Consider the following 143,852-nt stretch of genomic DNA (forward strand, 5'->3'; position numbering starts at 1 on the left):
ATGATGGACTGGGCAGTGTTTACTACTTTTTGTAGTCTTTTCCTCTCCAGGGTTTGTAGGTTAATTGGCTTCAGTAAAATTGTGAAATATTCCCTAGTTCCTAAAGATAGCCATAAAGGAACCAGTATTAAAGGAACCAGTATTCAGCTTGTGTTAAGCAACTTTAAATCCTCCCTTCCAGCACATCTGTGATCTGTTTAAATGCGAGCCACAGAGTATGGATTTGCTGAACAAATGCTGACCATCAGAATCTATTTATATTAATCCTCCACAAATGTAATTTAATTCTTCCCCACAGTTGCTCCCCACCACGATGCTACCATTCTCCTCCACGGCAGGGACAATATACTGTCTTTGCAAGGTGAGATAGAGAGAACGTGAAAACTCCATACAGGCAGCACAAGAGTTCTGAGCAACAGAGGCAGCATTTCTTATAAAATAGACACAAATTGCTGAAGTAACTCAGCGGGTCAGGCAGCACCTCTGGAGAAAAGGAATAGGCGACACCATTCTTCAGACTGAGAGCCAGGGGAGAAGGAAACTAGAGGAATGAAAAGGTTCAGAATATCTCAGAGCCTAGCACCGATGACCAAGGGGAAATGGAGCCCACAATGGTCCATTGTTGGCAGTGGAAGAGGTGATAATGAAAGGGTATATGGAAACAAACAGTGGAACTGGCAAGACAATACGTGTTCGGCACGGACTAGAAGGGCCGAGATGGCCTGTTTCCGTGCTGTAATTGTTATATGATTAGATGGTTAGGGTGGGGGAGGGGCGGTGAGAGGGAGTGCAGGGGTTACTTGAAATTAGCGAAATCAAGCCACATACTGCTGATTGACAAAAAGTGCTGGAGTAACTCAGCTGGTCAGGCAGCATCTGTGGAGAAATGGAACAGGTGACGTTTGGTGTTTCGCTAGCTGTGTCACTGTGCTCCCTACATATGAAAGCTTTGCAAATGGATGTAATATATATACCCATGGCCGTACTTACCCCAGTAAGAAAGATATGAAGAATGGACTTTGTGACGTTTTAGCCTCCTTTGCGTAGAGTAAAGGCTTCCTAATTATTTCAGTCTAAAGAAGAGTCCCGACCTGAAACGTCACCAAGAGACGCTGCCTGACCCGCTGAGTTACTCCAGCACTTTGTGTCTTTTCGAGTAAGCTGAAGGCTAATCTTATGTCCAAGCTAGCTGCTGAATGTCCACTGTGGGAAAATAGACAAAAAATGCTGGAGGAACTCAGCGGGTGAGGCAGTGTTCCAGCTGCTACGGTCAGGCAAACGCCTCCGTTGCCATGCAGTGAGAACGGAGAGGTTGAGAAGGAGTTTCTTCCCAGAGGCAATTCGGACTGTAAACGCCTTTCTCACCAGGGACTAACTCTACAGAACGTTTTTCCTTCTATTATTTATTATGTAAAAGAATATGTGCGTTATGATTGTGTTTATAATTTGTTTGGTTGTTTTGTTGTTCCGCGAGTATTGCCACTTTCATTTCACTGCACATCTCGTATGTGTATGTGACAAATAAACTTGACTTGACTTGACTTGAGCTTCTATGTAGAGAAGGAATAGGCGACGTTTCGGGTCGAGACCCGCAAGGGTCTCGACCCGAAACGTCGCCTATTCCTTCTCTACATAGACGCTGCCTCACCTTTTAAGGGTCTCTTTAAAGAGTTTTAAGGGTCTCAACCTGAAACATCACCTATTCCTTTTCTACATAGATGCTGCCTCACGTTTTAAGGGTCTCTTTAAAGAGTTTTAAGGGTCTTGACCCGAAACATCGCCTATTCCTTCTGTACATAGATGCTGCCTCACCCACTGAGTTCCTCCAGCATTTTCTGTCTGCCTTCGATCATTCCAGCATCTGCAGTTCCTTCTTCAACATTTCCTCCACTGTGGGAATGTAACGTTTAAACACTTTTACATTAGCAGCTTCCCTGTAGTGAGCAAGGACAGCCCATCCTTTGCGTGGAAGGTTCACACACTTCTATAGATTCAAGATTCAAGAGAGTTTTATTCTTCTTCCCCCGAGCCATCAGACTCTTGAATTCCATATAATATGCCTCCACTACTATCTATTTTATCTTTTTATCTATTTTATCCTTTTGTTAGTTGATAATAATAATAATAATAATAATTTTATTTATAGAGCACTTTAAAAACAAACATAGCTGCAACAAAGTGCTGTACATCACTAATCATTGACAAAAAAGTTAATACACACCAAAAATAACAATCAAAAGAAATAGTAGGAAAAGACATGTAAAATAAAGAAACATCAAAAACACCACAAACAGAAGCAAAGCCTCAGGCATGGTCAAAAGCCAGGGAGTACAAATGTGTTTTAACACTGGATTTGAAGATGGACAGATGCAATGAAATTTCCTTCAGATGTGCATTTGTTGGTGTATTTTTGAATGACAATAGAGTCTTTGATAGACTAATTATTGTCATGGGTCCCAGATAGGACAATGAAATTCTTGCTTTGCTTCAGCACAACAGAATATAGTAGGCATGAATAAATGCAGTACAGATCAGTGTGTCCATATACCATTGAATATATATATATATATATATATATATATATACGCATAAATAAGCAGATAAAGTGCAATAGGCTGTTAAACTTCAGATTTTTGTTTGAGTTGAGTTTGATGGCTGTGGGGAAGCAGCTATTCCTGAACCTGGATGTTGCAGATTTCAGGCTCCTGTACCTTCGACCTGAAGGCAGCAGAGGCACTTGGAAGGCGCTTACATCAATTGGCCTGGCTGTTTTAATTCCAAGAAACCAACGCCCACAACCTTATGGTTTACTGTGCTGTATTCATCAATCTTTAATCTGGGTGTAGAACGGTAGTTACAGATCTGCAAATTACAAATGCGACATATAACTCAGAACTGGGGCATGAACAGTAACTAGTGGCCAATTTTAAAATGGGCACTACTTAAAAGCCACGTATTTTAAAATATGTACGGAGGAACTGCGGATGCTAGTTTAAACTGAAGACAGACGCAAAAAGGTGGAGTAACTCAGCGGGTCAGATAGCATTGCTGGTGTAAAGGAATAGGTGACGTTTTGGGTCGAGACCCTTTTTCAGCCTATTCCTTCTCACCAGGGATGTTGCCTGACCCTGCTGAGCTACTCCAGCTTTTTGTGTCTGTCATATTGTAAAATAGTGGGACAGGCAGCATCTCTGGAGAGAAGGAATGGGTGAGGTTTCGGATCGAGACCTTTCAAGAGCTACAACATTTGTGTCTACCTTCGATTTAAACCAGCATCCGCAGTTCTTTCCGACACATAATATTTTAAAATACTTGGGTTGCTGCACTTGTATAAAGGCCACAGTATTAGAATAAGGGGGAGGCCATTTAAGACTGAGGTGAGAAAAACCTTTTTTCACCCAGAGAGTTGTGAATTTGTGGAATTCCCTGCCACAGAGAGCAGTGGAGGCCAAATCACTGGATGGATTTAAGAGAGAGTTAGATAGAGCTCTAGGGGCTAGTGGAGTCATGGGATATGGGGAGAAGGCAGGCACGGGTTATTGATTGGGGATGATCGCAATGAATTGCGGTGCTGGCTCGAAGGGCCGAAGGGTCTCCTCCTGCACCTATTTTCTATGCAGTGTTTATTTGCCCTGTAAGCTCTAGGCAGGGAACTTAGCAGTTAAATTTAGACCAAAGTTCCCTGTTGACATTATTACTCACTGAGTAAACAACTTTCAAGCTTGCTTCGTGTTTAAGAGGGAACTGCAGATGCTGGAGAATCGAAGGTTACACAAAAAGGCTGGAGAAACTCAGCGGGTGCAGCAGCATCTATGGAGCGAAGGAAATAGGCAACGTTTCGGGCCGAAACGGTCTGAAGAAGGGTTTCGGCCCGAAACGTTGCCTATTCCCTTCGCTCCATAGATGCTGCTGCACCCGCTGAGTTTCTCCAGCCTTTTTGTGTAACCTTCAAGCTTGCTTCAGTTGGTGTGACAATAGTCTCCAGCAATACCCATTGTGAAACCAAGCCATTAAACCCTGCTGGTGTGCATGGTGCCAGTTGATATTGGGTTAGGTGGCAGTAAAGATGCTGTCTTTGGCCATTGCGGGGGGCATGGGAAAGTCACCCACGGTGCCTGCTGTCAATCCCAAGCGGGTGGACGTGGATGTGAGCAAGATCAAGTTTGGCCGTGAGGGTAGACAAAAGTGCTGGGGAAACTCAGCGGTTGCACAAGTATCTATGATGCAGTATGGCCATGATCTCTGCTATGTCACTAGCAGAGACATAGGGCGGCTGTCACTCTACTCGACAACGTACCTCGGTGACTGCCAATCACCCCCCCCCCCCCCCGGACACTTATTATTATTTATTCAAATCGTTTGCTATGTCGCTCTTCAAGGGAGATGCTAAATGCAATTCGTTGTCTCTGTACTGTACACTGACAATGACAATTAAATTTGAATCTGAATCTGAATCTGAATCTATGCCCTGCCACTGGTCTTGGCCCACTCTAACCCAGTTAGAGTTGACATCTCCAATGAGAAAGGGGACCCATGGTGGCGGAGAAGGTGATCCAGGAGTCAAAGGGTGTTTTTTTAGTCACACATCCACACAAGTTATAGGAGTAGAATTAGGCCAATTGGCCCATCGGATCCACTCCGCCATTCAATCATGGCTGATCTCTGCCTCCTAATCCCATTTTCCTGCCTTCTCCCCACAACAATAGACAATAGACGATAAGTGCAGGAGTAGGCCATTTGGCCCTTCGAGCCAGCACCGCCATTCACTGGGATCATGGCTGATCATCCCCACAGTACCCCGTTCCTGCCTTCTCCCCATATCTCCTGACTCCGCTATATTTAAGAGCCTCTCTCTTGAAAGCATCCAGAGAACACCTGTTGACACCCATTCTCATCAAGAATCTTTCTATCTGGGCCTGAAAAATATCTACTGCCCTGGCCTCCACAGCCCTCTCTGGCCATGCGTTCCACCCCTCATAGTCGCAGCAGGCCTCCAAAATTTTTTCAGGTACGCCTGTATGGTCGTGAGTACCCAAAGAGTCGTACCTTTTTCTGGTCGCCGCTGGATTTTCAACATGTTGAACATTTTCGGAGACCTGCTTGCAACTATGACGGGTTCCGGCAAGACACCGTAAAAATCGCGTAAGTGGGACAGGCCCTTAACCCTGCCATGTTGTATTATATCAGTTAGCAGGGAAGTGATGAAACTTTCATCTTCAGCAACGTACTTGTGAGCAAGGGGGCTTTAAACCCATTGCCATCTGCTGGGGGATTTTTCCCCATCAGTATACCAGCCTGCTGCCAGGCAATGGGATATTTATGCTGCTGCTGCATAAGTCTGCTGTCAGGCAAATGATAAGCTGATTGTACAGCAAGTGGTGGCTGAAGGTTAATTAAACGCTCTCCGTGTTCCACATGCATAGGTCAGATTTATGGGGCCTATAGATTTGTTTTTCTTTAGCTGTGAGATTTTATGACCAGTCGTCCAGTGGTGATTTAAAGCTTGGTTGTGCGCAGCAGAAGACTGACACCAGAATGTTGAGGGGAGGCGCAGCGGTAGAGTTGCTGCCTTGCAGCGCTTACAGCGCCTGAGACCCGGGTTCGATCCTGACCACGGGTGCTGTCTGTACGGAGTTTGTACGTTCACCCCGTGACCCGCGTGGGGTTTCTCCTAGCTCTTCAGTTTCCTCCCACGCTCCAAAGACGTATAAGTTTAGGTTACTTGGTTTGGTATAAATGTAAATTGTCCCGTGTGCGTGGAGGATAGCGTTAATGTGCGGGGCCGGGGCCTGTGGCCGTGTCTCAACGGCAGTCCTGGCTCGCCCACTGCAGAACGGGAACTCGCTCGGAGAGGGAAGCCACAAAGAAGTGGATGGAGGGAGACGGTGGTCGGCACTGGACAAAGCGAACTTGGGGGGGGGGGGGGGGGGTCTTGCCCTCAAGGACATCTGCAGGAGGAGCCCCCCCCCCCCGGGAAACAAGGGCTGAAGAGGGCCGGGCAAGGAGAGGGACGATACTTCACGGGTCGACTGGAATGGATACGACGGCTGAAATTGGCCTTTGTGGCTGGGACTGTATATTTTGACGCCAAAATGGTATCTCTTGCATTTGGACTCAGTGGCTACCCAGTACATTCTGTACTAACCAGGGGATTGAGCTTATGTATGGTGATAATCCTGCTGAGCTGTGTGCAAAAAAAAGGTTTTTCACTTTACCCTGGTATATGTGATAATAAAGAACCCACCACCACTCTGGTCTGACACGAGCCACACCAGCCATTTGCAATGAGGAAAAGACTACAAAAAGTAGTAAACACTGCCCAGTCCATCATCGGGACTGACCTTCCTTCCATCGAGGGGATCTATCGCAGTCGCTGCCTCAAAAAGGCTGGCAGCATCATCAAGGACCCACACCATCCTGGCCACACACTCATCTCCCTGCTACCTTCAGGTAGAAGGTACAGGAGTCTGTAGACTGCAACATCCAGGTTCAGGAATAGCTACTTCCCCACAGCCATCAGGCTATTAAACTCAACTCAAACAAAACTCTGAACATTAATAGCCTGTTATTTGCACTTTATCAGTTTATTTATTCATTATATTTATATAATGGTATATGGACACACTGATCTGTTTTGTAGTCAATGCCTTCTGTTGTGCTGAAGCAAAGCAGGAATTTCATTGTCCTATCAGGGACACATGACAATAAACTCTCTTGAATCTTGAGGTTGTAAACGAAGGCTGGATCAGGGGGAGTTGGCTTGGATAAATAAACTGACTCATATGCAGCCCTTGTCGTGCTGGGATCAAATAAATCCTTTGGGGAGTAGAAGAGATATGGGAGTGCACTTTAGAGGGCAATCAGGAGGGCAAAGAGAGGACATGAGATAGCTGTGGCAGATAAGCTAAAAGAGATTCCTAAGGGGGATCTAAAAGTATATTCAGAGCATGATGGTAACTAGGGAAAGAATAGGTCCCTTTAAGAATCGATGTGTGGAGCTCCAGGGGACGGGCGAGGTGATAAATCAATATACATCTCATCTCTCTTTACCATGCAGAAAGACCTGGAGGCTCTGACCAAACGTGGGTTTTCTCCGAGTGCTCCAGTTTCCTCCCACATTGAGGGTTAACCTACGGAGTTGAGGTTTAATTGTCTGTTGTGAATTGCCCCCAGTATATGGGGTAGGGGGTGATGGCTGGTCGGTACAAACTCAGTGGGCCGAAGGGCCTTTCCCCACGCCGTATCTCCAAAGTCTAACCAGCACTTCGAAAGGTGAGGGCTGATAAGGGACAGTAGAGGGAATATTGCATTTAAGAGGGAGATAGATGTGGCCATTGTGGCTACGGGGATCAGGGGGTATGGAGAGAAGGCAGGTACGGGATACTGAGTTGGATGATCAGGATCATTGAATGGCGGTGCAGGCTCGAAGGGCCGAATGGCCTACTCTGGCACCTAATTTCTATGTTTCTTGGGGAAAGGGAGTAACTTATGGGACAGGCAGCAACTCTGGAGTTGGGGAAAGGGGAATGGGGGAATAGGATGAGATATAGAGATTAAGAACTTGTGTCAACTTGTAACTGTGGATTTCCCCCCTAGATGTACTGGTTTCCTCCACATCTCAAAGATGTGCAAGTCCTTGGGTTATTTACCTTGTAAAGTGCCCTCATTGTAGGTGGCTGGTGTCAGAACCGAGGTGGGAGTTTGGGTGAGATTGTTAATGAGGAGAGAATCAGTCACAAAGATAGATGTGGGGGAGATAATTGCTTTGAGGATCAACGCCCCAGATCTGACAGCCCTGTGGCCCGATTATTGTGTGCAAAATTAATGTCTTTAAGACTTTAAAATATTATTTAAAAAAAAATGCCATTTTGGACCGAGATGAGAAAAACATTTTTCACACAGAATCTGTAGAATTCTCTGCCACAGAAAGCAGTTGAGGCCACAGTTCATTGGCTATATTTAAGAGGGAGTTAGATGTGGCCCTTGTGGGCGTATGGAGAGAAGGCAGGTCTGAAGAAGGGTTTCGGCCCGAAACGTTGCCTATTTCCTTCGCTCCATAGATGCTGCTGCACCCGCTAAGTTTCTCCAGCTTTTTTGTGTACCTTCGATTTTCCAGTTCCTTCTTAAACAGGCAGGTATGGGATATTGTTTAAGAAGGAACTGCAGATGCTGGAGAATCGAAGGTTACACAAAAAAGCTGGAGAAACTCAGCGGGTGCAGCAGCATCTATGGAGCGAAGGAAATAGGCAACGTTTCGGGCCGAAACCCTTCTTCAGACTGATCGGGGGCGGGGGTATGGGATGGGATAAGAGATATTGATTTGTATGATCAGCCATGATCATATTGAATGGCGGTGCAGGCTCGAAGGGCCGAATGGCCTATTTCCTGCACCTATTTTCTATGTTTCTATTATACAGCAGCTGAATATTTTTGGAATCGACAGAAGGCGGTTGCAACATCAATATTAGAGCAGCCCTTTTGGGCCACGTGGCCTGTGTTTCACTATAAATTCTACTTGATATTAACCGACGTTGGAAATGTCAGCAATATTCAGACATTAAAAAAAAAAGTAAGGAGGCGTCTCCAATAACTGAAGGCTGGAAAATTGCAAGCAGCCATTGGGTGTCATTAGTGGCCCGGCTTGCTGGCTGTGTGCAGAATGGGTGTGTGGGTGCTGCCAATACGATGCCAGACTCGGCGTTGAGAAAGTAATCCATCCCTTCTGCACAGAGGTCTCCCGAGTGTGGAGGAGAAGCGTTATTTATATAAATAGCGAGTCTTTCCACCCCCACTTTCCCTTTGTACAGCCTCGTCAAACTCACGCTGGTTTACAGGCAGGGAAGGCAAAATAGCTTTCAGCTACTGAGCTGTGCAGTCATTGCACTCAGTTTGGAGGGGGTGGGGAGAGAAATCTCAATTAATGTAGGAAATTAAACGGGAGTTTTGAAATCTGGGTGGGTGGGAAAGCTCATTAATCTGCAGCTAACTAATCTGATGCTTGGTGTGGACTCCAGCCACGTCTCTTGAGTTGAGTTTTAAGTTTTGAGTTGCTGCAGTCTGGCAGCCGATCTGGCTCCAGCTTTAAGAGGGATTCAAAGCTGCACGAAACTCCACTCCTGCGGCTTGTGTGCTTGTCCGGGAGGTGTGGCGAAGCGTCACGAAACTTGTTTTGAATGGTTCGAAGACCGGACCAACGAGACTGGTGTAACATAATCCCTGTTACTGCGGGGAAAAAACATTGACCTCTATCTGCGCGGCTGAGTGGAGAGTATCAGGAAATGATTGTCTCCCGACAAAGTGGGCACCGAATGTCCTGCCCTGCTTGAAAAGAAAAAAAGTGTTCAAGAGAAAAGAAAAAAAGCTGGCCAGCTTCTTAAAGCCTGGAATTTTGAGAGGTGAGGGTTTAGATTTTAATTGAAAGTCGAGTTTTGTTTGGATGTTGTCGGGGAATGTATCTGTTTATGAGTCACTTATTGTATTGGAGAGGGTGCTGGTGGAAGCAGAATAGCATGGGCCCTGTGATGACTAGTGTGTGTGTGTTCAGAGTGTGTCGGCACCTTCATTGCACAGTTGTGCTGCTTTTTTAAATTAAATTGTCGCAGAGGGAGTTTGCCTCAGCAGGCTGTGTGTACGTGCGCGCAGTTAGTGGGTGAAATACGAGCTGGTCAGACCTTTTAAACTCAGCAGTCGAGGGATTATGAGAGAATTTGCAGAGGGATGTGCTCCCTTGCACATATAATCCTCTCGTACAGGCAAACGCTTCTCTCTCCCTCTTTCCCTCTCTCCTCCCCCCACCTCGACACACACTCTCCCTCCTCACACATGCACACTCCACACTCCCCTCCCTGCACCCATGGCCTCACCTCGGGCTAATCAATCATGAGAGGAATAGATTGGGTCGATGCACGGAGTCTCTTGCCCAGAGTAGGGGAATCGATGGCCAGAGGACATGGGTTTAAAGGGGAAAAGATTTAATAGGGATTTGAGGGCCACCTTTTTCCACACAGTGGGTGTAGCTGCCAGAGGAGGTAGTTGAGGCTGGGAATATCCCAACATTTAAGAAACAGTTAGACAGGTACATGGATAGGACAGGTTTGGAGGGATATGGACCAAGCGCAGGCAGGTGGGACTAGTGTGTAGCTAGGACATGTTAGCCGGTGTGGGCAAGTTGAGCTGAAGGGCCTGTTTCCACACTATATCACGATCACTTTGAGCTATTTTCTCCCCAAATTCTCTGTTTATGTTTTCTACTGGAATAATTCCTTTAATTACCACTGCTAGTTTCTTCCTGAGGGGCAGTGATTTATGCCGGCTTATAGTTCCCCACTCTGGTTACCCCAACATCATGTAGCTGTATGTGTGTGTGGATAGCATATTGCCCCAGGCTTATGGATGGGAAGGGTTGTACTCGGCTTGTACACGCTAGAATTTAGGAGATTGTGGGGGGATCTTATGGAAACTTACAAAATTCTTAAGGGGTTGGACAGGCTAAATGCAGGAAGATTGTTCCCGATGTTGGGGAAGTCCAGGACAAGGGGTCACAGCTTAAGGATAAGAGGGAAAATCCTTTAAGACCGAGATGAGAAAAACATTTTTCACACAGAGAGTGGTGAATCTCTGGAACTCTCTGCCACAGAAGGTAGTTGAGGCACCAGTTCATTGGCTATATTTAAGAGGGAGTTAGATGTGGCCCTTGTGGCTACAGGGATCAGGGGGTATGGAGAGAAGGCAGGTACAAGATACTGAGTTGGATGATCAGCCATGATCATATTGAATGATGGTGCAGGCCGAATGGCCTACTCCTGCACCTATTTTCTATGTATCTATGTAACAATGCCAAGTATATTCCAGTTACAACCTGGATCCAGACATGCACTTCATTTGGTTTCGCCAGAGGAAATATGAAGTCAGTTTATTGAGCAATCAATTTTCCAATACCTTGCTAACAAAGTTGCTGCCACTGAAGAAATGTCAGGCTGTTGTCTCGCCCGTGTGTGTGTGTGTATGTGTTGCCTTGTCTTTCTGGCTGGGCTTAGTGAAAAGATTGAATGGTTAAATACCTCTCTTTGCATCTCCTAGTCATCATTGTCAAATATATTCACTTTTTTTTTAAAGTGTTTGTCACAGATTGGAGATGGAAGCAAAATGCTGGAGTAACTCAGCGGGGCTTCCACCACTGGGCTATAGTGCAAAGTGTCTCCACTCCTCTTCCGTTCAGTCCCTTTAAGAACTTAAGCGGGAACCGAAATCAGGCAGCATCTCTGGGGGAGAGAAGCAATGGGTGATGTTTCGGGCCAAGTCCCTTCAGTTACTCCAGCATTTTGTCTCTGTGCATCAATCAGATCCTCTTGACTCAGCCGGGTGATTTGTCCACACAGCCTCAGCTGACTCTGACTCATTCCCAGCATTTCTAAATGTTTGAGTTCTAACCTGCCGATCATCCTACAATCTGTACTGTTCCCTGTCCCACTTAGGAAACCTGAACGGAAACCTCTGGAGACTTTACGGCCCACCCAAGGTTTCCGTGCGGTTCCCAGAGGTTTTTGTCAGTCTCCCTACCTGCAACCTCCGGGAACCAGACGGAAACCTTGGGTGGGGCGCAAAGTCTCCAGAGGTTTCCGTTCAGGTTTCCTAAGTGGGACAGGGGCATTAGTGTGCAGGGATCGCTGGCCGGTGTGTACTTGGTGGGCCGAAGGACCTGCTTCCGTGCTGTCTCTCTAAACTTAAAAACTAAATTTCTTCCCTCCACCTATATCCCATTCAATAGCTACACAATTCTGAACTTTTCAAAATTCACAAAATGCTGGAGTAACTCAGCGGGACAGGCAGCTTCTCAGGAGAGGAGCGGGTGACGTTTTGGGTCAGAAGACCCTTCTTCTGATTGATATCAGGGGAGTGGGCGGTACATAGATAAGGAAGTGTACAGATAATTGTAAGGTGTTAAAACAGGGCAAAGGGAATGGAGATCAAGGTGAATGTAGAATAGATCATTGTTAGATGGGAGAAGGTAATAACAAAGCAAATGGAGACAACATGTAGTCGGAGACAGTAAGACTGGTTGGAGAACTGGGAAAGGGGAGAGAGGGAAAGCAAGGGCAACTTGAAGTTAGAGAAGTCAATGTTCACACCGCTGGGGTGTAGGCTGCCCAAGCGATATATCAGGTGCTGTTCCTCCAATTTGCGCTGGGCCTCACTCTGACAATGGAGAGAGGTCAGTGTGGGAATGGGATTGGAGGGAGGGGGGGGGGGGGGGTAGAAGTGTTGAGCATCCGGGAGATCAGGTAGGACTGAACGTCAATTTTCACCAATACCATCGCCGAGCCTGTGCTTGGTCTCGCCGATATACAGGAGACCACACCTGGAACAGTGGCTACAGTAGATGAGGTTGGAGGTGATGCATGTGAACCTCTGCCTCACCTGGAAAGATAATTTTCAAAATTCACGTTCTGCTTATTTGTGTTACTATTTTTTCTATTTCTATTCTTCCTCTTTTGAAGACAATGTTTTATCAGGATATATATAGCAAATTACCCTGCAGTATTCTGAAAATGTACACAAAGTGCTGGAGTAACTCAGCAGGTCAGGCAACATCATCCATCCTTTTTCTCCAGAGATGTTTTGAGTAGGGACACTTCTGCAGACTGAAGCAGGGTCAACCATCCTTTTTCTCCAGAGAGGCTGCCTGACCCGCTGAGTTACTCCAGCACTTTGTGCCTATAATTTGGTTCTGCTACAGTGAACTCTCTCCAGTTTACATCTGATTCCAAGGTTTGCTGAAGTGTTTTTTTTTTGCAAGACTTCATATCATATTGTGCTGCACTTTTAAAGCTTGGACAGGCGATGATGAATGTGTTGGCACAAGTCTGTGATGCGAGGATTCCCTGCGTTCCAGTCAGCTCTACTATTTGAGAGTAACACGGTTTCTCTCTGTGTACAGTAGAAAACGTAACTATGTTGCTCGGCATAGAGGATGCAGGGGAGTCCCAGAAGAGGGACTGAGTGTATGATAGTGTTCCTCCTGGGTGCTGCTGTAACTCCAGTGACCCTGGATCCGCTGGCACCGGGAATGCACGTGATCGATGATTAAGTCGATGCAGCATTAAATGCAAACTTTCATCAGAATATGAGCTATTTAGGCATAGTATCAGACTTCTCTAACTTCAAGTAACCCTTGCTTTCCCTTCCTCTATCTCTATCCCTTCCCCTTCCCATTTCTCCGACTTGTCTTACTGTCTCCAACTACATTATAGACAATAGACACTAGGTGCAGGAGTAGGCCATTCAGCCCTTCGAGCCAGCACCAACATTCAATATGATAATGGCTGATCATCCACAATCAGTACCCCGTTCCTGCCTTCTCCCCATATCCCCTGACTCCGCTATTTTTAAGAGCTCTCTCTTGAAAGCATCCAGAGAACCTGCCTCCACCGCCCTCTGAGGCAGAGAATTCCACAGACTCACCACTCTCTTTGAGAAAAAGTGTTTCCTCCCACACTTACTGTCCAACTACATTATAGACACTAGGTGCAGGAGTAGGCCATTCGGCCCTTCGAGCCTGCACCGCCATTCAATATGATCAGATTTGTTCTTACCTTCTCCCAACTAACAATGATCTATTCTACTCTGTTCCTTGATCTCCATTTCCCCTGTCCTGTTTTCACACCTTACACTTCCTTATCTATGCACTTCCTTATCTATGTACCTCCCTCTCCCCTGATATCAGTCTGAAGGGGATGAGTGGCCCATTCCTTCCCTCCAGAGATGCTGCCCGTCCTGCTGAGTTACTCCAGCTTTTTGTGCCTTTCTACATATCTGCACCCAGGTGTAGGTGGGGAGCAGATTATAACAATCTGAGCGACTGCAAAATAGAACTGTGCGCTAATGATTTCTGGTAATTGCAAGCAGTCGTACCACTTTCCTTCAAGCGTTATTGGATTAATTCCATCAGACCCTGGTCACATAAATATTGCATTTTAATGAATATTTCATGACTGACCTAAATCTCCACTGAACTTTATGCAATCTCATTACTGGCTTCACCCCAATGCCATATTTTCAGTAGAGGAAACAGCTGACAAACTCATTTCATTTTTCCTACAGCAATTTTGTTGCCTTTTTCTTGCAGGACGGACCCAAAGAATGTTCTCCGCGGCGCTCCGTTTAATTTGTTTTTGCACTCCTCGTTTTATCCTGTGTAATCTTCTTTTAGCAATTAGCAATCTGCCATTTATTCACTTCCTTAATCTTTTAAATTAGTTTATCCCATCCACAACCTGCTTTGGGTTTATAAGGATACCGGCCCTTCGGTCCATCAAGGCAATGCTGACCATCGTTCATAGGCACAAAAAGCTGGATTAAAGGGCCTCTCTGCCGAGTTTGCCCTTGACTTGTACTCGCAGCATGGTCGTCACGAGGTCGTAGGTAGATCGTGATGCTAGTCGTAGGTACTCGTGGCATCAAGTAGGTCAGGGTGTTTTTTGAACATGATGAAAAATGTCCACGAGTAAAAAAGGTCGTGAATGTGGGACAGGCCCTTAACTCGGTGGGTCAGACAGCATCTTTGGAGAAAAAGAATAGGTGACGTTTTGGGTCGATACCCTTCCGACTGAGAGTCGGGGGGGGGGAGGGAAATGAGAAATCTAGATGGTGATAAAGAGAGATATAGAACAAATGAATTAAAGATGTGCAAAACATGTAACAATAATAAAGGAAACGGGCCATCGTTAGCTGTGAGCTAGGTGAAAATGAGTTACAGACAATGAAACTCACCAGGCCCATCGTTTGCACCAGTTCTATGTCATCAGACTCCTGTACCTCTGAGTTGGCAGGGCTGCTCTCCGGCAACATAATCTCAACGTTGACTGTAGAAAGGTTCAGTGTGAAAACACAATGCGCAGGCAGCAAGCTGGTCCGCTTGGTCACTTTGCCGAGCAGCGTTGAGACAAAACACTTCGCAAAGAAGGGGGAAGGCTCCCGGGATGCAGCGCAGAGCCGAGCGAATGGCGGTCTGAGGACAACCTGGCGGGGGGGTACCCGATGTGGGAGGGCTGCCGAGAAGAAAAAAGGATCCGGTGGGGTGGGTGAAGGGACATGATGTGGCAAGACCAAAAGAAAGGGGGGGGTGGACCTGGGGTGGAAGGGACATGATGTGGGGGGGGGGGGGGGGGGGGGGGGGGGGGGGGGGGGCTGCTGAGATCCTAGGGACCCTGTATGGAGGGGGGGGGGGGGGGGGGGGTGGCTGGCGTGGGGGAGGGGCTGCTGAGATCGGTACATGTGACAATAAAGTATCACTGAATTGGAAGGGATCCGTTCTCACTGCTTTCAGCTTGTCGTGTATTCTAACTCAGAGTCTGACCTCTGGTGCACCTTGCCCACACCCGGCACACATTGTCCCTTGCTTTTAGTATCTGAAGTGGATTGTCCACTTATGTGCACTATGTAAGGGGCCTGACTGTCTCATGAATAGATTTAATTCTTTAAAAACTTTAGTAACCGATTTCAAAAATTGAAAATGTGAAAATACATTTTTTATCTCTTTAGACGTGCTGGCAGAAAACTTCACGTACTGTCACAATAAAAGCACTGCCCCAAATATCGAGCATCTAGTCCCCCACACCAGGCACCAACCTTAATTCACGCTTCCCCTTTTAATATTCTTCAAAATGCAGATCTGTCTGCATCTTATGCAGATCTTATAGAAACGCATGAAATTCTTAAGGGATTGAACAGGCTAGATGCAGGAAAAATGTTCCCGATGTTGGGGGGAGTCCAGAACCAGGGGTCACAGTTTAAGAATAAGGGGTCTGACATTTAGGATTGAGATGAGGAGAAAAAAAATGTCATCCAGAGAGTTGTGAATCTGCGGAATTCTCTGCCACAGAAGGCAGTGGAGGCAGATTCACTGGATGTTTTCAAGAGAGAGTTGGATATAGCTCTTAGGGCTAACGGAATCCAGGGATATGGGAAGAAAACAGGAACAGGGTACTGATCCATGATCCAATATGATCATGGTACGGAGCACTGATCATATTGATTGGCGGTGCTGGCTCGAAGGGCCAAAAGGCTGACTCCTGCACCTATCTTTTATGTTTCCATCTGAAAAGAAAAGACTTTTACCACCTTTTGGATAGAGTAAAGGCTTCTTAATATGTTTAATCCGATGAAGAATACTGACCGGAAATGTCAAGTCAAGAGAGTTTGTCATGTGTCCCAGATAGTACAATGAAATTCTTGCTTTGCTTCAGCACAACAGAATATAGTAGGCATTGACTACAAAACAGATCAGTGTGTCCATATACCATTATATAAATATACACACATACGAATAAATAAACAGATAATGGGCTAGTAATGTACAGGTTACACAAAAAAGCTGGAGAAACTCAGCGGGTGCAGCAGCATCTATGGAGCAAAGGAAATAGGCAACGTTTCGGGCCGAAACCCTTCTTCAGACTAGTAATGTACAGGGTTTTGTTATGGAGTGTGGGAGGAAACCGAGGATCTCGGACAAAACCCTCGCTGGTCACGAGGCGAACGTACAAACTCTGCAAAGACAAGCGCCCGTAGTCAGGATCGAACCTGGGTCTCTGGTGCTGTAAGGCAGCAACTCTAGCACTATTGCACCGTGGCGCCTTAGTTATTCCACACTATATATACCTTGGGCATTTTAATTGTGTTTTCCCTCCAGCTGCTTTGACAGGGTATTAAGTTTGCTAGGCAGGTGCTGGGATACTCAGTGTTTGTTTCCATCCTGTCATATATGAATGCTCTATACTGCTCGTATGGGGAATGGCCACTACATTCCCTAATTTCTGTTTTTAAAGCACCCTGTAACTTCGGTTCTCATGGTGCTTTATTTAGCACAGTGACACTATATACTTGTGCCTTAGTACCTGGTCTAGAATTATATTATATCCATTGGAAATTCTAGTTCCCTTTCCACTCTGAGGTACTGTAATATATTTAATGCCTCTGCTAAATTATGGGAAATCGATGTTTGTATGATGAATGGCAATGGATATCTGTGCAAAGTGAATGCAGGCTTTTATTCGTGCCAGGGAGCGGAGGAATTGAAACTCTCCATGTCATTGCAGGTGTGGAGTGTGGGAGGAAACCGGAGCACCCGGGGAAAACCCACGCGGTCACGGGGAACGTACAAACGTCGCACAGACAGCACCCGTAGTCAGGATCAGACGCGTCTCTGGCGCTGTAAGGCAGCTAGTTTTAGTTTAGTTTAGTTTACAGATATAGTGCGGAAACAGGCCCTTCGGCCCACCGGGTCCGCGCCGACCAGCGATCCCCACACATTAACACCACCACACACAATGGACACCCACACACAGTGACACCCACACACATTCGTGCCACACACATCCACAATTGACAACTCTCCACACCCACACACACCACACAGTGTCCACAGGACACGCACACCCACACAACGGGGACACCCACCACACGCGCACACGGGGAACACACGCACATCCCACACACAGCACATCCACAGTCACACACATCCACACCCACACGCGTCTCTGGCGCTGTAACACAGCTAGTTTTAGTTTAGTTTACAGATACAGTGCGGAAACAGGCCCTTCGGCCCACCGGGTCCGCGCCGACCAGCGATCCCACACACACACACAACACCACCACACACACACACAGCCACACCAACACACAGACACACACACGCGCACACACACACACACACACACACACACACAACAATTTTTACATTTACCAAACCAATTAACCTACCAACCTGTATGTCTTTGGAGTGTGGGAGGAAACTGAAGATCTCGGAGAAAACCCACGCAGATCAGGGGGAGAACGTACAAACTCCGTACAGACAGCACTGGTAGTCGGAATCAAACTTGTGCCTCTGGTGCTGAAAGGCAGCTACTCTACCGCTGCACCACTATGCTGCCCCGGGCTAACAAATAAACCTTTCCCATCCATGTATTTTCAAAGCATTTATTGAAAGTGTTAGTATGTAATTCAAATGCACATATGTGTTTAATTAATATGATTTCCATAAACCTATTTAGTTTATTGTCACATGTACCGAGGTACAGTGAAAAGCTTTTGTTGCGTGCTAACCAGTCAGCAGAAAGACAACACATGATTACAATCGAGCCATTTACAATGTGCAGATGAGGGAATAATGTTTACAAGGCAAAGCTAGTAAGATCCGATCAAAGATAGTTCGAGGGTTACCAATGAGGTAGATAGTAGTTCAGGACCGCTCTCTGGTTGTGGTAGGATGGTTCAGTTGCTTGATAACAGCTGGGAAGAAACCGTCCCTGGATCTGGAGGTGTGTGTTTTCACACTTCTGTACCTCTTGCCTGATGAGAGAGGGGGGAGTGGCCTGACTGCTGGCTTTGCTAAGGCAGCCTGAGATATATATGGAGTCAGTGTGGGATTTTAGGTTTGAAATTATGCAATATTGCAATCCAGAAAATAGGCATTCATTCTTAGCATACTAGTGGCTATTGGAAAATAGAACTCCCAATACCTGCCATGTTAAATGTAGTTTTAGATATTTATTTCCCCATTTGTAGGATGTCAGGAATTCTGTGTCGGAAAGAACTGCAGATGTTGGTTTAAATCGAAGATAGACAAAAAAATGCTGGAGTGACTCAGCGGGACAGGCAGCATCTCTGGAGAGAAGGAATGGGTGACGTTTCGGGACCCGAAACGTCACCCATTCCTTCTCGCCAGAGATGCTGCCTGTCCCGCTGAGTCACTCCAGCATTTTGTGTCTAGTCAGGGATTCTAACACCTACTGCTGTAGCCCCTGTTGACCAGCGAGGAGAAATCTGCTGAGTTCCCATTTTTAAGCAAACAGTAATTGACATGGAAGCCGATGCGTTGATTGAAGGAGGGTTTTAATTAACTTTAATGAGCTGAAAAGTTGTATAATTCTGCTATTGGAGTCTCGGAGTGAAGTGTTTGCTGTTGTGGCTGTAGGGTAAATTTAAAACTATAAAAATCACCAAGGATTGCAGACTAGAAGCCCAAAAACTGAGTTTGAAACTGCCTTTGACTGTCCGACTGTGTTAAGAGTGTTTAACTGTTATACGTACCAAAGGCCCTACAGCGAGCAAGATAGTCCACTCGACGCAAAAGACCTAGTACGGTCATGGGCAGATTCATGGGTAATTTTCGGCCCCATTTCCGTAACCGGCTTCCGTCTCCGCACCAAAGATCCCGTAGCGGAGCAAAGATACTAGTGCAGAGACGGAAGCCGGTTACGGAAACATCCTCGTAAAAATCAAAGTTATTTGGTAAAAATCTTCTCATTTTCAGAATTATAATTTATTAACACAAACTGTTTCCCCGCAACGTTGATTACACTGCGGGTCGGGTCGGGTTACTGAAATGGATGAAAAAAAGGCCCACGTTCCGCTCCGTTGCGTACTACACGTCAGCCCATTGCATTTAGCAGGAGTGGTCTATCTTGCTCCGCTATAGGATCTTTGCTCTAAACCACAGTTGCAGTCACAGCACCCTTTTAAGGTGAAGGGGAAAAGCTTTAATAGGAATCTGAGGGGTAACTTTTACACACAGATCTTTGATACATACCAACATGGAAATTCTTTCTTGCAGCAGTTCGACAGGCCCGGAATTGCAAAACACACAGTTATATATAATCGTAAAAAATCAATTTGTGTTCAAACACATTGGGTCTTCATCAGTCAGGATATTGAGTATATCTGAAGAAGGGTCTCTGGATACTTTCAAGAGAGAGCTATATAGGGCTCTTAAAGATAGTGGAGTCTGGGTAGAAGGCAGGAACGGAGAGGGGGGGGGGGTGTTCTGATTGTGGATGATCAGCCATGATCACATTGAATGGCGGTGCTGGCTCGAAGGGCCAAATGGCCTACTCCTGCACTATTGTCTATTGTCTATTGGTCAAAGGTAAAATCATATTCCATCCACTCATCTGTTCATGAGCTAATCCTTTGATTGTGAGTGAATGTGTGTCCCCCTCCCCCCTTCACAGATGTTTTGAGAAGAGCTCTATGCTTTTATTTAAATCTAGATCGCATTGCTATGTGCTGACTACACAATGATGCTTAACTTTTTTTTATGCTGCAGTGCAGCTGGTTAATCTGGTTCCCATTGTTCGGTGAATTAATCCTGATTCTTGTCTGTCAAAATGGTGCTTTTCTGATTGTGCCGAGGACAATCTCCCTGATAACCCCGTTGTCTCTGGCCTCTCCTTCCAGGGCAGAATGTGCACTCGATTCAAAGGTGCTCGTGCTTGCGGCCCAAGTTAGTAACCGTGATTCACTGACTACCTGGGAAGGAATCCTCCTCGCTGCTCCTTTCAGACGCTGCAGTATTTTCAAGTCGCCGGATCGACCAAGAAGAGGTATTTATTTTCTCCCCTTGTGTACAACAAAATGATAATGTAGAATAGGGTTCACGTATTCATGAAGATACTGGCTTAAGATTTCTGGAATTCTTTAAAAAAAAAAATAAAAAAAAATTAACTGCAATGATAAATTTTACTGAATGGAGCTTTGATGACAAATTCTGCAGACTGCTGCCAGAGAGGTTCTCGCAAAAAAAAATTAGTGGGACGAGACTTAAGGTGAGAGGGATTTAAGAGGGACATCAGGAGCAACTGTTTCCACTCAAAGGGTAGTCCATGTCTGAAATATGTTGCGATATAGGAACAGATGAAATGGTGACATTTAAAAGACATTTTGACAGATATATGGATGGGAAGCGTTTAGAGAGCAAAGGGCTAAATGCAGATCAATTGGACAAGCCCACTATGCCAACTTGTTGACCGTGGACAAGCTGGGCCAAAGGGTCTGTTTCAGTGGCGTACAGCTTGTTGTTGCCATAACTCTGCCCATTGTAGTGTTTAAGAAGGAACTGCAGATGCTGGAAAAATCGAAGGTAGACAAAAATGCTGGAGAAACTTAGCGGGTGAGGCAGCATCTATGGAGCGAAGGATAGGTGATGTTTCACCTAGGTTACAGAGAAAGCATGAACAAGATAGGTCTTTATTCCTTGGAGCGCAGAAGGTTAAGGGGGGACTTAATAGAGGTCTTTAAAATGATGAGAGGGATAGACAGAGTTGACGTGGATAAGCTTTTCCCATTGAGAGTAGGGAAGATTCAAACAAGAGGACATGATTTGAGAATTAAGGGACAAAAGTTTAGGGGTAACATGAGGGGGAACTTCATTACTCAGAGAGTGGTAGCTGTGTGTGGAATGAGCTTCCAGTGGAAGTGGTGGAGGCAGGTTCGATTCTATCATTTAAAAATAAATTGGATAGGTATATGGACAGTAAAGGAATGGAGGGTTATGGTCTGAGTGCAGGTAGATGGGACTAGGGGAGAATAAGTGTTCGGCATGGACTAGAAGGGCAGAGATGGCCTGTTTCCGTACTGTAATTGTTATATGATTATATGGGTCTTCATTTCGGTATTCCTTCGCTCCATAGATGCTGCCTCACCCGCTGAGTTTCTCCAGCATTTTTGTCTAATCTCAAAAATATATATTTTTTGTCCTTTGCTTTGTTTTGTTTTTTAAACCTCTTGTTGCTGCTCTTCAAATATAAATGCTTCTTTCCTCTTTGAACATGATGTTGTTGGGTTAGAAACATAACATAGAAATGGGCAGGAGTAGGCCATTCGGCCCTTCGAGCCTGCACCGCCATCAATGGGGCATGGTGATTCATCTTCCACCTGCCTCTCTCCATACCCCCTGATCCCCTTAGTCACAAGGGCCACATCTAACTCCCTCTTGAATATAGCCAATGAACTGGCCTCAACTACCCTCTGTGGCAGAGAGTTCCAGAGATTCACCACTCTGTGTGAAAAAAGTTCTTCTCACTAAGGATTTCCTCCTTATCCTTAAGCTGTGACCCCTTGTCCTGGACTTCCCTAACATCGGGAACAATCTTCCTGCATCTAGCCTGTCCAACCCCTTAAGAATTTTGTAAGTTTCTATAAGATCCCCTCTCAATCTCCTAAATTCTAGAGAGTATAAACCAAGTCTATCCAGTCTTTCTTCATAAGACAGTCCTGACATCCCAGGAATCAGTCTTGTGAACCGTCTCTGCACTCCCTCTATGTATAATGTCTTTCCTCAACAAATGGGACCTAATGGGTGTAGGATAGTCCAGGTAATGTTTCACCAAGACCAGAGAAATGGCCCATTTAGCCCATCTTCATCCCGCCACCTTGCCCAGTCCAAGGCTGTCTATTTTTAACAGCAAGAGTTAATTTCTATATTGTTTGAGGCTAAGATTTGGGCGGCACAGTGGCACAGTGTAGAACTACTACCCTCTCAGCGCGCAGAGACCCGGGTTTAAACCCAACCTACGGGTGCTGTCTGTGTGGAGTTTGCACGTTCTCCCCGTGACCTGGGTGGGTTTTCTCCGAGATGCTTCAGTTTTCCTCCCCACACTCCAAAACGTGCAAGTTTGTAGATTAGTTGCTTGGTCTAAATGTAAAACAAATCCCTATGTGTGTAGGGTAGGTCGAAACGTCACCCATTCGCTGGTCTCGCGGAGAAGCTTGAAGGCCTGTTTCCACGCTGTATCGCTAAACTATTGATCTGATTTGATGATAGACAGCACTGTGGCGCAGCCAGTAGTACTGCTACCTCTCAGCGACAGAGACCCAGATTAAACCCTGACCTCGGGTGCTGTCTTTTGGAGTTTGCACATTGCCCCTGAGACCGTGTGGGTTGTCCCAGGTGCTTTGTTTTCCTTCCACAACCCAAAGAAGTACAGGCCGTCTGAAGGAGGGTCCCGACTCGAAATGTCACCCATTCCTTCTCTCCAGAGAAGCTGCCCGTCCCGCTGAGTTACTCCAGCATTTTGTGTCGGTGTAAATTGATAGTGTGGGTTGAAGGGCAAGTCTCCCTGCTATATGTATCTCTCTCAATCTCAGTTCTGCAAATGACGATGCTTTTAATCCTTCTTGCCTGTTTCTCCTAATTATCTTTTGATCTTGAAAACTGCCTGGGATGTTAATGTTTCTCCGTACACAAGCTGCACCAACGGCCAAGGGATTTTTTTTGCTTGCTCGAGTGGCTTAAATTAATAAGATTCTCTCCCTGGCTTCCCTGTTACAGATGTTAAAATAACCGCTGAGAATTGGGAGTAAGAGGGAGAAATAAATGTTTGTTACATTTGTCATGTCTAGAAACTCCTGATAAATCAGTGGTAGAGTCATTAAGGCTCAAAGGTCTTGTTTGGGGCTATTTGGTATATAGGTCATGTGCGGTTTTTTTTTAAAAGAACCCTTTCGCACTCCAGTACATTGGCTCTGATGTTGTGGCTTTGATTTCTCTACACCAGAGGGTGTGGGGGACTACATCTATGGGCATATTTAAAGCTTGATAAATTTTTTTAAAGATCAGAAAATGAGGACTGTGGGAATCTAGCGCAGAAGAGATGAGATCTGGGAGTGTCTGTCATGGTCATATTGAACGATGGGGTAGACAAGGGGCTGGGAGGTCTTCTGTTATTGCTTGTATTTTCTTGCCTTCTATTTTGCACTGTATTCCCGCTCTTAAAATTTCAGCGCATTTCATTCACTGTTCACTATTTTAATAGGAATCTGAGGGGTAACTTTTTCACACAAAGGGTGGTGGTTGTATGGAACAAGCTGCGAGGGGAGCTGGTTGAGGCTGGGACTATCGAAACATTTAGTGTAGGAAGGAACTGCAGTTGCTGGTTTAAACCGAAGATGGACTCAATGCTGGAGTAACTCAGCGGGACAGGCAGCATCTCTGGAGAGAAGGAATGGGTGACGTTTCGGGTTGAGAACTTTCTTCAAACCTTGAAATAGTTAGACGGGTACATGGATAGGACAGGTTTGGAGGGATAAGGACCAAACGCAGGCAGGTGGGACTAGTGTAGCTGGGACATGTTGGCCAGTTCTTGATTTCTTGGTCCTCCAAAATATTTCAAATGGAATTTAAACTGGAGGTGGTGGAGGGAGGGCTTAAGCCAGAAAGGGTTATTGGGAAGAAAGAGCTACTTTAAATTTCGTTGCATCTGGCTAGCCTGACATCGGTGGTGGGGAAGATGCTGGAGTCAATTATAAAAGATGAAATAGCCGCACATTTGGATAGCAGTAACAGAATCGGTCCGAGTCGGCACGGATTTACGAGGGGGAAATCATGCTTGACTAATCTTCTGGAATTTTTTGAAGAGGTAACTAGGAAAAAGGACAAGGGAGAGCCAGTGGATGTAGTGTAGCTGGACTTTCAGAAAGCATTTGATAAGGTCCCACATAGGAGATTAGTGGGCATTTTGGGCCGAAGGGCCTGTTTCCACGCTGTATCACTCTATGGTTCTAAGTTAATTTTTTATGCATTGATCTCAAAGCATGCATCGCTTATGATGTTTTTTCCCTTCATTTTGCCAGGACTAGTCAATCATCTCCAACATGTTCAGCAAGAAGAAGAAACGGGTGGAGATCTCAGCACCAGTGAATTTCGAACACCGGGTTCACACCGGCTTTGACCAGCAGGAGCAGAAATTCACCGGGCTCCCCCGGCAATGGCAAAGTCTCCTCGAGGACACGGCCAAGAGGCCCAAGCCGATGGTCGACCCATCGTATATCACGCCCATCCAGCTCGCCCCCCGTAAGGTAGGTCTACTCCATGGTCACCGTTCAGGTCAGCTGAGTTTATTGTCACGTGTATCGAGGTACAGTGAAAAGCTTCTGCTGCGTGCTATCCAGTCAGCGGAAAGACACTACATGATGACAATCAAGCCACTTGCAGTGTACAGCTGCATGATGAGGGGTTAATGTTTAGTGCAAGGTAAAGCCAGCAAAGTCCGATCAAGGGTAGTCCAGGGTCTCCAAAGAGGTAGATGGCAAAGATCCCATAGACCACGACCACCAAGATAGACCACTCGATGAAAAAGACGCAGTACGGTCATGGGCAGATTCATGGGTAATTTTCGGTCCCATTTCCGTAACCGGCTTCCGTCTCCGCACCAAAGATCCCGTAGCGGAGCAAAGATACTAGTGCGGAGACGGAAGCCGGTTATGGAAACATCCTCATGAAAATAAAAATTATTTGGTAAAAATCTTCATTTTCAGAATTTTAATTTATTAACACAAACTGTTCCCCCGCAACGTTGATTACACTGCAAGTCGGGTGGGGTCCGGTTACTGAAATGGATGAAAAAAAGGCCCACGTTCCGCTCCGTTGCGTATTACACGTCAGCCCATTGCGTTTAGCAAGAGTGGTCTATCTTGCTCCGCTATAGGATCTTTGGTAGATAGTAGTTCACCATTGCTCTCTGGTTGTTGGTAGGATGTTTTAGTTCCCTGATAACAGCTGAGAAGAAACTGTCTCTGAATCTGGAGGTGTGCATTTTCACACTTCTGTACCTCTTGCCTGATGGGAGAAGAGGGATTGGCCTCTTAAACATCTCGGCCCAAAACGTCACCTATTCCTTCTCTCCAGAGATGCTGTCTGTCCCACTGAGTTACTCCAGCATTTTGTGTCTTATCTATTTCAAGGTGTTCCTCACCTTTTCAAATCTCCAAAAACGTGAAATTTGACTCACAATCTCCAGAGGCTTTGGGGAATATTCTTGTGATTTTGAATTTCAATGCGGGGAAGTTTTATCATTCCTTTGATCCCTCTACCCTGTATCTGTGGACGGCTCGATTGTAATCAGCAAAGCCCCGAAAAGTCACCTATTCCTCTCCTGCCTGACCTGCTGAGTTACTCCAGCATTCTGTACATCTATCTTGGGTGTAATAATAATAATAATAATAATAATTTTATTTATAGAGCACTTTAAAAACAAACATAGCTGCAACAAAGTGCTGTACATCACTAATCATTGACAAAAAAGTTAATACACACCAAAAATAACAATCAAAAGAATAGTAGGAAAAGACATGTAAAATAAAGAAACATCAAAAACACCACAAACAGAAGCAAAGCCTCAGGCATGGTCAAAAGCCAGGGAGTACAAATGCGTTTATGTGTAAACCAGCATCTGCAGTTCCCTCCTATAATTTACCTCTGGGGGCAGTTGTGGATGTACAATAAATGCTGTCCTTGACTGTAACATGGAAAAAATGGATAAGTAAAAAAAAAAAAATCAAAAACTAAACTTGGTTGAGTCATTAATCCACATCTGTCACAGTAACACCTCATGTGTGTAATTTGTGTAAAAACAAATTCAATATCCTTTCTTGTTTCCTCTTGCATTCTTTTATCATTCTTGGTACTTTGAGCTGCGTTCTTTAATAATCTGTTCTATTTCTCTCGATGCTGATAATTATCGGGTATTAGTGAGTGATTCAGAGTCTGAGGTGACGTTATGCTGCTTATCATCTTTTTTTTTGCTCTGAGATGATGCTGTGTTTCCATGTCTTAATGCTGAGTAAGAGCAGGTTTCTGTAGCCTGCAGGGGAGGAAACGGCAGTCGTGAAAGGACACCACTGAATTATGAGACACTTGAGTATAAAAATGTGTTCTCACATTGGCCCCAGTGTATCTAGTGTCAGACAGTGCCTGTATCTGACTGGTACTGGGGCTGTAGAAACATTCCACCAAATGGATTATGTGACTTGCTGCTGTGCTCATTAAAGATAACATCATCTTGTTCTGAACTGAAAAGCGTTTGTTGGGACTTAAATCAATTTTTAACATTTTTTTTTGATTGTCAATGCCTAATTAAAATGATGTCAGTTTATTCCACATTCACCGTCTGGAGAGGTAATGTGTTGGAATACTGTAGAGTCAGGAATGATTAATTCCCCCTCTACAGTGGGGTGGGGGTGAAGGTATTTGATCTAGTCGACTGTATTTAAAAAAAATGTGTCAGATCTTCACATAAACTTTGCCATCCCATTCACCCCATTCCCTCCTTCAAACCGACAAAAAATAATCAGTAGATGCAAGGTACTGAAGGTGTTGGAAACTTGGAAAAACACAATACTACTTCAGGTTTTAGTTTGGGGATACAGCGCGGAAACAGGCTTCAGTCCACCCCGACCAGGGTTATCCCAGGTTATTGAAGGAGACAAGAGAGGTGATTGTGGGGCCTTGAAGAGGATCTTTGCTTTTTCTAGGCACAGGCAAGGTCCTGGAGGACTGGAGTGTGGCCAATATTGTTCTTGTGTTTAAGAAAAGTAGAGATAATCCAGGGATCTATAGGTCTGTGAGCATCACGTCGGTGATAGGGAAACTACTGGAGAGAATTTGTTGAGATTGAATATACTCTTATTTGGAATAGAATGGGTTAATTAAGGATAGGCAGCACGACTTTGTTCTGTCTTACTAACTTGATTGAGTTTTCTGGGGAGTTGACCAAGGAGATTGCTGAAGGTAGGGGGGGGGGGGGGGGGAATTTTATATACTTGGATTTTAGTAAGGCTTTTGATAAAGTCCTCCATGGTAGACTGATCCAGCCATCACGACCGAGAAAAACATTCTCCACACAGAGAGTGGTGAATCTGTGGAACTCTCTGCCACAGAGGGTAGTCAAGGCCAGTTCATTGGCTATATTTAAGAGGGAGTTAGATGTGGCCCTTGTGGCTAAGGGGATCAGGGGGTATGGAGAGAAGGCAGGTACAGGATACCGAGTTGGATGATCAGCCATGATCATATTGAATGGCGGTGTAGACTCGAAGGGCCGAATGGCCTCTACTCCTGCACCTATTTTCTATGTTTCTATCACCACGTATGCTATCACTACCCTGCACATTATGATCCATTCTGCCAAAGCCAGCTAACCTATAAAGCTGTGTTCAAGAAGGAACTGCAGATGCTGGAAGATCGAAGGTACACAAAATTGCTGGAGAAACTCAGTGGGTGCAGCAGCATCTATGGAGCGAAGGAAATGGGCGACATTTCGGGTCAAAACCCTTCTTCAGACTGAAGGGTTCTTTAACCTACAAACCTGTACGTCTTTGGAGTGCGAGAGTAGACCAGATAAAACGCGAGCCCGCGCGGGGAGAACGTCCAATTGCTGGAGTAACTCAGCGGGTCAGGCAGCATCCGTCTGAGCAAGCGTCCTGACCCAAAGCATCACCTATCCACATTCTTCAGAGCCGCTGCCTGGCCTGCTGAGCTGCCCCAGCACGTTGTATAAAATAATCAGTTGTCCCCTGTCGTGAAACCGTGCTTCAGTGACCTCTGCTTTCGGGATTGTTAACTCCATACTCGTTGAACCGTGGTTGGTTTAAATTTTCACCAAAACTCAAAATAACTTTGTTCATTGTGCCCACAGCTATAAATCTGATCGGGAGCTACAAGCTTGAGAGGGTGAAAGTCATAATGTGGTCATTACTGACGGCTTTACAATGAGCTGTGAAATAGTACATGCTCACGGAATGCATTAGGCACGTTTTTCTTCCCTTTCCCAGAAGTTCTTTGGGGACAGATTTGGAATAAAACTGCATGGATAATGTCTCCTTTTATGAGTGTCTATTAGATTCTGGATCTGCGCAGTCGGATAAAGAAGGCAAAGTTATGAGTTCATTGGATGATTTTTATGTCATTAGATAGCTCTTCAACGTTATAGTTCAGAACTTTCAATTGAACAAGTTAATAAATGGAGGCAATTTATTAGTCATCGAGAGCCAACATACTCTGAATGGTGGCCGATTAGGAAAAGGGGAGATGCAACGAGACCTGGGTGTCATGGTACACCAGTCATTTAAAGTAGGCATGCAGGTGCAGCAGGCAGTGAATAAAGCAAATGGTATGTCAGCATTCATAGCAAAAGGATTTGAATATAAGAGCAGGGAGGTTCTACTGTAGTTGTACAGGGTCTTGGTGAGACCACACCTGGTGTATTGTGTACAGTTTTGGTCTCCCAATCTGAGGAAAGACATTCTTGCCATAGAGGGAGTACAGAGAAGGTTCACCAGACTGATTCCTGGGATGACAGGACTTTCATATGAAGAAAGACTGGATAGACTCGGCTTGTATTCGCTAGAATTTAGAAGATTGAGGGGGGATCTTATAGAAACGTACAAAATTCTTAATTGGACAGGCTAGATGCAGGAAGATTGTTCCCGATGTTGGGGAAGTCCAGAACAAGGGGTCACAGTTTAAGGATTAGGGGGAAGTCTTTTAGGACCGAGATGAGAAAATCATATTTTACACAGAGTGTGATGAATCTGTGGAATTCTCTGCCACAGATGGTAGTTGAGGCCACAGTTCATTGGCTATATTTAAGAGGGAGTTAGGTGTGGCCCTTGTGACTAAAGAGATCAGGGGGGTATGGAGAGAAGGCAGGGTTGGGATACTGAGTTGGATGATCAGCCATGATCATATTGAATGGCGGTGCAGGCTCGAAGGGCCGAATGGCCTCCACTCTTGCACCTAGTTTCTATCCCACTTTTGCAACCACTCCCTATGCACTAGGGGCGATTGAAAGAGGCCAATTCACCTCCAATTGGTTAATAGACACAAAATGCTGGAGTAACTCAGCAGGACAGGCAGCTTCTCTGGAGAGAAGGGACCGGCACCATCCTATCCCCCTGGTCCAATCCCGAGTCTGAAGAAGGGTCTCGACCTTGAAACGTCGCCCATTCCTTCTCTCCAGAGATGCTGCCTCACCCGCTGAGTTACTCCAGCATTTTGTGTCTACCTTCGATTTAAACCAGCATCTGCAGTTCTTTCTTACACACCCTCCCTACCTGTGTCCAAGACACCTCACACGCAACGCCCTTCGTTTCAGCCCCGCACGGCCCGGTTTTATATTCTCCCCAAAATCCATAAACAGAACTGCCCCGACAGACCCATTGTTTCTGCCTGCTCCCGTCCCACTGAATTAATTTCCACATACCTATCTCCCCTGGTCCAATCCCTCCCTACCTATGTCCAAGACATCTCACAGGCCCTTTGTTTAACCAGCATCTGCAGTTCCTTCCTATCCAATTAGTTAATTGTAGGTTAGCCAGCATCCTACTTCACATTCCACCCTCAAAACTCAACTCTTTGGCCATACATTTGCTATCAGGATTGAATGCTACCTGGGCAGCACAATAATCTGTTGTTAAAAGTGCTAAAAAGGTACCATATTATTGTACTTATTCCTAATTAAAAAAATAAAAGTGCCACATAATTAATGATGCCCAGTATCTGGACCAGCAATGCAAAAGAAGCATGAGGGTGGGAGGTGTATTGTGATATTGATGTTGTGTCTGAGTAGCACTGCGTCTATTTGTCTCTGCGTGTGTCTCTGCGTGTGTGTCTCTGCGTGTGTGTCTCTGCGTGTGTGTCTCTGCGTGTGTGTCTCTGCGTGTGTGTCTCTGCGTGTGTGTCTCTGCGTGTGTGTCTCTGCGCGTGTGTCTCTCTGCGTGTGTCCATATAACAATTACAGCGCGGAAACAGACCATCTCGGCCCTACAAGTCCGTGCCGAACAAATTTTTTTTTTTTTCCCTTAGTCCCACCTGCCTGCACTCATACCATAACCCTCCATTCCCTTCTCATCCATATGCCTATCCAATTTATTTTTAAATGATACCAACGAACCTGCCTCCACCACTTCCACTGGAAGCTCATTCCACACCGCTACCACTCTCTGCGTAAAGAAGTTCCCCCTCATGTTACCCCTAAACTTCTGTCCCTTAATTCTGAAGTCATGTCCTCTTGTTTGAATCTTCCCTATTCTCAAAGGGAAAAGCTTGTCCACATCAACTCTGTCTATCCCTCTCATCGTTTTAAAGACCTCTATCAAGTCCCCCCCTTAACCTTCTGCACTCCAGAGAATAAAGACCTAACTTATTCAACCTATCTCTGTAATTTAGTTGTTGAAACCCAGGCAACATTCTAGTAAATCTCCTCTGAACTCTCTCTATTTTGTTGACATCCTTCCTATAATTGGGCAACCAAAATTGTACACCATACTCCAGATTTGGTCTCACCAATGCCTTGTACAATTTTAACATTACATCCCAACTTCTATACTCAATGTGTCCCTCTGTGTCTGTCCCTCAGTGTCTGTCTGTCTGTGTGTCTGTCTCTCTGTGTCTGCCTGTCTCTCTGTGTCTGCCTGTCTCTCTGTGTCTGCCTGTATCTCTGTGTCTGCCTCTCTGTGTCTGCCTGTCTCTCTGTGTCTGCCTGTGTCTCTCTGTGTCTGCCTGTCTCTCTGTGTCTGTCTGTCTCTCTGTGTCTGCCTGTCTCTCTGTGTCTCTCTCTCTGTGTCTGCCTGTCTCTCTGTGTCTGCCTGTCTCTCTGTGTCTGCCTGTCTCTCTGTGTCTGCCTGTCTCTCTGTGTCTGCCTGTCTCTCTGTGTCTGCCTGTCTCTCTGTGTCTCTCTGTCTCTGTCTGTCTCTCTCTGTGTCTGCCTGTCTCTCTGTGTCTGCCTGTCTCTCTGTGTCTGCCTGTCTCTCTGTGTCTGCCTGTCTCTCTGTGCCTGCCTGTCTCTCTGTCTGTGTCTGCCTGTCTCTCTGTGTCTGTGTGTGTGTCTCTCTCTCTGTCTGTCTGTCTGTCTCTGTGTGTGTCTGTCTGTGTCTGTGTGTGTCTCTCTGTGTCTGTGCATCTCGGTGTCTGTCTGTGTGTGTCTCTCTCTCTGCGTCTCTGTGTGTCTGTTTGCATCTCTGTGTTGAATTTCAAAATCTAGCTGTGCTCCTTTGAGGAAAATCTCAAACTGGAAGTGCGACTAGATTACGTTTTACACGTTTAAACTTTTTTATTCTCATAATTGGCCTGTTATTTTGGCTTCAGTCCAGGCACTTCACCTCCCTTCCCCATCCTTCAGTTTGCCCTGAACTATTGGCAAGGCCACTTCAGACCATTGAATTCTGCTCGTTAAAATAAATGGGTAAGACAATCGAGTTGCAAATTCTTATCTTGTGTAAGTACAGATATGGAATCTCCACACCTTAATTTGCACTGATTTTCTGTCTATACATGCAAGCTGATGTCCGCGGGTATTATAGTGTTGTGTTGTAGTCCACACATTGCATGTGTGGGATGGAACTGTAGATAGACACAAAATGCTGGGACAGGCAGCATCTCTGGAGAGAAGGAATAGGTGACTTTTTGGGTCAAAACCCTTCTTCAGATTCAGTTTTACAATGAAGGTAGACACAAAGTGGACACACACCTTGACCTGAAACATCACCTATTCCTTTTCTCCAGACGCAGACAGACGCAGACAGACGCAGACACACACACAGACAGACACACACAGACAGACACACACAGACAGACACACACAGACAGACACACAGACAGACACACACAGACAGACAGACACACACAGACACACACACACACACACACACACACAGACACACACAGACACACACACACACAGACACACACACAGACAGACACACACACAGACAGACAGACACACACACACAGACAGACAGACAGACACACAGACAGACAGACACACAGACAGACAGACACACAGACATCACCTATTCCTTTGACCCACAGTTACTCCAGCATTTTGTGTCTATCCACGGTTTTATATACTGGTCTGGTTTTAAATTTGTTCCAGAGTCATATTCGATAATTAGCGCGTAGTCAGGATCTCTTCACTATTGTGGTCATTTACAATTCCCAATTTTTTTCCCCCTCCGTGAATTTCCATTTTAAATTCAGCACGTATAAATATTTGGGGGGTGCGGGCAAGGGGGGGTTGGGTGGTTGTGCTCGCCCAGACCCGCCTTTGCCCAACCCTTTGTTTCTCTGCCCGTGTAAATCTATCTGCAGCCTAGCTACAAGCTGGCTTACTGCCCAGCTTGCCACTGAATGAAATATTGTACTCCTGTCCATAGCCCTGATTCGCAGTGAATGAGTAAACCCCATGGGACTTGTGCTGTACTACTTCCAATTTGATGGTTGCATTGTGAATGCCGTGTGTTTTTTTTTTTCTGTCTTGCCCGTAATACATAAAGAGACCACTCAGCATTTGTCATCAAGGCTGCAAGGTTGATATCGATTGAATTGTTCATAACCTATTTTTATTTCATGTGATTCAAACAAACCTGAGCTCCCCTGTCTTTCCTTTCACTAGTTTAGTTTTAGAGATGCAGTGTGAGAGTAACGAGCCTGCACACCGCCCTTAGGCCCACAGGCCTTCTCTGTCTGATTTGTTAACTAGATGAACACTCTGTAGTTTCACCACTCTCTGCGTGAAAAAAGTTCTTCTGATCTCTCAGTCTGAAGCTGTGAAGGGACTTCCCTCATCGGGAGCCTGAAACGTCCAACCCCTTAAGAATTTTGTAAGTTTCTATTCCCCTCTTCTTCTAAATTCTAGAGAGAGATAAGCTGCCTCCCACCTGCTTGAGATACCTCTAGTTTCCCTCTCCACTGACTCTCAGTCTGAAGAAGGGTCTCGAGCCGAAACGTCACCCATTCCTTCTCTCCAGAGATGCTGCCTCACCTGCTGAGTTACTCCAGCATTTTGTGTCTATCTTTGCCTTATCAACAGTTAATTTAATTTGTGTGAGATACGATAAAAGGAATAGATTCTCTCCGCTCCGTTTAACACTATAAGGGCAGCACGGTGGCGCAGCGGTAGAGCTGCTGCCTTACAACGCTAGAGATCTAGATTCGATCCTGACTACGGGTGCTGTCTGTACAGAATGTGTACGTTCTCCCCGTGACCTGCGTGGGTTTTCCCTGGGATCTCCGGTTTCCTCCCACACTCCAATGACGCACAGGTTTGTAGGTTAATTGCCGTCGGTGAAATTGTCCCCAGCATGCGTGGGATAGTGTTGATGTGCGGGGATCGCTGGTCGGCACGGACCCGGTGGGCTGACAAAGCGTTGTCACATTTATCCAGCCTCCCTCGAAATGTTTCTACACTATTCACTTCAAGCATTCATTATGGGCACAATGTCCACACCCTGCCCACTCTCCCAGTAAAAGCAGCTTCCCTGAATTCTCCAGTTGTCACTGTGTGGTATTTATTCCCTATTGCGCAAGTGAAACTTATCCCTTCACTACCTCTACCATGCCAAAATCTTTTCATAACCTTAAAGGACTCTATCATGTTGCCCCAGCATTTATTTTGAGAAAAGACTTCCAGCCTGTTTGATCAGGTCTAATACTGCCTGCTGAGCCAGTGAATATTGCAAATGGTTTCTATTTTAATTTAGTTTTGAGACACAGTGCGGAAACAGGCCCTTCGGCCCGTTCCGTCCAGCGATTCCCGCACAGTAATACTATCCGACACACTTTACAATTTTACCAAGCCAATTAGCCTACAAAGGTATCGGTCTTTGGAGTGTGGGAGGAAACCGGAGCACCCGGAGAAAACCCACACAGGTCACGGGGAGAGCGTGCAAACTCCGTACAGACAGCACCAGTAGTCAGGATCAGGTTGGAATCGGGGTCTCTGGCGCTGTGAGGCAGCAACTCGACCTCACACCATGGCTAAGGGGCCTGTTGGTTGCCTTTCTGTGTAGCATTCTACTGGGGCGTTTAATTGCATCAGAGAATATTCGGGTACTCCTGCACCTATTTTCTATGTTGACCAGGGAGTTTCGGAGGGAGCGGTCTTTGCGGAAAGCAGAAAGGGGTGGCGAAAATGTTGGAGGATTATATGCTGTATGCGATGGCTGATGGGGTGGAAGATGAGTTCCTTGGTGATTCTGTGAGTTAAAATGATGGTTGTATTCATTCTTCATTCTTCATTGTCCTCCCACAGGCCATTGTTCGAGGCAGCAAGATTGGAATCGACGGCTCGCTAAACTGGCTGCTGGATGAGTTTGAGAATGTTTCCGTCACCCGCTCCAATTCGCTGCGGCGCGGGAGCCCGCCGACACTGCCCCATCGCGACCAAGCGCAGGATGTGATGCACAGGAACGGGATGCACGACGGCCTCCCCAGGGGCGCCTACCCAGCAGAGCTGGAGAGGTACCACGAGCATCGGGCGAGAACTGACGGGGCCAGGCCGGGCTCGCGGGACGAGAGGGACCAGGGCAGGGACGACCGGCACAGGAGCCGGCAGCACGAGGGGCGGACGTACCCGCAGCAGCCCAGGGGGCAGGAGCCGAGCCGGGCCGGCCACCGCAACAAGGACCCACGCCCCGATCACCGCAAGGCCTCCGACGCCAGGGGCAAGGGGGACGGCCGCAGGGGCCACCCCGGCGAGCGCGAGGCCAACCACGTGGGCGAGCAGGAGCACTTGGCCAGGCGGGAGAGGAACGACGGCACCGACAAGAGGCCAAAGTCCACGTACACGGGCGAGGTCAGCCCGCAGTCCCCGCGGGACAAGCGGCCCCTCTCCGGGGCAAACGTCCGCTCTCCAAACGTTCCCGATGCCGAGGGAGCGTTGAAGAGCATGCACCACCTGGCAAGACCCTTCAATACCTACCCAATGGCCGATACATCGGCAAACAGGGGCACCAGCAGCCAGGTCTGTACGGCACTTTGTACCGCTCCTGCAATAGTAATTATAAATATTCCCCTCAGGGAAATTCAAATGCCCAAGTCCAGTCAAGTCAAGTCAGATTTATTTCTATAGCATATTTAACAAACTCTCGTTGGCCAAAGTGCGTTACATTTGTTATAGACTAGTATAAACAAACAAACTACATACATATATACATATAGCCCTCACTCAGTGGACGTCAGGAAAGGCTTGGGAGTATAGATAGTATTTTAGTCTTGACTTAAAGGAGGCGATGGAGGGGGCAGTTTGTTCTGATGGGAAGGGGGATGCTGTTCCACAGTCTAGGGACTGCAACCGCAAAGGCACGGTCGCCCCTGAGCTTATGCCTAGACCGCGGGATATTCAGCAACCCCAAGTCGGCCGATCTGAGGGACCTGGAGGTGGAGTGGTGGGTGAGAAGACTTTTAATGTAGGAGGGAGCAAGCCCATTGAGGGCTTTGTAGACATAGAGGAGGGTCTTGAAATGTATACGGACCTGTATACCGCACAGGGAGCCAGTGGAGAGAGGCCAGGATCGGGGTGATGTGGTCCCTTTTTCGGGTGCCCATCAGGAGTCTCGCTGCCCTGCAGCGTTTTGGACCAGTTGCAGGCGGGACAGGGAAGATTGGCTGATGCCAGTGTAAAGAGAATCCAGAAGCCCCCAACCAACAAACCCACACATTCAAAACTAACGCAGACAGAAAATACATCAAATACAATGTGGACTCTACCTAAGAGCAATAAATACCTAAAAAGACCAATAATTAACAATAAAATAAAAAATAAAAAAATAAAAATGCATCCCCCTACAGCTTAGCGAATTATAAATACCTCACCCACTGCCCAAGACCAACCCTGTCTCTCACACTTATTCTTATCTCATGATTTAAGTTGTAGGTAGAAAACTCAGCGGGTGAAAATCTAAAAAAAAAAAAAAAAAAGTTAAAGGCCATTCAAAGTCTAATGCACTGCCTGGAGAATTGAAGGTAGACAGCCTAGCGGGTGCAGCAGCATCTATGGAGCGGAGGAAATAGGCAACGTTTCGTGCCGAAACCGAATTATCGGCCCGAAAATCTATGCTCCATAGATGCTGCTGCACCCGGGGTCTCAGTAAGTCTACCCATCTGGCCCACAACTCTCCCTCTCAATCCCTTTCTCCATAACCCCTGACACGTCACTTCAGAATCTATCATTCATTATATCATTGAGCCTTCACAACCTTCTGTGGCAGTGAATTAGGTACCACCCATCCAACTATAGAAACTCATCTCCTTTCTAGCGGGTGAGGCTGTGGCCTCTGGTCCAGCATCTCCCCATGGAGCGCATCCACTCTATCCAGGCCTTTCACTATTCGTTTCAATGAGGTGGCCCCCCCTGCCCCATCATCCTTCTAAATTCCAGCGAGTACAGGCCCAGCCTAAAGCTCATCACGTAACCAGTCGTTCCTGGGATCATTCTCGTAAACCTCCTCTGGGCCCTCTCCAATGGCAGCACATCCTCCCTCCGATATGGGACCCAAAACTCTCGCAATAGTCTACTCTGCCCACAGAATGTCAACCTACCATCAGCCATGCTGTCCTGAGAATTGAAGGTAGACAAAAATGCGAGAAATTTCCTGGATTGGGAAATGCGGTCACCTGTAGAAACTCAGGTGCAGCAGCGTCTATGGAGCGAAGGAAATAGGGCCGAAACCCTTCTTCAGACTGTCCCTTGTACAGTTATTCACTTTGATGAAATATACAAGCAGAATTGTGTCAGAAAGGATTCAGATTCAGATTCAATTTTAATTGTCATTGTCAGTGTACAGTACAGAGACAACGAAATGCATTTAGCATCTCCCTTGAAGAGCGATCACATTGAATTGCGGTGCTGGCTCGAAGGGCCGAATGGCCTACTCCTGCACCTATTGTCTATTGTAATCCCATTCACTTCCAATGTGATTGATGCGTTAAGTTTGGATCTATATGAAGATGTAAACGCATTCCATTTAGAGCAACAGTGTTCAATTCTGGGCAGCAGACTTGAGGGGAGGGGTGGGGTGCGGGCAAGGGGGAAGATAATGTCTTGAGAATGCAGTTGTACAGGGTCTTGGTGAGACCACACCTGGAGTATTGCGTACAGTTTTGGTCTCCAAATCTGAGGAAGGACATTATTGCCATAGAGGGAGTGCAGAGAACGGTTCACCAGACTGATTCCTGGGATGTCAGGACTGTCTTATGAAGAAAGACTGGATAGACTTGGTTTATACTCTCTAGAATTTAGGAGATTGAGAGGGGATCTTATAGAAACTTACAAAATTCTTAAGGGGTTGGACAGGCTAGATGCAGGAAGATTGTTCCCGATGTTAGGGAAGTCCAGGACAAGGGATCACAGCTTAAGGATAAGGGGGAAATCCTTTAAAACCGAGATGAGAAGAACTTTTTTTTTCACACAGAGAGTGGTGAATCTCTGGAACTCTCTGCCACAGAGGGTAGTCGAGGCCACAGTTCATTGGCTATATTTAAGAGGGAGTTAGATGTGGCCCTTGTGGCTAAGGGGATCAGGGGGTATGGAGAGAAGGCAGGTACGGGATACTGAGTTGGATGATCAGCCATGATCATATTGAATGGCGGTGCAGGCTCAAAGGGCCGAATGGCCTACTTCTGCACCTAATTTCTATGTTTCTATGAGAAGGATCTTGACCCGAAACGTCAACCGTCCATTTCCTCCGCAGATGCTGCCCGGCCCGCTGAGTCCTTCTGGGTGACGGCCTCTGGTGCCATCGTTTCCCACCTCCTGCCTTCCGCAGCTTGCATGCTGACGCTCCCAGTTCTTAACTAGTGTTCTCTGCAGACACGCACAGCCGTGTACCAAGGCTCTCGAATGCCAATATTAGCTTGTGGTGGAAGATTTAATTTAACAAGATATATTGAGGCTTTTAAGCTGCTTTATGATGCAGGGCCAGCTGTGACATCAGAGCATTGAATGTAATCCAGGCTTAAAGCTGCCAAAGGTGATGGTAACATTTCAATGAGGAAATGTTATCGAGCATGGTGCATATATGATTTTTTTTGTCTCCGTACTGTGTCTTTATAGTATGCTGGGGCACAGTGGGAATGGTGCATAGTGCACCCTGTGTTGCTGGAAGCCAATAGACAATAGGTGCAGGAGTAGAGGCCATTCGGCCCTTCGAGCCAGCACCGCCATTCAATGTGATCATGGCTGATCATCCATGGAGCGAAAGCAATCAATGGAGCCATCCAAGGACTGAGGGAGCTGCAGCAACAGCTAGCATTGTTTGACTTTTCTCTTCTCTCTCTCTCTCCCTCCTCCTGCCTCTCTCTCCCCTCCTCCTTCCCTCTGTCACCACCCCCGATGCCTCAACACCCGGTTCCAAGCCTCTCCCCGCTTCTCCATTCCCCAGCCGGTGAAGACATTTTCTGGCACTTTCTTATCTAACCTGCTGGGTTGAATGTGTAGGAAGGAACTTCAGATTATTACCAATGGTAGAGGCACTTAATGCAAGGAGCATCTCGGCATCTCTGGAGAAAAGGACCAGGTGATGTTTTGGGTCGGAAACATCTCCTTCAGGATGTTGAGAGACAGTTTCTGACCCTTTCCTCCAGAGATGCTGCCTGACCCGCTGAGTTGCATCAGCACTTTGTGTCTATCAGCTAGGTTGATTGTCTCAGTTTGAGCGTTTGTGACTCCATCGCTGTACGCTGCTGACCCGCTGATTCTCGCTTTTTTGTGAACCTTCTTCTCCCGCAGTTCCCTGTTAACTCCTCCTCAGTTTGAGCCCCAACTTCCTACGTGTGACATTCTCTCTGATTCTTCCCCTCCCCCCTCCCTCCCACCCATCTCCCTGAGTCCTGCTGCCCCCCCCCTCCATCTCTCCGTCAACTGCTCCCACCCTGCCTCCCCTATTCCTCCTCCTCCAGACCCTGCCTCCCTTCCTCTTCCATCCCTGCCCCCTGCTCCCTCCTCTCTTCCTCCTTAGTCCCTGACCCACTCTCTCTCTCCTCCACCCCCCCCACACACACACACACACACACACACACACACACACACACACACACACACACACACACACACACACACACACACACACACACACACACACACACACACACATCTCCTCCTCCCCTCTCCCTCCTTCCTGGTCCCTGCCCCCCCCCCCCCCCCCCCCCTCTCCCCCCCCCTTCCCCCCCCCCCCCACTCCCTGCCCCTCTGTCGATTAGTGTGAATGTGCTAAGTTCTAAATGCTAATACAAAACGCTGGAGAAACTCAGCGGGTGCAGCAGCATCTATGGGGCGAAGGAAATGGGCAACGTTTCGGGCCGAATAGGGACTGTTTTCGGAAATGGGTAACGTTTCGGGCCGAAACCCTTTCGGGTTTCGGCCCGAAACGTTGCCTATTTCCTTCGCTCCACAGATGCTGCTGCACCCGCTGAGTTTCTCCAGCACTTTTGTCTACCTTCGATTTTCCAGCATCTGCACAGTTCCTTCTTAAACACAATACGAAGTGTTAGAGGAACTCCTGAAATGGGGCCAGTTTGTGGCTTGGTTAGATTTTGCGGGGCATGTATGTATGTCTGTTTATATTCCATTTGGAATATTTTGGAGGACCAAGAAACCAAGGATATATCGGGCTCCCTCTAACATATCCTTCTCCCCTCTGCTTCAGGTTGACCTCCGGGTTGGAATACCTCACGACCTCAGACACAATGGACCCAACGTGGCCAAACACAGCCCGACTAAACCGGAGCAGGGCCACTTCAAAGGGGCCCCGGTGGACCCCGCCCCCAGCGGCCTGGCCCCCCCGAACGCTTCCGACACGCACCCGGCCCGAAGCACCCAGCCCGGCTCCCCGGCCCCGTACCCGGGGCCCGACCTGCGCTCGCCCCAGCGGGAGCCGCAGCGGGTGTCCCACGAGCAGTTCCGGGCCGCCCTGCAGATGGTGGTGGACCCGGGGGACCCCCGCACCTACCTGGACAACTTCATCAAGATCGGCGAGGGGTCGACCGGCATCGTCTGTATCGCCACCGTGAAGAGCAGCGGCAAGCTGGTCGCCGTCAAGAAGATGGACCTGCGCAAGCAGCAGCGGAGGGAGCTGCTCTTCAACGAGGTAACGTGGGGCCCCTTGTGGGGGAGAGAGAGGGGCGCTCTTGTGGGGGAGGGAGAGAGAGGGGCGCTCTTGTGTGGGGGAGGGAGGGGCGCTCTTGGGGGGAGGGAGAGGGGCGCTCTTGTGGGGGAGGGAGAGGGGCGCCCCCTTGTGTGGGAGAGAGCCCCCCCCCCCCCTTGTGTGGGGGAGAGAGAGGGGCGTTCTTGTGTGGGGAGGGAGAGAGAGGGGGCTCCCTTGGGGGAGAGGTGCACCCCCCTTGTGTGGGTGAGAGAGAGGGGCGCTCTTGTGGGGGAGGGAGAGAGAGGGGCGTACTTGTGTGGGAGAGTGCCCCCCTTGTGTGGGGGAGAGAGAGGGCCGCCATTCTGGGGAGAGGGCACCCCCTTGTGTGGGGGAGTGGCCCCCCCCCCTTGTGTGGGTGAGAGAGGGGCGTTCTTGTGTGGGGGGGGAGAGAGAGGGGCGCCCTTGGGGAGAGTGCCCCCCTCCTTGTGTAGGGGAGAGGGGGCCCCCCTCTTGAGTGGTAGAGCCCCCCCCCCTTGTGGGGGAGAGAGTGCCCCCTGTGGACCTAGGCTTCCCCTGCACGCAGTCTAACGGCACACGTAACCACCCAGTGTGTCTTCAGCCAAACCCGCCAACAGGCTCACAGCGGTTTACTCTCAAACCACCCAGCCTCCACACCTTTACTCAGAAAGCTCCACTCCCTCTCCAGTTCCCACTCCTCGCTATCTCTCTTCGGTCTATCACTCCTTTCCCTGCTCTCCACCCTGTTTTTCCCTTCTTTCTCGGTCTCTCAAGTCAAGTTTGTTCATCACACACACGTACGAGATGTGCAGTGAAGTGAAATGTGGCGATGCTCGCGGATTGTGCAAAAAAAACTACAAACAGAATGGAACAGAATCACATATTCACATTTACATATTTGTGGGAGGGAAGAAAAAGGGAAAAAAACAATTAAAAAAGACACCACACAACAGTAATGGTTCAGTAGGGTTAGTCCCTGGAGAGATAGGAGTTTACAGTCCTAATGACCTCTAGGAAGAAACTCCTTCTCATCCTCGCCGTTCTCATAGCATAGCAACGGAGGCGTTTGCCTGACCGTAGCAGCTGGAACAGTCCGTTGCTGGGGTGGAAGGGGTCTCCCATGATCTTGTTGGCTCTGGAGTTACATCTCCTGATTCGGCCGAAGGCACTACTCTCTGCAGAGCCTTCTTGTCCTGGGCAGAGCAGTTCCCAAACCAAATTGTGATATTTCCGGACAAGATGCTTTCCACAGCCGCTGAGTGGAAGCACTGGAGGATCCTCCGAGACACTCTGAATTTCCTCAATTGCCTCTCTCCCTCCCACATCTCTTGCATGTTCTTTTCCTGCCTTTCCCCATTTTTTTCTCTCTCTTCTCGTTCTACCTCTGCAATCTCTCGATTTCGTTTCCGCATCTCACCCCCTCCTCATTTCATCTCTGTTTGGGCAGAGGTGCATCATAGAAACATAGAAATTAGGTGCAGGAGTAGGCCATTCGGCCCTTCGAGCCTGCACCGCCATTCAATATGATCATGGCTGATCATCCAACTCAGTATCCCGTACCTGCCTTCTCTCCATACCCCCTGATCCCCTTAGCCACAAGGGCCACATCTAACTCCCTCTTAAATATAGCCAATGAACTGTGGCCTCAACTACCCTCTGTGGCAGAGAATTCCAGAGATTCACCACTCTCTGTTGAAAAAAGTTCTTCTCATCTCGGTTTTTAAAGGATTTCCCCCTTATCCTTAAGCTGTGACCCCTTGTCCTGGACTTCCCTAACATCGGGAACAATCTTCCTGCATCTAGCCTGTCCAACCCCTTAAGAATTTTGTAAGTTTCTATAAGATCCCCTCTCAATCTCCTAAATTCTAGAGAGTATAAACCAAGTCTATCCAGTCTTTCTTCATAAGACAATCCTGACATCCCAGGAATCAGTCTGGTGAACCGTCTCTGCACTCCCTGTATGGCAATAATGTCCTTCCTCAGATTTGGAGACCAAAACTGTACGCAATACTCCAGGTGTGGTCTCACCAAGACCCTGTACAACTGCAGTAGAACCTCCCTGCTCCTATACTCAAATCCTTTTGCTATGAAAGCTAACATACCATTCGCTTTCTTTACTGCCTGCTGCACCTGCATGCCTACCTTCAATGACTGGTGTACCATGCGGTTTGCATGGTACAATGACTGGTGTACCATGCATCCTCCTTTGCCCCGACCTGAGTGCTATCCCTTCTGCTGAGCTGTGTATCAAAGTTGGCTGCCTGACAGCGCTGGAATTCCCCCGCCTTGCTCTGCCCTTGGACACGTTCTAACTTGCAATTAGCAAAGAATTCCCGGCAGAGCGGACTGTTCCCACCCTTCCACTTATCCGCCAATTTCGCTGGAGGTAGCACCAGTTGTTTGGTTTCACTTTTAATCATCATCTCCTCCCTCCTTCCTCTCTGCTTCCTCTCATCCTACCACCCCATCTCCAAACCATTCCCCCTCCCTCTCCCATTACGTCAATAGACAATAGGTGCAGGAGTGGGTCATTCGGCCCTTTGAGCCAGCACTGCCATTCAAAGTGGTCATGGCTGATCATCCCCAATCAGTACCCCGTTCCTGCCTTCTCCCCATATCCCCTGACTCTGCTATCTTTAAGAGCCCTATCTAGCTCTCTCTTGAAAGTATCCAGAGAACCTGCCTCCACCGCCCTCTGAGGCAGAGAATTCCACAGACTCACCACTCTCTGTGAGAAAAAAGTGTTTCCTCGTCTCCGTTCTAAATGGCTCTGTTCGAAAACGTCCTTCCTAGGCGATCATCAGAGACTGACTGCCAGTGGCCGGGGCCTGTTGCTTCTTCCTGTTTTAGTTTACTTTAGAGATACAGCGCAGAAACAGGCCCTTCGGCCCACCGAGTCTGCGCTGCCCAGCGATCCCCACACGCTAACACTATCCTACACTCACCGGGGACAATTTACAATTATAACAAAGCCAATTAATCTACAAACCCACACGTCTTTGGAGTGTGGGAGGAAAGCGGAGATCTCGGGAGAAAGTCCAGGCAGGTCACACTGAGAACGTGCCTACTCCGTACAGACAGCACCCATCATGCTCCCACTTTTGCACTTGACCTAGGCAGACATTTCAAATGCCTCCTTCACCACCTTGTCCACCCGTCTCGCAACCTTTAGGGAATTGTGCACCTGTACTTAAAGATTTAATTTAGTTTATAGATACAGCGCAGGCAACAGGCCTTTCGCCCCACCGAATCCATCTCCGACCAGCGTTCCCCACACATTAAACCCTGTCCTACACACACTAGGAACAATTTACAATCATGCCAAGCCAATTAATCTACAAACCTGCACGTCTTTGGAGTGTGGGAGGAAACCGGAGCACCCGGAGAAAACCCACGCAGGTCACGGGGAGAGCGTACAAACTCCGTACAGACAGCACCCGTAGTCCGGATCGAACCCGGGTGTCTGGCGCTGTGTGGCAGCAACTCTACCGCTGCGCGGCCCATCTCTGTGCTCTGTAATATCCGAACTCGCTGCTGGGCGAAACCAATAAGTTATGAAGCGTTAATCCTGATGTGAGAAAGGTCTTTTGTCGCTTACAGTTGCGTTTCCTGCGTGAGGCACGAGGAGGTAATCTCGCCGGTGGCCATGATAGTTTAGCCGGTGGCCATGACGGTCTCTGTGGCGGTGGCCATGACAGTCTCAGCAGCAACCATGACGCTCCGGTCTCGGCGGAGCTGGCCGAGACCGGAGCGGGTGGAGCGGTGGAGGAGCACTGCCGCTGCTGCTGCTGATGCGGAGGCTGCTACTGCGGGTCTGCGGACGGCGGCACCGGGAACCCGCGGATCCCTGGAGGGAGACCGCTTTTCGGGGCTCCTGCAACGGCGAATTCTCCCGCCCGTGTTGCGGGGTTGAAGAGCTCCTGGAGCGGGGCCTAACACCACTGGCCCGCGCGGCTTGGAATGGCCGCGGGACTTTGCGAGCGCACGCCGGGGGCTTTGACTTTGACTCTGACATCGGGGGGGGAGAGTGCAGTGGAGAGATAATTTTTTTTGGCCTTCCATCACAGGTATGTGCTGGGTGTTTTTGTTTAATGTGATTATGTTGTGTTTGGGGGCTATTTGTGTGTAATGTATGGCTGCAGAAACGGCATTTCGTTTGGACCTCCAGGGGTCCAAATTGACTCTCTGACTCTTGACAATCATTTGTCTCCTTTCTCCCCCCCTCTGCAGGTTGTGATAATGCGTGACTACCATCATGAAAATGTGGTGGAGATGTACAATAGCTATCTCGTGGACGATGAGCTGTGGGTGGTGATGGAATTCCTGGAGGGAGGAGCACTGACTGACATCGTAACACACACCAGGTATGCATCACAGTTGCATCAGTTACTCAGCTTCAGTGTATCAGCAACTCTAGATTTGTCAACTCAACCCCCAGGCCTGCGTTTTAGTGATGGACTGACTGAGAGGGTGCTACACTGATTTTTTTTTAAAGATCATTTTTAATCCCCAAGAGATAAAGCCCCCAATAAAATTCATAAGTGATGGGAGCAAAATTATACCATTCGGCCCATCAAGTCTACTCCACCATTCAATCATGGCTGGTCTATCTTTCCCACTCAACTCCATTCTCCTGCCTTCTTCCCATAACCCCTGACATTCATACTAATCAAGAATCTATCAAAGGTTACACAAAAAAGCTGGAGAAACTCAGCGGGTGCAGCAGCATCTATGGAGCGAAGGAAATAGGCAACGTTTCGGGCCGAAACCCTTCCTCAGACTCTACTATCAATCTCCACTTTTAAAAATATCCATTGACTTGAGCTCCGCAGCCTTCTGTGTCAAAGAATTCCACAGATTCACCACCCCCTGACTAAAGAAATTCCTCCTCATCTCTTTCCTGAAAGGTACATCCTTTTATTCTGAGGCTGTGCCCTCTAGTCCCGGACTCTCCCACTAGTGGAAACATCCTCTCCACATCCACTCTATCCAGCCTTTCGCTGTTTGAAATCGGCAAGGTAATAAAGAGGGCATCTTTATTGCCCCCTCACATGGACCTTAAAGATCACATGGTGCTCGCTAAAAGATCGGGGGCGGTGAGACCAACTTTTTCTCTCTGTTAAAATATCCACAGAACAGAATGTTCTCGTTATTTGTAAGAGCTTGCTAGACACAAACCAGCTACTGTGTGCCTTGCAAAGCAGCAGGTTCTATATTTAAAAAGTAATTCATTGACTGTAAAGTACTTTGGACTGGTCTGAAAGGGACGAGAAAGTTGCTATAGAAACGCAAACCTCTCTGAACACTGGGAGATGGTTTGATGCCAGCCCAGCACACTCGGTCGCGATATACGACACAGACTGAGTCCCCGTCACTCCGATAAGAAGCTACACTCAGGTCGGGCATTCAGAAGTTGTGGTGGGGGAACTGCGGAGATGATCCTCTCTTCTCGTCGACCTTGTTGTCCTTCTCTGATCCACGCTCCAAGCAGCCGGGGCAGTTGTCAGGTCTCATCTGGCCACTGCCCAGCACTAACTTTCAAAAGAAAATTGAGAGGAGATTTAAAGAAAAAAGTTGCCACGGCTACGTTGAGGCACGATGGGCTGAACGCTGTGTGTGTGTGTGTGATTCTCCGAAAAAGAGGAACAATGTTGAGTGGCCACGCTCACAAATTTAAAACTTCAGATTCAGATTCAATTTTAATTGTCATTGTCAGTGTACAGTACAGAGACAACGAAATGCATTGTCTTCAATGAAAAACTTCATGCACACAGCCTAAATTGTCAGTGAGTGATAATCCATCTCTCCAAGGGATACAGTACTTCTTTGTATTGTATTATATTGTATTCAAATTTATTGTCATTGTCTCAATTTGAGACAACGAAATGAATTTCCCTTACATAAAAAAAAAAAAAAAAAATCATAAAAAAAAAAAGCCGATTTTCTTTGCAAGATCTTTCATCTGCGCTAGTATAGGTTAGTTTAGGGTTACAGCGCGGAAAGGGGCCCTTCGGCCCACCGAGTCTGCACCGCACCGACCAGCGATCCCCGCACGCTAACACTATCCTACACGCAGAACCCGGGTTCGATCCTGACTACGGGTGCTGTCTGTACAAGGTTTGGACTCTGACCTCGTGGGTTTTCTCTGGGTGCTCCAGTTCCCCCCCACACTCCAAAGACGTGCGGGTTTGTAGCTTAATTGGTTTCAGCAAAATTGTAAATTGTCCTGAGAGTGAGTGTGTGATGCTGCCAGTGCTGGTCGGCGGGGACTCAGTGGGTCAAAGGGCCTGTGTTTCTCGAAAGTCTAAAATTGAGTCTCACTGAGAAACGGTTTGCTTCTTTGCATGATCAGGGGGGTATGGAGATAACTTTGGCTTCTAATATTTGGCAGAGATGTTGCAGTTTGCTTGATTGAAAGATACATACTGTCCGTCGATCACCCACTCGCACTATCTCTATGCTATCTATCTATCCCTCTTTCTCATCCACTCCCTCCCTGGCTGGAAGCAATTCACAGAGGGCCATTTAACCTTTGGGATGTGGGAGGGAAAACGCACGCGGTCACAGGGAGAACATGCAAACTCCACGCAGACGGCACGGCACCCGAGGTCAGGATCGAAGCTGGGCCTCTGGCATCGTGAGGGCAGCCTCTCTACCCGCTGTGCCACATGCCAGCCCTTAAAGTGTTCTTGAAATAAGGGAGGGTATTCGGACGACAGAATCGGTTGCACATTATGAATAGACTACAGACTGCTGGTGCCTGTTTATGACTCTTGGATTCTGTGCCATAGGATGAATGAAGAACAGATAGCCACCGTCTGCCTGTCTGTGCTGAAGGGGTTGGCGGTCCTCCACGCACAAGGGGTGATTCACAGAGACATCAAGAGTGACTCCATTCTCTTAACTCACGACGGAAGGGTAGGTATAAGCGTCAAACTCACAGCGGATGTCGGAAGCAAACTGGTGTCTCCTCACAGTCTTATGTACATTATAATCCTCTGGTAGCTTGGATAATCTATTGTGTGTGTGGGAAGGAACTGCAGATGCTGGTTTAAACTGAAGATAGATACAAAATGCTGGAGTAACTCGCCTCTCTCCCCCTCCTCCCTCCCTCTCCCTCCTCCTCCCTCCCCCTCTCCTCCCTCCCCCCCTCTCTCCTCCCCCCCTCTCTCCTCCCCCCCCCCCTCCCCCCCTCTCTCCTCCCCCCTCTCTCCTCCCCCCCTCCTCCTCCCCCCCCTCTCTCCTCCCCCCCTCTCTCCTCCTCCCTCCCCCTCTCTCCTCCCCCCCCCCCCTCTCTCCTCCCTCCCCCCTCTCTCTCTCTTCTCCCCCCTCTCTCTCTCCCTCCTCCCTCCCTCCTCCCCCCTCCTCTCCTCCCCCCTCCTCCCCTCTCCTCTCCTCCCCCTCCTCTCCCTCCCCCCTCTCTCCTCCCCCCCCCCCTCTCCTCCCCTCCCTCCCTCTCTCCTCCCCCCCCCTCCCCCCTCTCCCCCCCTCTCCCTCCCTCCCCCCTCTCCTCCCTCCCCCCTCTCCTCCTCCCCCCCCCTCTCCTCCCTCCCCCTCTCCTCCTCCCTCCCCCTCTCCTCCTCCCCCCCCCCTCCCTCCTCCCTCCCCCCCTCTCCTCCCTCCCCCTCTCTCTCCTCCCTCCCCCCTCTCCTCCCTCCCTCCCCCCCTCTCCTCCCCCCCTCTCCTCCCCTCCCCCTCCCCTCCCCTCTCCTCTCCTCCTCTCCCTCCTCCCCTCCTCCTCCCCTCGTCCTCCCCCCTCTCCTCCCCCCCCCCCTCTCTCCTCCTCTCCCCCTCTCCTCCTCCCCCCCCCCCTCCTCCCTCCCCCTCTCCTCCCTCCCCCTCTCCTCCCTCCCTCCCCCTCTCCTCCCTCCCCCTCTCCTCCCTCCCCCCCCCTCCCCTCTCCTCCCCTCCCCCTCTCCTCCTCCCCCCCCTCCCTCCCCCTCCCCCCCCCTCCCCCTCTCCTCCCCCCCCCTCTCCCCCCCTCTCCTCCCCCCCCCCTCTCTCTCTCTACCCCCTATCTCTCTCTACCCCCTCTCTCTCCTACCCCCTATCTCTCTCCTACCCCCTATCTCCTCTCTACCCCCTCCTCCTCTCTACCCCCTATCTCTCTCTACCCCCTATCTCTCTCTACCCCCTATCTCTCTCTACCCCCTGTCTCTCTCTACCCCCTATCTCTCTCTACCCCCTATCTCTCTCTACCCTCTCTTTGTGTCTTGGGCTGTGCTTTGGCAATGGCCAGCTTCCAGCTGTGTGCACACAGCAGTGTGGGACATGCAGGGCAGGAGATCTCATTACCAGAGGGAATGATTTTGTTTTGAGGAGGAGGCAACTCGCCCTCCAATCAAATCCAAAAAACAAAACTTGAAAGTCTTAGTTCTAACGGTAGCAGTTTGCATCGATTGGGTATGTTGCCCCTTTGTGGCCACGTGAGGAACTACAATGGGCAGAAGGTAGACAAAAATGCTGGAGAAACTCAGCGGGTGCAGCAGCATCTATGGAGCGAAGGAAATAGGCAACGTTTCGTCCCGAAATGTTGCCTATTTCCTTCGCTCTACAGATGCTGCCTCACCTGCTGAGTTTCTCCAGCATTTTTGTCTACCTTCGATTTTCCAGCATCTGCAGTTCCTTCTTAAACACTACAATGGGCAGAGTTATGGCAACATCAAGCTGTACGCCACTGAAACAGACCCTTTGGCCCAGCTTGTCCACGGTCAACAAGTTGGCATAGTGGGCTCGTCCAATTGATCTGCATTTAGCCCTTTGCTCTCTAAACGCTTCCCATCCATATATCTGTCAAAATGTCTTTTAAATGTCACCATTTCATCTGTTCCTATATCGCAACATATTTCAGACATGGACTACCCTTTGAGTGGAAACAGTTGCTCCTGATGTCCCTCTTAAATCCCTCTCACCTTAAGTCTCGTCCCACTAGTTCTAAAATCCTCCACATTGGGGGAAAAAGACTGAGCGCTCACCGGATCCATGGCCCTGGTGATCTTGGACACCTCAGTCAGCTCACCCCTCATCCTCCTACACTCCAAAGGCAAAAAGTTCCAATCTATCCAAACTTTCCCCACAGCTCAAGTCAGCAAGTTAAGTTTAGTTGAGAGATACAGTGCGGATACATGCCCTTTGCCCACCAAGTCCACGCTAACCAACGATCACATTAGCACTATCCTACACACTCTAGGGACAATTTACAATTTAACCAAAGCCAATTAACCTATAAACCTGTACGTCTTTGGAGTGTGGGAGGAAACCGGAGCTCTCCTCCCTCCCCCCTCTCCCTCCCCCTCTCATTCTCTCTCCTCTCTCCACCTCGTTCTCCATCTCCCTCTCCCTCCTCATTCTCTCTCCCTCTCCCCCTCCCCTCCCCCTCCCTCTCCTCTTCCTCTCTCTCCCCCTCTCCCTCCCCCTCCTCCCCCCTCCTCTCCCCTCCCCTCCCCCTTCCCCCCCTCCCCCCTCCCCCCCCCTCTCCCCCCCCCTCTCCCTCCCCCCTCTCCCTCCCCCTCTCCCTTCTCCCTCCTCTCTCCCCCTCCCCTCTCTCTCTCCCCCCCCCCCCCCCCTCTCCCCCCCCCCCCCCCTCCCCCTCTCCCCCCCCCCCCCCCCCCCCCCCTCCCTCTCCCCTCCCCCCCCCCCTCCCCCCCCCCCTCTCCCCTCCCCCCCCCCCTCATGTCTTTGGAGTGTGAGAGGAAACCGGAGCACCCGGGGAAAGCCCACGCAGGTCACTGGGAGAACGTACAAACTCCACAGAGACAGCACCTGTAGTCTGTCTGGGTGGAACCCGGGTCTCTGGCGCTGTAAGGCAACAACTCTACCACTGTGCTGCCCATCTCGATAACTTCCTGGTGAATTTCCTCTGCACCCGTTCCAACGTAAAGCCATCCTTCCCACAGCTGATGACAAGTGGAGATTCACCCTACTGGGGAAGGCTGCAAAGTTTTAGTTCAAAGTTGCGGAGGAATTTCTTTATTTGTGTTGACATTTGAGTTGCTTTTCAAACTTGAAAACACATTCTTCCAGTGGTTTAATGGTTTCTGTGATCACTGTCTCCCTGCATGTTGGGACATGCATGTTGTTTTGAGTTCATTAAAAATGGGGAAGGAGCCAGCAATCTGTCACCCAGCATCAGGATCCAGTATTTACGCGGATGGCTCTTGGCAAAGGAACAGTCTGTTCTGGGCCTGCACAGTAAAGGCTCCAGTGACAACACTAAATGGAGGCAATAAAAGAAAACCAGAGTTCATACTTGAAGGAATGAAATATTTTCTTTGCGAACTTATTGTTTGTGGGGGGAAAAAAAATAATTCATATAGAGACAATTATTGTATTAAAGATAGACACAGTGCTGGAGTAACTTAGCAGGTCAGGCAGCATTTCTGGAGAAAGAAATGGCTGACATTTCAGGTCGGGACCTTCTTCCGACCTTCCTTGTCCTTCCTTCTTCCGAACTTCCTTGTCTAGACCAAAGTCCTGACATTCCTGGGATTTCAGGACTTTCATATGAAGAAAGACTGGACAGACTTGGCTTGTACTCACTAGAATTTAGAAGATTGAGGGGGGGATCTTATAGAAACTTACAAAATTCTTAAGGGGTTGGACAGGCTAGATGCAGGAAGATTGTTCCCGATGTTGGGGAAGTCCAGGACAAGAGGTCACAGTTTAAGGGGAATTCCTTTAGGACCGAAATGAGAAAAACATTTTTCACACAGAGAGTGGTGAATCTGTGGAATTCTCTGCCAGAGAAGGTAGTTGAGGCCATATTTAAGAGGGAGTTAGATGTGGCCCTTGTGGCTAAAGGGATCAGGGGGTATGGAGAGAACGCAGGTACAGGATACTGAGTTGGATGATCACATTGAATGGCGGTGCAGGCTCGAAGGGCCGAATGGCCTACTCCTGCACCTATTGTCTATGTTTCTATGTTTCCTTCATCCCAAAACACCAGCCGTCCTTTTTCTCCAGAGATATTGCCTGAGCTCCTGAGTTACTCCAGCACTTTGCATCTGCCTTTGGTGTAAACCAGCATCTGCAGTTCCTTGAATGACTGCATTATCTCTCTTCCTAATGACAGTTTCCTTACTTACACCCTCATGTATCCGTTTGCTTTTTGTTGTCACAAGCGCAGAGATACAGTGAAATGCTCGCGCTGTTTGATATCCAGTCAAATCGGATCGGATCATACGATAGATCCTCTCCTGGAAAAGCTCACAGAGTCGTCTCGTTCCGGTGCCATCTTTCAACTTCCAAGTCATAAGTTCCAGGAGAGGAATTAGGCCATTCGGCCCATCAAGTCTACTCCGCCATTCTATCATGGCTGATCTATCTCTCCCTCTCAACCTCATTACCCTGATCTTGGGCCAAGGAGATCAGCGATTTAAAGAAATATTCTCACTATAAGGCCTGGTGTCGTGGTGGTACTGGATGGATGGTGTCGGGTTGGCCCAGTGGGCTGCTGTCACCTCCTTCCGCCATTGCACCATGCAGCTGCCGCAGGCTGTGCTCTATCCGCCAGCCCGTGCAGTGTACCCTCCCCCTTCTGTCGTGGGGTCAACTGGCTCCCCTTCCCCCTCTCCAATCCGGGATCTTTAAAAAGACTACAAAAAGTAGTAAACGCTGCCCAGTCCATCATCGGCTCTGACCTCCCTTCCATCGAGGGGATCTATCACAGTCGCTGCCTCAAAAAGGCTGGCAGCATCATCAAGGACCCACACACCATCCTGGCCACACACTCATCTCCCTGCTACCTTCAGGAGCCTGAAGACTGCAACGTCCAGGTTCAGGAATAGCTACTTCCCCACAGCCATCAGGCTATTAAACCTGGCTCGGACAAAACTCTGAACATTAATAACCCATTATCTGTTATTTGCACTCTATCAGTTTATTTATTCATGTGTGTATATATTTATATAATGGTATATGGACACGCTGATCTGTTTTGTAGTCAATGCCTACTATGTTCTGTTGTGCTGAAGCAAAGCAAGAATTTCATTGTCCTATCAGGGACACATGACAATAAACTCTCATGAATCTTTGCTTATCCCCAATCCTGGGCCTTCCACTCACCACTTTAATATCATGTATCTTGTTGTAGTGTATGGCTGTTGGCCAACCAATTTCACTCCAGGGGTAATTAAAGTTCTATTGGATCCCATCAATAGTATCAGTGCAGTTTAACTGGGATTTGGAAGTTTAGTTTAGTTGATTGTCACGCGTACCGAGGTACAGTGAAACGCCTTTATGTTGCATGCTATGCAGCGAAATGATTACTATCGAGCCGTCCTCAGTGTACAGATACAGGATAAAGGGAATAACGTTTAGTGCAAGGTAAAGTCCAGCAGAGTCCGATTAAAGATAGTCCGAGGGTCTCCAATGAGGTAGATGGGAGGTAAGGACCGCTCTCTGGTTGGTGATGGGATGGTTCAGTTGCCTGACACCAGCTGTGAAGAAACTGTTGCTGAGTCTGTCAATGGATACTGTGCAGGTTGTTATCTCTCCAAACTGACTTAGACAATAGACAATAGGTGCAGGAGTAGGCCATTCGGCCCTTCGAGCCAGCACCGCCATTCAATGTGATCATGGCTGATCATCCCCAATCAGTACCCCGTTCCTGCCTTCTCCCCATATCCCCTGACTCCACTATTTATAAGAGCCCTATCTAGATCTCTCTTGAAAGCATCCAGAGAACCGGCCTCCACCGCCCCCTGAGGCAGAGAATTCCACAGACTCACTACTCTCTGTGAGAAAAAGTGTTTCCTCGTCTCCGTTCTAAATGGCTTGCCCCTTATTCTTAAACTGTGTGTGGCCCCTGGTTCTGGACTCCCCCAACATCGGGAACATGTTTCCTGCCTTTAGCCCTCCCCTGAGCAAACGCATCTAAAAGTCTACAACCCACCCCTGAGCAAACGCATCTAAAAGTCTACAACCCAACCTTGCTCCAGAGAAGTGAGTGCCTGGAACACGCTGCCTTGGGGGTGATGGAGAGGCAGATATGAGAGTGGCCTTTAAGAGGCTTTCAGATAGGCACGTATCTTAGAGGGATATGGATCGACATCGGGAACATGTTTCCTGCCTCTAGTGTGTCCAAGCCCTTAACAATCTTATACGTTTCAATGACTCTCGTGCTCTCCGTTTGTCTTGCAGGTGAAGCTTTCCGACTTTGGGTTTTGTGCCCAGGTATCGAAGGATGTGCCAAGGCGCAAGTCACTAGTGGGCACCCCTTACTGGATGGCACCAGAGCTGATCTCCCGGTTGCCTTACGGACCAGAGGTGACTTGATGCTCGCTCACACTAATCTTGTTATCCTTGTCAGAAACGGATTTCAAATTTCAAAATGCACATTAGAGTTTGCAAAAATATATTGAAGTGTATCTGGGCCCTGCGTATCGGCTCGCATGAGTAACGGTGGGTAGGTAATCGGGAAATCCGGTAAACTGGTGACGTTTGTACAACACTGTGAAAAATGTCCACGAGTACAAAAATACTCGCGATGAAAAAAATGGTTGCTTTTTACTCGTGCGAGCCTCTACGTTACACCCACGAACTCCTACGTACCCGCTACGTACATTACACGAGCTCGAATTGGGAGAACTCGGGAGAACTCTTGAATTGCCTCGTGCAGGCCCTTTAGGGAGAAAGAAAATGAATTTATTCTTTAGACAGTAACTTTGTACAGAGTACAGAGAAGGTTCACCAGACTGATTCCTGGGATGTCAGGACTTTCATATGAAGAAAGACTGGATAGACTCGGCTTGTACTCGCTAGAATTTAGAAGATTGAGGGGGGGTCTTATAGAAACGTACAAAATTCTTAAGGGGTTGGACAGGCTAGATGCAGGAAGATTGTTCCCGATGTTGGGGAAGTCCAGCATTAGGGGTCACAGTTTAAGGATAAGAGGGAAGTCTTTTAGGACTGAGATGAGAAAAACATTTTTCACACAGAGAATGGTGAATCTGTGGAATTCTCTGCCAGAGAAGGTAGTTGAGGCCACAGTTCATTTGCTATGTTTAAGAGGGAGTTGCATGTGGCCCTTGTGGCTAAAGGGATCAGGGGGTATGGAGAGAAGGCAGGGAGTTGACTTGGAAAAGCTTTTCCCACAGAGAGTAGGGAAGATTCAAACAAGGGGACATGACTTGAGAATTAAGGGACTGAAGTTTAGGGGTAACATGAGGGGGAACTTCTTTACTCAGAGAGTGGTGGCTGTGTGGAATGAGCTTCCAGTGAAGGTGGTGGAGGCAGGTTCGTTTTTATCATTTAAAAATAAATTGGATAGTTATATGGACGGGAAGGGAATGGAAGGTTATGGTCTGAGCGCAGGTATATGGGACTAGGGGAGATTATGTGTTCGGCACGGACTAAAAGGGTCGAGATGGCCTGTTTCCGTGCTGTAATTGTTATATGGTTATAGGGATGGGATACTGAGTTGGATGATCATATTGAATGGTGGTGCAGGGCCGAATGGCCTCTACTCCTGCATCTATTTTCTATGTTTCCACCCGTTGCATTTAGCACCGGTGTTATCTAATCGGTGCCGCACATTCTGACAACTTTTCTGAACCCATGAACCTTTCCATCAGTTTATTTTGAGTTGCGAGGGTTTTGGGTGAAAGGGGTTGACGTATTGCCCGCTAACACGCCTGCCGTTCCTTCTGCCTTTGTCTGCAGGTTGATATCTGGTCTCTGGGCATCATGGTGATCGAGATGGTCGATGGGGAGCCTCCATACTTCAATGAACCTCCTCTGAAGGCCATGAAAATGATACGGGATAATCTGCCTCCCAAACTGAAGAATGGCCAGAAGGTAATCGCACCAACGGGCCCCATCCAAGTATTGATAATGTCTTCCCTTTCCCTACTAGTGGCATCTTCATGTAGTTTCGAGTGAAGCCCCTGTCACACTTTCCCGAGTTACTCACGAACTCTCCCGAGTTTTCCCCTTGATTCCAACTCGGAGAATTACGGTAACAGCCGTTCGTAGGTACTCGGGGCTATTTTTTAACTCGTGGACATTTTTCAACATGTTGGAAAAAAAAAGTCCCGGCTTAGCTGATGCCCCGAGTTCCAAGGCTGGCATTACGAGCCTCTACGAAACATCTACAGACTCCTGTGGGCTGTTACGAGCTCGCTACCGACATTCCCCAAGTTCGAATCAAGGGGAAAACTCGGGGGAGTTTGTGAGTAACTCGGGGAAGTGGTTCAGGGTGTATATTACAGCATGGAAACTGGTCCTTTGGCCCAGCGAGTCAACTCCCGCTCTTCCTTCCGGCCCTTGGATCTACCCATTTAATCACGGCGCGCAGCGGTAGCGTTGCTGCCTTACAGCGCTTGCAGCACCGGAGACCCGACTACGGGTGCGGTCTGTACGTTCTCCCCGTGACCGCGTGGGATTTCTCCGAGATCTTAAACGGTTTCATCCCACACTCCAATTTACCAGCAGCAAGTACAACCTAAGGTCACAAGTGATAGGAGTAGAATTAGGCCATTCGGCCCATCAAATCTACTCTGCCATTCAATCATAGAAACATAGACAATAGGTGCAGGAGGAGGCCATTCGGCCCTCCGAGCCAGCACCGCCATTCATTGTGATCATGGCTGATCGTCCCCTATCAATAATCCGTGCCTGCCTTCTCCCCATATCATGGCTGATCTATCTCTCCCGCCTTCTCCCCATAACCCCTGACACCCGCACTAATCAAGAATCTATCTATCTCTGCCGTAAAAGATATCCACTGACTTGGCCTCTACTGCATCCTGTGGCAAAGAATCCCACAGAGGGTGCAGCATGCCTCTCCCCTGTTGTTGAATTGTCGACTGAACCCTGATCTCTCTCTCCCCCAGGCCTCGCCCCTGCTGAAGGGGTTTCTGGAGCGGCTGCTGGTTCGGGACCCGTCGCAGCGAGGGATGGCGACAGAGCTACTGAAGCACCCCTTCCTGAGCAAGGCGGGCCACTCCTCATGCATCGTCCTACTGATGAGAATGAACCGGACTAAATGAGCAAGCAGCTTGTGAGTTAGCGGACACCACTGGGAGAGGAGAAAAGAAAATCTGTGATTTTTTTAAAAACTAGGAAGCCTATATCTCATAAATAAAACATTTGGCATTTACCAGAGCGGGATGTTTGATGTCTGGGCCTGTGAGATGTCACCTGTCTGTGGGGGGAACGCTGTTCCCAACTGCATCTCCCGTCGGGACCTTGACACTACTGTTTCTCAAACGGGGCAGAACCACAACGGAGAGATATCGATACTACTGAACGCTGACTTTTTGTAACGTGTAACTTAAAAGCAAAAGACTGTTGCCGGATGAGTTATGTAGTTTAAATGCTTATACAACAGCTGAGAGGAACTACACTGGAATTTTATATAAATATAAAAAAATAAGTGTGTATATTTCACTACTAAATCAAGATTTGATTTTTAAACACTGTTATTAAGATGAGACAGATGCACCAGGAAGATGCATGCAACTAGGGAGAGGGGCGATCCTGACCTTTTGTGAGGTTTGTTGGGATATTGGTCGACAAAGTGGGCCGTGTTTAACGGCTCCCACATCACATTGGACTCACCGTCGGCCAAGTTTGCTTTTCGAATAGATCTGTGTTTTTATTTTTTTAAAGTGTGCAGGATTTGAGCCGGTTGTGGAGACTAAGTTTAAAGTCTGGTCTCGTTTTGCATGGCGTCCAGCAGCCACTGCATCGCAAGTCTCGAAGCCAAGTCGACTGTGAATTCTGCATTGCGTGAAGTCTACACAATGGTAACTGGTGGTCACCAGCGCTGGACACTCCCTCTCCACCGCCTCCCGACATCAATGTCTTCTTCTTCTCCTTGCGTGTGGCATGCACAGCCTAAAGTTGTTGGGCAACTTGTTCTATTTGATTGTGCTCGCCAGGTTGATTGCATTCGTCGAAAAACAGGGCGGACCAACCTCCCACCCCATCAATGTGTTTAAGGCAACGGTCAGGAGGGCTCCGTCTCTGAGAGAATTGAACAGCGTTGGGAAATTTAATCGGGGAAACGAGCCGAAAGCACAGAACATGATCAAACCGCGGCAACTTCTACCGATGACACAGGATACTTTTTCCAGTGAAATGCAGTGAGTGCCAGTGTGACATAAAGGTGATGCATGTGAAAAATCGCATGCAGCAGTGTGGTCACCAGTTTCGGAAGGGAAGCTCTCTGTTCACCCACACCCTGCAGGTAGACTGTGAAGAGGTGAGACTCGTGCTGTCTGATCCCACTATAACATGAGCCACAGTCTGCTCCCTTGTGAGATCATATCTCCAGCATGTGCCAGTCCCTTTAACCAGTCTGGTTCGTGCTTTAGGTAAACCATTTCCTCCTTTTTAACCAAAATATTGTAAAAACCCCATTCTAAGTTCTGTCTGTCTCAGAGTAATCTTAAGAGTTTGTCTCAAGAGTTAGGGATTGCTGATGCACTTTTCATATGCAGGTCGGAAGGATTGGCTGAGGGAGATGTATTTTCTTGTAACGCGAGCCAGCAGATTGATCCGTTATTTGCACCAGAGCAGCGGGTGAGATGTCGACCGTAAAGGCTTCTACATTGAAGGAGGGCAGCAGCTATCACAAAGTAAATCACCAAAATCCCAGAAGTTCCAAATATCTTGATATCGAAGTAACTTTCTATCACTTACAAAATAGTTTGGACTTTATTGGCGCTAACTGGCTGGGATTTTGGGTGTGAAGATTAATGTGAGAGGATTTGTTTTGACGTAACCCAGGTTTATGTCCTATATGAGCTACTGTTCGATGAGGCTGTAGGGACTGTGTGGCCTTTGTTGGCTGAACCAGCCGCTAGTGCAGGGGAATATTCCACTGACTGCTGGCCAGATTTCAATGGGCTGCCCTCTACTCCAGCAGTTAGGGTTGAGAACATCTGGCAGCACAGCGGTAGAGTTGCTGCCTCACAGCGCCGGAGACCCGGGTTCAATCCTGACCAGGGCGCTGTCTGTACGGAGTTTGCACGTTCTCCCCGTGACCTGTGTGGGTTTTCCTCCGAGATCTTCGGTTTCCTCCCACACGTGCGGGTTCATCGGTAAATTGGCTTGGTGTAAATGTGAAGTTGCCCCTAGGATGTGTAGGGTAGTGCAAGTGTGAGGTGCGGACTCGGGCCGAAGGGCCTGTACCTCGAAACCGGACTCCTCTCTTCCACCAAGCACTAGTCCTGAACTCCCTCAGCGTGTCAGTGTGCAGTGCAACAAGCTACAAGTTCAACAAGTCATCTCTGAAGCCTTTGCAGACCCATGTAGAAATCACTCTGGAAGTAGGAACGGTTGTGTGAACATCAATATCTCAACAAGCTGGTTGCACAGAATTGTCCTTGAAGTTTGAGCTTCATCAGAATGGATGGATGAACTTACTACTGACACCTTTGCCTGGGTTTGTTTAAGGATATTTATATTGTACTTTTTTTTGTAACACCACAGTATTTTTTTTTTTGAGAATGCTGCAACTTATTTTCTTGAGTAGCTACTTTACAAGAAGATTTACTGTTTTACTGTTTTTCAAAAAGTGTTTTTCACTGTGCCATGAGGGTGGATTTAATGAGGTTTTTAAAATTTCTAATTACAGATTTGAAAACCATTTGATACGCAGTTGACTGACTTTATATTCCTTGTGTACGTGTGTGTGTGTGTGTGTGTGTTTCAAAGTTGAGTGTTTGTCATGTATATAAGGGTGGAACAATTGGATTCTTACCACACTGTAAAACCCCTGTCCCACGGTACGGGTTCATTCCAAGAGATCTCCCGAGTTTGCCCTGATTCCAACTCGGAGAATTACGGTAATGGCCACTCGGGGATCTCGTGGACATTTTCCAGCATGTTGAAAAATCTTCACGGGTCTTCCCGTGCTTACCTACCGTTAGCGAGTCTTCCAGAGTACCTGCCTTAGCGTTATGAGCCGCTAAGAGACGTCCCCGAGCTCCGACGTACCCGCTACGTACATTCTCCATGCTTACCACGAGTTTGATTTGTTTTTAAACTCGGGAGAGCTCTTGGAATGAACTCGTACCGTGGGACAGGGACAGGAAATGAGCCCAAGGAGGATCTGAGGAAGGGTCTCGACCTGAAACGTCACCTCTCCATGTTTTCCAGAGATGCTGCCTGACCCGCTGAGTTACTCCAGCACTCCGTGTCCTTTGCTCCAACTTCCCCATGCCAACCAAGATTCCACATCTATGCCCATCCCACCTGCCTGCATTTGGCCCATATCCCTTAAACCTTTCCTTTCTGTGTTCCTGTCCAGATGTCTTTTGAATACCAATGTCTTTGGTGCTATAAACCAACTTCACATCGAATAAATACGATAAATTGTGGTTTTAATTTAGAGATACAGCTGGGAAACAGGCCCTTTGGCCCATCGACTCGACACCGACCAGCGATCCCTGCACATTAACACTATTCTACACCAAGGACATATTTTGCATTCATACCAAGCCAATTAACCTACAAACCTGTACATCTTTGGAGTGTGGGAGGAAGCCGACAATATGGGAAAAAATCTCTTGCAGGTCACGGGGAGAACGTATAAATCCGTACAGACAGCACCCGTGGTCAGAATCGAACCTGGGTCTCTGGCGCTGTGAGGCAGCAACTCTACTGCCGTGATGGAGTCGACTTTTTTTGTTTTAGAGATACAGCGTAGAAACATGCCCACCGGATCAGCGCCGACCAGCGATCCCTGCACATGAACACTATCCTACACCCACTAGGGACAATGTTTACATTTGCCAAGCCAATTAACCTACAAACCTGTACGAATTGATGGGCCGAATGGCCTAATTCTGCTGCTGGAACTTATGAATTTGAACTTATGAGCTAGGAAGCTGAAGAGATTTGCGATTATTTTGCCGGGACTCAAGGGACTAGGCTACAGGGAGATGTTGGGCAGCCTAGGACTAGATTCCTTGGAGCTCAAGAGGCTAAGAGGTGATCTTATAGAGGTGTATAAAATCATGAGTATTCTTGATTAGTGTATGGGTGTCAGAGGTTATGGGAGAAGGCAGGAGAATGGGGTTAAGAGGGAGAGATAGATCAGCCACGATTGAATGGCAGAATAGACTTGATGGGCCGAGTGGCCTAGTTCCGTTCTTATCACTTATGAACGTATGATCAGGGGATTAGATAAGGTAAATGCGCAGTCTTTTACTCAGTAGGGGAATCGAGGGCATGGGTTTAAGGTGAGGGGGGGAAGATTTAATAGGAGCTTGAGTTGTAGGGACAACTTTTTCCACAGAGGCAGGCGGGTTTTTGGAAGAGGTAGTTGAGGCAGGTACAATAAACAGCCATGTGGACAGGTACATGGATATAAAAGGTAACTTTAGAGGGATATGGGTCAAATGTGGGCAAATGGGACTAGCTTCTAAGCTTGGTTGGCATGAGCAGTTGTGCTAAGGGGCCTGTTTCTGTGATGTATGATTCTATGAATCGGCCATTTGGCCCATCGTCATAGTCAAGACCATGGCAAATCTTCATCATGAGGATACAGGAACATTGGACTGCCCCCATATCCGATGATCCCATTAATATAATCTGCGTTCCAAAGAAACCTCGGTAGGGAACATCACTTTAGAAAATAACCATATAACCATATAACAATTACAGCACGGAAACAGGCCATCTCGGCCCTACAAGTCCGTGCCGAACAAATTTTTTTCACTTAGTCCCACCTGCCTGCACTCATACCATAACCCTCCATTCCCTTCTCATCCATATGCCAATCCAATTTATTTTTAAACGATACCAACGAACCTGCCTCCACCACTTCCACTGGAAGCTCATTCCACACAGCTACCACTCTCTGAGTAAAGAAGTTCCCCCTCATATTACCCCTAAACTTCTGTCCCTTAATTCTGAATTCATGTCATCTTGTTTGAATCTTCCCTATTCTCAAAGGGAAAAGCTTGTCCACATCAACTCTGTCTATCCCTCTCATCATTTTAAAGACCTCTATCAAGTCCCCCCTTAACCTTCTGCGCTCCAGGGAATAAAGACCTAACTTATTCAACCTATCTCTGTAACTTAGTTGTTGAAACCCAGGCAACATTCTAGTAAATCTCCTCTGTACTCTCTCTATTTTGTTGACATCCTTCCTATAATTGGGCGACCAAAATTGTACACCATACTCCAGATTTGGTCTCACCAATGTCTTGTACAATTTTAACATTACATCCCAGCTTCTATACTCAATGACTGTGGGAATGGAAAAAGGGAGCTAAATGTTCAGACTCACAATAACAAGACTATGTTGCCAGTCGGCATTTCAAAAATAAAGATGATCATACGTATATGTTTATTTTTGTTCCTGGGAGCTAAAAATACCAAAGGTTGTGTGTCGGAAACACAAAAGAACAGAGATGCTGGAATCTTGAATTTAATTTTGAGATGCAATGTGGCCCATCTAGTCTGCACCGACCAGTGACCCCCGCACACTGCCCATGCATCCTACACACTTGGGGCAATTTATACAGGAACCAATTAACCTACAAATCTACCCGGCTACTATGGGTTGCGGGAGTTGAACCAGAGCACCCGGAGAAAACCCACGCGGTCACAGTGAGAACGTGCAAACTCCACACTCAGACAGCACCCGTGAACCCACTGTGATGGAAGGCAAAGTCTTTTCTCTCCCCTGTTCTCCATGTCTCTCCCGATGTCCAAGCCCCAGGCAGGCGATGATAAGTCCCACGGCCATTTTTAGGCCGTGCCGGGCGATTTACGGCCCCGCTCCCGGTCTAAAAGTCACAATGTTGGAGCCCCCGGCGGGCGCTGTAATGTCCCACGGCCATGAAGCCGCGCCGGGCGATGTACGTCCCCGCTCCGGGTCGTTCCAACCCCGCGACACGGGCTGGAGAAGTCGCGTTGCGGGACTTCACCAATCATCCCCAATCATCCAATTTACCTTGTTGCAATATAATAGGTCAATATTTTGTTGTGGTGCATTAAGTTCTGACACTCCATGTTGTAAGCTAGTGAGAATCATATATTGAAGGTGAGCTTTTTATAACGGAGAGATTTTATTGGTGACTTTTGTCATTTTTAACACCACAAAACACATTTCTCACCCTGTTGCCGTGTGCTGCCTCCTTCACAAGTCATGTGTTCTGTCCATTTTTAGATAAAGTGTTCTGCTCCTACAGTTAGATTTGTTCTGCTGAGTTCTCTGGGCATTTTGAGCACAAAGGACTGAAAATTCCAAGCAGGAAAGAACTGCAGATGCTGGATTACACCGAAGACTTAGAATAAAGGGGAGGTCATTTAAGACTGAGGTGAGGAAAAACTTTTTAACTCAGAGAGTTGTGAATTTATGGAATTCCCTGCCACAGAGGGCAGTGGAGGCCAAGTCACTGGATGGATTTCAGACAGAGTTAGATGGAGCTCTAGGGGCTAGTGGAGTCAAGGGATATGGGGAGAAGGCAGGCACAGGTTATTGATTGGGGACGATCAGCCATGATCACAATGAATGGCGGTGCTGGCTTGAGGGGCCGAATGGCCTCCTCCTGCACCTAGTTTCTATGTTAAGACAAGGGAGTAACTCAGCGGGCCAGGCAGTATCTCTGGAGGAAAGGAATAGGTGACGTTTCGGGTCCAGGGCCTTCTTCAGGCTGAGGGTCAGGGGACAAGGGGGACTAGAGGTATGAAAATGTACAAACAACAAAATGAATGACAGGTAACAAATCAAAACAGGCACCGATTTTCAAGGAAAGGTGGAGCCCACAATGGTCCATTGTTGGCTGTGAAAAAGGTAACAACGAGGGAATACAAAAAATGAAACTAAGCAGGACGACTGTGAAACTAGTGGGGTGACTAGGGTGGGGGGGTGATGGAGAGAGAGGGATTACAAGGGCTACTGGAAATTGGGGACAGCACATCATATGTTGATTTCTCTATAGACAATAGACAATAGGTGCAGGAGTAGCCCATTTGGCCTTTCCAGCCAGCACCGCCATTCAATGTGATCATGGCTGATCATCCCCAATCTGTACCCCATTCCTGCCTTCTCCCCATATCCCCTGACTCCGCTATCTTTAAGAGCCCTATCTAGCTCTCTCTTGAAAGCATCCAGAGAACCGGCCTCCACCGCCCTCTGAGGCAAAGAATTCCACAGACTCACCGCTCTCTGTGAGAAAAAGTGTTTCCTCATCTCCGTTCTAAATGGCTTACTCCTTATTCTTAAACTGTGTGTGTGGCCCCTGGTTCTGGACTCCCCCAACATCGGGAATAATTTCAAGTAACCCTTGAATCCCTTCTCTCTCCGTACATCCCACACCCTAGTCATCCTTACTGGACTCCCTGGTTCGATCCTGACTAAGGGCGCTGTCCATACGGAGTTTGCACGTTCTCCCCGTAACCGTGTGGGTTTTCCCAGGAAACTCCAGTTTCCTCGCACACTCCAAGGACGTGCAGGTCAATAGCCAGTTAAGTGGCTTTGGTAAATGTTTTAATTGCACCTAGTGTGTGTAGGATAGTGTTAGTGTGCGGGGATCGCTGGTCGGCACGGACACATTTGGTCCATAGCCCACCAAACCTTTACAGCCCATTTACTAGCCCAAGTCTGAAGAAGGGTTTTGGGCAGAAACGTTGCCTATTTCCTTCGCTCCATAGATGCTGCTGCACCCGCTGAGTCTTTTGTCTACCTTCGATTTTCCAGCATCTCCAGTTCCTTCTTAAATACCAGCCTAAGTGTCTTTTAAATGGTGCTCATCTTAGATACCGTTCTCTGTTCCCACAACAGAACAGTGGCCCTGCAACTCTCAGCGCTGCCACCAGGTGGCACATGGGGCTATGTCAGGACTTGTCACAAGTCATAGAGTCGTATAGTGTGGAAACAGGCCCTTCGGCCCCATCTGTCCATGCCAGCCAACATGTCCCATCTACACTGGTCCCATTTGCCTGCGTTTGGCCCATACCCCACTAAACCTGTCCTATCCATGTACCTGCCTAATTTATTCTTGAAGGTTGCAGTAGTCCCTGCCTCAACTACCTCCTCCGGCATGTTGTTCCATGCTCTCACCACCCTTTATGTCAAAAGGTTACCCTTCAGAACACTATAGAATCTTTCCCTCTTAACCTTAAACCCTCCACTCCTTGCTTGCCCTACTCTGGGCAAGATACAAGATACAAGATACATTTAATTGTCATTTGGACCCCTTGAGGTCCAAACGAAATGCCGTTTCTGCAGCCATACATTACAAACACATAGACCCAAGACACAACATAATTTACATAAACATCCATCACATCGCTGTGATGGAAGGCCAAATAAACTTATCTCTCAAGAGACTGCGTGCATCTACCCGATCTATTCCTCTCATGACTTTGTACCCCTCGGCAAACCTTAGATTCAAGAAACACTCAAAAGTCCAATCACCTAATGTTTTTTTTCCTTGAAGGCTGTTCAGACGGATTTTCAGATATTCAACAAAGTCAATTCTATTTGTCACATGCTGCTGCTAACTGCTGACTGTAATGAAAGGCTTGGATGGAGTGGATGTGGAGAGGATGTTTCCTTTAGAGTCGACAGTGTGGAAACAGGCCCTTCAGCCCACTTGCCCATGCCGACTGATATGCCCCATCTATACTCATCCCATCTCCCTGTGTTTAGCCCATACCACTCTAAACCTGCCCTATCCATGTACCTGTCCAAATGCTGTGATAGTGCCGGATATAGTGCGAGGGTCTCAGATCATAAATATTCATGAGTGTCCAATGTTTCAAATAAGATAGGAAATTGTAGCCAGTACAATTGGATAGTGAGTGTATATGGCATACTTGCCATGATATTGATGGAGGCAGTTCAGCCCATTGAGTCCATGCTGGCCATCAGAGCAATCCCTCACTCATGTTCCCCCACTGATTTCCCACTAACCCACTATCTCTCAACTCCTGCGACAACAACCCAGTGGCACTGTCGGCTCGCTGGTCAAACGTCCAAGGTAGGCGATGGCTGGAGGCCCTGCAACAGCCGGGGACTCATCTGGATCGAGGGCCACTCATTATAACTGGAGCACCGACTGGATTTTGAAAATGGCGCCAAAACATGACGCCTCTTGCACGTGGGATCAGTAGACTACTTCTGTACATTTGCTAAACAGTTAGAGACATATAAAATTATAAAAGGACTGGACAAGGAGGGGGGGGGGAGGGGGGGGGGGAGGGGGAGATTGCTGAAAGGTGGGGAGCACAACCTAATCTGGCAAGTGATAGATGGATGCAGGTGAGGGGAGCTTTTGATAGGCGATTGGACAAAGTGCAGTGATGAAGAGACAAGAAGGGTGATAAGATGTATATCAGAACACATATTACCACAATATCTATAATAGAAGCTGTTTGCTCAATATCACATTGTTGTATGTGGAACCTTGCTAGGTATAGAAACATAGACACATAGAAAAATAGGTGCAGGAGTAGGCCATTCGGCCCTTCGAGCCTGCACCGCCATTCGATATGATCATGGCTGATCATCCAACTCAGTATCTCATCCCTGCCTTCTCTCCATACCCCCTGATCCCTTTAGCCACAAGGGCCACATCTAACTCCCTCTTAAATATAGCCAATGAACTGTGGCCTCAACTACCTTCTGTGGCAGAGAATTCCACAGATTCGCCACTTTCTGTGTAAAAAATGATTTTCTCATCTCGGTCCTAAAAGACTTCCCTCTTATCCTTAAACTGTGACCACTAGTTCTGGACTTCCCCAACACCGGGAATAATCTTCCTGCATCTAGCCTGTCCAACCCCTTAAGAATTTTGTAAGTGTCTATAAGATCCCCCCTCAATCTTTGAAATTCTAGCGTGCACAAGCCGAGTCTGTCCAGTCTTTCTTCATATGAAAGTCCTGCCATCCCAGGAATCAGTCTGGTGAACCTTCTCTGTACTCCCTCTATGGCAAGAATGTCTTTCCTCAGATTAGGAGACCAAAACTGTACGCAATACTCCAGGTGTGGTCTCACCAAGACCCTGTATAACTGCAGTAGAACCTCCCTGCTCCTATACTCAAATCCTTTTGCTATGATTGCTGTAAATCAGCTGCCCTACCTCCTCCATTATGACAAGCGAAAAGCCCTTCAGGAAATCAAGAGGCCATGAAAGGCGCTATATAAATAAAGTCACACATTTCACCACATCCAGATGCATTAGAGCACAGACCTTCATTGCAGACACCAGTTTACAATTTAGATGTTTAATATATTTTAAAAACAGCCGACAAGATGCAATACCATTTAAAAATCTTTCCAAAGTGACAGCTCCATAAATATTGCAGCTGAATTATTTTTGCACAATTCTTATTGCAGATTTCACAGTTAGAAAAAAAAACACTTGATTGTTCTGCATGGTTGCCTATTGGGTCCGTACATGTAGCGATATTGTAAATGTGGTTATCAATCATTGTGAAGCCTAATATGTTCCCTGTAGAACTGCCAGAGGAAGTTGGGAGTGTATTTCTGATATGGTAACACATAGAATTTTCGAACCAATTCCTCCCCACTTCACTGTACAAAAGGTGTACGATATCATGAGAGGAATGGATTGGGTAGGCGAACAGGGTCTCTTACCCAGAGTTGGGGAATCGAGAACCAGAAGATATAGGTGTAAGGTGAGGGTGGAAAGGTTTGATAGGAATCTGAGGGGTAATGTTTTCATGCAAAGGGTGGTAGGTGTATGCAACGAACTGCTAGAGGAGGTAGTTGAGGCAAGAGCTATCATAATGTTTAAGAAACATTTAGACAAGTATGTGGAGAGGACAGGTTTGGAGGATATCTCTGCCACAGAAGGTAGTTGAGGCCACAGTTCATTGGCTATATTTAAGAGGGAGTTAGATGTGGCCCTTGTGGCTAAAGGGATCAGGGGGTATGGAGAGAAGGCAGGTACAGGATACTGAGTTGGATGATCAGCCATAATCATATTGAATGACGGTGCAGGCTCGAAGGGCTGAATGGCCTACTCCTGCACTTATTTTCTATGTTTCTATGTTTCTATATTGGCAAATGCAGGCAGATGGGACATGTTGGTTAGTGTGGGCAAGTTAGGCTGAAGGGCTTGTTTCCATGCTGTATGACTCTACTCAGTCTCATTGTTAGAGGTAAGTCGAGATCAGGTGCCCTTGAAGTGATATGAGAGCATAAATGGCCTGGAGGACATAGGACTAAAAATTCCTATTTTTAAATAATACATTGTGTCCTTTCTCTCACTATATGTTACCTAATCTGATATCTAGGATAAAGATTATGCGCCTAAATTGGTGCAACAAAATTGCACCCCCCTGTAAATAATGCCGATGCACTTCCTCTACAGATTACAAGTACAATTAGAGATTTTGACAAGCATAAATAAGTAGTTCATGTAATAAATATGATATTGAAATTCAAAATGGAAAATGACAGGATTTGAGAGATGGGTTTAATCTTGTAGTACAAAATACTTCAAATGCATGATATTCCTTCTAAAACTACTCACAATAAAAGAAGCCTGTAAAATGATAGATGATACTCGACATATCGCAAAATACCTTGTCCTTAAATATGCTATCTTGTTTGACAGTTTTATCCTCTACAACGTTCGATTTTGCCGCTAAAGTGAGATATACCAAAAACTAAAAATATTGCAATATATATTGTTCTAGATCATTAAAATATATTGCAAAGTATCTTCTATGATATAAAAATATGTTAAGTAAAGCTATGTAATTGGGACTGTTGGTAAAGTGTTAGCTACAGTATTTGTATATGTCTCCATCTGCCTTTTCTTCCAAGTAGATGCGGACTGTTGCTTGTCTTTGTGGTGGATTTGTAGAATTTGGTGGACTCCAAGATTAGATGATTCAGTGTGAGTGGATTTACCGCTGGTCCGTCTCTCTGCTGAGTTGGTAGCTGGCGGTGGCAATGATGCCTGGATTATGCTTTCTGATAGACGTCCGGTGGCCATTCGGCCCACTCTGTCACTATCCAAACCGATGGAACCATCTCTTTCCTCCTTCCTTGTTGTCGTGTCCAAAATTTGCCGTCTTCCAAGTATAATTCGTATCCCTGTCAGATTGTTAGCGGTGGACTTGTGAGAGAGCTCAGCCTGCAACTGGCTGTTGCTCGCCCTTGCAGAGAGAAGGTGAAACAGCCCTGGGTCTTCTGTGGGGTTGGCAGTAGTTAGGTTGTTTCCAGACCGGTTGTATCTGCCGAGAGATATCACACCATCATTTCCATCCATTTTAATTTCGCTTGCTTCAGGCTGCGGGGAATTGCCACGATTATCTGTTGATCTGACCTCCGCATCCCTCTTACGGGTCTTCATGGAGAAGCTGCGTCCTGCTTCCCTTGTCGGTGTCCTGTCATTTCCCATCGCCTGCAACTTACCGGGTTGAGCGGTTTTAATACCGGCGCCCTTCAGCGCCAGTGTCCCATCCTCATGAAGCAATTCTCCTCCACTGACGGGCGAGATGGTCCACCGTTTAGAGACCACCTCAGTGCTTGCTGGGTGGTTCGTGTGCCCAACATTAGAGTCAGTAGTCCAGGCGAATGTTCCTTGATTCTGGCCCAACGCCTGGGACAACGGGGGTGTGGGACTGGGGGGTGAGCGGCTGTCCAAGGTGCTGATCTCACGCCTCCCCTCCAGCGTTCCACGACTGCCGCTGTCCAAGGTGCTGAAATATTCCCTGGTTTGACTCGCTCTCTGAGCGGTGGCTTTAATTGTCCGTCGGCGGCCCGGTGCCATGTTTGCCGTCTGGTCTCACCAATCCTCGGCTGCCGCTGTGAGGGAACCGCTGTCCGTGGCTCCTAGCCTTCCGTTGTGGCTTAGCCTGGACCCCGCCTGCATTGCGGTCCAAGTGTTGCGGGTGCAGAGAGAAGGTGAAACAGCCCTGGGTCTTCTGTAGGGTTGGCAGTAGTTAGGTTGTATCTGCCGAGAGATATCACATCATCATTTTCATCCATTTTAATTTCGCTTGCTTCAGGCTGCGGCGAATTGCCACGATTATCTGTTGATCTGACCTCCGCATCTCTCTTACGGGTCTTCGTAGAGAAGCTGCGTCCTGCTTCCCTTGTCGGTGTCCTGTCATTTCCCATCGCCTGCAACTTACCGGGTTGAGCGGTTTTAATACTGGCGCCCTTCAGCGCCAGTGTCCCATCCTCATGAAGCAATTCTCCTCCACTGACGGGCGAGATGGTCCACCGTTTAGAGACCACCTCAGTGCTTGCTGGGTGGTCCGTGTGCCCAACATTAGAGTCAGTAGACCCGGCGAATGTTCCTTGATTCTGGCCCAACGCCTGGGACAACGGGGGTGTGGGACTGGGGGGTGAGCGGCTGTCCAAGGTGCTGATCTCACGCCTCCCCTCCAGCGTTCCACGACTGCCGCTGTCCAAGGTGCTGAAATATTCCCTGGTTTGACTCGCTCTCTGAGCGGTGGCTGCCCTGGGCTTGTCGCTGCCCACGGTGCTGAAATGTTTGCCGTCTGGTCTCACCCTTCCCTCGGCTGCCGCTGTGAGCTTACCGCTGTCCGTGGCTCCGAATAGCCGCCCCGTTGTGGCCTTAGCCTGGACCCCGCTGCTTGCGGTCCAAGTGTTGCGGGCGCTGACTCCTTCACTGGCTCTGAGCTTGCTGCTGCCCGTGGCCACGAAGCCCGGGTTGTCACCCTCCCTGCTGCTTCCCCTCCAAGCCTCCGGGTCGATTCGATTGTCAGCCCTGCTGCTTCTGCTTCGCAAATGGCTCCTCTGCCGTCGGAGGTTGTTGAAATCCCTCAGACTGCTTCCCCGTCTGAGGCCGGCGCTGAAGTTGCCGGTTGCAACTGTGTGAGCCGCAGTCTGGTTGCTGTTGGAGGGTCCCGGTATCGATTGGACCGGCTCCCAGATCAGAGTGTAATAAATCACCAGTATCACGGCGGTCATTGACACGCAGAGGATATAAGCGAAGACTGTGGCAAGTCTCACCCAGGTCTTCTGATTCTTGGCTGCGACCTTTGTCTTCTTGTCTCCCGTGAAGCTGGGACCTCTGATCCCCTTCCTAATCCCCTCAGAAGCCCTGTTTTTCATCTCGGCTTCCAAGCGAAGTACAAGGGCTTTTATTAAATTTAATTTTGGGTCTCTCCCTTAAAAATAAAAGCAACTGCAGCAGGATTACGTCGTCAGCCCTTGCATGCTCTCAACCCTCTATTCTTAGTCCGTTTTTATCGCCCGACCGACCTCTCCAACGCGACTGATATGGAAACATGCTTTTGTTTACAGCGTCAGCCTGTCCCGCCCCTACCACCGGGCCTGTCAAAAATGAAGAGTCTTTCATTAGCGATACAGCATGCTAATTCAACTTGGCCCAGCGCATTGGCGAGGAGGTGGAACAGAAACACTCTAATTGATTTTAAAGGACATTTTCACCAGCGCCCGCGCACTCACACACACACAAATGTATCAACCCTGAAGAAGGGTTTCGGCCCGAAACGTCGCCTATTTCCTTCGCTCCATAGATGCTGCTGCACCCGCTGAGTTTCTCCAGCATTTTTGTCCACCTATAAACCCTGAATCTCTGGTTTATTACCATTCGCGCTGACTACACAAAAATGGTTATATTAAACGGCAGAAGATCCTGCCATTCGGCCCCACATGCTAGCATCGGTACTAGTATCTGACGAGAAGGATTCAGCATCATTTGAAACATAGAAAATAGGTGCATGAGTAGGCCATTTGGCCCTTCGAGCCTGCACCGCCATTCAATATGATCATGGCTGATCATCCAACTCAGTATCCCATCCCTGCCTTCTCTCCACACCCCTTGATCCCTTTAGCCACAAGGGCCACTCCCTCTTAAATATAGCTAATGAACTGTGGCCTCAACTACCTTCTGTGGCAGAGAATTCCACAGATTCACCACTCTCTGTGTGAAAAATGTTTTTCTCATCTCGGTCCTAAACGATTTCCCCCTTATCCTTAAAGAACATAGCAACCATTTTATTTTAGATTTCTTTCAGTCTTTACATAATTCCATTCTAAAAGATGCTATTGATTTGTCTGATATTCCAGATCACACGATATTGTGTGTGGAAATATATTTAATTAGGAGAGGCGTAGGTAGATAGGGTAGATAGTCATAGAAACATAGAAAACATAGAAACATAGAAAATAGGTGCGGGAGTAGGCCATTCGGCCCTTCGAGCCTGCACCGACATTCGATATGATCATGGCTGATCATCCAACTCAGTATCCCATCCCTGCCTTCTCTCCATACCCCCTGATCCCTTAGCCACAAGGGCCACATCTAACTCCCTCTTAAATATAGCCAATGAACTGGCCTCGACTACCCTCTGTGGCAGAGAGTTCCAGAGATTCACCATTCTCTGTGTGAGAAAAGTTCTTCTCATCTCGGTTTTAAAGGATTTCCCCCTTATCCTTAAGCTGTGACCCCTTGTCCTGGACTTCCCTAACATCGGGAGCAATCTTCCTGCATCTAGCCTGTCCAACCCCATAGAAAATTCAAATGCTAGGGAAAAGATTCTGACTGTCTACGCTATAGGGCCAAAGATAGACACAAAATGCTGGAGTAAGTCAGCGGCACAGACAGCATCTCTGGAGAGAAGGAATGGGTGGCGTTCCAGGTCCCTGTCCCGCCAGTCTCATGGTCCTCCTTGCTATTGTTTTGTCCCTCTGCAGTTAATACCACAGATAGACACAAAATACTGAAGGGTCCTGATCCGAAATGTCACCTATCAGTCTGAAGAAGGGTCCCAATTGGAAACATCTCATATCCATGTTCTCCAGAGATGTTGCCTGACCCGCTGAGTTACTCCAACACTTTGTGTCTCTCCACCCTATCCGTCTCTGCATTATATCACGTTCGATCTCCTTGATTTATTTTGGTGTCCTTTTAACTGAAATATTACTTTCATTTGACTGAACTCAGCGGATTTATCAATGACAAGATGGAGTGCTCTGGAATGAGTTGCATCTGCACCTCTGTTACCACATTGTTGATGCATCTCATACATATCAGGAGTGGTCACGGTGGCGCAGCGCAGCGGTAGAGTTGCTGCCTTACTGCGAATGCAGCGCCGGAGACCCGGGTTCGATCCCGACTACAGGTGCTGTCTGTACGGAGTTTGCACGTTCTCCCTTGTGACCTGTGGGTTTTCTCCGAGATCTTCGGTTTGCTCCCACACTCCAAAGTCGTACAGGTTTGTAGGTTAATTGGCTTGGTGTAAGTGTAAAAATTGTCCCGTGGGTGTAGGATAGTATTAATGTGCGGGGATCGCTGGTCAGTGCAGACCCGAAGGGCCTGTTTCCGCGCTGTATCTCCAAACTAAACAAGACATTGGATGTTTTATATTGACAAAAATTATCCAGAGTATGGTGAACCTGTGGAGTTCATGGCTACACACGGCTGCGCAGGCCAAGTCATTATTTTTAAGGCGGAGATTGAGATTGTCGATTAGTACGGGTGTCGGGGGTTATGGGGAGAAGGCAGGAGAATTGGGTTGAGAAGGAAAGATAGATCAGCCATGATCGAATGGCGGAACCAACTCGATGGGCCGAATGGCCAAATTCTGCACCTATCACTTGTGCAGAATGCAATCGATTGAAGCAAGGATACAAATCAGTAAAATATTAGTCAACAACAAGTCTAATTTGGTGCAGCAGTCTCTGAGTCTCTCATCGCTTAGAAGATTGGGGGATTTTAGAAGTAGCACCCAAAACAAATAGAGAGCTCACATATTCATCAGCAAGTTCATTCAAGTGGACAACACAAATTGTTTATTACCGTATAGCATTGGTGAGTTTAGATGACGATAATATACAACTCCACTCGTCCCTGTCCACTTACATTGAAAGGCACTTCTAATTTGTTACACGTTTTGTGCTGGTGGCAAGAACAAAATGCAGGAAGAGGTTGCAGTTTAAGATACAATTAATTGGGAACATAGTGCACCAGTTCTTTGGTGTAAATGTGATAAGATATGTCTGAGGTTTTACAAACTTCATGCCAACAAAATGAGGACCCTTCTGCAGTTGTACAGAGCCCTAGTGAGACCACACCTGGAGTATTGTGTGCCCTGATTGAGGAAGGACAGAGTTGTGAGTCCGTGGAGGCAGGTTCTCAAGAGAGAGATAGATAGGGCTCTTAAAGATGGCAGAGTCAGGGGAATATGGGGAGAAGGCAGGAAAGGGATACTGATTGGGGATGATCAGCCATGATCACATTGAATGGCGGTGCTGGCTCAAAGGGCCGAATGGCCTACTCCTGCACCTATTGTCTATTGTCCCAGCGTGCGTGGGGGGGGGGGGGGGGGGGGGGGGGGGGGCCACTTTCGGTGGGGGGGGACCACGTGAGGTGAGGGGGGGGGGGGGGGGGGGGGAAAAAGGACAAAGGAACCTAGTGCGGGACACTTTGGAACTTTGTCGGTGCCCTTTAGGTGGCGACTGTTTGCATACCATGGGAATTTCACCGTGACAATAAAGTATTCAATTCAATTCAATCGGATTCCCACAGCCTCTCTCAGGTGGCTTGGGAGGTGTTGACAGGGTATGTTTCAATCTGTTGCCCCATGCCTTTTCTCAGTAGGGTTGGAGCAGAGGTCTTCGTCCGAAAGGTCACCGGTCCAACCACTGTAGTCAGCCTGCAAGCAACAAGGGCACTGGTTAGGAAGGAAAGGCAACTTTCGAAAATGTTGACAGAATTAACCAATTTTCCCAGGGCGGCACGGTGGCGCAGCGGTAGAGTTGCTGCCTCACAGCGCCAGAGACCCGGGTTCGATCCTGACTACGGCTGGAGTTTGTACGTTCTCCCCGTGAACTGCGTGGGTTTTCTCCGGGTGCTCCGGTTTCCTCCCACTCTCCAAAGTCCTACAGGTTTGTAGGTTAATTGGCTCGGTATAATTGTAAATTGTCCCCAGTGTGTGTTGGACAGCGAGCCGGAGGACCCTTGTCACGTAAACCACATTGCTTCTCCATATAACCATATAACAATTACAGCACGGAAACAGGCCATCTCGACCCTTCTAGTCCGTGCCGAACACGTATTCTCCCCTAGTCCCATATACCTGCGCTCAGACCATAACCCTCCATACCTTTCCCGTCCATATAACTATCCAATTTATTTTTAAATTATAAAAACGAACCAGCCTCCACTACCTTCACTGGAAGCTCATTCCACACAGCCACCACTCTCTGTGTAAATTATTTATTTTTTTTAAAAGAGGATTTTCTGGTATTTGGTTTGTAAGATACGAAGATGCCATTTGGCCCATCAAGTCATTGCCAGCTTTCAGAATATACCCACTCAATCCCCTCCATTTTCCAGCAACCCACTCCCTCTCTCTGGCAAAAACTGCCCTTGGATTCTCCTCCCATCCATCAACATGGGGGATCATTTATAATAGGTAGCCTCACCAACTGAACTTGTAAGGATTGTGTCTTTGGTTGCACTACAGACTTTTTTCTCACTGAAAACTTCTTAACTTATTGTATTTTCTTTACCATTTATATCTGTCTGAGTTTTATTAGTTTTAAGGGCCTTTTATGCTGCTGCAAGTAAGGATTTCATTGTTCTGTTGTCGATAAATCCTCTTTGCCCCTTTCACAAAAGTCACGGTTAAGGCAATTGTGGAAGGAACCAGGGCCATTACGCTTGGTACAACTCTTAAAAGTATGTGCATAGCAATCTGTGGGGTGAATTTGTGGAATGGTTTGGAACAGGAGATAAAAAACTAGCACAAGCATAATTCAGTTTAAAAAGATGTACAAAAGCAATTGTTTTAAAGGATATTGTGATGAGAATAGGTGATTGTGAGTGGGATATTTGTTATGCTGATTGTATCTGGAAGGCTGTTCAAGAAGGAACTGCAGATGCTGGAAAATCGAAGGTAGACAAAAATGCTGGAGAAACTCAGCGGGTGCAGCAGCATCTATGGAGCGAAGGAAATAGGCAACGTTTCGGGCCGAAACCCAAAAGGGTTTCGGCCCAAAACGTTACCTATTTCCTAAAACAGTTCCTATTCGGCCCGAAACGTTGCCCATTTCCTTCGCCCCATAGATGCTGCTGCACCCGCTGAGTTTCTCCAGCATTTTGTATTAGCACTGATTTAACATCTTAGAACTTAGCACATTCACACCAATCGACAGAGGGGCGGGGAGTGGGGAGGGAGGGAGAGAGAATGAGGGGGGAGTGGCAGGGACCAGGAAGGTGGGAGACGGGAGGAAACGTTGCCTATTTCCTTCGCTCCATAGATGCTGCTGCACCCGCTGACTTTGATTATAGGGTGATGGGTTGTATATATGACAAAGAGATACTAGGTGTATATAGCTGCTAAATTTGTATAAGATAATTCTAAGCAGTTGAATAAGGGGTGGACATTAATAAGCTTTGGCTTGTTCCTGCTCCTTTTCGGACACATACGATTCATTTATTTATAGATAATGTTTATGGCACTTCATAAATATTCTTGTTTTGTTTTTTTTGTATGCCGTTTCATACTTGCTTTTAATTTTTTTAATTCTGTTCGAAGTAAAGAATTAAATAGAATTTAAAAAATACAAAGAGAGGAGGTTGTCAGGATTGAACCTGGGTCCCTGGAGCTATGAGGCGGCAGTGACATTGTCTCTCTCTCCAGCTTTCAGAGAAGAAACGGGCCATTGAGCCGAGCTGGGGAAGGAGTGGCAGGATGGTACAACGGTAGAGTTGCTGCCTTACAGCACCAGAGAGCTGGGTTCGATCCCGACTACGAGTGCTTGCATGTTCTCTCTGGAACTCTGTGGGTTTTCCTGGGTGCTCCGGGTTCCTCCCACACTCCAAAGATATAACCATATAACCATATAACAATTACAGCACGGAAACAGGCCATCTCGACCCTTCTAGTCCGTGCCGAACACATAATCTCCCCTAGTCCCATCTACCTCCGCTCAGACTATAACCCTCCATTCCCTTCCCATCCATATAACTATCCATTTATTTTTTAAATGATAAAAACGAACCTGCCTCCACCACCTTCACTGGAAGCTCATTCCACACAGCCACCACTCTCTGAGTAAAGAAGTTCCCCCTCATGTTACCCCTAAACTTCAGTCCCTTAATTCTCAAGTCATGTCCCCTTGTTTGAATCTTCCCTACTCTCAGTGGGAAAAGCTTGTCCACGTCAACTCTGTCTATCCCTATCATCATTTTTAAAAACCTCTATCAAGTCCCCCCTTAACCTTCTGCGCTCCAGAGAATAAAGACCTAACTTATTCAACCTATCTCTGTAACTTAGTTGTTGAAACCCAGGCAACATTCTAGTAAATCTCCTCTGTACTTTCTCTATTTTGTTGACATCCTTCCTATAATTGGGCGACCAAAATTGTACACCATATTCCAGATTTGGTTTCACCAATGCCTTGTACAATTTTAACATTACATCCCAGCTTCTATACTCAATGCTCTGATTTATAAAGCTAGCATACCAAAAGCGTTCTTTACCACCCTATCTATATGAGTTTCCACCTTCAAGGAACTATGCACGGTTATACCCAGATCCCTCTGTTCAACTGTATTCTTCAATTCCCTACCATTTACCATGTACGTCCTATTTTGATTTGTCCTGCCAAGGTGTAGCACCTCACATTTATCAGCATGTCCTGCCAAGCCAAGGTGTAGCACCTCACATTTATCAGCACTGATGTCAGGGGAAAGGGAGATACATAGATAAGGAAGTGTAAGGTGTGAAAAAAGGACAAAGGGAATGGAAGTCAAGGAAAATGCACAATAGATCATTGTTAGCTGGGAGAAGATAAGATGTAGTCGGAGACAGTATGATTGATCGGAGAACTGGGAAGGGGGAGGGATGGAGAGAGAGGGAAAGCAAGGAATGCTGCCTGGGCCTCTGTGTTACTCCAGCATGTTGTAGGTTAATTGGCTTCAGTAAAAATTGTAAATTGGCCCTAGTATGTAGGATAGTGCTAGTGTGCAGGTGATCACAGGCCGATGCGGACTCTGTCGGCCAAAGGGTCTGTTTCTGTGCTGTTTCTCTAAATCTCTAAAGAAAAACGCAAGGAGGAAAATAAATCTAGCAGGTGACTCGACTGAGGACTTAGGAAAAAGCAGGAGGTATTTCGGAGCAAGCAGATTTTTAATATTCTTGCCCATTTGCTTAAAAAATGCAAAAAGAGTTATGCAGGTGGAATAAATATCAGAAACAGTCACAAATAGCTGTGGTACAAATAGATAAGTTTTGTAACACAATGCATTAAAGTGATGCACAATGCACTGTTGTGCTTTAAAATAGTGTTAAGGTTAGTGTTAATAAAGCAGTCAGTGAAAAGCTAGTACATTAAGACTTATAGAAAAACATCTTATAGAAAATCTTTAATAGAAAATGTTCCTTTCATAATACAAGTTCTCAGACCCTGCCCTTACACACCTGCCACTACAATGGTCTAAGCCAGTGATTTCCAACCTGGGGCCAGGGCAAATTTCAGGGGGGGCCACAGAAATATTTGGGGATTTAGGGGGCCACAGGTTCAATGAAGGGGGCCACTTTTTTTCCGCTAATAATGTCAGGGGGGGGCCACAGAAAAATTAGCTTGTACAAGCTAGAATTTAGAAGATTGAGGGGGGATCTTATAGAAACTCACAACATTTTTAAGGGGTTGGACAGGCTAGATGCAGGAAGTTTATTCCCGATGTTGGGGAAGTCCAGAACTAGGGGTCACACAGTTTAAGGATAAGAGGGAAGTCTTTTAGGACCGAGATGAGAAAATCATTTTTTACACAGAGAGTGGTGAATCTGTGGAATTCTCTGCCACAGAGGGTAGTTGAGGCCACAGTTCATTGGCTATATTTAAGAGGGAGTTAGATGTGGCCCTTGTGGCTAAAGGGATCAGGGGTATGGAGAGAAGGCAGGGATGGGATACTGAGTTGGATGATCAGCCATGATCATATTGAATGGCGGTGCAGGCTTGAAGGGCCGAATGGCCTACTCCTGCACCTATTTTCTATGTTTCTATGTAAAGAGGCCAAGAGGGGCCATGAACTAAAAAAGGTTGGGAACCACTGGTCTAAGTAGTCAAATCTTTTTGTTTAAAGTTACCAACACAGACCCCTTTGATTTACAAACATTAGCATTTATAAATCTATCGATTGGAATGTTTGACAAGGTTCCAGTAACAGTCACAATTTTCTATAAAGTTTGTGAACCTCTAACATTTTCATTCAAATGAGAGATGATCTAGAGAATGGCCCGTTCTTCAATGGTATAACATATACTCTGCATAAAAGTTCTTCAAAAACACCTCCAAATTCTTGTAAGCAGGGAAGTACACAAAAGCCCCTGTCCCACGATGCAAGTTCACCCAAGAGCTCTCCAGAGTTAAAAAAAATCAAACTCATCACGAGTATTTTTCTTACGCTTGGAGATTTTTCACACACTGTTGAAAAATCTTCACGAGTTTCCCCGTTTTCCGAGTACCTGCCGTTAGCGTTACGATCCGCTTCGGGACATCCACGAGCTCCGACTTACCACGATTTTGATTTTTTTTTAAACTCGTGAGAGCTCTTGGGTAAATTCGCATCGTAGGACAGGGCCTTGGCGGGTCAGGCAGCATCTCTGGAGATCATGGATAGGCGAAATTTCAAGTCGGGACCCATCTTCCAACCGGAGAGGAATCCCGACCCAAAACGCCACCGATTCTTCAGAGATGCTGCCTGACCGATGGAGTTACTCCTGAACTTTGTATCTTTTGTTTTGTAACCCAGCATCTGCAGTTCCTTGCTTTTGTTCCTAATAGCATGGATGCTGGGGTGAGATTTTGACAAAACTCTTAGACACAAGAAATTGGGAGCAACTCAGGGGATCAGAGAGCATTTGTGGAGACAAGGAATAGGTGATGTTTCAGGTCAAGGCTCTTCTTCAGACAAAGGGTGTCCAGTCTGAAGAAGGGTCTCGACCCGAAACATCACCTATTCCTTTTCTCCAGATGCTGTCTGGTTTCTTGGTTTCTTGGTCCTCCAAAATATTCCCAATAGAATTTAAACTGGAGGTGGTGGAGGGAGGACTTAAGCCAGAAAGGGTTATTGGGAAGAAAGAGCTACTTTAAATGTAGTTGCATCTGGTTGGGTAACTATAGTTGGGTGGAGATTATTCCATGCTTTAATTGTGCGGGGAAGAACGAATTGCTGTACACATCTGTCTTTGTAGCTGGGATCACAAATTGGATCGAATGCCCTCGTCTGCTCCTAATTGGTTTGGGTTTGGTCTTGTAGTCTATGTCGAGCTGACCATTTAACATTTTGTAAAAACAGGTCAAACGGTGAGCTTCATGTGTGTGTGTGTGTGTCTTGGAGAGGGTTCCTTCCACCTCGACCAGAGAATTCAGTAGTTTGGTGACACTCGCTTCTCTCTCATAGGTGTTAGTAACAAATCGAGCTGCCTGTCTTGGGACACGTTCGATGGAAGGAATGTTTTTATTTGTGTATGGGTCCCATGCTGCAGCTGCGTAATCCAAATGAGGTCTAACGAGGGTGAAGTATAGCTTCCCCTTGACAGAAGTTGAACAATGATGAAAGTTGTGCCTCAGAAAGTTTAGGATAATCAGGCAAGACTCTGGAACCAAGGGTGCCAGTAAATGGGTGGTGGACTTGAACCTGGCTGTATAATGTGCACGTTACAACACACTTGACTTGACATTTAAAAAATATATAAATCAGGCATTTAGGACTTAAAAATGATATGCTTAAAGTTTGCAGACAGCACGCAGATTCTAGAGAGGAGTCACTAAAATCCGTTTCATTAAAGTGCGGCTCTTATCCTTTTAGAGAAGAGAGAAGCAGAACAGCCAGAAATGCCACAGCCACATGCGTTCTTGAGACAGAGAAAGGGCAGAGAGACAGAGTCACCAAGAGCAGTTCAGAGTGACGGCTGCAGGAACTTCATCGCCAACGGGTTGCGACACCGAGATCGCCAACCTTGAGTCAAGCTGCCGCCAACGCCCGCTTTGTTTCCGGTGCTGCCAGAGGCACCAGGGGCGTGAAGCAAAGGTTTAGGTGTTAGTCGGTCACCAAGGAAGAGCTTAGCCCAGAGAGAGGGGAGCTTTACGAAAGCAAACAGTCTCAAAGCTGGTGATTCGAACTGCACCTGAGATGGGCTCACTCTCCTCCACGCGATCTGCTCCCACAGACGTTTTGCTCGCGAGTTCCAACGCCTCACCTTCAGAGACGAGACAACAAACAAAAAAATATCAATGGCCATTTCATTGATTAGACAATAGACGCACGTCCTAGGTGCAGGAGTAGAGGCCATTTGGCCCTTCGAGCCAGCACCGCCATTCAATATGATCATGGCTGATCATCCTCAAGCAGTACCCCGTTCCTGCCTTCTCCCCACATCCCCTGACTCCTCTATTTTTAAGAGCCCTATCTAGCTCGCTCTTGAAAGCATCCAGAGAACCTGCAGAGAATTCCACAGACTCACCACTCTCTGTGAGAAAAAGTGTTTCCTCGTCTCCGTTCTAAATGGCTTAATACATTAGTGCTCCAGAAACATTAATACTCAGCATAACACACTCGGTCTATAAATTCAGCAGTGCTGAACTACTATCTAGCTCTTTGATGATCCTCGGACTATCCTTGATCGGACTTTGCTGGCTTTACCTTGCACTAAACACTTACCCTTATCATGTATCTGTACACTGTAAATGGATCGATTGTAATCATGTATTGTCTTTCTACTGACTGGTTAGCACGCAACGAAAGCTTTTCACTGTACCTTGATACACGTGACAATAAACTAAACTGAATACATTCAACTGAAAATACTGGGCATCTAAAAGAGGCATTATGCAATTGAATTTCTAGGGAGATGTCTATATTACTCTGTGACACAGTGGCCACTGGAAGATATGAGGAACTGCAGATGCTGGTTTACATAATGGTCAATGTCCTGCAGGTAAAACCTGCATTACTCAGGGTTAGAAAGACAATCTTCCTTGCATTTGGATAAAGACAATGCTGGAGTAACTCAGGGGGTCAGGCATGAAATTGGTGATGCTTCGGGTCAGGACCCTCCTTCAGAACGGTCCCAACCCGAAAAGACACCCATCCATGTTCTCCAGGGGTGCTGCCTGACCACCTGAGTTACTCCAGCACTTTGTCTTTTATGTAAACCAGCATCTGCAGTTCCTCGTTTCCGACCGTTACGGTGGCACAGCGGGTAGAGCTGCTGCCTCACAGCGCCAGAGACCCGGGTTCGATCCTGACCTCGGGTGCTGCCTGTGTGGAGTTTGCAGGTTCTTCCGTGAAACCCATGGGTTTCCTCCGAGTGCTTTGCACATCCCAGAGAAGTGCAGGTTTGCTGGATAATTGGCCCTCTGTAAATTGTCCCTGTAGCGTTGGGAGTGGATGCGTGGAAGTACGATAATGTGGGAGTGGGCGATCGATAATCGGCAGGGACCCGTATACCCCTCTGTGAAACATAATCCCAGATCTCTAAATGTTGTTGCAGTGTTCCCCCCCCCAATCACTCGTGTGGTACTTGGCCGGGGTTAGTAAATGGCCTGTCCCACTTTCGAGACCTTGGCTCGCAAATTACGCCACCTCATGGTCGCTTGAGGCGATAGGGGAACCTTATGGCCGCGCGGGCCCCGTCCCACTTAGAAGCGCGGGGCTGGTCCTGACATCGCAGGGGGCTCTGAAAATCTGACAGTGTCCGAAATCTTCACGCGCCAACGGCCTGTCGGCATGCAGGCGCATTGCGGTCATATGCAGCGTCTTGACAGTGTACGCCTAGCGTGTGTGGTGACATCACCGCCCGGCGCCGTGCAACGCCCTAATTCAGTCGGCCCGCCTCCTGCCCAGCTGATTGGTAAGTATGACGCAAATGACATCATGCGCAAACTCAGCACGAACTCCGCGTGAACGCCGCTTCCGTTTGGTCGCGCCAAACGCATGCAAGTGGGACAGGCCCTTGACTTGGCTCAAAGGGCATCCCTGCCTTGCATCATCACCACCCACCTGCTTGTAGGTCGACCTCTGCCCTCGAACCTTGCTCCGCTGCCTCCATGATGGCCGCCTCTTCAGTGGCGCGCTCCACCTCCTCCTCCTCCACGATCTCACCAGCAGGAACGCCGCCCGCACTCCCGTTGACCTTGGCTGTAGCCGCGGGCTCCTGCCCAGTGCAGACAAGGGAGGCATTCGATCCACAGTCCACTGCCAACGACAATACTAGAGGCAAAAGCACAGCCGTTAAATCAAGACATTGGAGAAAGAGATCATAAGGTCATAAGTGATAGGAGCAGAATTAGGCCATTCGGCCCATCAAGTCTACTCCGCCATTCAATCATGGCTGATCTATCTCTCTATCCCACCCAACCCCATTCTCCCGCCTTCTCCCATAACCCCCGACACCCGTACTAATCAAGAATCTATCTATCTCCGCCTTAAAGATATCCATTGACTTGTGGCCTCCACAGCCTTCTGTGGCAAAGAATTACAGATTCACCACCCTCCGACTAAATAAATTCCTCCCCATCTCCTTCCTAAATGAACGTCCTTTAATTCTGAGCCCATGACCTCTAGTTCTAGACTCTCCCACTAGTGGAAACATCCTCTCCACATCCACTCAATCCAGGCCTTTCACTATTCGGTAAGTTTCAATGAGGTCCCCGCTCATCCTTCTAAACTCCAGCGAGTTCGAGAGGGAAGGTTATAAGGAAATTTGGTGGTGGTGGTAGATACAATGGTGGCCCTTAAGAGGCTTTGGGGCTGGCACATGGAAGTGCAGGGAATAGAGGGATATGGATCATGTGAGATCAGTATCATGTTCGGCACTAGTCCATAGAGGAATAGATCGGGTAAATGCACAGGGTCTCTTGCCCAGAGATAGGGAAATTGAGAACCAGAGGGCACAGGTTTAAGGCAAAGGGGAATTTTTTTTTTTAGGAATCTGAGGGGTAACGTTCTGACACAAAATGCTGGAGTAACTCAGCGGGTGAGGCAGCATCTCTGGAGAGAAGGAATTGGCGAGGTTTCAGGTCGAGACCAAGAGCCAGTTCCTTCTCTCCATTGATGCTGCCTCACCTGCTGAGTTACTCCAGCATTTTAGACAATAGACAATAGGTGCAGGAGGAGGCCATTCGGCCCTTGGAGCCAGCACCACCATTCAATGTGATCATGGCTGATCATCCCCAATCAGTACCCCATTCCTGCCTTCTCCCCACATCCCCTGACTCCGCTATCTTTCAGAGCCCTATCTAGCTCTCTCTTGAAAGCATCCAGAGAACCGCCTCCACCGCCCTCTGATGCGGAGAATTCCACAGACTCACAACCCTCTGTGTGAAAAGGTTTTTCCTCATCTCCGTTCCAACCCCTTATTCTTAAACTGTGGCCCCCAGTTCTGGACTCCCCCAACATCGGGAACATGTTTCCTCACATGTCTAGCATGTCCAAACCCTGAATAACCTTATATGTTTCAATAAGATTCCCTCTCATCCTTCTAAATTTCAGAGTGTACAAGCCCAGCCGCTCCATTCTATCAACATATGACAGTCCCGTCATCCCATAGAAACATAGAAAATAGGTGCCGGAGTAGGCCATTCGGCCCTTCGAGCCTGCACCACCATTCAATATGATCATGGCTGATCATCCAACTCAGTATCCTGTACCTGCCTTCTCTCCATACCCCCTGATACCATTAGCCACAAGGGCCACATCTAACTCCCTCTTAAATATAGCCAATGAACTGTGGCCTCAACTACCTTCTGTGGCAGAGAATTCCAGAGATTCATCACTCTCTGTGTGAAAAAATGTTTTTCTCATCTCGGTTCCTAAAGGACCCCCTTGTTCTGGACTTCCCCCCCTTATCCTTAAACTGTGTGACCCCTAGTTCTGGACTTCCCCAACATCGGGAACAATCTTCCTGCATCTAGCATCTAAATTAACACCTAAATGACTTCACTCCTGATAATAACAGAGTGGCAGCCACAAGTTGCATTTATTTAGATCACACCTGAAACTATGACCCCCCTTGTTCTGGACTTCCCCAACATCGGGAACAATCCCGGGAATTAACAGTATACAGTGTCTACCTTTGATTTTACCAGCATCTGCAGTTCTTTCTTCAACACTTCTTACCATTAGGCTGGCCATGGTCCTGGGAGGGAGTGCCGGTGGTGGCCGTCTGCAGGGGATTCTGTTCCACGCTGGTCCTTGGCGATGCGACCTCCATCTCCTCTGCCCAGTCTTTGACCGGCTGGTAGCCGTCCAGCGAGAATGGACTCAGCGGTTTGGTCATCGTGTCGGCAGCATCTGGGGACACATCCGCCGGGGGGATGCGTAGTTTGGGCGCATCCACGACTTTCCTCACTCGCTGCCCTTTGGGTACAACCTCTGGGCCTCGCTCTGTAATCGCAACTTCTGCCGCCACTTTCTGCTCCTTCGTCCCACCACCATCTTTCTTCGTTTCCTCAGTGGTCTGCACCTCCTCCTCCTGTTCCTCCTCTTCGCTGCCCGACACATCTTCACCCACTATCTCCTCTTCACTGTCGCTGGCGTCTTCCCACTGGTCTTCGTCTGCATCATCGGGAATATCTGCCGGAGGCTGGCCCTCGTTGACCTTGCTCTCAGCTCCAGCTGGACCTTGGGCAGGTTCTGGCTTAGATTCCTTTTCCTGCAAAGATCAAATGAATGTCACAGTGGAAAAGCAGAATTACTGCCTTACAGCGAATGCAGCACCGGAGACCCAGGTTCGATCCTGGTCTACGGGTGCTGTCTGTACGGAGTTTGCACGTTCTCCCCGTGACCTGCCGGGGTTTACTCCGAGATCTTCGGTTTCAATAGACAATTGACAATAGGTGCAGGAGTAGGCCATTTGGCCCTTCGAGCCAGCACATTAAATCATAAATTTTATCCTGTTTCACACTTTGTGTCATTGAGAAATTAGTTTATACTTTACAGTTATTAAAATAGCAAGGTTTGATGGAAGATTTTTAAGGGCTATTACCCAAGACTGCTGAAAATTCAATGTGATCATGGCTGATCATCCCCAATCAGTACCCCGTTCCTACCTTCTCCCAATATACCCTGACTCTGCTATTTGTAAGAGCCCTATCTAGCTCTCTCTTGAAAGCATCCAGAGAACCAGCCTCCACCGCCCTCTGAGGCAGAGAATTCCACAGACTCACTACTCTCTGTGAGAAAAAGTGTTTCCTCCCACACTCTAAAGACGTACAGGTTTGCAGGTTCATTGGCTTGGGAAATGTAATATAAAATTGGCCTGAGTGGGTGTAGGATGGTGTTAGTGTGCGGGGATCGCTGGTCGGCATGGACCCGGTGGGCTGAAGGGCCTGTTTCCGCGCTGTATCTCTAAACTAAACTAAACTAAAAAGAGGAAAACATTTCACTGTTGGGACAACCAGGTCAAGATGGCCAACCAGGTCACAAGGGTCCCTCCAACTGGTCATCTGCTGTTGGGATGTTTAACGCAGATTAAATGTGGATCTCCAAGCCTTCCTTGGTCATGTACAAGATGTGCATTAAATGCTTAACAGGGTCAGCAGAGTCAGGATTGAACCCGGGTCTCTGGCGTGGTAAGGCAGCATCTCTACCTCTGTGCTACCACGCCACCCCTGATTTTGGAAGCCTCCACCCTGGGGAAAAGTCCACTATATCCATGCCCCTCATCATCTTGCCCACCGCATCAATACATCGCTGGAGGAAAAATCTTCACTTGCCTTTTTCTCCTCTTGTTCAGTTTCTGGTGTTTCCCATCGATCATCATGCATGCTATGGGGAATAAATGAGACAAATGTCACCACTGCAGCGTCCCGAGAACTCTCCCCACTCAACTCCCAGTCCAATAACCCCAGTCCCAGTCCAATGTGGCCCTTGTGGCTAAGGGGATCATAGAAACATAGACATAGACTAGATCAGGGGGTATGGAGAGAAGGCAGGTACGGGATACTGAGTTGGATGATCAGCCATGATCATATTGAATGGCGAATGGTGCAGGCTCGAAGGGCCGAATGGCCTACTCCTGCACCTAATTTCTATGTTTCTATAAGCCCCCTAAATCACTACAAGGGCGCTCTTTCAGTCAGGAGGTGAGGAGGAACTTCTTTAGTCAGAGGGTGGTGAATCTGTGGAACTCATTGCCACAGAGGGCTGTGGAGGCCAAGTCAGTGGATATTTTTCAAGGCAGAGATAGACAGATTCTTGATTAGAATGGGTGTCAGGGCTTTTTGGGGAAAACGGGATTGGGACGCAGAAATCAGCCATGATTGAATGGCAGGGTAGACTCGATAGGCCAAATGGCCTAATTCTACTACTATAATTGTGTGGTATTAACTTGTACGACAGTGGTTGTTATTTATGGGCGACACAACTGGTAAAGACGGGACTCGGGTTCAATCCTGACGGATGGGCCGGATGGCCTTATTCTACACCTATAACTTGTGAACTAGATCATGTTGGCCAGCATGGTGCAAAGATGGCAGGACATGGATGTATATAGGGGGATAAAGAGGTGGACTCATTAAAACCTCCTTGTGGGCATATATAAACCAACACATTTGGGTTTGTTAGAAACATAGAAACATAGATATTAGGTGCAGGAGTAGGCCATTCGGCCCTTCGAGCCTGCACCGCCATTCAATATGATCATGGCTGATCATCCAACTCAGTATCCCGTACCTGCCTTCTCTCCATACCCCCTGATCCCCTTAGCCACAAGGGCCACATCTAACTCCCTCTTAAATATAGCCAATGAACTGGCCTCAACTACCCTCTGTGGCAGAGAATTCCAGAGATTCACCACTCTCTGTGTGAAAAAAGTTCTTCTCATCTCGGTTTTAAAGGATTTCCCCTTTATCCTTAAGCTGTGACCCCTTGTCCTGGACTTCCCTAACATCGGGAACAATCTTCCTGCATCTAGCCTGTCCAACCCCTTAAGAATTTTGTACGTTTCTATAAGATCCCCTCTCAATCTTCTAAATTCTAGAGAGTATAAACCAAGTCTATCCAGTCTTTCTTCATAAGACAGTCCTGACATCCCAGGAATCAGTCTGGTGAACCGTCTCTGCACTCCCTCTATGGCAATAATGTCCTTCCTCAGATTTGGAGACCAAAACTGTACGCAATACTCCAGGTGTGGTCTCTACTAACTTGTTGGAAGGATAACTCTATAGGTCTACTAACTCTCCAACTAGCTTGTTGGAAGGATAGGAATAGGAAGATGGGCTGAATGGCCTAGTTTAAGCTACTCACATCTCAACACGGGCTGGGTAGGAACAGGTTCATTAGTTCATCAGTCACATGCGCACCATTAGGCCATTCGGCCCATCGAGTCTACTCCATCATTAGATCATGGCTGATCTATCTTTCCCTCTCAACCCCATTCTCCTGCCTTCTCCCTGTAACCTTTGACACCGTTTGGTACTAATCAGGAACCTGTCTCTCCCCACTTCAAAAATACCCAATGACGTGGCCTCCACAGCCATCTGTGGCAATGATTCTGCAGATTCACCACCCCCTGGCTAACGATATTCCTCCTCATCTCCTTTCTAAAGACACATCCTTTTATTCCAAGGCTGTGTCCTCTAGTCTGAGACTCTCCCACCAGTGGAAACATCCCCTCCACAGTCACCCTATCCAAGCCTTTCATTATTCGGTAAGTTTCAATGAGCTCCCCACTCATCCTTCGAAACTCTAGTGAGTTGCCTGCCTCTGATGCTTGTTAGACAGACACAAAATGCTGGAGTAACTCAGCGGGTGAGGCAGCATATCTGGGGAGAAGGAATGAGAGAAGGACTAGCTAGTGTGAAGAAGGGTCTCGACCCGAAACACCACCCATTCCTTCTCTCCAGAGATGCTGCCTGTCCCGCTGAGTTACTCCAGCATTTAGTCTATCTTCGGTTTAAACCATTTCTTGCTACAAATGTTCTGCTGTTTGTTATCTCCACACTCCAGGGTAATATTCCCACTTTTATGAAGAGTGGCGGAGAGATACACTCTCCCGGACATTGGAGAGAGCAGGGTCTGGGAGCAGTAGGCAGCGAGTCAGACAATTCCCACCTGTAGTTCTTCTCCCTGCGTTTGTCTCTCCCTCTCTTCGCATCCTTATTTTGGGATTGAAAGATGAAGTCGGAAACCGTTGGAGGCTTGGGTGGTTTTTGATCATCTGCAAAATCAACCATGTTATTAGTTCATGATTGCTAGGAGCAGAATTAGGCCATTCGGCCCATCAAGTCTACTGGAAGTGGGATGACACCAGAGCACCGGGAGGAAACCGACATGGTCACAGGGCGAACGTGCAAACTCCACACCACAACTCCACAGCACCAGAGGTCAGGATCGAACCCGGGACCCTGGCGCTGTGAGGCAGCAGCTCTACCAGCTGCGCCACTGTGCTGCCCTCCACTGGTGTACAGGGGTGAGCCTTGGTCAGCACAGACTCGGTGGGCCGAAGGGCCTGTTGCCACACTGTATTTCTAAACAGTGAATTACAGCGCCAGAGACCTGGGTTCGATCCCGATTACGGTCTGTACGGGGTTTGTACGTTTCTCCCCGTGACCTGAGATCTTTTTCAATTAAAGTCAATTAAATTGATCTTGACTCTCTTCCTCCCCCACTCCAAAGACGTACAGGTTTGTAGGTGAATCAGCTTGGTAAATGTAAAAATTGTCCCTAGTGGGTGTAGGATAGTGTTCGTGTGCGGGGATCGCTGGTCGGCACAGACTCGGTGGGCCGAAGGGCCTGTTTCCGCGCTGTATCTCTAAACTAAACATAATCTTCTCCAAATACTGGCTGCCCAGCCCAGCCTCCCCTGCGCTTTCCGAGCCCGCGTTTAAACCTTCAGCAATGGGACTTGAGCCAAGATTTCGTCTCTGAGGCAGTGGTGTCACCCCTCAACCCAAGGCTGGCCATACATACACGCAAATGACAGCAGACCACGGGGGAACAATGGAGGAGGACTGACCAAATGTTGTGCCTTCCACCATAGTGATGAATGCTGTGGTGGATGTTTGTGTTCAATTATTATTGTGTATTGTGTGTTCTTTTTTGATTGTACCGCTGCTGGCAAATTCATATCACTGCACTTCATTGTGTGTGTGGGATGAATAAATCTGATTATTGACTACACACACACACACACGCACACACACACGCACACACACGCAATCACACACACACACACACACACGCACACACACACGCAATCACGCACGCACACGCACACACACACACGCACACACACGCACGCGCACACACGCACACACACGCAATCACACACACACACACACGCAATCACACACGCACACACACACACACGCACACGCACGCACACACACACACACACGCAATCACGCACGCGCACACACACACGCGCACACACACACACACAGAGGTGAGACTCAGCAAACCTGTGCGTCTGCCACCTGAATATGATTTCTTAGAGTTCTTCAGACCTGCAGACAGACAGATAGTCAGAAATAAGAGGTAGATATCTCCAGACATAGGAAACAGAGATGTACAAATATCATTACATTAATAGTTCATTAATCCATGCAGTCAAAATAATTTACCAATGTCTCCCAAATTTCTTGACCTACATAAGACAAAGTTGGCCAGACTAGAAGGTCTGGGCAAATATATGATCGGGGAGGTGCAGGATAGAACTGCAGATGCTGGTTTACAGTGAATTGTATGAAAGGAGAGAAGGTTAGCACTCCCCTTGATAAGGATGGAAGGGGCCCTAGTGGCCTCACAACACACAAATGGTTAAGGCATCGCCATCTACTTAGTGGTATCTAACCATGCGTATATGTTTCTATGAAGAGAGTTAGACTTAGCTCTTAGGGCTAACAGATTCAAGAGATATGGGGGAAAAGGCAGGAACGGGGTACTGATTTTGGATGATCAGCCATAATCATATTGAATGCCGCTGCTGGTTCGAAAGGTCAAATGGCCTACTCCTGCACTTATTTTCTATGTTTCTATGAACACAGAGAGCGGTGAATCTGTGGAATTCTCTGCCACAGAAGGCAGTTGAGGCCACAGTTCATTGGCTATATTTAAGAGGGAGTTAGATGTGGCCCTTGTGGCTAAAGGGATCAGGGGGTATGGAGAGAAGGCAGGTACGGGATACTGAGTTGGATGATCATATTGAATGGCGGTGCAGGCTCGAAGGGCCGAATGGCCTACTCCTGCATCTATTTTCTATGTATCTATGTAAAATAGGCACAAAACGCTGGAGTAACTCAGCGGGACAGGCAGCATCTTTGGAGAGAAGGGGCCCTGCTGAGTTACTGCAACATTTTGTGCCTATCCTTGGACTTTGATGGCTTTACCTTATTTGCACTAAACATTATTCCCTGATCATGTATCTGTACACTGTAAATGGCTCAATTGTAATCATGTATTGTCTTTCTGCTGACTGGCTAGCATGCAACAAAAGCTTTACCCAGTGCCAGATTTCCCTACAGGCTTGGCAGGCTCAAAATCTAGGGGGCCTCCAGCCAAGGTAGATAATATTTTTGACACTGTCATAGGCCTTACTTACATATGCTGTCACAACGCACTGTGGTCTCTAGACATCCCTTCAGTAATTTTCCTTCCCCTCCATTTCAGAATAATACTGTTTTAAGCCGATAACTCGACACTAGCACTGGCAATAAATAAATACAAAATCTCATTGGCTGCGCTCGGCGGCACATCAGTGTCAATCTGGTGGCACGGGGGTCCGACAAGCTGTCACACATGCTCCAGTAAAGCAGCGATGGCTGGTGCAGGAAACATCTTTGGATACTTGCAGGCTTCAAAAGTCAAAACTCAGGGGCAAGTAGGAAAGTGCAAAGATATTTGAACTAGGAAGTTGGCAAGGAGCACTGCTGGGGGTAGAGCTGATAATTGGGGCTAGAAACCTACTGTGTGGTGCTGTGGCTACCACCATCAGGTTAGTAATAAAACTAAGCTTATTTGTAGCATCTTTGTTAACGATAGGAAAAAGCATACTCGTTTTGTAAACGGTTTTTGGAAGCAGATTTGATTCGGTTTTTGCAATATAATTGTCAATAAGGAACAATTCTTTAAGAAATATTTCCCAAATATTATACAGAATTTCTTTTTATTTATTCTTCACTCAAGTGGATCCCATTTTGAGAGAATGCCCCATCCTTGACTTTACTCAAATTATTTAAAACACTCTTCCATCTTTCTCTAGTCGTGGGGGTGGGGGGATTGGGAGGAGCCTGCACAAGTGGAACAGCCTAGGGCCTCTCTTCATCTAAATCCGACACTGACTGTACCTCAGTGCACGTGACAATAAACTAAGCTGACCTGAACTCGGTACAAGTGACAGTAATATATCAATTTTTGACAATCCCAATCTTAGGGGCTCGGGAAAGCGGGAGGGAGGGGCACATTCCTGGATGTTGGGATTCAGAATTCCCAATAAGATCAGCTGTGAGAGATCTTACCACCCTCCACACACGGTCCTTACCTCTGACGCTGCTGTCTTCTTCAGTAGGACGAGAACTCTCTTTGAACCTGGTGGGAGGAAAAGGAAAATCTATTAATATATAAAACTCAAATCCATCCGTCCGCCTGCAGTACGGATCCCTTCCTGCCTTTTGATTCGTTGACGGCTGCTCCTTCCTATCAGCTTCCAACACACTTTGAAACAAAGTTGCAAGACAGGAACACTGAACTTTTCACTGCTGCAGCAGGCAGGGGAGGTGCAATTGAGGGAGGCAGGGGAGTGCTGGAAACTTACATTTGGCAACGGCTTCAGTTCCATTGGAGGAGACGGGTGCATGGTGGAATATTGGGTTGGGGGAATCACACCATTGGGGGAGCAGACCCAACAGACCCAACGGGTCTGCACTTGGTCTAGTATACATTAAAAATCTGACATCTCTCATCAGGGAAGAAGTTCACCTTCAGGGGCCAGCGATAAGCTGAAACATTTTTCTCGTTTAAGATATTATTTACAGTGAACTATGTTTACATATTCTGGTGTGCTGCTGCAAGTAAGAATTTCATTGTTAGAAACATAGAAACATAGAAAATAGGTGCAGGAGGAGGCCATTTGGCCCTTCGAGCCAGCACCGCCATTCATTGTGATCATGGCTGATCGTCCCCTATCAATAACCCGTGCCTGCCTTCTCCCCGTATCCCTCGACTCCACTAGCCCCGAGAGCTCTATCTAACTCTCTCTTAAATCCATCCAGCGATTTGCCCCCACTGCCCTCTGTGGCAGGGAATTCCACAACTTCTAGGTGTGTTCTGCGCCTACATTCAAAATGGTTTCAGCGATTTTACAATTTATTTTAATCATCAAGAACAGGGGGAAAAAAAAAAACTCTGACCATTTTGCAACAAAACAGTGGAGAAGCAGTGTTCAGGAGAGTATATCACCACCAGGAAACTATGACCACAGCTGTCATTCTGGCAGCATGGTGCAAATAAGCATGCGTGGGATTAAAACATGGTGCGAAAATTAATGCTGGGAGTTTGAAATGAGGGATTCAAGGTCTGAAGATATTAACCCTCGTTCGGCTAGATTTCAAAAGCTGAGCATACATTTAGTTTAGGTCAGACCCAAACTGCTGGAGTAACTCAGCGGGACAGGCAGCATCTCTGGAGAGAAGGAATGGGTGAGACTGGAGTTTAGAAGGATGAGGGGAGATCTAAATAGAAACGTATAAAATTATAAAAGGTACAGAAAAAAGCTGGAGAAACTCAGCGGGTGCAGCAGCATCTATGGAGCGAAGGAAATAGGCAACGTTTCGGGCCAAAACCCTTCTTCATCCCCTCCTTATAAAATTATAAAAGGACTGGGCAAGCTAGATGTAGGAAAATTGTTCCCAATGTTGGGCGAGTCCAGAACCAGGGGCCACACAGTCTTAGAATAAAAGGGATGCCATTCAAGACTGAGGTGAGAAAAAAACTTTTTCACCCAGAGAGTTGTGAATTTGTGGAATTCCCTGCCACAGAGGCCAAGTCACTGGATGGATTTAAGAGAGAGTTAGATAGAGCTCTAGGGGCTAGTGGAGTCAAGGGATATGGGGAGAAGGCAGGCACGGGTTATTGATAGGGGATGATCAGCCATGATCACAATGAATGGCGGTGCTGGCTCAAAGGGCCGAATGGTTTCCTCCTACACCTATTTTCTATGTTTCTATGTTTCTATGACCCGAAACATCATCCATTCCTTCAGAATGGTGTTAAGGGAAAGATAGATCAGCCATGATTGAAGTTGAGGCCACAGTTCATTGGCTATATTTAAGAGGGAGTTAGATGTGGCCCTTGTGGCTAAAGGGATCAGGGGGTATGGAGAGAAGGCAGGTACGGGATACTGAGTTGGATGATCAGCCATGATCATATTGAATGGCGGTGCAGGCTCAAAGGGCTGAATGGCCTACTCCTGCACCTAATTTCTATGTTTCTATGAATGGCAGATTAGACTGCTGTCTGCTGCTATCACTGGGTTTTAGATTTAGAGATGCAGCATAGAAACAGGCCAATTTGTTCACCAGGTCCGCGCCGACCAGCGGGAACCGAAGATGTTTGGAGAAAACACTGGGTAGAAACGGCGTACAGACAGCACCCGTAATCGGGATCGAACCCGGGTCTCCGGCGCTGTAAGGCAGCAACTCTACCGCTGCACCACCACTTGTGAATTTCTGAACCTCAGGCCCCATCTATTCCTCTCTAGATCGAGTAGACAGGCAGGGGGAGGGGGCACAGAGTGAGTTACAGGCACGAACACGGACGTACATGGGTTCCGTCTTCTCCGCGTCCCACTCCCGCTTCCACTGCCCCGTGGCGTTGCGATGCCGGGCCAGCCTCTCCTGGTCGATCTGCTCCCGCTCCTTCTTCCAGCTCATGTACTCCGCTCTCTCCCGCCCCGTCATGGATAGGGTGATGTCGAAGGAATCCTTGGGATCCGAGCGCCGGACCTGCTGGAAGGGGCGGCAAAACGGTTCATCAACGGCGTCAGGAACCCAGCGATAGTTTACACACACACACCCCCCGATTCAAACAGCAGGCAGCTTAAACAAGAGACAAGACACTCAAGAGTGTCTTATTGGCTTGGCAATCGTTTTGCTGAACACCTCCGCTCAGTCCGTCTTAACCTACCTGATCTCCCGGTGGCTCAGCATAGCAACATAGAAACATAGACAATAGGTGCAGGAGCAGGCCATTCAGCCCTTCGAGCCTATACCATTCGCCATTCAATATGATCATGGCTGATCATCCAAATCAATATCCCATCCCTGCCTTCTCTCCATACCCCCTGATCCCTTTAGCCACAAGGGCCACATCTAACTCCCTCTTAAATATAGCCAATGAACTGTGGCCTCAACTACCGTCTGTGGCAGAGAGTTCCACAGATTCACCACTCAGCATTTTAACTCCCCCTCCCATTCCCAATCTGACCTTTCTGTCCTGGGCCTCCTCCATTGTCAGAGTGAGGCCCAGCGCAAATTGGATGAACAGCACCTCATATTTCGCTTGGGTAGTTTACACCCCAGCGGAATGAACATTGACTTCTCTAACTCCAGATAACCCTTGCTTCCCCCCTCTCTCCATCCCCTCCCCCTTCCCAGTTCTCCCACCAGTCTTACTGTCTCCGACTACATTCTATCTCTGTCCCACCCCCTCCCCTGACATCAGTCTGAAGAAGGGTCTCAACCCGAAACGTCGCCTATTCCTTCTCTCCAGAGATGCTGCCGGTCCCGCTGAGTTACTCTGGCATTTTGTATCTACCAGGATCGAACCCAGGTCTCTGGCTCAATGTGGCAGTACCTCTACCGCTACTGAAGGAGGAATTTCTTCAGTCAGAGGGTGGTGAATCTGTGGAATTTATCACCACAGAAAGCTGTGGAGGCCAAGTCAAGGGATATTTATAAGATGGATTGACAGGTTCTTGATTAGTAAGGGTGTTGGGTGTTTAGAGATACAGTATGGAAGCAGGCCCTTCGGCCCATCGAGTCCACGTGAACCAGAGGTCACCCATATCCTACACACCAGGGAAAATATACAGAGGGAAATTAACATACAAACCTGCACAAGGTTAATTCCCGGGATAGCGGGACTGTCATATGCTGAGAGAATGGAGCGGCTGGGCTTGTACACACTGGAGTTTAGAAGGATGAGAGAGGATCGCATTGAAACATATAAGATTGTTAAGGGTTTGGACACGCTAGAGGCAGGAAACATGTTCCCGATGTTGGGGGAGTCCAGAACCAGGGGCCACACACAGTTTAAGAATAAGGAGCAAGCCATTTAGAATGGAGATGAGGAAACACTTTTTCTCACAGAAAGTGGTGAGTCTGTGGAATTCTCTGCCGATTCTCTGGAGGCCGGTTCTCTGGATGGTTTTAAGAGAGAGCTAGATAGGGCTCTTAAAGATAGCGAAGTCAGGGGATATGGGGAAAAGGCAGGAACGGGGTACTGATTGGGGATGATCAGCCATGATCACATTGAATGGCGATGCTGGCTCGAAGGGCCGAATGGCCTACTCTTGCATCTATTGTCTATTGTCTTTGGAATGTGAGAGGAACTGGAGAAAACCCACGCAGGTCAGAGGGATAGCGTGCAAACTCCGTACAGACAGCAACCGTGGTCAGGATCGAACCTGGGACTCTGGCTCTGCAAGGCAGTAGCGTTACCGCCTTGCCACCGACCCGGGTTAAGGGGATAAAGGCGGGAGAATGGGGTTAGGATGGGAACCGTGACTGAATGGCAGAGTAGACTCGATGGGGGACGAATGGCCAAATTCTGGTCCGAGAACTTCGGGACTTGTGAATTGACCGCCGTCTCACCTGCCGGTCCTTGCCCCAGTCCGCGCCGGTCTTCACCTTGTCGAAGTCGGGGCCGCCCCAGTTCCGCACGTGGCGCCGGCTGCCGTCCTTCCGGTCGCCACCAGGAAGCGATCCCAAACGCCGAGGATCGTCCAGGAAGTTCCGCATGGGATTCTTCTCCCCGGATCCGTCCTAAAATCAAGAATCCAGGGACATTTTCAACATTTAGTTCAGTTTTTAGCATCAGAATCAGAATCGTTCATTGTCATTTGAACATAAGTTCAAACGAAATTGCGTTTCTGCAGTCATAACAAACAAACAAACAAAAAAAAATACACACACTTAACGCAATTCCACACAAAACATCCATCACAGTGAATCCCCAAACACCTCCTCACTGTGATGGAAGGCAAAATCTTATCTCTTCCCCGTTCTCTGTGCCCATTCCTCTCTCGCACTCAAGCAGCTAAACTGGTGCATCGAGCCGATCGAGGCTCCTGATGTTAGATGTTGGAGCCCCCCACGGTGGGCGATAGTAAGTCCCCCGGCCGTTTAAGTTGCGCCGGGCGATGTAAGGCCCCGCTCCGGGTCGATTTAAACCCCTCGATTTGGGTGGGCGAAGATTGCCGTTGCGGGAGCTCCGAAAAGCGGTCTCCCACTAGGGACCCGCGAGCTCCCGATGTTACCGTCCACAGGATTTGCAGCCGATGCCTCCGAGCTCCGAAGTTTAGAGATACAGCACAGAATCGGCCCACCGAGTCCGCGCTGACCAGCGATCCCCGCACACTAACACTATCCTACACCCACTAGGGATAATTTTACATGTATAGCAAGCCGATGAACCTACAATCCTGCACGTCTTTGGAATGTGGGACGAAACCGGAGAAAACCCACGTGGTCACAGGGAGATCGTACAGGTAGTAGTCGGGATGGAACCCTGGTCTTTGGCACGGACAGCACTGTAAAGCAGCAACTCTACCACTGCGCCACCGTGCCGCCCAGGTAGATTGGAACTTTATGAAGTTATCCTTACCATACGAGAGGCCGGCAATGCCGCAAATTGTCCCTAGTATGTGTCGGAGGATGCCAGTGTACGGCAAAGATCCTATAGCGGAGCAAGATAGACCACTCCTGCTAAATGCAATGGGCTGACGTGTAGTACGCAACGGAGCGGAACGTGGGCCTTTTTTTCCATCCATTTTAGTAACCTGACCCGACCCGACTCGCAGTGTAATCAACGTTGCGGGGAAACAGTTTGTGTTAATAAATTAAAATTCTGAAAATGAGGAGAAGATTTTTTCCAAAGAACTTTGATTTTTACAAGGATGTTTCCGTAACCGGCTTCCGTCTCCGCACTAGTATCTTTGCTCCGCTACGGGTGCGGAGACGGAAGCCGGTTACGGAAATGGGGCCGAAAATGACCCATGAATCTGCCCATGACTGTACTACGTCTTTTTCATCGAGTGGATGATCTTGCTCGCTGTAGGGTCTTTGGTGTACGGAGTGACAGATCCTCGGTAGGGACGGTAAGGGCCTGATTCCACGCTGCATCTTTGAAGTCTAAAATCTAAAGTAAACACAAGATTTATTCTCCACCGAGAATATAATTGTCGTCGATGGCGGAGAAGCACTGACACTTCCTCCTCGGACAACAATAAAAATAACAGGAGCTAATTAAATCTAAATAGAGCAGTCGCTCTGACAGAAGTGCGACACAGCAACAGAGAATGTATCCGTAAGGATTACGCTTCATTAAACACAGCTGTGTGTGTAATCGTTTAAAGAGATACAAACCCTCTCTCCGGAGATGAATTTTACTGATCTGCAGGAAGAGAGGAGAGGAACTTAATTCCTCCCGTCCTGTCCACTCCCCATGTCACCCCAGTGACTTTCCCAACACTGCCCATTCCCAGATTGTTATAACAATTCAGACACAAAATGCTGGAGCAACTCAGCGGGTCAGGCAGCATCTCTGGAGGAAAGGAATAGTTGACATTCCATATGTTATATAGGAGTAAAATTAGGCCATTCGGCCCTTTGAGTCTACTCTACCATTCAATCATGGCTGATCTCTGCCTCCTAATCCCATTTTTATTTTCGGGTCCAGAACCGACTTAAGACCTGCTTGGATCGACCCGAGACATCACCTATTCCTTTTCTCCGGAGATGCTGCCTGGCCCGCTGAGTTACTCCGGCTTTTTGTGTTTGTTTTCGCTGTAAACCAGCATCTGCAGTTCCTTCCTACACATGGAATAATGCAGCGGAGGAACGGGCCCTTCAGCCCACAATGCTTGTGCCGAACACAATGCCAAGGTTAGTTTGTTTTAGTTTAGAGATACAGCGCAGTTACAGGCTCAACGTTCTATCCAGTCAGCACCGGCCAGCAATCCCCATACACAAGCCTTGTCCTTCACACTAGTGGCAATTTTACAATTAACCTATGAACCTCTATGTCTTTGGAGTTTAGTTTAGTTTAGAGATACATCGCGGAAACAGGCCCTTTCATACCGAAGGCAACCGCCTCCGTTGCCATGCTGTGAGAACGGAGAGGTTGAGAAGGAGTTTCTTCCCAGAGGCCATTAGGACTGCAAACTCCTATCTCACCAGGGACTAACTCTACTGAACCACTCTACAGCTTTTTTTTAAAAGTGCTGCTGTTTTCATTCCGCCCACAATATTTAATATGTAAAATAATGTGATTCTGTTCCATTCTGTTTGTAGTTTGTTTGGTTTGTTTGTTTGTTTGTCTTTTTGCACAAAGTCCACGAGGATCGCCACTTTTCATTTCACTGCACATCTCGTATGTGTATGTGACGAATAGACTTGACTTGACTTGACTTTCAGCCCACCGGGTTCAGACTGAAGAAGGGTCTCGACCCGAAAGGTCGCCAATTCCTTCTCCCCATAGATCCTGCCTCACCCGCTGAGTTTCTCCAGCATTTTGTATCTACCATCGGTCCACCAAGTCCGTACCGACCAGTGATCCCTGCACATTAACACTCTCCAAGGGCCATTTATTTTTAAACATAAACCAAGCCTATTAATCTACAAACCTGCACGTCTTTGGAGTGTGGGAGGAAACCGAAGATCTCGGAGAAAACCCACGCAGTTCACAGGGAGAACGTACAAACTCCGTACAGACAGCACCCGTGGTCAGGATCGAACCTGGGTATATAATCTACCTATTGCAGAAGCAAGGAACTGCAGAAACTGGTTTACACAAAATGACACAGTGCTGGAGTAACTCAATGGACCCACAGAGTTATTCTAGCACTTTGTGCCCTCAACCAATTGGACTTCAGTATGACTTGGGTGGCACAGCGGTAGAGTTGCTGCCTTAAAGCCCCAGAGACCTGGGTTCGATTCCGACAATGTGTCCTGTCTGCATGGAGTTTGTACATTGTCCCCTTGACAGCGTGGGTTTTCTCCGGGCGCTCCGGTTTCCTCCCACACTCCAAAGACGTGCAGGTGTGTAGGTCGACTGGCTCTATAAATTGGCCCTCAGATAGTCCAAGTGTACGGGGCGATCGCTGATCGGCACAGCCTAGCTCAGACCCACTACACTACAGGAACACAGAGCCTCAAGATTTTGGACAGCCATAAATTTCTAGCTTAGACACAGTCAGCCACATCGTGTAACTCGATTTTTCAATGAAACTCCAGCATCTGTTGTCTGCACATTACATTGCTGGTGATAGAAACATAGAAACATAGACAATAGGTGCAGGACTGGTGCCATCACACTCTGTATTGAGGAAGTGCCGTGCTATCGGAGGAACAACACAATGCCTCATAGTTGCAACAACACTTCATAGATACATAGAAAATAGGTGCAGGACTGGTGCCATCACACTCTGTATTGAGGGAGTGCCGCGCTATCGGAGGCTATTCGGCCCTTCGAGCCTGCACCGCCATTCGATATGATCATGGCTGATCATCCAACTCAGTATCCTGTACCTGCCTTCTCTCCATACCACCTGATCCCTTTAGCCACAAGGGCCACATCTAACTCCCTCTTAAATATAGCCAATGAACTGTGTGGCCTCAACTACCTTATGTGGCAGAGAATTCCACAGATTCACCACTCTCTGTGTGAAAAATGATTTTCTCATCTCGGTCCTAAAAGATTTCCCCCTTATCCTTAAACTGTGTGACCCCTTGTTCTGGACTTCCCCAACATCGGTAACAATCTTCCTGCATCTAGCCTGTCCAACCCCTTAAGAATTTTGTAAGTTTCTATAAGATCCCCCCTCAATCTTCTGAATTCTAGCGAATACAAGCCGAGTCTATCCAGTCTTTCTTCATATGAAAGTCCTGACATCCCAGGGATCAGTCTGGTGAACCTTCTCTGTACTCCCTCTATGGCAAGAATGTCTTTCCTCAGATTAGGAGACCAAAACTGTACGCAATACTCCAGGTGTGGTCTCACCATGACCCTGTACAACTGCAGTAGAACCTCCCTGCTCCTATACTCAAATCCTTTTGCTATGATCACGACTTATCTTCTGTATGATCTGTATCTAGGAAGATTTGGTGCACATGGGGTTTGTGGAGATGGGAACCTGCTGACACGAATATTTAATTGCTGTTGTGACTTGTTAGAGCTTCAGATGCTGTGAGTCATCAGGGTGGATGAAGATAATGTGCGTTGATGATTGATATTTCTGGGGCTCCTGTATCCTGCCATAGATGTACCAAGGGACCCCTGTCTCACTCCGTCACCACCCCAGGCAAGATGCAGAGACGCACACCACTTCTGATTCTACTTTCGCACATTCATAACCACTTCTACACAGTTTAGTTTAGCTTAGTTTAGAGATACAGCACGGAAACAGGCCCTTCGGCCCACCGAGTGCATGCCGACCAGCGATCCCCGCACATTAACACCACCCAAGGAGAGGGGTGAGAGACGGACAAGATCATGCAAGACCGTGGGTGGGAGATGGAGACGGGGACGGAAATGCCCGGAGATCGGCGCACGGACGCAGTCGTGCTGAGCGGCGCAGTCTCACCATCTGGCCCCTCTCGTACTCTGCAATCTTCTCCATCTCTTCGTTCATCTGCTCGATGTTCTGTCTTCTCTTCTCTTCCCATTCCTGTCAGGAGAAATGGTTTTAAAAGCTTCGTTTTAAATGGTCACGGTGGCGCAGCTGTAGAAACATAGAACATAGAAATTAGGTGCAGGAGTAGGCCATTCGGCCCTTCGAGCCTGCACCGCCATTCAATATGATCATGGCTGATCATCCAACTCAGTATCCCGTACCTGCCTTCTCTCCATACCCCCTGATCCCCTTAGCCACAAGGGCCACATCTAACTCCCTCTTAAATATAGCCAATAAACTGTGGCCTCAACTACCCTCTGTGGCAGAGAGTTCCAGAGATTCACCACTCTCTGTGTGAAAAAAGTTCTCCTCATCTCGGTTTTAAAGGATTTCCCCTTTATCCTTAAGCTGTGACCCCTTGTCCTGGACTTCCCCAACATCGGGAATGTCGCCGCCTTACAGCGAATGCAGCGCCAGAGACCCGGGTTCCATCCCGAATGTACGGGGATCGCTGGTCCCCTTGACCAGCGTGGGTATTTCACCGAGACTCAGCCCCTTCACATGGTTGGTAGGAAGACGTACAGGTTTGTAGGTTAATTGAGCTTGGCAAATGTAACAACAAATTGGAATCCTAGTAGGGGTGTAGGAAGCTTTTGGTGTTAGCCTTGTGCGCATTGGATCGCTGGCCGTAACGTTAGAATTGTACAAGGGTGGGCCAATTCTGGGTATGTTTACGTTTTTGGTGTATATCCAATCTAAACTAAAACAGAGCACTCAGCCCCTCTACATTACAGGTCTGGTACATCCAAGACTGGACTGTTGGGTTTGGTTTAGTGACACAGCATGGAGCAGGCCCTTCGGCCCAACGGATCCAGGGAAACCCACCAGTAACCCGCAAACTGTAGACGACTCGATTGTAATCGGCCCAACGGACCCATCGTACATTGTCTTAACGCCGGACACTTGTGGAGGTGAGGTCTGCTGTATGATCTTACATGAGGTGCATGTGAATAAAGTATCATTGAATCCCAGGGAAGATTGGGTTAACATATGATGAGCGTTTGACGCCACTGGGCCTGTACTCGCTGGAGTTTAGAAGGATGTGGGGGGATTCTCTTTGAAACTTACCGAATAGTGAAAGGCCTGGATAGAGTGGCTGTGGAGAGGATGTTTCCACTAGTGGGAGAGTCTAGGACCAGAGGTCACAGCCTCAGAATTAAGGAACTTTCATTTAGGAAGGAGAAGAGGGGTTTTTCTTTAGTCAGAGGGTGATGAATCCGTAGAATTCATTGCCACATAATTGCCACATAAAGATATCAATGGAAGGTAGACAAAAATGCTGGAGAAACTCAGCAGGTGCAGTAGCATCTATGGAGCGAAGGAAATAGGCAACGTTTCGGGCCGAAATCCTTCTTCAGACTGGATATCTTTAAGGCAGAGATGGATACATTCTTGATTAGTATGTGTGTCAGGGTTTATTGGGGGAGAAGGCAAGAGAATGGGGTTTGGAGGGAGAGATAGATCAGCTAGGATTGAATGGCGGAGTAGACTTGATGGGCCAAATTGCCTAATTCTGCTTATATCTCCTGACTAAAAATAAGGGGTGGGCCATTTAGAACGGAGACGAGGAAACACTTTTTCACACAGAGAGTTGCGAGTCTGGGAATTCTCTGCCTCAGAGGGCGGTGGAGGCAGGTTCTCTTGGATGCATTGAAGAGAGAGCTAGATAGGGCTCTTAAAGATAGCGGAGTCAGGGGATATGGGGAGAAGGCAGGAACGGGGTACTGATTGTGGATGATCAGCCATGATCACATTGAATGGCGGTGCTGGCTGGAAGGGCCGAATGGCCTACTCCTGCACCTATTGTCTATTGACTTTAACTACTCAGGGGCCTCTAGATTCCGGATGCCAAGTCACTGATCTCCCTCCTGAGCCCAATCACTGAAACAGGTGCACCAGCTTCCGAATGAGAAGTTGTCCTCAGCCCTCTGTGGTTAGGCCTTTGGGCCCTCACAGGTAACACAGAAAATGGTAAATTAACCATTAGACCATTCTCATGTTCCTCTCTGGGCGGATATATGTGGCTTGCGGCAATTTTCTGCAAATTATTCCATTCCAGAAACTCGGAATCATCACTGAGGCTCCAAGGAGCCGGAGATAAGGCATAAGCCAACTTTCCGCACGCCCTCAGTAGATTAGTTTTGTTTAGCTGAAAGATACAGTGCAGAAACAGGCCCATCAGCCCTCCAAGCCCGCACCGACCAGCGATCCCTTCACATTAACACTACACTACACACACAGTCATATGCTGAGAGAATGGAGTGGCTGGGCTCGTACACTCTGGAGTTTAGAAGGATGAGAGGGAATCTCATTAAAACACATAAGATTATTAAGGGTTTGGACACGCTAGAGGCAGGAAACATGTTCAGTCTGAAGAAGGGTTTCGGCCCAAAACGTTGCCTATTTCCTTCGCTCCATAGATGCTGCTGCACCCACTGAGTTTCTCCAGCACATTTGTCTACCAACATGTTCCCGATGTTGGGGGAGTCCAGAACCAGGGGCCACACACAGTTTAAGAATAAGGGGAAAGCCATTTAGAACGGAGATGAGGAAACACTTTTTCTCACAGAGAGTGGTGAGTCTGTGGAATTCTCTGCCTCAGAGGACGGTGGAGGCTGGTTTCTCTGGATGCTTTCAAGAGAGAGCTAGATAGGGCTCTTAAAGATAGCGGAGTCAGGGGATATGGGGAGAAGGCAGGAACGGGGTACTGATTGGGGATGATCAGCCATGATCACATTGAATGGTGGTGCTGGCTCGAAGGGCCGAATGGCCTCTACTCCTGCACTTATTGTCTATTGTCTACTAAGAACAGTTTTTACATTTACATTTATACCAAGCCAATTAATCTACAAACATGGACCACGGGGAGAACGTACAGACAGACTGCACCCTTGGTCAGGATCGAACTTGGGTCTCTGACGCTTTAAGCACCGTAAGTCAGCAGCTCTAATGTCGGAAGGATTTATTAGTATCCTATGGGGCAGTTATTTTTCATCCAGACGGCAGTGGGTGTATAGAAACATAGACAATAGGTGCAGGAGTAGAGGCCATTCGGCCCTTCGAGCCTGCACTGCCATTCAATATGATCATGGCTGATCATCCAACTCAGTATCCTGTACCTGCCTTCTCTCCATACCCCCTGATCCCTCTAACCACAAGGGCCACGTCTAACTCCCTCTTAAATATAGCCAATGAACTGTGGCCTCAACTACCTTCCGTGGCAGAGAATTCCACAGATTCACCACTCTCTGTGTGAAAAATGTTTTTCTCATCTCGGTCCTAAAGGATTTCTCCCTTATCCTTAAACTGTGTGACCCCTTGTCCTGGACTTCCCCAACATCGGGAACAATCTTCCTGCATCTAGCCTGTCCAACCCCTTAAGAATTTTGTAGGTTTCTATAAGATCCCCCCTCAATCTGCTAAATTCTCAGATTCAGATTCAATTTTAATTGTCATTGTCAGTGTACAGTACAGAGACAACGAAATGCATTAAGAGACAACGAAATGCATTCTAGTGTGTACAAGCCGAGTCTATCCAGTCTTTCTTCATATGAAAATCCTGACATCCCAGGAATCAGTCTGGTGAACCTTCTCTGTACTCCCTCTATGGCAAGAATATGGAATGAGCTGCCAGAGGAGGTAGTTGGGGTAGGCACCATAACAGCATTTAAAAGACACTTAGGACAGAAACATGGAGTTTTAGAGAGATATGGGCCAAATGCATGCAAAAAAATGACCATCTTGGATAGGACGTCTTGGTCAACATGGTTCAGTTGGGCTGAAGGGCCTGTTTCTATGATATATGTGTCTACAACGTTGGAGAGACTAAGCACAGACTGGGCGATCGTTTCACTGAACACCCACACTCAGTCCGCCTGGACCTACCTGATCTCCCAGTTGCCAAACACTTCAACTCCCCCTCCCATTCCCACACTGACCTTTCTGTCCTGGGCCTCCTCCATTGTCAGAGTGGGGCCCAGCGCAAATTGGAGGAACAACGTCCCATATTTCACTTGGGCAGCCTACACCCCAGCGGTATGAACATTGATTTCTCTAACTTCAAGTAGCCCTTGAATCCCCTCTCTCTCCATCCCTCCCCACCCAAGTTGTACCAGCTTCAAAGTCATCGTGCTGAGTCTCGTAACTTGTTCTCACCTAGATCACAGCTAACTGTATCCTTCACCATCACTACTTTTTTGCATATCTTTCATTCATTTCTTCTACATCCTCATCTCCACCTCTCGTTTCCTTTCCCCCCGACTCTTAGTCTGAAGAAGGGTCTCGACCCGAAACATCACCCATTCCTTCTCTCCAGAGATGCTGCCTGACCCGCTGAGTTACTCCAGCATTTTTGTGTCTATCTACAACTCGACAACCCTTCTGGGGAACTCCTGTACACCACCAACATATCTCCCTCAATCAAAAACAAATTACTTAATCGTTTATTAATTTCCTGTTGATGAGATATTGGTTACGTCTGCCAATGTACCACATCAAAAGCTGGTCTCAGAAAGGAAGTGTGTACAATGCTACTGGGAGCTGATAAGGCGGCACTTTCTAATTATAGAAGATAGATACAAAATGCTGGAGTAACTCAGCGGGTCAGGCAGCATCTCTGGAGAGAAGGAATGGGCGATGTCCGCTTTGATGTCTCTTTTTCACACCTTACACCTCCTTGTCTCTATATCTCCCTCTCCCCCCCCGACCCTCAATCTGAGGGTCAGGGGAAAGGGAAAAGAGAGATATAGATGATGATGTAGAGAGATATAGAATAAATGAATGAATGAATGATAGGCCATTGTTAGCTGAAGGAAGGTCTCGACCCAAAACGTCACCCATTCCTTCTCTCCAGAGATGCTGCCTGTCCCGCTGAGTTACTCCAGCATTTTGTGTCCTTCTCGGTTTAAACCAGCATCTGCAGTTCCTTCCAACTAATTATTATTACTGAAGATAGAGACAAAAATGCTGGAGTAACTCTGTGGGACAGGCAGCATCTCTGGAGAGAAGCAATGGGTGACGTTTCGGGTCGAGACATTTCTTCAGACAGTTGTTATTTTTAGTTATCTACTAAACTGCACGATCTAGTTTTATCTCTGCATGAGGAAGCATCTGTCTGAAGATTTCTAAATGTAATATTATTTCTAGTTTCTCGACTATAATCGTCCGTGTTAAACTTTCACCTTATTAGTGAGATCACACTAACTGTTTGCTCCTCAGAATGAGATCATTTCCGATGACTCATGGTTTCTCCTGTGCCGTTCCTGACCACAGAGGTCAGAAGCTCCTCCACGGAGCTCCTCCCACTGTGGGGACATGGGACCATAGGCGCCACACAACAAATGCAGAAGTTCATTCTCATAGGTCCCAGGAGCAGAATTAGGCCATTTGGCCCATCACCAGTTTACTCCACCATTCAGAAGGCTGAAGATAGACACAAAAAGCTGGAGTAACTCAGCGGGACACGCAGGGGGCAGAAATGGGTGATGTTTCAGGTCAAGACCCTTCTCCAGACTGGGATCATGGCTGATCTATCTTTCCCCCTCAACCCCATTCTCCTGCCTCCTTCCAATAACCCCTGACACCCGTACCAATCAAGTATCTATCTAAGGCAGTCACAAAAGCTGGAGAAACTCAGCGGGTGCAGCAGCATCTGTGGAGCGAAGGAAATAGGCAACGTTTCGGGCCGAAACCCTTCTTCAGACTATCTATCTTCTTCTTCAGACAAGTATCTATCTATCTCCGCCTTAAAAATATCCACTGACTTGGCCTCCACAGCTGGCTGTGGCAAAGAATTCCACGGATTCACCACCCTCTGACTGAAGAAATTCCTCCTCATCTCCTTCCTCCCTTCAGGAATGTCCCGGGGTGGGAAGATTGCAACCTTCACGTGGTCCGCCCTGTTTCAACGAATGCAATTAACCTGGCGTGCACAGTCAAATAAGATCAAATAGAACAAGTTGTTCGACAACTTTAGGCTGTGCACGCCACACATTACGCAAGAAGAAGGAACATCCCTTGATTCTGGTCCTAGACTCGCCCATCAGTGGAAATCTCTTCTCAGATCAGATTCAGATTCAGATTCGGATTCGGATTCAGATTCAGATTCAACTTTAATTGTCATTGTCAGTGTACAGTACAGAGACAACGAAATGCAGTTAGCATCTCCCTGGAAGAGCGACATAGAATATGATTTCAATAAATAAATAGAAACATAGAAACATAGAAATTAGGTGCAGGAGTAGGCCATTCGGCCCTTCGAGCCTGCACCGCATTCGATATGATCATGGCTGATCATCCAACTCAGTATCCCGTACCTGCCTTCTCTCCATACCCCCTGATCCCTTTAGCCACAAGGGCCACATCTAACTCCCTCTTAAATATAGCCAATGAACTGTGGCCTCAACTACCTTCTGTGGCAGAGAATTCCACAGATTCACCACTCTGTGTGTGAAAAATGTCTTCAGACTTGACAGCAGACCTGATCTCCCAATAATAATAATAATAATATTATATTTTAATGTCATTGCACATAGGTGCAGCAAGATTTGATACGCAGCTTCCATCCGATAGTCATTGCTTAGACAACTAATAAAATTTAGATACCCCGAGAAACATGATGTATATATTTTTTAAAAGAACAGTAAAACAGTAAAACAGTCTAAGGTGCAAATATGTCTGTGCCGGGTCGATGTGGGTGAATACAGTTTATGGGGGTGGGGAGGGGGTGACACTCAGCAGGGCCGGTTCAGAGCAGCGATGGCTCTGGGGTTGAAGCTGTTCCTGAGCCTGGAGGTACGGGCGTTAAAAGGCCTTGTAACGTCTGCTGGAAAGTGGGAGTTCTTTTTTTTAATCATTTTATTTATTAGTAGTGTACATTACAGTAGTTGAACAAGTTAGGGCTTTATTCTTTAGAGCGCAGAAGGTTAAGGGGGGACTTGATAGAGGTTTTTAAAATGATGAGAGGGATAGACAGAGTTGACGTGGAAAAGCTTTTCCCACTGAGAGTAGGGAAGGTTCAAACAAGGGGACATGACTTGAGCATTAAGGGACTGAAGTTTAGGGGTAACATGAGGGGGAACTTCTTTACTCAGAGAGTGGTAGCTGTGTGGAATGAGCTTCCAGTGAAGGTGGTGGAGGCAGGTTCGTTTTTATCATTTAAAAATAAATTGGATAGTTATATGGATGGGAAGGGAATGGAGGGTTATGGTCTGAGTGCAGGTATATGGGACTAGGGGAGATTATGTGTTCGGCACGGACTAGAAGGGTCGAGATGGCCTGTTTCCGTGCTGTAATTGTTATATGGTTATTACAATAATATCAGCCAAAAATACCATCATACATCTCCTGTACCACTTCATATTTTAAGCTTTAATAAAGTGAGTGTGTCTTGCAGGAGTGATCAATAAAATGTTAAGAAGTAAGCCATAGCAAAGAAAGAAGAGAGAAAGAAAACAGAAGCTATGTTAAAAGTAAAAAAAAGAGCTGCCAGGGATATACCAGCTTTGTATCCACCCCCCCCCCCCCCCCCCCCCCCCCCCCCAGTCACCAGGTCCTGGGCTATTTATTTTCAGAGTTCTGTTTGCACCTTATACTTGTAGTAAGTTGGTAAATGAAGACCAAGTCTTTAGGAAAGGGTCTGGTTTGCCTGCTAGAAGGAATGGTAGGAAGGTAGGAGTTTGAACAGACTATAACCTCATTGAACATAGAAACATAGAAACATAGAAACATAGAAATTAGGTGCAGGAGTAGGCCATTCGGCCCTTCGAGGCTGATCATCCAACTCAGTATCCCATCCCTGCCTTCTCTCCATACCCCCCTGATCCCCTTAACCACAAGGGCCACATCTAACTCCCTCTTAAATATAGCCAATGAACTGTGGCCTCAACTACCCTCTGTGGCAGAGAGTTCCAGAGATTCACCACTCTCTGTGTGAAAAAAAGTTCTTCTCATCTCGGTTTTAAGGGATTTCCCCCTTATCCTTAAGTAAGACCCTCAGACTATCTTTAATCGGACTTTGTAGGTTAATTGGCCTTTGTAAGTTGTCCTTGGTGTGTAGGATACAACTAGTGTGCGGGTGATCATCAGCTGGCATGGAATCGGTGGGCCGAAGGGCCTGTTTCCACACTGCATCTCTACATATAGAAACATCGACAATAGGTGCAGGTGTAGGCCATTCGGCCCTTCGAGCCTGCACCGCCATTCGATATGATCAAGGCTGATCATCCAACTCAGTATCCCATCCCCCAGATTCCTATTAAATCTTCCCCCCTTCACCTTATTTAAACCTATGTCCTCTGGTCCTCAATTCCCCTACTCCAGGCAGGGGACTCTGTGTATCTACCCCATCTATTTTTTTTTTTTAATTCAAAAAATACTTTATTCGAGAAATGAATATATATAATACCATAATCCTTACAAAAGTCCATCCGACATTCTCTAAGGCTATACATACATTCAATACTGGTTACACAAATTTATCCCCCACCCTTGCCACTCATTTAGCCCATTGCCGTGGAATCTATTCCTCTCATGATTGTATAGAAACATAGAAACATAGACAATAGGTGCAGGAGTAGGCCATTCGGCCCTTCGAGCCTGCACCGCCATTCAATATGATCATGGCTGATCATCCAATTCAGTATCCCATCCCTGCCTTCTCTCCATACCCCCCTGATCCCTTTAGCCACAAGGGCCACATCTAACTCCCTCTTAAATATAGCCTATGAACTGTGTGGCCTCAACTACCTTCTGTGGCAGAGAATTCCACAGATTCACCACTCTCTGTGTAAAAAATGATTTTCTCATCTCGGTCCTAAAAGATTTCCCCCTTATCCTTAAACTGTGTGGCCCCTAGTTCTGGACTTCCCCAACATCGGGAACAATCTTCCTGCATCTAGCGTCTAAATTAACACCTAAATGACTTCACTCCTGATAATAACAGAGTGGCAGCCACAAGTTGCATTTATTTAGATCACACCTCAAACTACGAATGTCCGAACGCTTCACAGAAAATTGTTTCAAGTAAAACATTACGCTGAGCGTGTGACGTTGATATTACAACAGATGCTTAAGAGCTTAGATGAGTTATTCTAAGAAGCGTGGCAAAATGACATTTAAGTGGCGTACTAAAGTGATAATCAGACTTAAGTGGCTTTTGGATTGCCACATGGATATGCAGGGAATGGAGGAACAGGGATCACGTACGTGCAGATAGGAGTTAGCATCATGTTCGGCACAGACATTGTGGGCCAAAGGGCCAGTTCCCGATTATTCCCGATGTTGGGGAAGTCCAGAACAAGGGGCCACACACACAGTTTAAGGATAAGAGGGAAGTCTTTCAGGACCGAGATGAGAAAAACATTTTTCACATAGAGAGTGGTGAATCTGTGGAACTCTCTGCCACAGAAGGTAGTTGAGGCCACACAGTTCATTGGCTATATTTAAGAGGGAGTTAGATGTGGCCCTTGTGGCTAAGGGGATCAGGGGGTATGGAGAGAAGGCAGGGATGGGATACTGAGTTGGATGATCAGCCATGATCATAGAAACATAGAAACATAGAAAATAGGTGCAGGAGTAGGCCATTCGGCCCTTCGAGCCGGCACCGCCATTCAATGTGATCATGGCTGATCATCCCCAATCAGTACCCCGTTCCTGCCTTCTCCCCATATCCCCTGACTCCGCTATCGTTAAGAGCGCTATCTAGCTCTCTCTTGAAAGTATCCAGAGATCCTGCCTCCACCGCCCTCTGAGGTAGAGAATTTCACACTCACAACTCTGTGTGAAAAAGTGTTTCCTCATCTCTGTTCTAAATGGGTTACCCCTAATTCTTAAACTGTGTGGCCCCTGGTTCTGGACTCCCCAAACATCAGGAACATGTTTCCTGCCTCTAGTGCGTCCAAACCCTTTATAATCTTATATGTTTCAATAAGATGCCCTCTCATTCTTCTAAACTCCAGAGTATACAAACCCAGCAGCTCCATTCTGTCAGCATATGACAGTCCCACCATCCCGGGAATTAACCTTGTAAACCTACGCTGAGCTCCCTCAATAGCAAGAATGTCCTTCCTCAAATTAGGGGACCAAAACTGCACACAATCCTCCAGGTGTGGTCTCACGATAAACCAACTAAAGTTTTTCTTGAGGATGGGTCTGGTGGAATAGACCAAGGAAAACCAGGGGGTGCGGTGCATTTGGATTAGTTTAGTTTAGTTTAGAGATACAGCATGGAAAAAATGCTCTTCAGCGCACTGAGTCTGCTCTGACCAGCGATCCCTGTACATTGGACTTGGATAGTTTTCTCTGGATTGCCAGAGATGGCAGGGAGACCTGAGAGAAGTACATACAACTATGAGAGGCGTAGATAGGGTGGACAGTCAGAACCTTTTTCACAAGATGGAAAAATCAAATATTAAAGGGCTTAGTTTCAAGGTGAGAGGGACAAAGTTTAAAGGATATGCAAGGTTTAAGAAGGAACTGCAGATGCTGGAAAAATCGAAGGTAGACAAAAATGCTGGAGGAACTCAGCGGGTGAGGCAGCATCTATGGAGCGAAGGAATAGGTGACGTTTCAGGTCGGGACCCTTCTTCAGACTGATGTGTGGGGGGGGGGGGGAAGAAGAAAGGAAGAGGCGGAGACAGTGGGCTGTGGGAGAGCTGGGAAGGGGAGGAGGAGAAAGCAGGGACTACCTGAAATTGGAGAAGTCAATGTTCATACCGCTGGTGTGTAAACTACCCAAGCGAAATATGAGCTCCTCCAATTTGCGGTGGGACTCACTCTGGCCATGGAGGAGGCCCAGGACGGGAAGGTTGCATTCGGAATGGGAGGGGGAGTTGAAGTGCTGAGCCACCGGGAGATCAGGTTGGTTATTGCGAACTGAGTGGAGGAATATGTGAGGGGTATGTTTTGTACACAGAGGGCGGTGGGTGCCTGGAACGCACTGCATGGGGTGGTGGTGGAGGCATTCAAGAGACTTTTGCGTTGGCACATGGACATGCAGGGAATGGAGGGAGGGATATGATAGAGGAGGTTGTGCAGGTAGACTTGGTCTTTGGCACCATGTCTAGCATGGATTTCGTGGGCCGAATGGCCTCTTTCATCGAAGCACTGTTCTGGGTCTCCACACTCTTCTCATTCCCAACTCTCTTTCTTTCCATTATCCTTCCTCCCGCACTCTCTCCCACTCTTACATTTTCCATTCTCTCTCTCTCTCTCTCTCCGTTTCTCTCTCTCTCTCTCCTCTCTCTCTCTCTCCTCTATCTATCTATCTATCTCTCTCACTCTGTGTCTCTCTCTCTCCCCCCCCTCTCAGGGTCTCTGTCTGTCTCTCTCTCTCCCTCTTCTCTCTCTCCTCTCCCCTCCCTCTCCTCTCTCTCTCTCTCTCTCTATCTATCTCTCTCTCTCTCTCTCTTCTCTCTCTCTCTCTCTCTCTCTCTGTCTCTCTCTCTCCCTCTCACTCTCTCTCTCTCTCTCTCTATCTCTATCTCTCTCTCTCCCTCTATGTCTCTCTCCCTCTCTCTCTCTCTCTGTGTCTCTCCTCTCTCTCTCTCTCCACTCTCTCTCTCTCTCTGTCTTTCTCTCTCTCCCTCTCTCTCTCTCTCTCTCTCTCCCTCTCTCTCTCTCTCTCTCTCTATCTCTCTCTCTGTTTCTCTGTCTCTTTCCCTCTCTCTGACTCTCCCTGTCATTCTCCCTCTCTTTCTCCCTCTTCTCTTTCTCTCCCCCTCTCTCTCTCCCTCCCTCTCTCCTCTCTCTCTCCCTCCCTCTCTCTATCTCTCCCCTCTCTTCCTATCTCTCTCTTTCCCTCTTCTTCCCCTCCCTCTCCTCTCTCCTCTCCTCCCTCTTTCTCTCTCTCATCTCTCTCTCCCCTCTCTCTCTATCTCTCTCTCACCCCCTCTCTCTATCTTTTCTCTCACTCCTCTCCTCTCCCTCTCTTTTTTCCTCTCTCTCTCTCTCTCCTATATATCATTCCCTCCTTTCCTTCCCTCCCTCTCTCTCTCCCCATACTCTCTCTCCCCTCCCTCCCTCCTATCCCCTCTCTCTCAATATCTCTCTCACCCCCTCTCCCTCTTCTCATTCTCTCTCTCTCTTGCCCCCACTATCCTTCCTCCCCCCTCCTCTCTCTCTCTCTCTCTCTCTCTCTCTCTCTCTCTCTCTCTCTCTATCTAGTATCACTCCCCCCCTCTCCCTCATCTCTCTCTCTCTCTATATATATATATATATATCTATCCCTCTTCCCTCCTCCCTCTCCCTCTCCCTCTCTCTCCCCCTCTCTGTCGCAACCTCCCTCCCCTCTCCCCCTCTCTCTCTCTACTACTCTGTCGAACTCTCCTCTCTCCTCTCCTCTCCACCTCTCTCTCGCTCTTCTCTGTCGAAATCTCTCTCTCTCCACCCCTCTCTCTCTCCACCTCTCCTCTCCTCTCTCCTCTCTCTCTCCTCTCTCCCCCCCTCTCTCTATCTATCTCTCACTCTCCTCTCTCTCTCTCTCTCTCTCTCTCTCTCTCTCTCTCTCTCTCTCACACGCACATGTACACACACACCACAGTGTCATTATCTACACTCAGGCCATAGATACAGCGAAAGGTAACACTTCTCCTCCAATCACCTGAAGAGTGAGTGACCTCACGTTTCTCGCACTGTAACAGATTAAATTAAACCATGATCTCAGCCTGTTTGTCAGGGGCTGTTATTGTGTGTGTGTGTGTTTTTTTCGCCTCGCATCCACACAAAGATTAAAGAATTGAGTGATGTCACTGAGGCTCTTTCAAAGAATGAGTCAACTATTTTCTCTCTCACAGGAGCGGTGCGGAGATTAGCAAGTTTGTCTCTTCCTCTGCTAAGAAAGCAGGGGCAGGGCGCGTGTGTCTAAATTGTTCTGTATTTACCTCATTAGTGGCATGCCTGCCAACAGAGGAGCTGTGTTGGGAAGTGCTCACTAATCCCATGTATTTGCCTGAGGTAGGGAAATACTGTGTTGTGTGTTCAGGGCTGACATGCCGACAAACTGCCAAGGAAACACCATCACCAGAATGGCTGTCTTAAACAGAAACATACAAACAGGGAAAATAGGTGCAGGAGGAGGCCATTCGGCCCTTCGAGCCAGCACCACCATTCATTTTGATCATAGCCCCTATCAATAACCCATGCCTGCCTTCTCCCCTTGACTCCACTTGCACCCAAAGCTCTGTCTAACTCTCTCTTAAATCCATCCAGTGACTTGGCCTCCACTGCCCTAAAGTGTAGGAAGGAACTGCAGATGCTGGTTTAAACTGAAGATAGACGCAAAAAGCTGGAGTAACTCAGCGGGTCAGGTACCAACTCTGGTGAAAACGGATGGGTGTTGTTTTGGGTTGGGACCCCTTCTCTAGACTGGGGGGTTGAGTGTTGGGGGGGGGGGGGAGGTGAGAGATGGAGATAGGAACATTAACTTTACTAACTTTTAGTATCCTATCCTTGCAACAAACCACAATTAGCTGGTTTATATATATGTTATGTGATTAGTGTGAGTGTGATGTACTTGACCTAGTATATATATATATATGGGGGGTGTGTTTTGCGCGTGTATGTGTGTGTGTGTGTGTGTGTGTGTGTGTGTGTGTGTGTGTGTGTGTGTGTGTGTGTGTGTGTGTGTGTGTGTGTGTGTGTGTGTGTGTGTGTGGTGTGTGTGTGTGTGTGTGTGTGTGTGTGTGTGTGTGTGTGTGCGCGTGTGTGTGTGTGTGTGTGTGTGTGTGTGTGTGTGTGTGTGTGTGTGTGTGTGTGTGTGTGTGTGTGCGTGTGCGTGCGTGTGTGTGTGGTGTGTGTGCGTGCGTGCGTGCGTGTGTGTGTGTGTGTGTGTGTGTGTGTGTGTTAAATAAATATATATATATATATATATATATATATAAACACAGTTTAGACCCTCAGAGATCTGTAAACCACTGACTAACACTGGGCCAGTGGTTCCCAACGTGGGGTGTACACCCCACAGGGGGGCAATTTGATTTTTAAGGGGGGCAATTGAGAGCGACTGAGGAGGTCTGGGTCCAAATTTTCGATTTTTATTTTTTAGGATTTTCCATCAGGTAAACATATGTAGTTTATGTTTCAGATGTTATTTTGAGTAAATAATTTTTTTGGGGGTAAAAAAGGTCTTTATTGTGTAGTTATTACAACCAAGGTATTGGCGTTTTAAGCTTCTTCAGCTGAAACGGAGTTCACTTTTTAAATGATAAGAATTATATATCACCACATGGGGGGGGGGGGGGGGGGGGGGCATTAGGATTTTAGAGGTGATTAGGTGGGGCATGGCCAAAAAAAGGTTGGGGACCACTGGCTAACACTGGGCAGCTTATACTTGACGTGTGAGTCTGTGGAATTCTCTGCCTCAGAGGGCGGTGGAGGCTGATTCTCTGGATACTTTCAAGAGAGAGTTAGATGGGGCTCTTAAAGACTAGATTAGATTAGATTCAATTTAATTGTCATTGCACATAGTACAAGTACAGTACCAGGAAGTGCAGTTTTGCATATAACCAGGGTGCAAAGTAGCAAAGTGCAGGTTAAGACCATATGAGGATATATTGGTGTATGCAGGGGCGGATTAAGGCTCTCTGGTGCCCTAAGCACTGACCAATCTTGGTGCCCCGCTCGTTTCTACACTGACCCAGTCCATTTTAGTTATTGACCTTGTGGTACACCTGGGAAGATAACCCTAGGGTGTACCATGATCAAGAAACAGAACATTATGATCAATTTACACTAGTTTTTTTTACAAATCTTCATTTGTTTTTTTTCCTTTTCACCCTTTTCCGAACTTTGTGGTGCCCCCTTTGGCCCTGGTGCCCTAAGCACGTGCTTAGTCTGCTTAATGGTTAATCTGCCCCTGGGTGTACAGTAGTACATCGGCATATAGGGTGATTTCACCAAATGTCAAATGAGCGTAGATCCCCCCACACGTGACCGAAAATTTTAACTGGAGGACATATGTCAGTTCGGTACATGTTAGTGAATGGGGAAACACGCACTTTCCCACCCGTTAAAAACATGGAAAACGGCCGATTTTTGAGCTGAAATTTTCTGTGCTAGTCGGGGTGACCGTGAAGCACAGCGACCTAAAGTTTCAGGCAAAAAAAAAAGATAGAAAGTAAGGTAATTACAAGAGGGAACTGAAGGTAGAAAACAGCGGAAGTGAACAGCCGACATTTGCCGTGGAGATTTAAAGATCCAAAATATCGGGAATTATCGCGTTTGCTCGCTGAATTTCATCAAAAGTAAGTTAATAATTCCTTACTTTTGATGAAATTCAGCGAGCAAACGCGATAATCAGGGGATATGGGGAGAAACGGGGTACTGTTTGGGGATGATCAGCCATGATCACATTGAATGGCGGTGCTGGTTCAAAGGGCCGAATGGCCTCCTCCTCCTGCACCTATCGTCTATTGACTGGCCCACATGCGATGGGCCGAATGGCCTCTAGTGACACTCTGTGCTATGTGTTTCTATGCCTGCAGCATTCCAGAGATCTCAGAGTGAATATCTCGGCAGGAGCACACACGTTCCTGGGTGAGACATGGATATGACGGTCCAGCTGCTTTCTCCAGCTGTTGTACACCATTTATTTGGCCGTAGATGAGTTGCGTGTGGAATCCTGAGCCCCACGCACCATTCCCCGCACGTCGTTCATGGCAAACAATGTGCGTGGTGCCATGTGGCTTGTGGGAACTTGCTGGGAGAAAGGGGAAAGAAAATCATTCCTAAACGTGCCTGGATAGAGTGGATGTGGAGAAGATGTTTCCACTAGTCTGGGAGAGTCCAGGACCAGCAGTTCGTAGCCTCAGAATAAAAGGACGTTCCTTTAGGAAGGAGATGAGGAGGAATTTCTTTAGTCGGAGGGTGGTGAATCTGTGGAATTCATTGCCACAGACAGCTGTGGAGGCCATAACTGGTTATTTTTAAGGCTAAGATAGATAGATTTTTGATTAGCAGGGGGGTCAGTGGTTAAGGGGAGAAGGCAGGAGAATGGAGTTGAGAGGGAGAGATAGATCAGCCGTATGTGTAGGAAAGAACTGCAGATGCTGGTTTAAACACAAAATGCTGGAGTAACTCAGCGGGTCAGGCAGCATCTCTGGAGAGAAGGAATGGGTGACGTTTCGGATTTTTTTTGTTGGTTGAGAACAGAATTAGGCGTCGTATGCAAAGTAGGCATGGGGAAATGAGAGAGGAAATTCTGGAATATGTGCTTAAGGTCACAGCTTATTAATATTTTCCACACACACACACACACAGAACTGGTCTTCATTTCAAACACTGTAAATCATAGCAGCTGTCGTAAGATCATATGTCGGACATTCCTGCTCCTCCTCTTAAGTGGCCAGTCACACTGAAACCGAAATGGTGACATGCTCCATCTGTGTAGGAAGGAACTGCAGATGCTGGTTTAAACCGAAGATAGACACAAAATGCTGGAGTAACTCAGTGGGACAGGCGGCGTCTTTGGAGAGAAGGGTCTCGACCCGAAACGTCACCCATTCCTTCTCTCCAGAGATGCTGCCTGTCCCGCTGAGTTACTCGTTTGAGTTCCAACCAAGACCTCAGCGGTGGAACAGGCGGAGGACGATGGCTGAGCTTAGTGGCTGGGAAGGCGGATGGATGAAGGCTGCAGCAGAAAAGGGTCTCTGGTCGTCTTGGACTCCATGCCACTGGATCCTGACCCAGATCTGTGAAGGACCATGTGTGTGTGGGGTGGCTGTCTGTGCACCAGTCTCCCCACGTTAAACAAAGTCACGCACAGGCGTCCACCATCCCTGGAGACACCCGCGGCCAGCCACAACCGATGGGGGGCCTAAGAAGAATTTGTATCCAGCAATGATTAATCTGTACAGTTTGCAAGTGTCTCCACCGCAGAACATTTAACGTAAATGTGATTCTTTCAAGAAGGCTTCAATCGAGAGACACCATGCCAGTCCCACACTTTGTATTCTGTGTGAAATCATGAGAGGAATAGACCAGGTAGATGCACAGAGTCTCTTGCCCAGAGTAGGTGAATCGAGGACCAGAGGACATAGGTTTAAGGTGAAGGGGAGAAGATTTAATAGGAATCTGAGGAGTAACGTTTTAGACAATAGACAATAGGTGCAGGAGTAGGCCATTTGGCCCTTCGAGCCAGCACCGCCACTCAATGTGATCATGGCTGATCATCCCCAATCAGTACCCCGTTCCTGCCTTCTCTCCATATCCCCTGACTCCGCTATCTTTAAGAGCCCTATCTAGCTCTCTCTTGAAAGCATCCAGAGAACCTGCCTCCACCGCCCTCTGAGGCAGAGAATTCCACAGACTCATCACTCTCTGTGAGAAAAAGTGTTCCCTCGTCTCCGTTCTAAATTGCTTACTCCTTATTCTTAAACTGTGTGTGTGGCCCCTGGTTCTGGACTCCCCCAACATCGGGAACATGTTTCCTGCCCCTAGCATATCCAAACCCTTAACAATCTTATATGTTTCATAAGGATATAAGGACGACCTTATAGAGGTGTATAAAATCATGAGAGGAATAGATCGGGTAGATTCACGTCTCTTGCCCAGAGTAGGGCAATCGAGGACTAAAAGACATTGGTTTAAGGTGAAGGGGGAAAGATTTAATAGGAATCTGAGGGGTAACATTTCCACACAAAGGGTGGTGGGTGTATGGAACAAGCTTCCAGAGGAGGTAGTTGAGGCTGGGACTATCCCAATGTTTAAGAAACAGTTAGACAGGTACATGGATAGGACAGGTTTGGAGGGATATTGGCCAAACGCAGGCAGGTGGGACTAGTGTAGCTGGGACTTGTTGGCCGGTGTGGGCAAGATGGGCCAAAGGGCCTGTTACTCACCTGGCATTGATTGAAAGGTTGGAAACAGGCCCTTCGGCCCAACGAGTCCACACTGACCACACTATTTCGATGTTACCCCCACTATCTCATGCGCTCTCTACACACTAGGGGGCAATTTAAAAGGCCAATTAATCTACTAACCCGCAGGTCTTTGGGATGTGGGAGGAAACGAACATGGTTATGGGGAGAACATGCAAACTCCACACAGACAGCACATGAGATCAGAATCAAACCAGGGTTCTCTGGCGCTGAGAGGCAGCAACTCTACCGCTGTGATACCTATGTGGGACTCTGAGAACATTGAGTCCCTGATGGTCTCCCATGGTAGTCTCAAGTCGAAAGGTCTGACCTCTTCTCCTTGAGGGATGGGAGGGGGGAAGGGAGCAGTTTCCATGCACTACACCTGTAATGGGAGAGGCAGACCCACCTGCTTACGAGGCACGCAGGTGGGACGTATACACCTGAGCAGAGGTGAGGACAATCGAGACGTCTCGCCAGTGAATATAAACAGCGGCCAGTCTAAACTACCCACTGTGTAAACAGACCCATGCCTTTGAGAAGACTAAACACAAACGGCAAGCACTCAGTCACACACACACACACACGCATGCCCGCAGGCTCTTATCATGCTCATAAGCCACAGGAGCAGAATTAGGCCATTCAGCCCATCAAGTCTGCTTCGTCATTCAATCATGGTGGTTCTATCTACTCTGATCAAGAAGGCTCATCAGCATCTCTTCTTCCTGAGGAGACTGAAGAAGGTCCATCTGTCTCCTCAGATCCTGGTGAACTTCTACCGCTGCACCATCGAGAGCATCCTTACCAACTGCATCACAGTATGGTATGGCAACTGCTCTGTCTCCGACCGGAAGGCATTGCAGAGGGTGGTGAAAATTGCCCAACGCATCACCGGTTCCTCGCTCCCCTCCATTGAGTCTGTCCAAAGCAAGCGCTGTCTGCGGAGGGCGCTCAGCATCGCCAAGGACTGCTCTCACCCCAACCATGGACTGTTTACCCTCCTACCATCCGGGAGGCGCTACAGGTCTCTCCGTTGCCGAACCAGCAGGTCGAGGAACAGCTTCTTCCCGGCGGCTGTCACTCTACTCAACAACGTACCTCGGTGACTGCCAATCACCACCCCCCCCCCCCCGGACACTTATTATTATTTATTCAAATCATTTGCTATGTCGCTCTTCAAGGGAGATGCTAAATGCATTTCGTTGTCTCTGTACTGTACACTGACAATGACAATTAAAATTGAATCTGAATCTGAATCTGAATCTCTCTCTCCCTCTCATGGTCATTGAAGCAGAATGAGGCTATTCGGCCCGTCGAATCTACTCAACCATTCAATCACAGCTGATCTGCCTGCAATGATCACTTATCCATGGGTTCCAGAGATGCTACCTGACCCGCTGAATTACTCCAGCACTTTGTATCTTTTTTCTTTGACCAGCATATCAATGGTCATACTGTTGGGATGTTCGCTACAGTATGGAGATGCTGTTCGAGTCATAGAGGGATACTGCGTGGAAACAGGCCCTTCGGCCCAACTTGCCCATGCAGACCAACATGCCTCATCGATACTGGTCCCACCTGCCTGCGTTTGGCCCATATCCCTCCAAACCTGTCCAAGCCATGTGTCAGCCAAAATACCTCTTAAACATTGATAGTCCTTGTCTCAACTACCTCCTCCGACAGCTCGTTCCATACACCCAGTACCCTTTGTGTGACAAAGTCACCCCTCGGGCTCCTGTTAAATCTTTTCCCCTTCACCTTAAAGATGACATGTTAATATGTGATTCGGTGGAAAGAGACTGGGATGGATTGGGATGACTAAAGGGATGGGGCGTAAATCATTTAAAATTGGGAGGGGGGGAGAGAGGGGGCAATTCTTAGCTGTGTATAGACACAAAATGCTGGAGTAACTGAGCGGGTCAGGCAGCATCACTGGCAAACATAGAAACATAGAAAATAGGTGCAGGAGGAGGCCATTCGGCCCTTCAAGCCAGCACCGCCATTCATTGTGATCGTGGCTGATCGTCCCATATCAATAACCCGTGCCTGCCTTCTCCCCATATCCCTTGACTCCACTAGCCCCTAGAGCTCTATCTAACTCTCTCTTAAATCCATCCAGTCACTTGGCCTCCACTGTGCCCTCTGTGGCAGGGAATTCCACAAATTCCCAACTCTCTGGGTGAAAACGTTTTTTTCTTACCTCAGTCTTAAATGACCTCCCCTTTATTCTAAGACTGTGTGTGTGTGGCCCCTGGTTCTGGACTCCCCCAACATTGGGAACATTTTTCCTGCATCTAGTTTGTCCAGTCCTTTTATAATTGTATATGTTTCCATAAGATGCCTTCTAAACTCCAGTGAATACAAGCCTAGTCTTTTCAATCTTTCCTCATATGACGTGACGATTCAGGTCGGAACCATTCTTCCGACTCCTGACTTCAGACTTCTTCTGTCCAAAGAAGGGTCTCGGCTCGAAACGTCACCTACACTATTCAGCCCTAGGCAGAGTTGCTGCCTCACAGCGCTTGCAGTGCCAGAGAGCCGGGTTCGATTCTGGCCACGGGTGCTTGTCTGTACGGAGTTTGTACATTCTCCCCGTGACCTGCGTTGGGTTTTCTCCGAGATCCTTTCCCCCCAAACTCCAAAGACGTACAGGTTTGCTAGTTCATTGGCTTGGTGTAAATGTAAAAATTCTAGGATGGTGTTAAAACGCGGGGATCGCTGTTCGGCGCGGACTCGGTGGGCCAAAGAGGCCTGTCTCCCCTCTGTGTCTCTAAAACTAAAAACTTCCTCCAGAGATGCTGCCTGACCCGCTGAGTAATGCCCCCGTCCCACTTAGGAAACCTGAACGGAAACCTCTGGAGACTTTGCGTCCAACCCAAGGTTTCTGAGGAAGGACATTATTGCCATAGAGGGAGTGCAGAGACGGTTCACCAGACTGATTCCTGGGATGTCAGGACTGTCTTATGAAGAAAGACTGGATAGACTTGGTTTATACTCTCTAGAATTTAGAAGATTGAGAGGGGATCTTATAGAAACTTACAAAATTCTTAAGGGGTTTGACAGGCTAGATGCAGGAAGATTGTTCCCGATGTTGGGGAAGTCCAGGACAAGGGGTCACAGCTTAAGGATAAGGGGGAAATCCTTTAAAACCGAGATGAGAAGAACTTTTTACACACAGAGAGTGGTGAATCTCTGGAACTCTCTGCCACAGAGGGTAGTTGAGGCCAGTTCATTGGCTATATTTAAGAGGGAGTTAGATGTGGCCCTTGTGGCTAAGGGGATCAGGGGGTATGGAGAGAAGGCAGGTACGGGATACTGAGTTGGATGATCAGCCATGATCATATTGAATGGCGGTGCAGGCTTGAAGGGCCGAATGGCCTACTCCTGCACCTAATTTCTATGTTTCTATGTTTCTATGTTTCCGTGCGGTTCCCGGAGGGTGCCGGAGGTTGCAGGTAGTGGAAGCAGGTAGGGAGACTGACAAAAACCTCCAGGAACCGCACGGAAACCTTGGGTGGGGCGCAAAGTCTCCAGAGGTCTCCTAAGTGGGACAGGGGTGGTGCAGCATTTTGTGTCCTATCTTCGGTGTAAAGCAGCATCTGCAGTTCCTTCCTATTCAATTCCGAGCTGTGTGCCGTGAATGGCCTGCTGACTTGCTAAACAGATACAGGATGATGTAACCTGGTCTATGTTTGACTTCCATTGGCCCCCTGTGATGTAATGTGCCTTCAAGTCAACCTATCGCATTAACAGCGGAAAATCATTGCCATGCAAGAATGCAGCCTTGCCTGCTCCTAATTGGTTGCAGGGTGACGATTTAAATATGAATGAGAAGGTGCCTGGGGCTGTGTGACCTAGATTGGAGACTGGATGTGAAATACTTTAAATCCACGGCCTGCTACTGGTCTACTTCACAGCTCTCAGCTTTCGGGACTTTCCATGCCTGCCGATTACCTCACAGTAACCCAAACGTCACCACATGTGGCTGCCAGATGTCTCGAAGCAGCTTCGGAGAGTCAAGCCTGTTCAATCTTATAGAGGTGTATAAAGAGAGGTTTGGTCTCCAAATCTGAGGAAGGACATTCTTGCCATAGAGGGAGTACAGAGAAGGTTCACCAGACTGATTCCTGGGATGTCAGGACTTTCATATGAAGAAAGACTGGATAGACTTGGCTTGTACTTGCTAGAATTTAGAAGATTGAGGGGGGATCTTATAGAAACTTACAAAATTCTTAAGGGTAGACAAAAAAGCTGGAGAAACTCAGCAGGTGAGCAGCATCTATGGAGCGAAGGAAATAGGCAACATTTTGGGCCGAAACGTTGCCTATTTCCTTTGCTCCATAGATGCTGCTGCACCCGCTCAGTTTCTCCAGCTTTTTTGTGTACCTTCGATTTTCCAGCATCTGCAGTTCCTTCTTGAACAAAATTCTTAAGGGGTAGGACAGGCTAGATGCAGGAAGATTGTTCCCGATGTTGGGGAAGTCCAGTACAAGGGGTCACAGTTTAAGGATAAAGGGGAAATCTTTTAGGACTGAGATGAGAAAAACATTTTTTACACAGAGTGTGGTGAATCTGTGGAATTCTCTGCCACAGAAGGTAGTTGAGGCCACAGTTCATTGGTTATATTTAAGAGGGAGTTAGATGTGGCCCTTGTGGCTAACGGGATCAGGGGGTATGGAGAGAAGGCAGGTACAGGATACTGAGTTGGATGATCAGCCATGATCATATTGAATGGCGGTGCAGGCTCGAAGGGCTGAATGGCCTCTACTCCTGCACCTATTTTCTATGTTTCTATGTTTCTATAAAATCTTGAGAGGAATAGATTCCACGGCAATGGGCCAAATAAGTGGCAAGGGTGGGGGATAAATTTGTGTAACCAGTATTGAATGTATGTATAGCCTTAGAGAATGTCGGATGGAGTTTTGTAAGGATTATGGTATTATATATATTCATTTCTCGAATAAAGTATTTTTTGAATTAAAAAAAAATAAATGGGGTAGATACACAGAGTCTCCTGTCTGGAGTAGGGCAATCGAGGACCAGAGGACATAGGTTTAAATAAGGTGAAGGGGGAAAGATTTAATAGGAATCTGAGGGGTAACTTTATCACACAAGGGTGGTGGGTGTATGGAACAAGCTGCCAGCTACATGGAGGTAGTTGAGGCTGGGACTATCCCAACATTTAAGAAACAGTTAGACAGGTACATAGATAGGACAGGTTTGGAGGGATATGGACCAAGCGCAGTCAGGTGGAACTATTGGCATTGGCTAATGTGGGCAAGTTGGGCCGAAGGGCCTGTTTCCAAGCAGTATCACTCTATAACTCTCAATGTCACATGTATCCGACACAGAACTATTAAACTCTTGTAAAAACAAGGAACTGCAGATACCTGTTTTAAAAAAAAAAAAGATACACAGTGTTGGAGTAATTCAGTGGGGTCAGGCAGCCGTCTCATTAATTAAAACTAAAGGAAGCCAGAAGTGGCAGTGATATTGTTGAGTTTCAGTTAGTTCAGGGAATAAAACACAAGGGGTGGGTTGATGGAGCACAGGCTCCAATAGCTGTGACTAAGGCAGAGGGAGGTTCTGGGGAACGAGAATGAGTGGGTTAGGTTTAACTTCACACAGATTAGTTTAGTTTAGTTTATTCACTTGTATTCACCGGAGTTTTAGAAGATGAGGTGAGGAGTTTTAGAAGGATGAGGGGGGATCTTATATAAACATATAAAATTATAAAAGGACTGGACAAGCTAGATGCAGGAAAAATGTTCCCAATGTTGGGCGAGTCCAGAACCAGGGGTCACACACAGTCTTAGAATAAAGGGGAGGTCATTTAAGACTGAGGTGAGAAAACACTTTTTCACCCAGAGAGTTGGGAATTTGTGGAATTCCCTGCCACAGAGGGCAGTGGAGGCCAAGTCACTGGATGGATTTAAGAGAGAGTTAGATAGAGCTCTAGGGACTGGTGGAGTCAAGGGATATGGGGAGAAGGCAGGCACGGGTTATTGATAAGGGGACGATCAGCCATGATTACAATGAAAGGCGGTGCTGGTTTGAAGGGCCGAATGGCCTCCTCCTGCACCTATTTTCTATGTTTCTATGTTTAGTTCAACTTAATTTAGTTTAGTTTAGTTAGTTTAGTTTAGTTTAGATTAGTTTGGATTAGTTTAGTTTATTGATGCAGCACAAAGATCAGGTTCAAACACGAGTCACCAGAGCTGTGGGTAACAGCGGGCCACAGATTAGACTGAGCCATGTTTTTTGGACGAAAGGAAGTGACTCAAATCTTTGGACTTGGAGAGAAGGAGGTGGCTGGGTATCTCGTGAAAACCTGTTATCTCATCGGAGCCATTCATTTCCTGCCCTCTGCCTATCTCCCCCACCTGCTTGGTATGTGGAGAGCGTGTGTGTGGGTCTGAGCTCAGTGTCTGGGGCTCAGAGACAACCCCTGCGGTACAGCTTTATATTACAGCCTGCAATAAAATCCTAGATACTTCAGATTCCGTACACCCACCTGTGTGAAAAAGTAGCCCATCAAATAACTCCCCATCTCACCCTAAACCAAAGGTACACAAAAAAGCTGGAGAAACTCAGCGGGTGCAGCAGCATCTATGGAGCGAAGGAAATAGGCAACGTTTCGGGCCAAAACCCTCTCCTTCGCTCCATAGATGCTGCTGCACCCTCTGAGTTTCTCCAGCTTTTTTGTGTACCTTCGATTCTCCAGCATCTGCAGTTCCTTCTTAATCACCCTAAACCAATGTCCTCTGGTTCTTAATTCCCCTAGAGTCACGGAGTCACAGCGTGGAAACAGGCCCTACAGCCCAACTTGCCCACACCTGCCAACATGTCCCAGCTACACTAGTCCCACCAGCCCGCATATGGTCCATATCCCTCTAAACCTGTCCTATCCATGTACCTGTCTAACTGTTTCTAAAATGTAGGGATAATCCCAGCCTCAACTACCTCCTCTGGCAGCTCGTTCCATACACCCACCACCCTTTGTGTGAAAAGGTTACCCCTCAGATTCCTATTAAATATTTTCCTCTTCACCTTAAACCTATGTCCTCTGGTCCTCGATTCACCTACTCTGGGCAAGAGACTGTGCATCTACCCGATCAATTCCTCTCAATGTTTTATACCTATTCTGGGTCAAAGACTCTGGGCATTCAACCTATTTATTCTGCTCTTGATCTTATACACCTCTGAAAGTTCATCCCTCACCCTCTTGCCTTCCAAGGAATGAATTCCTAGCCTGCCCAATGTCTCCCTATAGCTCAGGCCCACAGGTTTTGGCGTCAAACATCGATGTCAAACTGTGGGGTTGTTTGGTCTGGGGCAGTACAGGGTGTTTAGTATTATTAATGTTACGTGTACTGAGGTACAGTGAAAAGCTTCACTTTGCATGCTACACAAATAAAATCAGAGGCACCACACACAAACACAACCACATCAAACTCAAGTCCAACAGGTGGAGCAAAGGGGAAGATACAGGAGTGCAGAATATAGTTCTCAGCATTGTAGCACATCAGTTCCACAGACCATATAACAATTACAGCACGGAAACAGGCCATCTCGGCCCTACAAGTCCGTGCCGAACAACTTTTTTTTCCCCTTAGTCCCACCTGCCTGCACTCATACCATAACCCTCCATTCCCTTCTCATCCATATGCCTATCCAATTTATTTTTAAATGATACCAATGAACCTGCCTCCACCACTTCCACTGGGAGCTCATTCCACACCGCTACCACTCTCTGCGTAAAGAAGTTCCCCCTCATATTACCCCTAAACTTCTGCCCCTTAATTCTGAAGTCATGTCCCCTTGTTTGAATCTTCCCTATTCTCAAAGGGAAAAGCTTGTCCACATCAACTCTGTCTATCCCTCTCATCATTTTAAAGACCTCTATCAGGTCCCCCCTTAACCTTCTGCACTCCAGAGAATAAAGACCTAACTTATTCAACCTATCTCTGTAACTTAGTTGTTGAAACCCAGACAAAGTCCAATGTCCGCAATGGGGTAGAGGTGAATTGGACAGTAGCCTAGCTAATGGAAGGGCCATTCACAAGCCAGTTCTCTAGAGCAGTGATTCACAACCTGGGGTCAGATGGCCCCCCCATGGCAAATTTCAGGGGGGGCCACAGAAAAATGTTGGGATTTAAGGGGCCACAGGTTCAATGAAGGGGGCCACAGAGCTACCTGTTGCCTCCTAAATTTCAGTTCTAATAAATTCAAAACTATGTAGTTGAAATATTATTGATGTTTGTGGAATAGAATAAAAAATAATCTATGTGTGCAATTAATAAACACTGATATTATTATAATATTGAAGTACTTTTTTCCACTAATAATGTCAGTGGGGGGGGCACAGAAAAATTAAAAGATCCCAAGGGGGCCATGAGCTAAAAAAAGGTTGGGGACCACTGCTCTAGAGTTTTCAGAACATGCTTTTGTAAAGCCTTAGGTAGACAAAAATGCTGGAGAAACTCAGCGGGTGCAGCAGCATCTATGGAGGGAAGGAAATAGGTAACGTTTCAGGCTGAAACCCTTCTTCAGAATTTGTAAAGCGTTACTCGTTAACGTTGCATTACTATTAGGTTAGTTTAGTTTCATTTTGTTTATAGATACAGCACAGAAACAGGCCCTTCGGCCCACCGAGTCCATGCCGACCAGCGATCACCCCATACACAACACTATCCTACACACACTAGGGACAATTTACATTCAGACCAAGCCAATTAACTTACAAACCTGTACGTCTTTGGAACGTGGGATGAACCACCCTGAGAAAACCCTACGCAGGTCACGGGGAGAAGGTACAAACTCAGTACAGACAGCACCCGTGGCCAGGATCGAACCCGGGTCTCTGGCGCTGTGAGGCAGCAACTCTACCGCTGAGCCACCGTGCCCGCCCACAAATATAGAGGAAGGTCAAATAAAAATGACCTTCGACTCCCTGGGGAACAGACCATTGTGCGGGCACATGGTGGAAATCCCCCCAGTAAATCTTCCCACTCCGTTAATAGCCACCGGTCTCCTTGTGTCTCCTGCTGTGACTGGCTGTCTGCTTCAGGAGAGACTCAGACAGCAATTTGAAGAGTAGAGTACATAGTCTGCAAAGAACTAGTTTAGTTTAGTTTATTGTTGCGCATACCAAGGTACAGTGAAAAGCTTTTGGTGCGTGATATCCAGTCAGCAGAAAGACAACACATGATGACAGTCACCAGTCTGAAGAAAGGTCTCGACCCGAAACGTCACCTATTTCCTTCGCTCCATCGATGCTGCCTCTCCCGCTGAGTTTCTCCAGCACTTTTGTCTACCTTCTATTTTCCAGCATCTGCAGTTCCTTCTGAAAACATGATCACAATCGATCTGTTTACAGTTAATAGATACACGATAAGGGAATAACGTTTAGTGCAAGGTAAAGCCAGCAAAATCTGATCAAGAATAGTCCGAGAGTCATCGAAGGGGTAGATAGTAGTTCAGGTCTGCTCCCTGGTTGCGGGAGGATGATTCAGTTGCCTGTTAACAGCTGGGAAGAAACTGTCCCTGAATCTGGAGGGTGTGTGTTTTCACACTTCTGTACCTTTTGCCCGATGGGAGAGGGGAGAAGAGGGAGTGGGCCCTTATCCTCCTGCGCTCCATGGACTTGAGACCCAGCCTACTCAACCTCTCCCTGCAGCTCACACCCCCTAGTCCTGACAACATCCTCATAAATCTTTTCTGAACCCTTTCAAGCTTGACAATATCTTTCCTATAACATGGTGCCCAGAACTGAACACAATATTCTAAATGCGGTCTCACCAACGTCTTATACAACTGCAACATGTCATCCCAACTTCTATACTCAATACTGACTAATGAAGGCCAAAGTGCCAAAAGCCTTTTTGACCACCTTATCTACCTGCGACTCAACCTTCAAGGAACCATGCACCTGTACTCCTAGATCCCTCTGCTCTACAACACTATCCAGAGGCCGACCATTTACTGTGTAGGTCCTGCCCTTGTTTGACGTCCCAAAATGCGACATCACACACTACTCTGTATTAAATTTGATCAACAATTCCTCCGCCCACCTGGCCAATTGATCCAGTTCCTGCTGCAATCATTCACAATCTCCTCCACTATCTGCAAAACCACTCACTTTTGTACCATCAGCAAACTTGCTAATCTTGCCCTGTATGTTCTCATCCAAATCATTGATGTAGATGACAAACAGTAACGGGCCCAGCACCGAACCCTGAGGCACACCACTAGTCACAGGCATCCAGTCTGACAAGCAACCTTCCACCATCACCCTCTGCTTCCTTCCATGGAGCCAATTTGCTATCCATTCAGCTATCTCTCCTTGGATCCCATGCGATCTAACCTTCCCGAACAGCCTACCATGTGGAACCTTGTCGAACGCCTTACAAGGATTGTAATATGTTTAAGAAGGAACTGCAGATGCTGGAAAATCGAAAAATGCTGGCGAAACTCAGTGGGTGAGGCAGCGTCTATGGAGCGAAGGAATAGGTGACATTTGTACAGGGTCTTGGTGAGACCACACCTGGAGTATTGCGTACAGTTTTGGTCTCCAAATCTGAGGAAGGACATTATTGCCATAGAGGCAGTGCAGAGACGGTTCACCAGACTGATTCCTGGGATGTCAGGACTGTCTTATGAAGAAAGACTGGATAGACTTGGTTTATACTCTCTAGAATTTAGAAGATTGAGAGGGGATCTTATAGAAACTTACAAAATTCTTAAGGGGTTGGACAGGCTAGATGCAGGAAGATTGTTCCCGATGTTAGGGAAGTCCAGGACAAGGGGTCACAGCTTAAGGATAAGGGGGAAATCCTTTAAAACCGAGGTGAGAAGAACTTTTTTCACACAGAGAGTGGTGAATCTGTGGAACTCTCTGCCACAGAGGGTAGTTGAGGCCAGTTCATTGGCTATATTTAAGAGGGAGTTAGATGTGGCCCTTGTGGCTAAGGGGATCAGGGGGTATGGAGAGAAGGCAGGTACGGGATACTGAGTTGGATGATCAGCCATGATCATATTGAATGGCGGTGTAGGCTCGAAGGGCCGAATGGCCTACTCCTGCACCTATTGTCTATGTTTCTATGTTTCTATGTTTCTATGTTTCGGGTCAAAACTTTTTCTTATCTGATGAAGGGTTTCGACCCGAAACGTTGCCTATTTCCTTCGCTCCGTAGATGCTGCCTCATCCAAAGGATTGTAATACAGCTGTTTAATAATATGTTTGACATTTAAGAATATGTATTTAGATAATTGGGTGGTTTTGTATTATGGGGTGGTGAGTTTGTTTGATATTGTTTTGCATTACACATATTATTCTTGCAATATTGATTTAATTAATTTTTGTGTGTAAAAAAAAGTTAACCTTGCCAAGACAGAAACCAACTTGCCTGAAGTTGGTCACTGGAGTGTGGAAAAAGGCAGTGTTTAAATTAATTAATGGCACCATGCGGTTGTAGAATTACAGACGGTCTGATGTTTAATGAGGCCACAGTTATTGTGCCTGCAGTTTTAGTGGTTGGATGTTATCAGAAGTTATTAAAGGTTAACATGAGTGATTATTTTGTTACGGCTCAATAGCTGAGCAGAATTGGTCTGATGCAAGTTCACAAGTTATACTGAATGCATTTTGTGTCTACCTTCCATTTAAACCAGCATCTGCACAAGTTATAGGAGCAGAATTAGGTGGTTTGGCCTATCGAGTCTACTCCGCCATTCAATCATGGCTGATCACTGCCTCCTAATCCCATTCTCCTGCCTTCTCCCCACAACCCTTGACACCCGTTCGAATCAAGAATTTGTCTAAGGTACACAAAAAAGCTGGGGAAACTCAGCGGGTGCAGCAGCATCTATGGAGCTGAGTTTATGACATAGAAACATAGAAACATAGAAATTAGGTGCAGGAGTAGGCCATTCGGCCCTTCGAGCCTGCACCGCCATTCAATATGATCATGGCTGATCATCCAACTCAGTATCCCGTACCTGCCTTCTCTCCATACCCCCTGATCGCCTTAGCCACAAGGGCCATATCTAACTCCCTCTTAAATATAGCCAATGAACTGGCCTCAACTACCCTCTGTGGCAGAGAGTTCCAGAGATTCACCACTCTCTGTGTGAAAAAAGTTCTTCTCATCTCGGTTTTAAAGGATTTCCCCCTTATCCTTAAGCTGTGACCCCTTGTCCTGGACTTCCCTAACATCGGGAACAATCTTCCTGCAGGACTCCGTTGATGCTGCTGCACCCGCTGAGTTTCTCCAGATTTTTTGTGTACCGTCGATTTTCCAGCATCTGCAGTTCCTTCTTAAACAAGAATTTGTCTATCTTTGTTTTAAAAAATATCCACTGACTTGGCCTCCACAGCCCTCTGTGGCAATGAGTTCCACAGATTAAGTACCCTCTGATTAAAGGTGAGTGAGTGGGAGATTGAATGGGTCATCCCCGACTGCCAGCAACAGTGCCAAGTATTGATCGGGCTCTCAATGGTCTCCTGATCCTTGGCTTGCTCAGCAGACCAGTGTGATAGCTGCCAACTAGTCATGGGTATTGGATGCAGCTGTTGGCAGCAATGCCGCTGGCCCATGAATGAATGCTGAAGGCACGGCTGTGTCCCCTGGGCTAAAAATATCAGTGCACAGCCTGGATCTCACGGTGTCTATCGTGTGGTACAAAGACATGCAAGTGTGTACCATTGTTGCACATGTGTAACATTGTTGCAAATATGCAGCAAGCATGCAGCATTTAGCTTTCATAGCAAAAGAATTTGAGTATAGGAGCTGGGAGGTTCTACTGCAGTTGTACAGGGTCTTGGTGAGACCACACCTGGAGTATTGCGTACAGTTTTGGTCTCCAAATCTGAGGAAGGACATTCTTGCCATAGAGGGAGTACAGAGAAGGTTCACCAGACTGATTCCTGGGATGTCAGGACTTTCATATGAAGAAAGACTGGATAGACTCGGCTTGTACTCGCTAGAATTTAGGAGAATCTTATAGAAACGTACAAAATTCTTAAGGGGTTGGACAGGCTAGATGCAGGAAGATTGTTCCCGATGTTGGGGGAGTCCAGGACAAGGGGTCACAGCTTAAGGATAAGGGGGAAATCCTTTAAAACCGAGATGAGAAGAACATTTTTCACACAGAGAGTGGTGAATCTTTGGAACTCTCTGCCACAGAGGGTAGTTGAGGCCACAGTTCATTGGCTATATTTAAGAGGGAGTTAGATGTGGCCCTTGTGGCTAGGGGGATCAGGGGGTATGGAGAGAAGGCAGGTACGGGATACTGAGTTGGATGATCAGCCATGATCATATTGAATGGCGGTGCAGGCTCGAAGGGCCGAATGTCCTACTCCTGCACCTATTTTCTATGTTCTATGTTTCTAATGCACCTGCAAGTATGTAGCATTTTTGCAATTGTGCAGCATTGCTGCAAATATTCACCATTATGTATATAGCGCCGCAGAATTGTGCACCTATCCCTCCCCCTCTCCCTTTTGTTTTTGTTTTCTGTTTCTTGTTTTTTTTTTTTTTTTTTGTACTAAATTATATGTATGCACTGAGTACGAGCTGCTTTTAATCTCATTGTACATGTATAGTGACAATAAATGGCATATCTACATCTAAATATCAATGCACCTTTCGTATTGTTTAAGAAACAGTTGGACAGTTACATGGATACGACAGGTTTAGAGGGATATGGGCCAAACGGAGGCAGGTGGGACTAGTGTAGCTGGGATATGCTACGTAGTCGGTGTGGGCAAGTTGGGCCGAAGGGCCTGTTTCCACGCTGTACCACTCTATGGCTCTAAGCATGTAACATTGCTGCAAGTGTGTAGCACCATTATAGGTACAATGATGATATTATATTAAGCTGGAAGGTACACAAAAATGCTGGAGAAACTCAGCGGGTGCAGCAGCATCTATGGAGCGACGGAAATAGGCAACGTTTCGGGCCGAATAAGAACCGTTTTAGGAAATAGGCAACGTTTCGGGCCGAAACCCTTTCGGGTTTCGTCCCGAAACGTTGCCTATTTCCTTCGCTCCATAGATGCTGCTGCACCCACTGAGTTTCTCCAGCATTTTTGTCTACCTTCGATTTGCCAGCATCTGCAGTTCCTTCTTAAACACATTACATTAAGCTGGAAAGAGTGCAGAGAGGATTTACGAGGATGTTGCCGGGACTTGAGGATCTGAGCTACGGGAGAGGTTGAGCAGGCTTGGACTTTATTCCTTGGAGCACAGGAGGCTGAGGGGTGATCTTATAGTGTTAGAAACATAGAAACATAGAAATTAGGTGCAGGAGTAGGCCATTCGGCCCTTCGAGCCTGCACCGCCATTTAATATGATCATGGCTGATCATCCAACTCAGTATCCCGTACCTGCCTTCTCTCCATACCCTCTGATCCCCTTGGCCACAAGGGCCACATCTAACTCCCTCTTAAATATAGCACATATATATTTGCAGCAATGCTGTTGTATAAGATCAGTAGGGGAATAGATACCTGAGGGGTAAGATTTTCAAATGGGTATATGGAACGAGCTGCCAGAGGAGGTAGTTGAGGCTGGGATTAACGTAGACTGGGTATCTTGGTCAGCATGGGGAGGTTGGGCCGAATGTAGGCCTGGGTATCTTGGTCAGCATGGGGAGGTTGGGCCGAAGGGCCTCTTAATATGTAGCATTATTTCAAATATGTAGCACTATTCCAAATATGTAGCATTATTTCAAATATCTAGTATTGTCCCAAGTAATGTAATGTTATTGCAACTATGTAGCATTGTTGCAACTATGTAGCATTGTTGGAACTATGAAGCATTGTTGGAACTATGAAGCATTGTTGGAACTATGTTGCATTGTTGCAAGTATGAAGGATAGAGGGGAAATCCTTTAAGACCGAGATGAGAAAAACATTTTCTCCTAATCTGAGGAAAGACATTCTTGCCATAGAGGGAGTACAGAGAAGGTTCCAGACTGATTCCTGGGATGTCAGGACTTTCATATGAAGAAAGACTGGATAGACTCGGCTTGTACTCGCTAGAATTTAGAAGATTGCGGGGGGATCTTATAGAAACTTACAAAATTCTTAAGGGGTTGGACAGGCTAGATGCAGGAAGATTGTTCCCGATGTTGGGGAAGTCCAGAACAAGGGGTCACAGTTTAAGGATAAGGGGGAAATCTTTTAGGACCAAGATGAGAAAAACATTTTTCACACAGAGAGTGGTGAATCTCTGGAACTCTCTGCCACAGAAGGCAGTTGAGGCCACAGTTCATTGGCTATATTTAAGAGGGAGTTAGATGTGGCCCTTGTGGCTAAAGGGATCAGGGGGTATGGAAAGAAGGCAGGTACGGGATACTGAGTTGGATGATCAGCCATTATCACATTGAATGGCGGTGCAGGCTCGAAGGGCCGAATGGCCTCTACTCCTGCACCTATTTTCTATGTTTCTATGAAGCGTTGTTGCAACTATGAAGCATTGTGCTTTCCCTCCGATAGCGCGGCGCTCCCTCAATACAGAGTGTGATGGCGCCAGTCCTGGCCGCTATACACCACTGTGTACAGTGTCTTGTACAGTGGGCACAAGGTGTTTAAGATGTGAAGTTCCCTGTACAGAACATAGACACAAAATGCTGGAGTAACTCAGCGGGACAGGCAGCATCTCCGGATAGACGTTTCGGGTCGAGACCCTTCTGCAGACCTATACAGAGAGTGTCCCACTGACATACATTAAAAGGAAGAAAACAAACATGGGTTGTAGTTGAACTGGCAGGTGTGAAACATTGGGAATGTGTAGGAAGGAACCGCAGATGCGAAGATAAGATACAAAATGCTGGAGTAACTCAACGGGACAGGTTGGCATCGCTGGAGAGAAGGAGTGTGTGTGTGTGTGTGTGTGTGTGTGTGTGTGTGTGTGTGTGTGTGTGTGTGTGTGTGTGTGTACATGTGTGTGTGTGTCTCTGTTTGGTGTGTGTGTGTGTGTGTGTGTGTGTGTGTGTGTGTGTGTGTGTATGTGTGTGTATGTGTGTGTGTGTGTGTGTGTGTGTGTGTGTGTGTGTGTGTGTGTGTGTGTGTGTGTGTGTGTGTGTGTATGAGTGTGTGTGTGTGTCTGTGGGTACATGTGTGTGTGTCTCTCTTTGGGTGTGTGTGTGTGTGTGTGTGTGTGTGTGTGTGTGTGTGTGTGTGTGTGTGTGTGTGTGTGTGTGTGTGTGTGTGTGTGTGTGTGTGTGTGTGTGTGTGTGTGTGTGTCTCTCTCTCTTTGGGTACGTGTGTGTGTGTGTGTGTGTGTGTGTGTGTGTGTGTGTGTGTGTGTGTGTGTGTGTGTGTCAGCCATTCCTTCTCTCCGGAGACTGCTAACCTGTCCCGCTGAGTTACTCCAGCGTTTTGTGCCTTGTCTGCCGCGAGTCGCTGGGACGCGGCCCCTTTAAGAAGGGGACAAACCAAAGTAGCAACAAGCCTCGACTTGTCAGACTTGTGTTTGCGTCAGGCGGGAGAGTGACACCGTGTTAGAGGGAGCCTTTAGTAGCAGTGTAAGGCTGACCGTCAATGACACAGTTTGATCAGCATCGCCGGAGAGAATTACAAAACAATAACAACCCCGAACAACCCCAGAACCTGCGCCGCCAAAACAAGAAGGTCTGTGTTTTGAATGCCAGCATTTCTCTGCAATAATCATCGCAGAGAACAACACCTCTGGGAGACACTGAGAGCTTTAATGTATATTTCAATTTTTTAAAAACTGATTTATTTTATTAATCTGCATGTGTTTCCCTCCCTCCCCCCTCCCTCCTCCCTCCCATAGAAGGTGCCGAGAGGGTCAAGGATTTGTGCGATTTTCAAAAAACACGATGCAATCCTAACGAGTGAAATTGATCGATCAACCATCGGGTTAGTTTGTTTCAACCTGCTCGGCGCTAGAGTCATAGAATCACACAACTCGGACACAGGCCCTTCGGCCCAACTTGCCTATGCCTGCCAACCAGCCCACATCCCGCTAAACCTGTCCAATGAACAGAATTAAAAAAACAAGAAGAATGTCTCGCTTTTACTCGTACATAGAAAATAGAAAATAGGTGCAGGAGGAGGCCATTCGGCACTTCCAGCCAGACCACCTTGTTTCATGTTTGGAGATGCAGCGTGGAAACAGGCACTTCGGCCCACCGAGTCTATGCTGACCCGTTCACACTAGAAACATAGAAACATAGAAATTAGGTGCAGGAGTAGAGGCCATTCGGCCCTTCGAGCCTGCACCGCCATTCAATATGATCATGGCTGATCATCCAACTCAGTATCCCGTACCTGCCTTCTCTCCAAACCCCCTGATCCCCTTAGCCACAAGGGCCACATCTAACTCCCTCTTAAATATAGCCAATGAACTGGCCTCAACTACCCTCTGTGGCAGAGAGTTCCAGAGATTCACCACTCTCTGCGTGAAAAAAGTTCTTCTCATATCGGTTTTAAAGGATTTCCCCTTTATCCTTAAGCTGTGACCCCTTGTCCTGGACTTCCCTAACATCGGGAACAATCTTCCTGCACTAGTTCTATGTTTCTCATCCACAATTTACAGGGAGGCATTTAACTTACAAATCCGCAAGTCTTTGGGATGTGGGTGGGAGCGGGAGGAAACACAGATGGGTCATAGGGAGAAGGTGAAAAATCCACGCACACACACACACACAGAGCAGCCGAAGTTAGGATCGAACCCGGGTCTCTGGCGCTGCAAGGCAACAGCTCCGTCGCCGTGCCGCCCCCTCTATATTGATAGGGGGGTGATTATTTACACACGGTGAACTTTATACCTGTTTTCCACGCATGTTTGGAAAAAAAACAAAAAACTCGAAGATGTAGATTTGGAGAACAAGCGCTCCAAAACGATGCTTTCACATTTAAAAGTCACCGTGTAGTAAAAATTCCATTCCGTCACCCGATGAAGGGACTTAGATTAATCTTGCGACGGTTTACACTAAAGACAAGGATGCACTTTCGTACTGTGTAGCTAGCCCCCTTACAATGTAACAAAGCGTTATGGGCTCCTAGATACTTTTCCACTCAATGTAACCCGAGAAATATAATGGAATGGAAACACATCGGCTGCGTTGACGTCTAGAGGTATTGGCATTTTAGGTTGAATGTACTGTGTGTTCCTCCCATGTTTGAAGGCGGCTTCGCTCTGAATGTTCCTCACTGACTGCTTAACATGTGGATGTTTGTTTGCAAACAATCCAAGGGGCCCCCGGGGTGATCTTAGCGGCGCTGTGTGGAGAGGCAAGGGACTGCAGCGATCCAGCCGGGAAACAGGCCCTTCGGCCCAACTTGCCCACGCCGGCCCAACATGTCCCAGCTACACTAGTGTGCAAGAAGGAACTGCAGATGCTGGAGAATCTGCAATAATGAGAATCGAAGGTAGACAAAATTGCTGGAGAAACTCAGCGGATGCGGCAGCATCTATGGAGCGAAGGAAATAGGCAACGTTTCGGGACGAAACGTTGCCTATTTCCTTCACTCCATAGCTGCTGGAGTTTCTCCAGCAATATTATCTACCAGCACTAGTCCCACCTGCCCGCGTTTGATCCATATCCCTCCAAACCCGTCCTATCCATGTACCTGTCTAACTGTTTCTTAAACGTTGGGATAGTCCCTGCCTCAACTACCTCCTCTGGCAGCTTGTTCCATACACCCACCACCCTTTGTGTGAAAAAGTTACCCCTCAGATTCCTATTAAATCTTTTCCCCTTCACATTGAACCTATGTCCTCTGGTCCTCGATTCACCTACTCTGGGCAAGAGACTCTGTGCATCTACCCGATCTATTCCTCTCATGATTTTGTACACCTCTATAAGATCAACCCTCATCCTCCTGCGCTCCAGGGATTGGAGTCCCAACCTGCTCAACTGCAGTATGTAACTTCCAGCCTGATACATAACACACACACTCTCTCTCTCTATCTCTCTCTCACGGCGCTCCCTCTGTGCTACTAAACATAGTCTACATCTCCCGTTCCCCTCTCCCCTCACTCTCAGTCTGAAGAAGGGTGTCGACCCGAAACGTCACCTGTTTCTTCTCTCCAGAGAATGACTCAACATGGCCAGGCAGCATCTCTGGAGAGAAGGAATGGGTTGTTAAGTCAACTTTTCAATGCGTCGATGAGACTAGATGTGGAATACCATGTCCAGTTTTGGTCCCTGTATTTAATCGACAATAGGTACAGGAGTAGAGGCCATTTGGCCCTTCGAGCCAGCAGCGCCATTCAATGTGATCATGGCTGATCATCCTCAATCAGTGCCCCGTTCCTGCCTTCTCCCCATATCCCCTGACCCCGCTATTTTTAAGAGCCCTATCTAGCTCTCTCTTGAAAGCATCCAGAGAACCTGCCTCCACCGCCCGCTGAGGCAGAGAATTCCACAGACTCACCACTCTCTGTGAGAAAAAGTGTTTCCTCGTCTCTGTTCTAAATGGCCTACCCCTTATTCTTAAGAAAGGATATGGAGATGTAAATCTCCAATTTCAAGCAATTACCCACCCTCCCCAATTGCTCACCGTGGTCCCACACATTTCCCCAGCCACCCTGCTCCTTCCCCCTCCTCCGAACAACCATCTCCCATCCCTGAGATCCCCCCAGTTCCCTTTTATCCCACAGAGGGTGGTGGGTGCCTGGGACATGCTGCCAGGGGGGGTGGTGTAAGCAGATACGATTTGCGACCTTTCAGAAGGTTTTAGATGGGGCACATTTACGAGGGCTTTAAATAACGGTGCAGCAGGTGGAGCTGCTGCTTCTAAAGTTCATAAGTCACAGGAGCAGAATTAGGCCATTCGGCCCATCGAGCCTACTCCGCCATTCACTCATGTCTGATCTATCTTTCCCACCCAATCCCATTCTCCTGACTTCTCCCCATAACCCCTGACACCCGTACTAATCAAGAATCCATCAAACTCCGTCTTAAAAATACCCACTGACTTGTCCTCCACAGCCTTCAACAGATTCACCACCCTCTGACAAAAGAAATTCCTCCTCTTCTCCTTTCTAACGGCACATTCTTTTATTCTGAGGCTATGGTCCCTGGCATTAGACTCTCTCACTAGTGGAAACATCCTCTCCGCATCCACTCTGGACCAAAAGGTCTTTCATAACATGGGCTTTTCCGAGGCAGCGTGAAGTGTAGATGGAATCGATGGTGGATGGAGAGTTTTCCTGGTGCCAGAATCCGTTTGAGTGCCAGAGACCCGGGTTTAGTCCTTAAGGATGTGTCAGGTGCTATGGAAATGCAGGTTTCTCTGTGTGATGGAGTAGGCATTATAGTTTAGTTGCTAGTTTATTGTCACGTGTGCAGAGGTACAGTGGAGAGCTTTGATATTAACGAGGGGCTGTTTGATTGCCAGCAGGTGTGGAACAGCATGGCCAAACCATTCGACGAGGGAACACCGTCTGATCCGCGCGCCCAGGAACGCATCGGTTCCAGCCTCGCCAACTGCAGTACCAGCGGCCGCGGGCAATACCTGCCCCGTGCCCACCTGCCCAGGTGCCAGGGAGACTACAGCGACCATTCGCCGACAGCTCCGAGCTTCAGGGGGCATCTGACGTGCGGCATGAACGCCACGGCCAACAGTTCACTGCCTGGTAAGTCCGCAGATCACCAGCGTGGGGGTCAAGTGCCACCCTTAGACCAGCGTCGTTCCCCCTCAATCTCTGCACTGCTGCTCTGCCATGACAAGGGGGAGAGATCAGCGTCTCAGCCTCTCGCCTCTAGCATCAACTTCAACTTCCAGAAATTTGAGCAATAAAAGACAAAAAAGCTTCTCCCCCCCCCCTCCCCTTTTATCAGGCTTTCTGCCACAGCTAGGGTATGTCCCATTCACCTCTACCCCGTTGCAGACATTGGACTTTGTCCATGGGAATCATTCACTAACGACACTAAAGAACTAGGTGGATATGGATAGGACATCTTTAGAGGGATATGGGCAAGTGGGTCAAGTTGGGCCGAAGGGCCTGTTTCCACACTATATGACTCTATGACACCAAAGGAACTGCAGGTGCTGGGCTGGTATATACCGAAGATGGACACAAAGTGCTGGAGTAACTCAGCGGGTCAGTCAGCATCTCTGGGGAAAAATGACGGGTGGCTTTTCGGGTTGGGACCCTTCTTCATACCCGCAACACCATCCATCTCTATCAAAGCTGAGAACTATATCCTGCACTGTGTCTCCCCCCATGCCCCGCCTGCAGTGTTGAAGGGTTGTATCTATGTCAACTAGCCCGTGGCGTTTTAGGATGCCACCAGGTCATCAGCTGAGCACCTTCAGAGGAGGTCCAAGGACATGTGGTTATCCTTCACTTAGTTTAGTTTTGTGCTTAATTTTAGATATATAGCAGGTCTCTTTGGCCAGCCGAGTCCACACTGACTATCGATCACCCCCTCACACTCGTTCTATGTTATCCCACTTTCTCATCCACTCCCTACACACTAGGGACAGTTTGCAGAGGGCCAATTAATCTGCAAACCCGCACGTCCTTGTGTGAGTGTGGGAGGAAACCAGAGCACCCGGAGAAAACCCACCCGGTCACCGAGAGAAGGTGAAAGCTAAATTCAGACAGCACCCGTAGTCAGGATCGAACCCAGGTCTCTGGCGTTGTGAGGCAGCAACTCTACCACTGCGCTAATGTGCAGTCCTGCCCTATCTGGCGTACTTGAGTTTGAAGGGTTGTATATCCACCTCAAGGAGGATGAGGGGTGATCTTATAGAGTATAAAAATCATGAGAGGAATAGATCGGGGAGATGCAGAGTCTCTTGCCCAGAGTACGGAGTTTGTTCGTTCTCCCCGCGGTCTGTGTGTGGCCTTTCTCCGAGATCTTCGCTTTCCTCCCACACTCCAAAGACGCACACATTTGTAGGTTAATTGGTTCAGGAAGGAACTGCAGGTGCTGGAAAATTGAAGGTAGACAAAATTGCTGGAGTGCAGCACCCGCTGAGTTTCTCCAGCATTTTTGTCTACCTTCGATTTTCCAGCACCTGTAGGTTAATTGGATTGGTAAGTGTAAAAAAATTGTCCCTAGTAGGATAGTGAGTGGGTGTAGGATAGTATTAATGTGCGGGGATCGCTGGTTGGCATGGACCCGATGGGCCGAAGGGCCTGTTTCCGTGCTGTATTTCTAAACTAAAAAAAGTAGGGGAATCGAGGACCAGAGGACATGGGTTTAAGGTGAATAGGAAAAGATTTAATAGGAATCTGTGAGGTAACCTTTTCACACAAAGGGTTGTGGGTGTATGGAATGAGCTGCCAGGGAGGTGGTTGAGGCTGGGATTATCCCGATGTTTAAGAAACAATTAGACAGGAAGATGGATAGGACAGGTTTGGTGGGATATTCAGATTCAGATTCAGATTCAGATTCAATTTAATTGTCATTGTCAGTGTACAGTACAGAGACAACGAAATGCATTGGATATGGACCAAAAGCAGGCAGGTGGGACTAGTATAGCTGGGACATGTTGGAACATGTCTGAAGAAGGGTCTCAACCCGAAACGTCACCTATTCCTTCTCTCCACAGATGCTGCCTCAACCACTGAGTTTCTCCAGCATTTTTGTCTACCTTCGATTTTTCCATCATCTGCAGTTCTTTCTCAAACAACTGTTTCTTGAAACTAAACTCCAACACAGTTTAAGGTAGACAAAAGTGCTGGAGAACTCTGCAGGTGCGGCAGAATATATGGAGTGAAGGAAATAGGCAACGTTTCGGGCCGAAACCCTTCTTCAGACCAGCGACGCAGTTTAGTTTAGAGATACAGTGCGGAAAAAGGCCCTTTGGCCCACCGAGTCCGTGCCGACCAGCGATCCCTGCACATAAACACTGCCCTACACACACTGGGGACAATTTCACATTTATATCAACCCAATTAACCTGCAAACCTGTGGGAGGAAACCGAAGATCCTGGAGAAAACACACGCTGGTCAAGGGGAGAAGGTACAAACTCCGTACAGACAGCACCCGTAGTCAGGATCGAACCCGGGACCCTGGCGCTGTAAGGCTCTACCTCTGCGCCCTTGTGCTGACCACTTAGAAAATAGGTGCAGGAGTAGGCCATTCGGCCCTTCGAGCCTGAACCATGAAAACTTAAAAGATAAACTTTAAAACGGAATCAATCAAGTTGAATCTGTTGGTGCTTGGTGAACCTTTGGGGAAAGAAACCAAGTTGTTGAGAGTGGCGAGAGAGGGGGGGGGGGGGGGGGGGAATGATGATGGCTTTGTGTGGGGACAGGGACAGGGCAGGTTGGCTTGTAGCGGGCTTGGTGTAAGAGAGCGCCCCCACCTGGCCACTGCGCCTGGGCGCAGCACCACAGGATATTGCTTCTCTGACACCACATGTTGGCATTTGTCAACAGGATATGAAGGAACAACTCCCCCATTTGGAGGGGGAAGTTTGCTGCTGAACAGCATTGCGTTATGAAACGAGTGGGTAAACAGAACCTTATACTCACACGGTCATAAGGTCATGAGATAGGAATAGAATTAGGCCATTCGGCCCATCAAAAGGCTACTCCCCCATTCAATCATGGCTGATCTACAGTATAGAAACATAGAAACATAGAAATTAGGTGCAGGAGTAGAGGCCATTCGGCCCTTCGAGCCTGCACCGCCATTCAATATGATCATGGCTGATCATCCAACTCAGTATCCCGTCCCTGCCTTCTCTCCATACCCCCTGATCCCCTTAGCCACAAGGGCTACATCTAACTCCCTCTTAAATATAGCCAATGAACTGTGTGGCCTCAACTACACTCTGTGGCAGAGAGTTCCAGAGATTCACCACTCTCTGTGTGAAAAAAGTTCTTCTCATCTCGGTAACTCCCTGCTAACCACATTATCCTGCCTTCTCCCCATAACCTCTGACACACCTATTAAACAAAAATCTATTTATCTCTGCCTTAAAAATATCCATTGACTTGGCCTCCACAAAGAATTCCAATCGACCAGCTACCACTCCTGGTTTTGGTGTAGGAAGGAACTGCAGATGCTGGTTCAGACTGAAGATAGACACAGAATGCTGGAGTAACTCAGCGGGACAGGCAACATCTCTGGAGAGAAGGAATGGGTGATGTCCTCTTTGATGACTTGTTTTCACACCTAACACCTCCTTATCTCTATATCTCCCTCCCCCCTGACTCTCAGTCTGAAGAAGGGACTCGACCCAAAATGTCACCAATTCCCCCTCTCCTGAGATGCTGCCTGTCCCGCTGAGTTACTCCAGCATTTTGTGATTCAGGGTCAGTGAGGTAACACCCTGGATCTCCCAGCTCCAACCTAACCTTGACTCATCCCCCCTCTATTTCCCCCTCTCACCCTCTCCACATCCACTCAATCCAGACCAAACTTCTGAATTCTCTAGTCGGGGTGGAACCCTCTCCAAGACACACACACACGTGAAGCTCACCGTTTGACCTGTTTTTACAAAATGTTAAATGGTCAGCTCGACATAGACTACAAGACCAAACCCAATCCAATTAGGAGCAGACGAGGGCATTTGATCCAATTTGTGATCCCAGCTACAAAGACAGATGTGTACAGCAATTCGTTCTTCCCCCGCACACAATTAAAGCATGGAATAATCTCCACCCAACTATAGTTACCCAACCAGATGCAACTACATTTAAAGTAGCTCTTTCTTCCCA

At 47.5% G+C, this 143,852-nt stretch overlaps 4 protein-coding genes and 1 non-coding gene across 7 annotated transcripts in view; 3 read left to right on the top strand and 2 right to left on the bottom strand.

Annotated features, from left to right (window-relative positions):
- Positions 1-8,342: 8,342 nt before the first annotated feature.
- On the top strand, positions 8,343-59,079 carry pak4 (p21 protein (Cdc42/Rac)-activated kinase 4). Its single transcript, XM_055663644.1, has 10 exons — positions 8,343-9,395; positions 20,233-20,378; positions 24,406-24,630; positions 34,638-35,348; positions 40,030-40,470; positions 44,716-44,849; positions 47,277-47,403; positions 53,626-53,751; positions 55,147-55,281; positions 56,319-59,079. The coding sequence occupies exons 3-10, from the start codon at positions 24,427-24,429 to the stop codon at positions 56,472-56,474; spliced, it is 2,034 nt and encodes a 677-aa protein (XP_055519619.1). The 5' UTR covers positions 8,343-9,395; positions 20,233-20,378; positions 24,406-24,426; the 3' UTR covers positions 56,475-59,079.
- A 10,201-nt stretch (positions 59,080-69,280) lies between these two features.
- LOC129714051 (uncharacterized) lies at positions 69,281-71,240 on the bottom strand. The gene has a single exon (XM_055663509.1). The coding sequence runs from the start codon at positions 70,511-70,513 to the stop codon at positions 69,281-69,283; it is 1,233 nt and encodes a 410-aa protein (XP_055519484.1). The 5' UTR covers positions 70,514-71,240.
- A 2,602-nt stretch (positions 71,241-73,842) lies between these two features.
- On the bottom strand, positions 73,843-101,352 carry LOC129714150 (coiled-coil domain-containing protein 9-like). 2 transcript variants are annotated; one of them, XM_055663646.1, is made up of 11 exons: positions 101,245-101,352; positions 96,254-96,424; positions 94,203-94,384; positions 91,924-91,970; positions 89,846-89,890; positions 88,497-88,602; positions 86,159-86,210; positions 84,561-85,095; positions 82,443-82,652; positions 80,569-80,640; positions 73,843-74,082 (listed from the first exon to the last, which is right to left on the bottom strand). In XM_055663646.1, the coding sequence occupies exons 1-11, from the start codon at positions 101,290-101,292 to the stop codon at positions 74,078-74,080; spliced, it is 1,473 nt and encodes a 490-aa protein (XP_055519621.1). In that variant the 5' UTR covers positions 101,293-101,352; the 3' UTR covers positions 73,843-74,077. The 2 variants fall into 2 exon arrangements, with proteins under 2 accessions (XP_055519621.1, XP_055519620.1); XM_055663645.1 differs by having other exon boundaries at positions 94,203-94,387.
- Positions 90,122-90,248, top strand: LOC129714296 (U6atac minor spliceosomal RNA). Its single transcript, XR_008726332.1, has one exon. It is a non-coding gene; the product is annotated as a U6atac minor spliceosomal RNA (small nuclear RNA).
- Positions 101,353-139,279: 37,927 nt separating the features above from the next.
- The window catches only part of LOC129714204 (uncharacterized), a 13,112-nt gene continuing 8,539 nt past the window's right edge, over positions 139,280-143,852 (top strand). The window contains exon 1 of one of the 2 annotated variants that reach the window (XM_055663728.1): positions 139,280-139,804. In XM_055663728.1, the coding sequence (XP_055519703.1) occupies positions 139,582-139,804 (223 nt within the window). In that variant the 5' untranslated portion in view covers positions 139,280-139,581. The remainder of the gene's footprint in view (positions 139,805-143,852) is intronic. The other variant, XM_055663729.1, reaches the window with a different exon arrangement.

This window comes from Leucoraja erinacea, chromosome 38, assembly GCF_028641065.1.
Source record: "Leucoraja erinacea ecotype New England chromosome 38, Leri_hhj_1, whole genome shotgun sequence".
NCBI classification, from domain to species: Eukaryota; Metazoa; Chordata; class Chondrichthyes; order Rajiformes; family Rajidae; genus Leucoraja; species Leucoraja erinaceus.

Excerpts from the sequence above, each read along its gene's own strand:
- LOC129714150 (XM_055663645.1), bottom strand. The coding sequence starts at position 101,292 with ATGAACGAAGAGATGGAGAAGATTGCAGAGTACGAGAGGGGCCAGATG. Across the intron at positions 89,891-91,923 it reads AGAAGACAGCAGCGTCAGAG|GTCTGAAGAACTCTAAGAAA; the intron begins GTAAGGACCGTG and ends GTCTGTCTGCAG. Across the intron at positions 85,096-86,158 it reads CTGAACAAGAGGAGAAAAAG|GAAAAGGAATCTAAGCCAGA; the intron begins GCAAGTGAAGAT and ends TGATCTTTGCAG.
- LOC129714051 (XM_055663509.1), bottom strand. The coding sequence starts at position 70,513 with ATGAAAAACAGGGCTTCTGAGGGGATTAGGAAGGGGATCAGAGGTCCC.
- pak4 (XM_055663644.1), top strand. The coding sequence starts at position 24,427 with ATGTTCAGCAAGAAGAAGAAACGGGTGGAGATCTCAGCACCAGTGAAT. Across the intron at positions 24,631-34,637 it reads TCCAGCTCGCCCCCCGTAAG|GCCATTGTTCGAGGCAGCAA; the intron begins GTAGGTCTACTC and ends GTCCTCCCACAG. Across the intron at positions 35,349-40,029 it reads ACAGGGGCACCAGCAGCCAG|GTTGACCTCCGGGTTGGAAT; the intron begins GTCTGTACGGCA and ends CCTCTGCTTCAG.